The 101,039-nt window shown below is 36.5% G+C and overlaps 3 long non-coding RNA genes across 4 annotated transcripts; 2 read left to right on the top strand and 1 right to left on the bottom strand.

Moving 5' to 3' along the window:
• Window positions 1–515: 515 nt before the first annotated feature.
• LOC123565709 (uncharacterized) lies at window positions 516–25,530 on the bottom strand. Its single transcript, XR_008372083.1, has 6 exons — window positions 25,420–25,530; window positions 11,479–11,740; window positions 10,623–10,753; window positions 9,630–9,726; window positions 8,056–8,221; window positions 516–5,315 (listed from the first exon to the last, which is right to left on the bottom strand). It is a non-coding gene; the product is annotated as an uncharacterized LOC123565709 (long non-coding RNA).
• Window positions 25,531–35,211: 9,681 nt separating this feature from the next.
• LOC123565712 (uncharacterized) lies at window positions 35,212–51,588 on the top strand. Of its 2 annotated transcripts, none has more exons than XR_008372082.1 (3): window positions 35,212–35,572; window positions 40,133–40,287; window positions 42,960–51,588. It is a non-coding gene; the product is annotated as an uncharacterized LOC123565712 (long non-coding RNA). The 2 variants fall into 2 exon arrangements; XR_008372081.1 differs by having other exon boundaries at window positions 35,220–35,936.
• A 14,727-nt stretch (window positions 51,589–66,315) lies between these two features.
• LOC128559057 (uncharacterized) lies at window positions 66,316–88,916 on the top strand. Its single transcript, XR_008372080.1, has 4 exons — window positions 66,316–66,418; window positions 69,069–69,203; window positions 76,385–76,528; window positions 88,560–88,916. It is a non-coding gene; the product is annotated as an uncharacterized LOC128559057 (long non-coding RNA).
• Window positions 88,917–101,039: the final 12,123 nt, after the last annotated feature.

The raw sequence follows: 101,039 nt of genomic DNA, 5'->3' as shown, positions 1-101,039 counted from the left end.
AAGCTACGTCTAGCCACGGATAAAAACGTAGTAATCCGTATCGACTCGTATTGAAACGTACCTGAGACGTATCTTAATGTAGTAAGCCGTATCAATTCGTACCAATTCGTACGGCTCAGGTACGGATCGATACGGGTTACTACGTTTCTATCCGTAGCTCGACGTAGCTATTTGCGCCGTATGTGTGACTGTGGTATTAAATGCCTGCGTTACATCACTGAAATGAAGTTGGAAGAAGGCACAGAATCAAAAGAACAAATAAAGTTTGACACTTTTATTCTAATAACACATACACATCTTACAAGATTAAACAATGATGAATAATTGAGCCGCGCCATGTGAAAACCAACATAGTGGCTTTGCGACCAGCATGGATCCAGACCAGCCTGCGCATCCGCGCAGTCTGGTCAGGATCCATGCTGTTCGCTAACAGTTTCTCCAATTCCAATAGACTATAAAAGCGAACAGCATGGAGCCTGACCAGACTGCGCGGATGCGCAGGCTGGTCTGGATCCATGCTGGTCGCATACTCACTATGTTGGTTTTCCCATGGCACGGCTCATTTATTTTTTAAGCTTCTCGCCGACAGTTGGGTGACATTTTTCAAAATGTTCAATCCATCAAGTTTGGTGATAAAGGTAGTGAATATAAGTGTTGGATATTGGTAATTTTTAACAAGAGCTGTCGGAGGACAGCAACGCTCGACTATTCAACAGCCTTGTCGACTGAATGAATACGAAAGTCTAAAAAGGGGCAATATTTAAAAAAAGCAAAATAGGGTTATGGAACCTGCATAGTGCTTATCAGCTCATGACAGTTGACAAGTGTGTGAAGTTTCAATCCATTCCCATTAGTGGGTACTGAGATACCAGCTTACATATAAGAATTTAACCTAAAACTCCTAAGTTTAAAAAGGGGCATAATTTTGTAAAATGCAAAGTTGAGTTATTGACCCTTTGCACTGCATGTCATATCATGACAGTGAACAAGTGTGTGAAGTTTCAATCCATTCCAATTAGTGAGTACTGAGATACCAGCTTACATACAAAACCTTAACCAAAAAATTCTAAGTCGAAAAAGGGGCATAATTTTGTAAAAAAAAGCAAAATAGAGTTATGAAACCTGTGCAATGTTAGTCAGTTTATCACAGTGAATAAGTGTGTGAAGTTTTAATCCATTCCCACAAGTGGTTGCTGAGATACCAGCTTACATACAAAACCTTAACCAAAAATTTCTAAGTAAAAAAAGGGGCATAATTTTGTAAAAAAGCAAAATAGAGTTATGGAACCTGTGCAATGTAAGTCAGTTTATCACAGTGAATAAGTGTGTGAAGTTTCAATCCATTCCCACAAGTGGTTGCTGAGATACCAGCTTACATACAAAAATTTAACCAAATCGGGACGCGGACGCAGACGCGGACGCCGACGCGGACGCCGACGCATGGGCGAGTCCAATAGCTCTACTATTCTATGAATAGTCGAGCTAAAAATGATTTTCTACATTAATTCAAATAATTGGTTATTTAAAAGGATACCTAGGTTCATCAGTCTATTGTGACTTTCGCTGCAGCTACATCCATTAAAGCATGCATTCAGACAAACATAAAAGTACAATTATACTGAAGGATATGAATTAATCAATAACAGACCTATATATCAGTTAAGGGTGTTTTAAGGAAGTAAATGACCCCAACAATCCACTATTGCAAGATGTTGTTTTTTTTCCGGCGAGGTCGTGACATTTATTGCACATATATTTCTAAATTAACAATTCGAAAACATCAGAATATTTTAGAAAAGTTTGAAAAAAAAAACAATATGTAAAATGAATGCTACATTCATACCCTCCATAGGGACATGTGACATACAAAACAAAATAAAGAAAATGTTAAAAGCAGGATGACCAACAAGGAGCCGCAGTATTTCCATTCTTTAAAACTTCCACGACCGGACTATTTTGAATTCAGAAGTCCCTACCGAAATAGTGTGTCATCACAAATTACTAATTACTGTGTTTGTAAAATGTCTCATTGCAATGTGATCACACAGATCATACCATTTTCTTCGTTAGTCTGCAATCTGTAAATTAATGTTACAGTAAGTTACCTCCCATAACAGTAAGTTACCTCCCATACAATACGGCAAGTTACCTCCCATACAATACGGCAAGTTACCTCCCATACAATACAGCATGTTACCTCCCATACAATACGGTAAGTTACCTCCCATACAAGGGTAACATGGACCTATAACGAAAACTATTTCGTACCATTTTCTACTCACACCGTGCCATATTTTCTCCTGGTCTAAATTCAGTTGAAAATGGCTTGTCGTTTGGAAGTGATTGCGGAGCTTTATATATGTAATGTTAATGCTACAAAACAAAGTACTAAAACAGGTAAGAAAACATGGAATTAGACATAAGGCGCTTTTAAATCTTAGACGATAAACAGGAGTAAGTAGATGCTTTGTACGTTCCTGTACGTTCTGTCAACGTCTAAGTTATGGTAATATTGAAACTCGTAGTATTTCTAACCTTAAAGATCTGCTCCAGTCCTACCTTTTAAGGTTTTAAATTGTCACTGAAAAAGCATAAAAATCCTGACTATGAACAGTGACGCCTGTCAAAACAGAGTCAATGTTATATAAAATTCTATATAAAATACCTGTGGTTTTGCGTGATAAAGTGTTGCGCGTGGCCGTTAACTGTTATTGTAATCATGGGTTGCATACACACAATAGAATTTGAATAGCTGCGGAGCAGGGCTTTATTATATAGTGGACGCAACTTGACCCCGATGGTTGACCTTTGCATTTTAAAACATAATAAGGCACAACCTATTATTGAAAAGGAGTGTAGGTAAAACACGAGCTGCACGAGAAAAAGGAAATATGAATTTGAGTAAATATAAATTGTTGTATTGGAAGGTTTTCACTGATCAAATGTAAGTATATATACTTTGATACTGCACTGTTTACAAACTCATTCCATATGAATATACACGGCTACCCTTAGCACCCTTGATTTCTATAATGAAATAACGATATGAATAATCAGCCTAAGGTCAACCATCGCGGTCAAGTTGCGACTACTATACCTGGCAATGCGACTGGATCAACAAATATTGCTACAAAGCGTAGTGTAATCAAATAACAAGAGCTGTCCGTAAGACAGCCAAGCTCGACTATTCGAAATATTGTCACAGAAGCAGGAAATTATTACCCAAAATGTTAAATATCAAGAGTTTTAAGTTCGAAAGGGGACATAATTTGACCAAAATACATATCAGAGTTATGGGACTTGATGTTATCAACTAGTTTTATAACCCCGAAGAAACATGTTAAGTTTCAATTCAATATCTGCATTAGTTTTGGGGATAGTAACTTGCATGTTAAACTTTAACCAGAATTTTCTAAGTCCAAAAGGGGGCATAATTTGCTCAAAATACATGTTAAGAGTTATGGAACTTGACCCAGTGAGGTTGGTAATTGACCTTGAAAAAGAATAAATAAGTTTCAAAGCTATATGCCTTTTGGTAATAGCCGTATGTACTTGCACGCAAAACTTTAACCAGGATTTTCTAAGTCCAAAAGGGGGCATAATTTGCCCAAAATACATGTCAGAGTTATGGGACTTGGTGCTATCAACTAGTTTTATAACCCCGAAGACACATGTGAAGTTTCAATTTAATATCTGTAGTAGTTTTGGAGATAGTTACTTGCATGTAAAACTTTAACCAGAATTTTCTAAGTCCAAAAGGGGGTATAATTTGCCCAAAATACGTGTCAGAGTTATGGAACTTGACCCAGTGAGGTAGGTAATTGACCTAGAAAAGGAAAAAATAAGTTTCAAATCTATATGCCTTTTAGTAATAGCTGTATGTACTTGCACGCAAAACTTTAACCAGAATTTTCTAAGTCCAAAAGGGGGCATAATTTGGCCAAAATACATGTCAGAGTTATGGGGCTTGACCCAGTGAGGTAGGTAATTGATCTAGAAAAAGAAAAAATAAGTTTCAAATCTATATGCCTTTTAGTAATAGCTGTATGTACTTGCACGCAAAACTTTAACCAGAATTTTCTAAGTCCAAAAGGGGCATAATTTGGCCAAAATGAAGGTCAGAGTTATGGGACTTGGTGCTATCAACTAGTTTTATAACCCCGAAGACACATGTGAAGTTTCAATTCAATATCTGCATTAGTTTTGGAGATAGTAACTTGCATGTAAAACTTTAACCAGAATTTTCTAAGTCCAAAAGGGGGCATAATTTGCTCAAAATACATGTCAGAGTTAAGGGACTTGACCCAGTGAGGTAGGTAATTGATCTAGAAAAAGAAAAAATAAGTTTCAAATCTATATGCCTTTTAGTAATAGCTGTATGTACTTGCACGCAAAACTTTAACCAGAATTTTCTAAGTCCAAAAGGGGCATAATTTGGCCAAAATACATGTCAGAGTTATGGGGCTTGACCCAGTGAGGTAGGTAATTGATCTAGAAAAAGAAAAAATAAGTTTCAAATCTATATGCCTTTTAGTAATAGCTGTATGTACTTGCACGCAAAACTTTAACCAGAATTTTCTAAGTCCAAAAGGGGGCATAATTTGGCCAAAATGAAGGTCAGAGTTATGGACTTGGTGCTATCAACTAGTTTTATAACCCCGAAGACACATGTGAAGTTTCAATTCAATATCTGCATTAGTTTTGGAGATAGTAACTTGCATGTAAAACTTTAACCAAAATTTTCTAAGTCCAAAAGGGGGCATAATTTGCTCAAAATACATGTCAGAGTTATGGGACTTGACCCAGAGAGGTTGGTAATTGACCTAGAAAAAGAATAAATAAGTTTCAAAGCTATATGCCTTTAAATGATAGCTGTATGTACTTGCATGCAAAAACTTAACCAAGGTGTGACGCCGACGCCGACGCCGACGCCAGGGTGAGTAGAATAGCTAGACTATTCTTCGAATAGTCGAGCTAAAAATGAAATAAATAAGCTAAAAATATAAAGTTTCTTGCTAAAACTTTGTTTCAGCTCGATCATCGTTTTTACTGATTGTATTCAGTTCGTCTAAACATCATCCTTGATGCCTTCAGTGCTTCATATCCTGCCATTCCCTGGTGATAGTGTCCAGTTGGTCCGTTTTCGCCGTATCTACCATTGAGATTGCAGAAGTCTGACCCACAGTTCAGGAACCACCATGCACTATCCATCTCTGTAGCACATTCAGCGTAATCACCATCAAATTTTACGTCCGTGGTAATAAACGGGGTACCTTCCAACTGATTTATGCATCTGAAATCTGCGTTTGACAGTCCTTGAAACAGAATTAAGAAATATGTAAATCTAGACTAGTACGAGTTACTATTACAAAACTAAGATGCAAACAAGAGGGTCATGATGACCTTGGATTGCTCACTTGAGTAATATGAGCTATAAGACAAGATAAGATAAGAAATTTATTTATTATAGTGACATGTGTAACAACCATGATATGATACATACAAACAAAATAAAAGGTCAAACTAATGCTAAAATATTATGAAAGTAGCTCAGTAGGTCACACTTATGGTTACTGAAAGTCAGTTTTAAGATCGGTATGCATAACTGTACATGTCATCTAAATTTCGAGCCTGTATCTTAAAGAACAAGAAAGTAGGTCAGTACGTCATAGTCATTGTCACTGAAAATCAGTTTTAAGATCAGTCTGCAAAACTTTACATATCATCCAAATTTCAAGGCTGTATCTTGACAAAAACAAGAAAGTAGGTCATAGTTATGGTCACTGAAGTTATGTTTTGATATCAGTCTGCGAAACTGTACACGTCATTCAAATTTCAAGGCTGTATTTTGAATAACAAAAAAGTAGGTCAGTAGATCAAATTCGTGGGCACTGAAAGTCAGTGTTAAGATTGGTGTGCTAAACTGTACATGTCATCCAAATTTCAAGGCTGTATTAAAAAACAACAAGAAAGTAGGTCAGTGGGTCACATTCAAGGTCACAGAAAGTTGGTTTTAATATCGGTGTGCAAAATTGTACATGTCATCCAAATTTAAAGGCTGTATCTTAAAAACTAGAAAGTAGGTCAGTAGGTCAATGTCACAGTCAAGTGACCCATAATTACTTGGGGTCATCAGGTAATTATAATTAAACAACCTAGGAAATATAATCAGATAATTCTTTAAGTATTTTTCCTATATAACTCATATACAACTGACCCCCGTGGCGGGGCCTCTTTTCACCACAGGGGCATAAGTTGAACAATTTGTTGGAGACCCACTAGGCAATGCTACATTCCAATTATCAAAGGCTTAAGCCTTGAACTTTCAGACAAGAGGCATTTTGATTTTTGTTCCTATTTAAATCTATGTAAAACTTGTGAGCAGGGCCCCTTTTTCACCCTAGGGGCATAATTTGAACAATTATGGTAGAAGACCATTAGGCAATGCAACATACCAAATATCAAAAGCCTAGGCCTTGCAGTTTCAGGCAAGAAGATTTTTAAAAAAAATTCCTACATTAGTCTATGTAAAACTTGGGACCTCCTGGATGGGGCCTCTTTTCACGTCAGGAGCATAATCTGAATAATCTTGGTAAAGACCACTTGGCAAATCAACATACCAAATATCGAAAGCCTATGTCATAGAGTTTCAGAACAAAAGATTTTTTTAAAGATTATTTCTATATATGTCTTATATAGTATGTTAAACTTGGTACCCCCCAGGCGAGGCCTTTTTTCACCCCAGGGACATAGTTTGAACAAATTTAGTAGAGGACCAGAAGGCAATACTACATACCAAATATCAAAGGCCTAGGTCTTGAGTTTTCATACAAGAAGATTTTTAATTTTTCCAATATATGTCTTTGCAAACTTGCCACCCCCCTCTCACCCCACCCCCCATCCCGGGGTGGGGCCTCTTTACACCTTTTCACCCCAGGGTTTTTATTTGAACCATTTTGGTAGAGTACCATAAGTAAATGTTACATACCAAATATCAAAAGCTTAGGTCTTGTGGTTTCAGACAAAAAGATTTTTAAAAGTTCAAGTTTTTTTTCTATGTAAGTCTATATTAAACTGGGACTCCCGGGGTGGGGCCTCTTTTCACCCCTGGATAATAATTTGAACAATCTTGGTACAGAACCACCAGACAATACTGCATACCAAATATCAAAGGCCTATGTCTTGTGGTTTAAGACAAGGAGATTAAAAAAATCTTATACATGTCTATTTAAAAAACTTGAGACCACCGAAGCGGGGCCTTTTTTCACCAAGTCGTAATTTGAGAAAAAACCTTGGTAGAGGACCACTAGATGATATCACATACCTAATATCAACGCCCTATGCCCTGTGGTTTTTGACAAGAAGATTTTCAAAGATTGTTTTCCTATTTATGTCAATATTAACCATGTGACCCCTGGGGTGGGGCCATATTTGACCAAAACCTTGGTAGATGACCACTAGATGATTCCACATACCAAATATCAAAGCCCTTGCTAGTGTGGTTTTGGACAAGAAGATTTTAAAGTTGTTTTTTTCGGTTGCCATGGCAACCAGAGTTTTGTATGGAATTCATTTTTTGACTAATTTTCAATAAGGATCATGGAAGAAACATTCCTGTGAAGTTTCATCAAAATTGGACTGGTGGTTTAGGCTGGGAGGTGTTGACGGACGCTGGACAATAACTGACCACAAAAGCTCACCCTTGGGCACTTCGTGGTCAGGTGAGCTAAAAACAGATAATAGATGTAATTGAATTAAAATGTCTGGTTATGTGTATTCATTGCATTGAAAAGAAGCTGATCGTTCAGGGCAAATTCACTCGAGCCAAATACAACATCCCGGAGAATACAACATCCCAGATTAAGTTACTGTTATAATGTTATAATAACCCTTTTATATTTTGCCACAAAAAATATCTTATTTTCTTGGTAAATAGAATTCCATCTCTTAACAACATTCCCAATTAAGGTTGCAGTATAGAGATTGCACAGAATAATTCAAATGTAATAACAAGTATGTGCTTCTCTAAGAATCTGTTATTTTGTGTGACTTTACCTTGTTGCTCATTTTTTTTCAATATCGGCAGAAAATGAATAATCTCCATCATCGTGAAACTTGAAGTCTGGAGCTGACTCCTGTCCTGTATCCCCATTTTGTGCCGTCACCTGTATCATTAGCTCGGGAGTACCTTTCTTGACCATCTCTTTAATGTATTTAAATCCTGAAAAGATGTTTTAAGTTAAAATCAAATGTAACAACCTGCATAGTTCACGCGTATTTATTGTAATATATCTGAGCCATGCCATGGCAAAACCAACATAGTGGGTGTGCGACCAGCATGGATCCAGACCAGCCTGCGCATCCGCGCAGTCTGGTCAGGATCCATGCTGTTCGCTAACAGTTTCTCCAATTCCAATAGGCTTTAAAAGCGAACAGCATGGAGCCTGACCAGACTGTGCGGATGCGCAGGCTGGTCTGGATCCATGCTGGTCGCACACCCACTATGTTGGTTTTCCCATGGCAAGGCTCATCTAGTTTTTTCATGAGCAATATATTAAACGTTTTTTTTTATATTTCAGATGTTTGCTACACTTCCTGTCTAATCAATAAACTGAAAACACCAAAAATGAGTTTCAGAACTTGCATACATTGCCTTATTGGTGGTCGATTTAGTACATTGTTGTTTTTTCAAGCTCAAGAAAAAACATTTAAATATACAGTATTCATATTTTTACAAAGTCTAAATGGTATGCAGCCTAATCAAATGAAAAACTTTATGCAGTTACCTATCATTGCATCATAATCAGAAAATAGAATCAACAAAAAATTGATTTATTTTAAGGGAAATGAAGCTGTCGCACCGACAATTTCGGAACACAGGAAATGCTAATGTTACATGATTGATTCTTTAATACTTGCTCTGTTTCATGTTACTCTTTAACAGCTCAATAAGTTTTTCCTTTTATGTAGCGGGAAAAACTACATATTAATACAACTCTTCCGGCAGCTTAACTTCCGAAAATTCGTAAGTTTCCGCGCGCGTTAGGAAATACCACGAACACGAACGAGTGAAGAATTTTTACAAAAATCATCAACTTTTAAACGTCTAGGGAAGCAAGAAGACATTAAAATAGTTTCAAAATTAAAACATAATATATAAAAAATTCATCGTCTGTAAAATACTTCAATAGAATAATAAATACTCTCAGAAGATGAATAAAGTGACTACAGAGGAAATAATCATGATAATAAGATATGTATCACAGGTTTTTGCTTATTTTATTCAGTTTACTAAATGCCGTAAACTGAGACTGATAGTGGGGTTTTTAATCACCAAGGGAAGCATTAATTCTTCATTTCAGATAAATAATTTTCACATCTTTGTAAAGAGATAGAATGACAAACACTTCGATAGGATAATAAATATTGTGCGTTCATTCTAAGGAAAACATACTTGTTCAAAAAATATTTCCATCTTTGTTTCTATATAAAAGTATCAACCAGATAAAAAATCGATATCGCTCAGCCAGGTTTTTTCAAGGGGAATAATTTTACCGATAAGACAGAAAATTTGACATAATTGTTGATCATGTCTACAGATGTCTTGCTATTCACTTAAATATACCTACCGAGCCAAAATTCCCCATTTATGTCACCAAAACCATTTTCATAGTCCTTCAGCTTTCGACTGAAGTCAACTGAACCATCAAATCGGTTATGAAACACCTGCAAGGTAAGAATATAGAGATAATATCAAGTCAGACACTTTTCCATTAATAATTCACTGTTTAGTATTAGTGTCCGTTCCAATGCAGGCTTGCTTTCTAGTATTTTAGAAAAAAAAACAACTTGAGGCACATGATAAGTTGTTGAGCTACTGAATATTATCAAACTTTGAAGTAAGTTTTTTTCTTCATTTTATCGGATTTAGTGTCACACACAAAAAAAAACAACAAATTTTCATATTGGGAACTTCCAACACAATTTTGCGGAGGAAGACCACACATGCTCCTTCGAGCAATCGAAAGCTGTACGATAGCCACACAACAAAATAAATGCTAAAGTCGGTAAAGTTACCAAGATCTAAAATCTATCCTTTGGAAACAACGACCTGTAGTACACACTTTCATCGTTGAGAATATATCAAGTTCACCTTAACTGGAGATCTCCAGTTTGCTTTCCCATGTCTTCTATTTTTTTTTATTTTCTCTATCATAGTAAACTGTTACTGAACCGAGTGTCCCAATAATTTACCATCGAGCCCCTGAATAATGTATCACGAGCAACGCAGTAAGCTTCCAGTTGAGCCCTTACCTAATATTATAGTATACATGTAGATCATAATATACATAAATTGTACTCAAGTGACTCTGTAAATTTACCACTGAGCCCTAAGCGTTGTCTACATATCGTAGTAGATTGTCAAGTGACTTTTTAAACCGACATCTGAGCCCTAAGTTTATCTTTTTGTATCATAAGTAAACTATTTGCTAATTCAGTAACCTAATTATTGAGCCCTTATCATTTATCTACGTATATCGCATCAGACTTGAATGGGACTCGGTAAACTGTTCACTGTCGTATAAACACAAGTTTAAGAAAGTGACATAAAACTAACTAACCGTCCATCCACCACCTTTTGTTTCCATATCACACAGGACTTTGAATTTCGATTTGCTTTTCCACGGTTTTACTTCATATACACAACTTGTTGCACTGCGATTCTTCTCCAGTATGTCTGTGCAATCGGCACCTAAAACAATACAAAATTGATACTTCTACTGCTAAAAGAAAAGTAAATAAAAGTGAAAGCATTAGCCTGGACTTTAAACGCATGTATACTGCATTTCTTGCGGTGAAACAGAGGTACTCGACTCTGGAATTTCAAGACGACTGTATGTTCTGTATCCAGTTACCAGCAAAACATGCAACTATTTTATCTTGCTCGCTGCCTTGTACTTCGTTATTCAAAGAAATGTTATAACTGAAACCATGCGACAATTCTCGTGATATAGAATTATTAATCAACACATGCCTTGACCGGAGCACGTATCTTAGATAATATGAAATAATGCAATGCCTCAATCGGGATTCGTTACAGTCCATCAGCCTGCCTAATATGCGTTTCTATCAATTTAAAGGTAGGCTTTGGAATAAAAAACGATACTTTCCATATTTGTACTGATGTGCAAGACGTTCCGGTTCGGACAAGTTAGGTGGCCGCGTAAAGGCGTAGGGTTCTTCCAAAATATCCGAAGTCAGACGCTCTGTGCACGTGCCGGAAGACCATACGTGCATATTTTTTAATTCGATAGTATATCTCATTCCGTATATATGATCGCATGTTATTACTGTACAGGGATCGATCCCGATTTTTGCAAACTTAAAATCTCTAATACGCACAGCTGCATGACAATCACAGCTGAGCAATTTAAGTTCAAAATTGTAAATGAAATATCAAAATTAAAATCTACTTACCAAAAATTCTGTAGTAAGATGACCCTCACTAGTTCATCGACAGGGTTAATCGACAGTTGACCAAAAAGATCTACCATGCATCCAATACATTTGTGGTCGTCTTGTTCGTAGACGAAGCTTAGGCATTTTTCGTGATTGTGACACAGTTTACCGCGTGCCATGGAGTTGTCGACGCCGCTTGTTTCAAAGACCGTCAAAGTTGGCAAGCATCTATAGCCGGTAAAATCTGGTTCAAAGCTGTACTTCGTCCAGCTGATACCATCTGAAAATAAAAAGTTGCAAACAACTACGAAAGACAAGATACACGTTGACAACGCACGGAATTTTAAGTTCTCCATCATTCTCCTTTTTAAAACATCAACTTATAAAGAGACAGAAGCATCCATGTCACAGATGATCAGCATTTCGCTTTGTCTCTTTACGGTCAAACAAAACTGAAATCGAACAGTAAATTTTGTCACGTGACATATAAGCTACTGAATAAATTATACGTGCAATTCGACATCAAAGAAAACGATTGGATAGTTGAAATTGTAAAGGAGAAAGAATGAGTGTTTGGATTTAACGTCTTTTTCTGCGATTTTTCATTCATATAAACGACGGTGTATAATTGTAGCAGTGAGCACAATGCCCAACTTTATAGTGCTGCCTCAGTAGATTGAGTAGAATATCATGCCGTAGACATGTGACATGATACCCCACCCAGTCACATTATACTGACACCGGGCTGACCAGTCCCAGCACTATCCCCTTAATGTTGAGCACCAAGTGAGGAAGCTACTAGTACCACTTTTTTATGTCCTAGGTATGACGTGGCCAGGGATCGAACTCCCGCACTCGAAAGGAGAAAGAAATCGCACAGGCATGTACATATATATGTATACATAAAATTTCATGAATCATTGAGTTTTAAATGCAGCTACAGTTTTATCTAACTGTTTTGGGGGAAATAGAAAAATGACACCAGTATAATGAAGGCGTTCTTTAAAGTTGTCCTAGTCTTTCGAGCCGATTCATATTCAATATCCAAATATTTGTACATACATAATTAAGGAGTAAGCCTGGCTGCTTTCTATGCTTTCTTGGGATCTTCTTTAAGAGTTTATTAATTTTCACAACAGCAGTATATCAGCGCTGTGAAGCGGTAGAACAGTCTTACCGTACTTTGACTAAGTGTTGTTTTTTTTTTTCTGATCCTTTGGGTTCATGGAGTACATTCAAGATTTGTAAAGTAGCCGGTAAAAAGGGAGCAAGTTAGTGGTGTTGCTCATTCAATAATCACTTACATAGCAGACTCAGCCAAATCGTGACTGTTATTTTTCTCTACACTTATAAGTTTAAATTCACCTTGGGTAAATGTTTTGTTTTGTTTGGTTTAACGTCACGCTGACACAATTATCTATAGGTCAATTGGCGCAACTCCAGCTCTTATGGTAGACTGCAAGACAGTCGCCGGTGTAATGAAGTATTTCGACCCCCATAGAATAATGACCCCCGGTCATTATTCTATAGAAAAAGTGACCCCCGGTCATAGTATTATGACCTCCAGATCATAGTACTATGACTCCCCCACGTGAAGTAAACTGAACCTCACGAAGAATATTCACTCCCATAAAAAAACGACCCCCGGTCATTTGGTCAAATTTAGTGATAACTCATGTATCTAAGGCCTAATTGCTGCATCTTATGACCCCACCACTCGGGGGAGGGGGCATATAGATTTGCCCTTGTCCGTCCGTCCTTCCATTTGACTATTAGCCCCAGATACCATCACTTGACACAGAAATCAGAGCATTCCGCAACGGGAAAAGGGATTCTATTTCTAGACGCTGTATCTTGGTGTATACATTTTTTTCAGGCAAATAACAATTCACAATACGTTCACTAAACACACCAGTGTCAATAATCCCTGCAAACTTCGGTATGAAGTAATTCTTCAGAAGAAAAATGCACAAGAAACTGCTAGCATAGAACTTAGTATTAATAGAAGTTGCAATACTTAGCAGTGGCAGTAAAGTACGGTAGCGGCAACAATAGAAAGTAGTAGTAGTAGTAGTAGTAGTGGCAGTGGTAGTGGTAGTGGCAGTTGCAGCAGCAGCAGCAGCAGCAGAGGAATAAGTGACAGCAACAACAACAGCAGGAGAAGAAGAGGTAGATGTACAAGTCGTATTAGTGGAAGCAGGTATAGTAGTATCAGTAGGAGCAGTTGTAGTAGTAGTAGTAGAAGTAGTAGTAGTAGTAGTAGAAGAAGAAGAAGAAGTACATGTAGTAATAGCAATAGAAGTAGCGGCACCAGTAGTAGTAGTACAATCAAAATGTTAACTATTGGCAATGGAGGGTATAAGAGTTGAGGATCTAGTAAAATTGTCCGTTAGGTTTGGTGGGGATCACTTTTTAATAGATATTATCGTCGAAAGTCTTTTTAGGAGCCGGTGTTTTACACGGAAAGAGTAACTTTTTTTAAATAGAATAATGTCCGGGAATCGATATTGTATGAGAGTTCGAATGTAGTAATTTCGGAGGTGAGTATTTTACATGGAAGGAGTCACTTTTTCTATAGAATAATAACCAGGGTCGTTATTCTATGAGATTCAAAGGGAGTCATCTTTAGGGAGTCAGTATTTTACTTGGAGGGGTCAGTTTTTCTATAGAATAATGACCGTGGGGTCGTTATTCTATAGAGTTTTCAAAGGGAGTCAGTTTTTTATAAGGGGAGTCAATATTTTACAGGAAAGGAGTCACATTTCTATAGAATAATGACCGGGGGGTCGTTATTCTATGGGGGTCGAAATACTTCATTACACTGGCTTCGAAAATGTGGTTGTTTAAAGTCTCCAGACAAACACTTAAGACCACTTTAATGTCGTCGTTGTCTATAAATCAGGCCTATTCAAATTTTGTGCTTTGTTACGCGTTTGTCATGTTATATTTCAAAGCTTAGTAATATGAATGTCTAACAAACAACACATGCATATTTTAACGTCTCCAGTCTGGTAAAACCATACGGAATAATTCTTCCTTAAAATTTGCGAAACATGTTTACAAAATATTAATATTTGAAAGCATTTCGAGGGTTGAGCACAACACTTTCGCAACTCCTGTTAAATAAAGAAGGAGTTACGGCAGTAGTGCGCTCAACAATTTATGAAGAACGTCAAGGGAAACGTGAAGGATGGTGTTTTATACTTTTGTAAATTTCTTGATACGATCCTTTTTTTCAAAACACTGATCAGTATTAAACCTGTATTGTTGTAATAATGTAGGAGTACTCATTACAATGTCAAAAAATTGTCAAATTTCTATCATTGAGAAATTACTGGCAGAACAGACGCTTTATGTATCTTGGAATAACGACCCTGTAATAATGTACGTGCTAGTGCGGACTTGTGACCAAACATAATACAAAGGGTTCATTCCTACAGTAAGAGTAAAGTAAATGATGTAATATTATACATGTTTACAGGGAGAACTGATTGTATAAGCCACATGATGGAACTGGGGCAGACCTTTCTATAATATTATACATGCTTTGCATCAGTAACCCATTATTAAAATTATCAAAAAAGTGGGAGAGGCGGGGAGGGGGTTAATTCGGAAAATTGACACATTGCACCAGGTGACTTTTAGAACAACTGATTAAAGTCTGATTCTGTACTGATTTGCTGGAATAGCCACTAGACTTATAATACGGACTTTGTCAAAAAATTTCAACTTTTGTAATATTTCTTTTATTTTTTTCTCTGATAGTGAGAAATGCAAGTCTATTTTTGATATTTTGTTCGAAGAACTGATCGTAATATTAAGGTAACTGGACATATGATTATAGGATTATTGACTGGCTACATTCAAAATTTTGAATATATCTGAGCCGTGTCATGAGAAAACTAACATAGTGGGTTTGCGAACAGCATAGATCCAGACCAGCCTGCGCATCCACACAGTCAGGTCAGGATCCATGCTGTTCGCCTTCAAAGTCTATTACAATAAAAGAAAATGTTAGCGAACAGCATGGATCCTGACCAGACTGCGGGGATGCACTAGTTGACTATCCACTTGGAACATCAGTACAACACACCAGTAACAGTACACTAGTTTACTATCCACCTAGCACATCAGTACCGCACATCTGTAACTGTGCACTGGTTGACTATCCACCTAGCACATTAGTACGGCACACCTGTAACAGTGCACTAGTTGACTATCCACTTAGCACATCAGTATGGCACACAAGTAACAGAACACTAGTTGACTATTCACCTAGCACATCAGTACAGCACACAGGTAACAGTACACCAGTTGACAATCCACCTAACACATCAGTACAGCACACAAGTAACAGTACACTATTTGAATATCCACCTAGCACATCAGTATGGCACACCTGTAACAGTGCACAAGTTGACTATCCACCTAGCACATCAGTACAGCACACCAGTAACAGTACACTTATTGCCTGTCCACCTGGCACATCAGTACAGCACCCAAGTAACAGTACACTAGTTGAATATCCACCTAGCACATCAGTATGGCACACAAGTAACAGAACACTATTTGACTATCCACCTAGCACATCAGTACAGCACACCAGTAACACTACACTAGTTGACTATCAACCCAGCACATTAGTACGGCACACCTGTAACAGTGCACTAGTTGACTATCCACCTACCACATCAGTACAGCACACCTGTAACAGTGCATTAGTTGACTATCCACCTAGCAAATTAGTATGGCACAAAAATAATGGTACACTAGTTGACTATCCACCTAGCACATCAGTACGGCACACCTGTATCAGTACACTAGTTGACTATCCACCTAGCACATCAGTATGGCACACCACTAGTTGATTATCCACCTGGAGCATCAATACAGCACAACAGTAACAGCACCTTAGTTGACTTTCCACAAAGCATATCAGTACGACACAACAGTAACAGTACACTAGTTGACTATCAACCTAGCACATCAGTACGGCACAACAGTAACAGTACACTAGTTGATTATCCACCTAGCACATCAGTGCAGAACAACAGTAACAGTACACTTGTTGACTATCCATCTAGCAATTATTAGTATTGCACACCAGTAACAGTACACTAGTTGACTTTTCCACAAAGCACATCAGTACAGCTTATCAGTAACAGTATACTAGTTGACTATCCACCCAGCACATCAGTACAGCATACTGAGTAACAGTACATCAGTTGAATACCACCTAGCAATTAACAGTATGGCACACCAGTAACAGTATACTAGTTGACTATCCACCTAGCACATCAGTACAGTACACCAGTAACTGTATACTAGTTGACTATCCACCTGGAACATCAGTACAGTGCACCAGTAACAGTATACTAGTTGACTATCCACCTGGAACATCAGTACAGCACATCAGTAACTGTATACTAGTTGACTATCCACCTGGAACATCAGTACCATTACTTTTTGCACTGATATTGTCTTTAAGAATATCTACAATTATTGTTTTGAAGGTATAGCATCTCACAGTCTATTTCTTTATGCACAGGAAGAGATACCTAATTTTTGTTCACCCCGTAGGTTTTAGGTAGACTTACACAGTCTGTAGAAATTAAACATTTCCTATTCTATTAAAAAACAAAAATATGTCAACAGGCCCATTAAAAAATCCTCTTTTCCTCTAGAGTCAGAGGAAAGAGATATTGTAATTTTTTTTCAGAAAGTGCTATCAAAGAGGATTGATGCTTTACATTTAATGACTCTAATGACTGATGCCAGTCTAGGTTTTAAGATGTTAACAAGTTAAATGCCATCAAAAAATTTGCCATTTCACTGGTAGCAACTCCTACATCAATGGTTAAATATGGTTGGTTTGTCAAAGCATTTGTAATTTTTTGTATATACTGGTCATTCTCCATTCAATTTTTACATATATTTTATATTAAGCAATTCTGTTTTACTGAGTTCAACTTTATGATAATGAGAACTTATATTCCATCTGCTGACCCTCTTATAGATATACAGTCGAATACCGTTACCTCGATATTCAAGGGACTGTAAAAATTGCATCGACGTATCCAAAGTTCGACGTAACGATATCGATTATCTGGAACTTCTTTGTACTTGTGTTGGACGACTATATTGTCATTATATTCAATGCTTTTTTCAGAGGGTTCGAAAGGGGGAAGAAAATATATAAAACGTTCATACGATTTTAATTTTATTTAATTTTTCAAAATATACATTTAAACAGTAGCATTTTTATTCCTTCCCTAAACAAGTCTGAATGCAGCGGTAACGTTCCTAGTTGAGTAGTCATTTTGATTGTGCTTCAATAACAAAAACAAAAATGCCAGTTAAATACGCATATTGTTACTCAATCCTAAATGGAAGATTTTTACACCGTCAAACAGAAAATATTTCATCTAAATTAGTTGTTATATTTGAAACAGCTTCCCTGCTTGCACGGTGTTTTCCCCGCCCGCTTAGCTCAGTAGGTAAGAGCGTTGGTCTACGGATCGCGGGGTCGTGAGTTCGATCCTCGGGCGGGGCGTATGTTCTCCGTGACTATTTGATAAACGACATTGTGTCTGAAATCATTAGTCCTCCACCTCTGATTCATGTGGGGAAGTTGGCAGTTACTTGCGGAGAACAGGTTTGTACTGGTACAGAATCCAGGAACACTGGTTAGGTTAACTGCCCGCCGTTACATGACTGAAATACTGTTGAAAAACGGCGTTAAACCCCCCAAAAAAAAACAAAAAACAAACATGCACGGTGTTTTATGATACTAACTATTGGGAATTAAATGCAAACTTCCTGACATTTAAATTGGATTAAAGATTAAATAACAAACAAAACAAACACACAAACTAACTTCAATATGATTAATACATCGCCGGACAACAATAGGTTGATTTTCACACCTTACAACTAACATGGATATTTTTTGACAAGCTGTGATATCGACGAAACCAGGTGTAAAAACAGTACAGGTAAGTTGACGGGACTGAAAAATCTTATCGAGCTAAACAAAATATCGAGCTAATCATATCGAGGTAATGATAAATAATTACATTAAGATTAATAGGGAAAAATCGGGACCGACACAAACACATCGTGCTAACAGGAGTATCGAGCTAACCGATATCGAGGTAACGATATTCAACTGTACATTGTAAAAAAATACAGTAAAATATTAAAGGAAAAATCCTGGCAGCTCAGGTTTCAAGGACAGTCCCTTAAATTTACTGACTGACAATAACAGTCTTTACCTTAAGCCCCGATCTCACATTCCTGGTGACGGCCCCGGTTCCTCCTGGTAAACATTAGCCGGTATACCTGGACGAACCATGACATTTTTTTTTTGCAAAAAAGTAAGTTGGATTTCATATTCCCGACTCGGTAAATCCCTGATAATAAAGCAAAATCTTCACACTGACCCCGGTTTATTCCCGGTCTGACACCGGATACCCATGGTGATTGTCTGGCATAAATCCGAATGATCCCGGTGTAATCCCGAGTGACCGGGGTCGTAGCCAGTAGTGTCCCGATGAACTAAGGTAACATTCCGACATAGCCCGGCTGTGATCCGGTGACACACCAGCGCCTACCTCTGCTTACTCGGTAGCATATAAAATATGACGCATGTCGATCCCCAGCAGTTATCTTGTAGTCACTTGAAGCCAAACATCATACCGAAGACCAAGTAATAAGCCAGAGAATTGCCACCAGTGGGAAACTTAGTTGAAGACGACTCTACTGAAAAGCAAACCCAGAGCCCAATGGACGAAAACTCTGCTGGAATGCAAAAAAACTCCCTCTTCAAATTAACAAATAATCAAGGCCTTCGAGTGGTTTATCGTCTGATTTACCACGGTTTAGAGTTCAGATGCGTAGGAATTGAACCACGAGGGTTTTAGCCTGAGTGGTTAAATACTGAAGCATCTGAAAGATGAACCATGGTAAATTAGACGATAAATCACAAGAAGGTCTTGATTGTCTTCATTCCGACATGCTCATTGATATATTTTGAAAAATATTATACTGGACTTCATTTACGCGAGGAGTAATGTATCGGACGTCATGCGGCAATTTGACATCATAACTGACATTATAATGCTCTCTTACCGGTCCGTGCATCAGCCGTTTTTATCACAGGATAAACAGAGCTTGATTTTCTTCTTTGTTTAGCTGGAAATCAAATCTAGCCATGTTAGAATACGATTTTCACAGTGTTTTTATATACTATATCATCATATTATCTTATGTCACCGCAACTTAACCATCTGTTACTGTCGTAGATCCGTGACTTCACCTTCTGTTACGGTCCTGGTTAAACCCGGACATTCCGTTGTCAAACAGGGTTCTATCGGACTCAGCTGGTGGTTTGTCAGCATTTTCCAGCTATAACCTGGAGTTAATCGGTGAATAAACCTAGGCTTACCCTAACCCAACTGGTACAAGACGGAGCCATACCGTGCTTTGCCTGTGCCATGACGTCCTGGGACCGGAGTCCGCCGCTGCTCTACCGTGTATAAAGTGATTGCCAGTGACCCCAGATTACTATGGAATATCATGGTAGACACACGGTGGATATCCGGTGTTACCCCCGGAAACTGCCGGCATTGCGCCGATGTTGCACGTAATATGCCAGTTTTGGCCATTATTCCCTGTGATTCCGGTTGTATTAAACATTTTAAAGCGGCATGCACCCAGATTATAGTTCAATAACAAAACAAGAGCACTTTGAATGAATAGTTATGGCCGATGTTAGAGTTTAGACCCTTTGACCTACGAAGCTGGGTCTTGCGCCACACGTCGTCTTACTGTGTCACACATTCATGCGTAGTTATTTTAAAATCCATGCATGAATGACAAAGATATGGACCGGACACGCTCATCAATGCACTATCACGAAAAATGACCTTTAACGTCTAAGTGTGACCTTGACCTTTGAGCTACGGACCTGGGTCTTGCACAAGACATGTCGTCTTACTGTGGTATACATTCATGCCAAGTTATTTGAAAATCCATCCATGGATGACAAAGATATGGACCGGACACGCCCATCAATGCACTATCCTTTAACGTCTAAGTGTGACCTTGACATTTGAGCTACGGACCTGGGTCTTGCGCGCGACACGTCGTCTTACTGTGGTACACATTCATGCCAAGTTATTTGAAAATCCATCCATGGATGACAAAGATATGGAGCGGACACGCCCCTCAATGCACTATCCTTTAAAGTCTAAGTGTGACCTTGACCTTTGAGCTACGGACCTGGGTCTTGCGCATGACACGTCGTCTTACTGTGGTACACATTTATGCCAAGTTATTTGAAAATCTATCCATCGATGACAAAGATATGGACCGGACACGCCCATCAATGCACTATCCTTTAATGTCTAAGTGTGACCTTGACCTTTGAGCTACGGACCTGGGTCTTGCACGAGACACGTTGTCTTACTGTGGTACACATTCATGCCAAGTTATTTGAAAATCCATCCATCCATGACAAAGATATGGACCGGACACGCCCATCAATGCACTATCCTTTAATGTCTAAGTGTGACCTTGACCTCTGAGCTACGGACCTGGGTCTTGCGCGCAACACGTCGTCTTACTGTGGTACACATTCATGCCAAGTTATTTGAAAATCCATCCATCCATGACAAAGATATGGACCGGACACGAAAATTGCGGACAGACTGACAGACCGACAGACGGTTCAAAAACTATATGCCTCCCTTCGGGGGCACAAAAAAATATTTTTTTTTTAGATACAATCAAACCTGTGTTAAAGACCACCTGGATTTAAAGACTACATGTTTTGTTGCCCATTTTTACATTTACAGTGTATTTTAACCTGTAAATAAAGACCGTCTCCAAATAAAGACCACATTTTGGCTCTCCCAAGCGTGGTCTTTATAGACAGGTTTGACTGTATCTTGAAATAAATGCTATATTTCTTAAGAAGGCTTTAAAACTTAATTACTAACAAACATTATGTTACTGACACACATTAGAATTTACTGTTTTTACTGCTTTTTATGATGAAAATCGAAAAGCGTTTGTCACGCTTTTACACCAGGTAAACTGTCTCGATTACAGATATCTATATTTTGAAGTCATTACTCACTGCTTCAGTTATAACGCTATTGGTTACGACAACTGGAAAATGTCTTTATTGCCGCGGCTGTCCGGGGTTCGATTCCCGACGCGGTCATCTTTTTTTTCTTGATTTGGAACTTTTAAAATATTTTTGAAACAAAAATTCATATTCTAATGTAACAGTTCATAATATGACCAAACTTCAATTTGAAAAAAAGATTACTTTTTAGCCAAATCTGGAGGCATGCTGTTTTAAAACAACCGGGGCCGTTTGCCGGGTCGACAAGGTTTATCAAGGATCTTCCTGGATGTCCACGGAATCGTCAAGGTTGTACGCTGGTTCAACAAGGTTGAACAAGGTTTATCCCGGACCACTGAACAGGGATAAACCAGGAGACCAAACCGTGACAGCAGTGAGATTGGGGCTTTAAAGTTACGGGCAAGACTGCAATAATTAGAGCACAGTTACAGTCAGCCCGTAAATATATGGTCCGGTCCTGGAAACCAGCTGCCGGGATTTTGCCTGTAAATATCCAAAATTACCATTTCCACAGTAGAACTGGATCAAGGATAAACAATACTAAATCAGTATGTGTCCACACCACTCTGAGTCAATAAACTAAAATTTTAAACTAAACTGTATTGTAATATATGCAATACAAAACGAATTTTATTGAACTTTTTATTTAGAGTGGACTGTGTCCGTATGATGTGGGTGTTGATGTGAAACAAACTTTTTTTTAAAGTTTCAATGTTAAAAGTCCATATACATGTAGTAACAAAAGACATATGATGAAAAAAAGCTATAGATCTATATACAGGAGGACTTTTCATGCATACCAGACATGATTTTCCTGTGTTTTTGCCAGTGCTAGAAAAACATGTCTTACACCTTGGGTGTAAGATACCTTTATGAATGAACGAGTAAATTCATATACTTCTATATAATAAAATAGCCATTTAAAGAAAAACATCAAGAATACTATGCAAGGAAAGGAGTATATCACTAGTTGAAGGTGCAGATGCTGCTCTTGGGTCCCTGTTTTGCGGTAACACAGCAGAGCCTCATTACCATCTAAACTGTTACTGTTACCTTCAATCAGGGAAAGATTCTTACATTCTTTAATGTTTCTCTCAGATCAGATTTCGTTTTGTGCGACTTAATGCTTCTTGCCGCAAAATGCATTCATGCTTACATGTATTTCATTTTAACCGATAGAGGCACAGTTGAGTAATATATCACATATACAGCGTTATATGTCGTTTTTTGCATTTTTTCATTATAGTGCTGTATTTAGGCAGAGATGTACTGTGACATTAAGGTATGGGCTGTTAGTGACAATTAGCATTCCCATTCAACTATGTATTCTCTGTATATGAGACTTATGAAAATGCAATTTGCCTTTATGAACACAATGACAAAATAATTTACGAGAATACCTGATCGCACGAAAATTGCCGATTGTCAGTTTGGATCTACTAGCTTGTTTTTTTTTTTTATCTTGTATTTTTATTATCCAGTAAGCTCACTAGGTAGAGCACAGGACTGTGAATAGACAATTGTCCATAGGTGCATTTAGACAGACTTTTGTCTGAAAACAGTGTCGTAAAAAAAGTAACTTGCAGAACAGAATGGAGGGATTGGGGGCTTAAGTGGCCACCTTTAAATAATGGAAATACAGTTGAAAAAAAAACTGTTAAATCCAACTCTCAAGTACAAAAATACTGTTTTTATTCCAACTGCTTAACCATGTAACAAACTGAATGGCTCCATAAACAGGGCAACAGTGTAAAAAAGTTTCATGCAATTTCTCTGAGGAATGTGAACAACTCTGATAAAGTTTATTTTTGTAATTATAGGAAGTGGGAGTTTTTCAAATGACCCATTTTAGAGAAACACAAGCTGATGATGAATAGATCTAGTATCAGATTTTGATAACTGTTTATTCTAACATTAAATTATATTAAACAAGCAATTTTATTCCATACCTTACAAATATATTTAAAATGTACAAAATCCTAAGGAGCCTTTGTGGTTGTGTGGTTAAGGTTGCCAACTTTGAATCACTTGCCCCTTACCACTGCGGGTTTGAAACTTCACTAGGGATGTAGAATTTTCCATGTGAGGAAGCTATCCACTTGGCTTACGGAAGGTGGATGGTTCTACCCGGGTACCCACCAATGATAAAATAACGCTTGCAGGGCTACCTAGAGTCTTCATCTCCTATCAAACTGGAAAGTCGCCATGTGGCCTATTCAGTCGAAACTCGGTATCTCAAACTCGCTTACCTCGAAATTCCGCTTAAGTCAAAGAAATTTTCAAGTCCCGTTAAATTTCCCTCTTTATATATGTAATTCAACTTCGAGTTACCGAAACTCCGGATGTGTCGAAAGGGATTTTCAGTCCCGTCAATAAAATTCAAGTGCATTTTAAACTCGGTAAGTCGAAGTGAGAAAAATATGCGATAAAATTTCACACATGTCATTGTGAATGTGGCTGGTATTTAACACATGTCAATGTTTCTTGCCTATCCAGAAAGATTATCAAAGTGAGATGATGTCATACTTGTTCGCACGTGCCATAATGAAAATTGTTTGATGTAAACATTAGACTTCTTTAATTAGCAGTCATTTGTGTTTGAGACGTTATGAAAATTGCTTTTAATTTAAACTTATGAATTTATTAGTTTGAACTGTTGGGATCTTTAATAAAAATTAATCAGAGGTAATCGCGATGTGACTGACAATAAACATTAACTTCTTGAGGGAAAACACCATTCGTTCAAAATGTCAAAATGAAATGCTGTCAATCCTCCAGCAGAGAAACATGGTACGAAAAGGAAACTTGACTCAAAAACATTTGAGGTTAGTATCATTTTTATTCTACGAAAAACTGAAAAAAACTTTGATAAACACAAACTGTACGGAATCGTGTACGCGTAAAGTGCTGACAGCGTATAGATGGTATCAAGGAAACAGTTTCTATTTTTTATCAAATCTTTTCGTAATGTGTACTCATTTCTATCCATATAAGTCCCACTTCATAACTCGAATTTCGGTTATCTCGAAATAAAAAGCACAGTCCCTTGAAATTCGAGATACCGAATTTCGACTGTATTTGTGTTGGCGTGATAATATTCCAAACAATAAAAAGAATATACAGAAATTTATGTTAATTTTATTTAATTCAGAAACATGGAGATTGTGGAATTTTTGACAATATTAAAATATTTTCATCCTGATGGTCTATAGTAGACCGAAACCGGTCGATCAATTAATAAATAGTATATCAACCACCCCGGTGTTCGACATGTTGTTCTCCCCATTTCCCTTACAGAAGAAAAAGGCCTGCTGCGTATTCTTGCTGTGTACATACAGCGTATATGATGCGTACATGATGTGTACTGAAATCAAGGGCTTTAAATAGTACGCAGGATTTACACCGCACATACACCGATAGTACGTTTGTAGTACACTTTTGACATGCAAATGAGCTCTGCCGCGTACTACTTGCTGCGTACATGCTGTGGACTACATAGTACACAGGATGTACGCTGGAGGAATTTAGTATGCGGGGAAATAGTACGCAGCATGTACGCGGCACATACACTTTTCACATGCAAATGAGCCTGCGGTGTACTACCCCTGCGGCGTACATTCTGTGTACTCCTGCGGCGTACATGCTGTGTACTCCTGCTGCATACATGCTGTGTACTCTTGTGGCGAAACTGCTGTGATGATGTAAATTCCTTACCCCACCAACTTTCGTATGCAAATGCTGATCATTTGGACAGAAAAAAAACGAAAAAAGATAAGTGACATGCATCAATAAGTATTTACCCTTACCAAAATAATGTAGATTGATGTTATCAAATAAATTAGTATGCTTTTCTTCATCCACTTTTCAATGAAATAAATCATTTTTGTAGCATGTAATTTGGTAAACATTTGAAGAAAGGAAGTGTCTAGCCGTCCGGTAACCGGACGCCTAGCCTGCGTTCTAGTCGTCCGGTTACCGGACGGCTAGCAAATCCTCAGGGGATTTTCTAGTCGTCCGGTAATTGATTTCCAAATGAATAAGACATGATTTTATATAGTTTTAATGTTATTTACTTAAGATATTGATACTTATCTGCAAACAAAATGTTGTGTGAATACATATTATACAGATTTACAATAAATCACTGCATTATTCAGCCGATAAAATGGAAGTTTGCCGAACTCAATGATGGTGAGATCGACATGACGTCACTTATCAAAGTCTGTTCATCTGGAGGCTTTTATGGGATCGGAATTTTTAAATTTTAACAACTTTTTCACTGGATTTTCAAAAATAAAACAGTTTTGAAATTTCAATTTCATATTTTAGTATTCAAATATTTTTTAATGAACAACTGTTTTAAATGACATCTAATTTCAAAAGCGGCACTGAAATGTTCAAAACTTTAAGAAAAACAGTAGTTAAAATATATATAGAGATTTGTGTTTTAATAATTAAAGTTTAGGCCGTTAGAAAAACATCACTTTTTACAAAAATAGCATATGGACGTTCGGCGATCAATGTTTAATCATTTCTAAAAATAGAATATCAACGGCTTTGTAAACAAACACGATCTCTTGCGTTTAATTGACTGAAAAATCAGATAAATATTGGTATTTTAAGTAAATAACATTTAAAACTGTATAAAATCATTACCTATTCAATAAGAAATCAATTACCGGACGACTAGAAAATCCCCTGAGGATTTGCTAGTCGTCCGGTAACCGGACGACTAGAACGCAGGCTAGACGTCCGGTTACCGGACGGCTAGACACTTCCTTGAAGAAAATGGCGTAACTGCATCAAGGGGAAACAACTTTAATGCAACTAAATATAAGTGGTATGATTTATTATAGACGATGTATGCGTAGTATGTATTTATTTTGATTAAAATCCATCTGAGAACAATCTAGGACTGGAATTATATAAGCATTTATACACTTTTACGTCCGTAAAAAGTAGCGCACCAAAAAATTTTGGATTGATTTTTTCCAATGGGGCGAGCGCAATTAGCCAAAATTTTTTATATACGAGCGGCAAATCCGATGAACAACTTTTTAATTTGGTGAGGCCTTAATGAGTTAACATAATGAGCATTAAAGCCTTTATAAAACATGATAGAATGGTGTATTGCTTAAGAGTATTCAAATAACAGTGAGAGCTATTAATTCTTCTCATTTGGGCGCTGTTGAGGCATTATCTTGGTAATTTCATGTATTACAAAATGTAATGCAACGAAGTTCAAATAAGGCTTTTCAATTATCCAAGTTAGAAAGCTCCAGGATCAATTCAAAATGAAAAAGAATATATTTTTACTCTGCATGCAAGGTGCTTTGTTTGTTTGTTTGTTTTTGGTTTAACGCCGTTTTTCAACAGTATTTCAGTCATGTAACGGCGGGCAGTTAACCTAACCAGTATTCCTGGATTCTGTACCAGTACAAACCTGTCCTCCGCAAGTAACTGCCAACTTCCCCACATGAATCAGAGGTGGAGGACTAATGATTTCAAACACAATGTCGTTTATCAAATAGTCACGGAGAACATACGCCCCGCCCGAGGATCGAACTCGCGACCCCGAGATCCGTAGACCAACGCTCTTACCTACTGAGCTAAGCGGGCGGGCTGCATGCAAGGTGCAGCTCAGAAATCACTAAGATGTAAGCTTCACAAATGAACATTGCAAATAGTTTGGCAAATTTTCATTGTTCAGAATACCGGTAATCTGAACTATTCTATGCTATTAAAATAAAAGTTACTCGGAAATCAAGTTCTTGCTTCCAAAAACAAAAAAATAAATGTACAAATCCTTCCTGCATAAAGTGTACTTCAGACTTTTACCTAAAAAAATTCAAAGTATAAACACCAAAAAAAAATGAACAAGTCCCTCCCGCGTATATGAAGTTTACTTCAGACTTTAACTTATAAAAAAAAAAACTAAGTATAAATGCCAAAAGAAATTGTACAAGTCTTTCCTGCGTATATGAAGTGTACTGCACAAATTTCAAAGTATCTGCGGTGTACATGCAGTGTACTATTTTCTTGTACAAGTCCCTCCTGCGTACATGCAGTGACCTCCTGCGTACATGCTGTGTACTCGTCGAAATAGTACGCGGCATGTACGCGGGCATGCGGTGTATGTAAAATGTACTCCTCTTGCGTACTACTGTGTTCGCGGCATATACACAGCAAATACGCAGCATGTACGCCACAGAGGCTTGCTTCTGTAAGGGCTTATAACCTAGGTTCCTTATATCCGTATAGCGAACTAGTTCCTTGTAACCGAGGTTTGTATAACGAACACAATTTGTATAGTGAACACTATTTGACTGATGTTTCATAAGGTCTATGTGTTCACACTCCGGGCCGACCTTGAATCTTTATGTGAGGAAGTCGCTTTTCTAGTACCGGTCCTTTCCTGGAGAGATGGTAATGTAAACTGCCTGCATGTATATGACTGAAATAGCGTTGAAACGTGGCGTATAACCTTAACCACACCAAAACTGTTCGTCGGTAGAATGACTGTAATTTATTTTTATTTTTTGTCGGTCATTTCTATCTTCATTTTAGAGAGCGCTACATGATGACTATCAGATATGTTGCAGTTACTCCCCTTTACTCTGCTTGACTGCATGTTATCTGAATAGTCATCAATACTAATATAAAATAAATGTTCAATTTTTTATTACAAAAATGTTAATTTAGACTACCCATTAAAAAAGTAGGGTATTTATGATATACAGTGTATAAAGACTAGAAAAGGCGACATACATACGGATTAAAGTGTAAATTATACCTATACTTTTGCTATAATTGTCCATTTAAGCACCTGCTATAATTTTTACAATTGGAAATTTGGTAAACTGGACTGTTTGCCATTGTTAATCACATGTAATTAGCACATTTATTTAGGATTTTCAATCACTATTGTTAACATGAAATACCCAATACATGTAGCTGTCGAACATAATCTTGAGTAAATATAGTCTACTATCGTTTAGTGTTTGGTAATTTGATAATATTATATATTTTCTTTTTATGGTATCCATGAATTAACAAACTGAAGATCATAGAAATGAAATAATTTGTGTTTATTCATGTGCATGAAAGCGCGTGATAGTGCCGACGTTGCTCTGACATCATCAGCGATTCTCATGTTTATTTCCGGTTTTCAATAATTTTTATTCTTTATGTCTGTTCGCTATAACCGAGGGGTTTTCCATTGCATTTCGTACTTTGGGCCTGGAAAAAGTGTTCCTTATAACAGAGTGTTCCTTATAACCGAGTTCCCTATAACCGAGGATTTTTACATTAAATAAAGAAGGAATTAGATCAGGGAATTGAAAAGTTCCTTATAACCGAGTGTTCCTTATATCCGAGTTCCTTATAAGTGAGGTTTCCTGTAATTATAATTTCCTGATGGCCCCAAGTAATTAGGGGTTACTTGACTGTGACCTTTACCTACTGACCTACTTTCTTGTTTTTTAAGGTTCAGCCTTGAAATTTGGATGACATACACAGTTTTGCACACCAATCTTAACACTGACTTTCAGTGACCATGAATGTGACCTACTGACCTACTTTCTTAATATTTTAAATCTTGACCTACTGACCTACTTCCTTGTTTTTGAAGTTACAGCAAAGAAATTTGGACCACATGTATAATGTTACAGATTTCAATTCTCATCTTGAAAAGTCTTAATCGTGACCTACTGACCTACTTTCTTGTTAGCTCACTTGAGCACAAAGTACTCGGGGTGAGCTATTGTGCATCATGTAGTGGGCCCAACTAAACTCAGGTGAGCGATATAGGGCCATCATGGCCCTCTTGTAAGATACAGCCTTGAAATTTGGGTGACATGTACAGTTTTGCACACTGATCTTAAAACTGACTTTCAGTGATCATGAACAGGACCTACTGACATACTTTCTTAATATTTAGCATCAGTTTGACATTTGATACATGTAGCTCATATTACTCAGGTGAGCGATCCAGGGTCATTATGACCCTCTTGTTTACAAAGAGTTGGCTGGAAAGCCTGCTAGGGTCCTCTACCATGAAAGCTGGAAATCTGCCATGTAATTTTAACTGTGTTGTGTGACATAATGCCATAACTAACAATCTATATACTCTGGAATTGTTTGTTTGTTTCCTGACATACAAATCATATATAGCTTTGATTAAGTGGAAGAGAATTGTAAGGTGCACTGGTTGTTAACCCGGAGTATAGATGATCTCTATTATAGAGGCAAAGCTGGTAGCAAGGTCACTAAGTTTCATGGCAGTGTACACAGATAGAGCTTGTAATAAGGTCACCAAAAATCCTGGCAGTGCAAAAAGGTAAAGCTGGTAGCGAGGTCACTGAGCTTTGTGGCAGTCACAAGTAAAGCTGATAGCAAGAGGTCCCCAAGTTTCATGAAAAATTACACAGGTGAAGGTCACTAGGCTTTATGGCAGTATACTCCGGTAAAGTTGGTAGCAAGAAAGTCACCAGGCTTAATGGCAGTATTCACAGGAAGGCTTAGAAAAATCGCGACAAGTGAGAAAAGTTATTACATCATTAAAAGTTAATAACAAAACAGTAACTCAAACTGAAGATATTTTAAAAGCAGAAGTTGAATTTTATCAAACATTATATCGTCCCCTTAATGCAAAAAGGTACCAAGTGCCTTCTTTATTCATATGCTCATGGTACCTTTTTGCATTAAGGGGACGATATGACTCAAAAATAGATATAGATAGTAAAGACTGTGATTCCTATATAGATGAAGTGCTTACAGAAAACGTAACACTAAATAACCAACAGGCAGGCTATGCGAAGGCAAATTCTCAATAAATGAATGTTTCAATTCTTTAAAAGATATGAAGCTAAACAAAAGCCTGGGCTTAGATGGATTAACTGTTGAATTTTACTTGAAATTCTGGCATCTTATTGGAGAACTTGTTACGTATTCATTAAACGAAGGATACGATAAGGGTCAACTTTCAAATAGTCAAAAACAAGATATTTTTTTCATTAATTTACAAAAAAGGCGACCCAGAAAATTTACAGAATTGGAGACCAATTTCATTGCTTTGTATTGACAATAAAATTGCAGCTAGAGTCCTAGCAAAAAGACTACAAAAAGTTCTTCCTTATATTGTAAGTTTAGATCAACAAGGGTACATTAAGAATCGATACATTGGATATAACATTCGACAGATTCAAGATATTATAGACTATACAGATATTTTAAACATTGACAGGGCGATTCTATTTTTAGATTTTAAAAAAGCTTTCGACACCGTTGAATGGAATTTCATGTTTACAGTTTTAAGAAAATTTGGATTTAAAACATCATTCTTACACTGGGTCAAAGTGCTTTATACGAATATTTCAAGTTGTATTTTAAATAAGGAGGATTTCGTCAAGGCTGTCCATTGTCAGCCCTTTTATTTATAATCTTTGTGAGATCTTAGCTTTAAAGATACGAAAATGTGAAAATATCCAAGGTATTTCCGTTAAAGACAGTCAATTTAACCAAACTCTAAAATTAACTCAATTAGCCGAAGATACCACTTTATTCTTAAAAAACGAAAATGATATTTCAACAGCCATACTAATTATCAATGAATTTGGAAAATATTCTGGTTTAGAATTAAATAAAAGTAAAACAAATGGTTTATGGATAGGACGTTCTAAAACAAAAAGTCTTGACTTTTTTGAACAAATACCATTCACTAATTCATATGTCAAATCTGTAGGAGTTCATTTTGGAAACGATTCAAAAGAATGTGACAAGTTAAATTGGGATTCTAAATTAAACACATGTCAATCACTTATAAACGCATGGAATAAATGAAATCTTACTATGTATGGTAAAATTCTGAAGGCTCTCCAGCCGTTTTTAATTTTTTTTCTAGTTTTTTCGAAGTGCTCCTAGTTTTTCCTAGTTGTTTTCTAAAATGCTCCTAGTATTGCTAGGTTTTCATTTGCAGCATTATGTCTGAAAGTTTCTGAGATGTTTAGCTGACTTGCCTGTGCTACTGGCAGTAGTGGTTTGGTGTCACTGATACATAGTTCGGACATTTCAGGTTGGACTATGCTTAAGTGATGTCAAACAGGAACTGCAGAAGCAAATTTACAGTCAGCTGAACACTTATATGTATGGTAATTGGATAGAAAAACAGTAGCAAGGTAACACTTTATCTGATAATACCTCCTAGTTTTTGTCTCAGTATTCTTAGATTTTCCTAGTTTTTTTCCTAGTTTTCTGCATGAAAAATTCCTAGTTTTCTCCTAGTTTTTTATGCCCCCGAAGGGAGGCATATAGTTTTTGAACCGTCTGTCGGTCTGTCAGTCTGTCTGTCGGTCTGTCAGTCTGTCCGCAATTTTCGTGTCCGGTCCATATCTTTGTCATCCATGGATGGATTTTCAAATAACTTGGCATGAATGTGTACCACAGTAAGACGATGTGTCGCGCGCAAGACACAGGTCCGTAGCTCAAAGGTCAAGGTCACACTTAGACGTTAAAGGATAGTGCATTGATGGGCGTGTCCAGTCCATATCTTTGTCATGGATGGATGGATTTTCAAATAACTTGGCATGAATGTGTACCACAGTAAGACAACGTGTCGCGCGCAAGACCCAGGTCCGTAGCTCAAAGGTCAAGGTCACACTTAGACATTAAAGGATAGTGCATTGATGGGCGTGTCCGGTCCATATCTTTGTCATCGATGGATGGATTTTCAAATAACTTAGCATGAATTTGTACCACAGTAAGATGACGTGTCGCACGCAAGACCCAGATCCGTAGCTCAAAGGTCAAGGTCACACTTAGACGTTAAAGGATAGTGCATTGATGGGCGTGTCCGGTCCATATCTTTGTCATCGATGGATGGATTTTCAAATAACTTGGCATGAATGTGTACCACAGTAAGACGACATGTTGCGCGCAAGACCCAGGTCTGTAGCTCAAAGGTCAAGGTCACACTTAGACGTTAAAGGTCATTTTTCATGATAGTGCATTGATAGGCGTGTCCGGTCCATATCTTTGTCATTCATGCATGGATTTTAAAATATCTACGCATGAATGTGTGACACAGTAAGACGACGTGTCGCGCGCAAGACCCAGTTCCGTAGGTCAAAGGTCCTAAACTCTAACATCGGCCATAACTATATATTCATTCAAAGTGCCATCGGGGGCATGTGTCATCCTATGGAGACAGCTCTTGTTTCAAATGTATTGCTGGAAAGCCTGCACAGGTAAAGCTGATAGCAAGGTAACCAATCTTAATAACAGTGTACACATGTACAACTGATAGCAAGAAGGTCAAAAGGCTTCATGGCAATATACACAGGTAAAGCTGATAGCAAGGCTACCAATCTTCATGACCAGGGCTTCGGAAATTTGCCGGTTTGTCGGTTTTGGACCGATTTTTTACTTTTCAGACCGATTCATAAAGTGAAACAAGAGTGCAAGAATGTCACAATATACGCCCGTCACAGCAAATTTCTTTACTCTAGCACCTGTATTTGCAAATGGAATTTTAATTTTGTGGTTGTTTAGTAATAACTAAGTATTTTGTTTTTCTAAGTCCACAAAAAAACTCCTTACCAGGTAGAGATACCTTAAAATACACCTAAAATTGGAAAGTAACATCTATGTTGTACCACAGAAAAGTGGTCTTGGTTTTTCCCTACGGTCAATTATAAAAAAGTTACAATATAAGTTATTTATAGTAACAACTAAGGGAAGTTAATCTTAAAAAAAAAAAAAAAAAAAAAAAAATCAAAAAAAAAAATTGTAAGTCCTCACAAAAATCTTTACCAGGTAGGGACTGGTCAAAATACACCTCAAAATTGGATGTAGCATCTTACCAGGTAGAGATACCTTAAAATACACCTAAAATTGGAAAGTAACATCTATGTTGTACTACAGAAAAGTGGTCTCGATTTTTCCCTACGACTAGTAATGAAAAAGTTACAATATAAGCTATTTATAGTAACAACAAAGGGAAGTAATTCGAAAGAAGGGAACTGCGCATGACACTTCGTCTCATGATGGTGTATAATTGTGTCAAGTTACATCAAAATCCCTCCATGCATGAAGAAGAAATGCTTCGGACAAAGTCATTCTTGTATCTGACCTTTGGCCTCTAAGTGTGACCTTGACCTTAGACCTAGGGACCTGGTTCTTGCGCATGACACTACGTCTCGTGGTGGTGAACATTTGTGCCAAGTTATATCAAAATCCCTCTATGCATGAAGAAGAAATGCTCCGGACAAGGTTTTCATTCTTGTATCCTTTGACCTCTAAGTGTGACCTTGACCTTAGACCTAGAGACCTGGTTCTTGCGCATGACACTCCGCCTCATGGTGGTGAACATTTGTGCCAAGTTATATCAAAATCCCTCTATGCATGAAGAAGAAATGCTCCGGACAAAGTTTTCATTCTTGTATCCTTTGACCTCTAAGTGTGACCTTGACCTTAGACCTAGGGACCTGGTTCTTGCGCATGACACTCCTTCTCATGATGATGAACAATTGTGCCAACTTTCATCAAAATCCCTCTATGCATGAAGAAGATATGGTCCGGACAAAGTCATTCTTGAATTTGACCTTTGACCTCTAAGTGTGACCTTGACCTTAGACCTAGGGACCTGGTTCTTGCGCATGACACTCCGTCTCATGATGGTGAACAACTGTGCCAAGTTTCATCAAAATCCCTTCATGCATGTAGAAGATATGCTCCGGACAAGGTCTGTGGACGCCGCCCGCCCGCCCGCCCGCCAGGGGCGTTCCCATAATACGTCCCGTTTTTCAAACGGGCGTATAAAAACAAAAAAATCGGTCCCGTAAAAATGGAGAAAAGTATAAATTTCTGTCTGATATCTCAATACACCATCTACAGCCAAGCAGGAAATTGTTGGTCGCACCCTCAGATAATCAATAACCGTGTCAAACAGTCCAAAGAGCTATAAAAATAAACTTCTTTGAACAGTCTGACTGTCACTTTGATAATCGGTCCGTAATTAGCATGTGACGCAATCAGTACTAGCGCGGCACATCCTTTAATGTTTGCAGACAGCCGACTGCAATGTATTAAACATTTTTGACTGGTTTCCAAATATGTCTGACTGGATCCAAATCATTTCGACTGGGATCCACTTCTTTTATTTAAAATCCGATGGATGGTTTATTTCAAAAGGCTATGTTTCATCATGGTAAAAAACAAATGGTCACTGCATTTAATCAAAGAGCTATAATTGTACATTATAGGTCTTTGATTTAATGAGACATCACACGGAAAACCAATCAAAATATTTTTTATAATTACTTGATTTGAAAAAATTAAAAGATTCATTTGTTGGGGCTCCAGTTGAAACAAGTGCAGAAAATCGTCTTTGCAACCCGACGGTGCAAAAAAAAAAAGAAAAAAAAATGGACTGGCAAACACGAATGATAAAGAAAATCGGAGTGGTGCTGTTTATCAAATCGGTCTTTTAGAAAACGTTTCAAAATGAAATTTTGTTTACATCAGAAGAGAACATATAACTTTTAAAATGTAGCCGCTTATTAGGGTACAACATAAGTGAAATGAAATATCCGTGGCCAACACGCGTGACCTTTTGGTACTATACATGCGGGAAATTAGATCTCAGCGTTCATATAACGTACACATTCGGTCCGTGGCAGAGTATTCTTAAAATACCGAGACCGTTTAGCAGAGAATATGTGTCATGTAATTGTATTTTATAGAATTCCGCCAAAAAATGAGGAAACATCACAAAGTATCTGCCGTGTATACGGTACCGGTCACGTGCGTTGGCTTTTAGACTAGTTACGCACACGGTGTCAATGCCTCGGTAATTTTATCCTTACAAGTATTTTCTCGAAAAAAAATCGAAATTTAAACAAAGTAACAATCACACATAACACTGAATAACTGTCTTCATTGTATGGAAACACGCGGTGACCGGTAACTCAGTTTTAATGCATGACATGATTATATCTTTACTAGATATCACGTTTTACAAAATATGTAATATTGGGAATGCAGTGGGTGGGGTAGCGCCGATGTCAGGATTTTCGTTTAGGACCGATTGAGTTATCAAAATTTCCGGAGCCCTGTTCATGACAGTGTACACAGATAAAGCTGGAAGCAAGAAGGTCACAAGGCTTCATGACAGTATACACAGGTAAAGCTGGAAGCAAGGCTACCAATCTTCATGACAGTGTACACAGATAAAGCTGGAAGCAAGAAGGTCACAAGGCTTCATGACCGTGTACACAGATAAAGCTGGAAGCAAGAAGGTCACAAGGCTTCATGACAGTGTACACAGGTAAAGCTGATAGCAAGAAGGTCACAAGGCTTCATGGCAGTATACACAGGTAAAGCTGATAGCAAGGCTACCAATCTTCATGACAGTGTACACAGGTAAAGCTGGAAGCAAGAAGGTCACAAGGCTTCATGACAGTATACACAGGTAAAGCTTGTAGCAAGAAGGTCACAAGGCTTCATGGCAGTATACACAGGTAAAGCTGATAGCAAGGCTACCAATCTTCATGGCAGTATATACAGGTAAACCTGATAGCAAGGTTACCAATCTTCATGACAGTGTACACAGATAAAGCTTATAGCAAGATTACCAATCTTCATGACAGTGTACACAGGTAAAGCTGGTAGCAAGGTTACCAATCTTCATGGCAGTATATACAGGTAAACCTGATAGCAAGGTTACCAATCTTCATGACAGTGTACACAGGTAAAGCTTGAAGCAAGGTTACAAATCTTCATGACAGTGTACACAGGTAAAGCTGGTAGCAAGGTTACCAATCTTCATGACAGTGTACACAGGTAAAGCCTGAAGCAAGGTTACCAATCTTCATGACAGTGTACACAGGTAAAGCTTTAAGCAAGGTTACCAATCTTCATGGCAGTATACACAGGTAAAGCTGATAGCAAGGTTACCAATCTTTATGACAGTATACACAGGTAAAGCTGGTAGCAAGGTTACAAATCTCTATGACAGTGTACACAGGTAAAGCTGATAGCAAGGTTACCAATCTTCATGACAGTGTACAAAGGTAAAGCTGGTAGCAAGAAGGTCACAAGACTTCATGGCAGTATACACAGGTGAAGCTGATAGCAAGGTTACAAATCATGACGGTGTACAGATGTAAAGCTTGAAGCAAGGTTACCAATCTTCATGACAGTATACTGTAAGTGTACTTATATTAGCGCAGCTAAATTTTAGCGCAAACGCCTTGAATTGAGTAGTTTTGACTTATTAGCGCGTACTTATATTAGCGCAGTATCACCAGCGCTAAAATAGCCAGTTGGTGGCTGAATGGTATTCGTAATGAAATCGACCAGGCACGCACATAAAAATGCATAGTTCTACGGTATGACATAAAATCTACATTCGTTTAGGTTAGTGTTAATCTGTATACTGTAAATTTGTACATCTACACAGTGCAGAATGGTGATAATTGTTTGTTTTCAAATTTGCACTTGGTTTTCAAAGCAGTATAATGTTATGGTGACACTTGTTATTAGCGCGACCGGACAAACTGGCGATCTACTCCGAAGGTGTTATATACCATGTTTATGGACAGTGGCGAAGAAAATAAAAAGCAGCTTAATTTACAAAAATAGATGACTTTTGTACTAATATTCAAACAGGTTAAATTATTCTATTCAAAAAATTCTGCAGAATAATAGTAGGGAATGCAGTTATTGTCGTGTTTACATAATTAGTATATATTTCTCTGTGTTCTGTTGCATTGTGATTACGGTATTTTCAATACTATAAATATCACATTTTTTAAGTCTTTCATTTCAGTCTAATATTAGCGCTAGACATGAATTAGCGCATGCCCGATCCCGCTAATAGCGCAAAAATTAGTACTCCGCTAATATTAATACACTTACAGTACACAGATAATGCTGGTAGCAAGAAGGTCACTAGGCTTCATGACAGTATACACAGGTAAACCTGATAGCAAGGTTAGCAGTCTTCATGACAGTGTACATAGGTAAAGCTGGTAGCAAAAAGGTCACTAGGCTTCATGATAGTATATACAGGTAAAGCTGATAGCAAGGTTACCAATCTTCATGACAGTGTACAGAGGTAAAGCTTGAAGCAAGGTTACCAATCTTCATGACAGTGTACATAGGTAAAGCTGGTAGCAAAAAGGTCACTAGGCTTCATGATAGTATATACAGGTAAAGCTGATAGCAAGGTTACCAATCTTCATGACAGTGTACATAGGTAAAACTGGTAGCAAAAAGGTCACTAGGCTTCATGGCAGTATACACAGGTAAACCTGATAGCAAGGTTACCAATCTTCATGACAGTGTACATAGGTAAAGCTGGTAGCAAAAAGGTCACTAGGCTTCATGACAGTATACACAGGTAAAGCTGATAGCAAGGTTACCAATCATCATGACGGTGTACATAGGTAAAACTGGTAGCAAAAAGGTCACTAGGCTTCATGGCAGTATACACAGGTAAACCTGATAGCAAGGTTACCAATCTTCATGACAGTGTACATAGGTAAAACTGGTAGCAAAAAGGTCACTAGGCTTCATGGCAGTATACACAGGTAAACCTGATAGCAAGGTTACCAATCTTCATGACAGTGTACATAGGTAAAGCTGGTAGCAAAAGGTCACTAGGCTTCATGACAGTATACACAGGTAAAGCTGATAGCAAGGTTACCAATCATCATGACAGTGTACAGAGGTAAAGCTTGAAGCAAGGTTACCAATCTTCATGTCAGTGTACATAGTAAAGCTGGTAGCAAAAAGGTCACTAGGCTTCATGATAGTATATACAGGTAAAGCTGATAGCAAGGTTACCAATCTTCATGACAGTGTACAGAGGTAAAGCTTGTAGTAAGGTTACCAATCTTCATGGCAGTATACACAGGTAAAGCTGATAGCAAGGTTACCAGTCTTCATGACAGTGTTAACAGGTAAAGCTGATAGCAAGAATGTCATTAGGTTTCATGACAGTGTACACAGGTAAAGCTGATAGCGAGGTTACCAATCTTCATGACAGTGTAAACAGGTGAAGTTGGTAGCAAGAAGGTCAGTAAGTTTCATGACAGTATACACATGTAGAATTGGTAGCATTGTACACAGGTGAAGCTGATAGCAAGATAACTAATCTTCATGGCAGTGTACAAAAGTAAAGCTGGTAGTGAGGTCACCGAACATCATAGCAGTATACACAGCTAAAGCTTATAGCATGGTAACCAAGCTTTATGACAGTGTACACAGGTAAATCTAGAAGCGAGAAGGTCACTGAGGTTCATGGCAGTGCACACAGGTAGAACTGATAGCAAGGTCACTGAGCTTCATGGAAATGTACACAGGTAAATCTCGTAGCAAGGTTACTGAGCTTCATTGCAGTGCACACAGGTAAAACTGGTAGCAAGGTCACTGAGCTCCCTGGCAGTGCACACAAGTAAAACTGGTAGCAAAATGAGTGAGCTTTATGGCAGTGTGCACAGGTAAAACTGGTAGCTAGGTCACTGAGCTTCATGGCAGTGCACACAAGTAAAACTGGTAGCAAAATGAGTGAGCTTTATGGCAGTGTGCACAGGTAAAACTGGTAGCCAGGTCACTGAGCTTCATGGCAGTGCACACAAGTAAGGCTGGTAGCAAAGTCACTGATCTTCATGGCAGTGCACACAGGTGAAACTGGTTGCAAGAAGGTCACTGAGCTTCATGGCAGTGCACACTAGTAAAACTGGTAGAAAAATCACTGACCTTCATGGCAGTGCACACAAGTTAAGATGGTAGCAAAGAAACTGAGCTTCATGGCAGTGCATACAAGTAAAGATGGTAGCAAAGAAACTGAGCTTCATGGCACACAGGTATAACTGGTCGGAAGGTCACTGATCTTCATGGCAGTGCACAAAGGTAAAGCTGATAGCAAAAAGGTTGCTGAGTTTCATGGAAGTGCACACTTGTAAAGCTGGTAGCAATGTTACTGAGCTCAGTGGCAGTCTGCACAGGTAAAACAGGTAGCAAGGTCAGTGAGTTTCAATGCAATACACACAAAATCTGGAAGCAAGAAGGTTGCTGAGCTTCATGGCAGTGCACACAGGTAAAGCTTCTAGCAAGGGCACTGAGCTTCATGGTAGAGTTCATAGGTAAAACTGGTAGCAGGAAGGTCACTAAGCCTCATGGCAGTGCACACAAGAAAAGCTGGTAGCAAAGACACTAAGCTTCATGGCAGTGCACACAAGAAAAGCTGGTAGCAAAGACACTAAGCCTCATGGCAGTGCACACAAGAAAAGCTGGTAGCAAAGACACTAAGCCTCATGGCCGTGCACACAAGAAAAGCTGGTAGCAAAGACACTAAGCTTCATGGCCGTGCATACAGGTAAAACATGTAGCAAAGTCACTGGCTTTATAGCAGTTCCCTGGGTAAAACTGGTTAGTCTACTGTAATAAATGATATTGCCAATATTAAATGATGAACCAGTCCATTTTAGAATATAACAAAAGAATTTTATTTTTCAGAGGGATGTTTCTTACTCCTGATCATATAAAAATGATACATCTAGAGAGGCAGGTACACAGATTTGTATGACCCTAACTGGAGTGCACAGTCAGACAAAATGGCTCCTGATGCTGATGTCCAGCTTTCCCAGGAACAGAAAAAGATGGATTATTATGTAAATCTTTTAATTTGCATTTGGAATGACCAGCAGTTACAACCCAGTTTTCTGCTGTACTTCTAATATTTGTGACATTTTTACCAGTACTAACACAAGCAGTGTGACACTAAAATTAGAACCAGGAGTTAAAGGGAATTCCTATAGTTTTTTATGCGCATCTTTCTGCGCAGCCGACACTTTCTATGGAAAACTGAAGTGAAGTCAACATTTGTTGAAACGTGACAGACAATCTTAAATATGAGGAATCTTGAATGAAATAACATTTTTGATAAGTTTTATCAGTAATAAAATGTTGATACTGGTTTATGTTGTATTGACAAGACTTAGTATCATGCCTGACAGGTATCTTGCCATTTTTGTGGTTGTGCTTTCACACCACATTTTAGTACAATGACAGTGTTGTTCATGTAATGTAAGACAATTGGCTTAGTACTGATAAGACAATACCTCCTTTCTGATTATTTAGTATTCAATTATAGAAAGAATTAAGAATTTTTAAAACTTTTTTTTAACTTCTAGCAGATATACAATTGTAATCAATCTGGTCAGCTTCACGCCATTTTTCGTCCGAACAATTGTTGTATTCAAGCGGTCTTAACATAAAATTTAGCCTGGTGACCCATACATTTTTAGCCATTTTTATGCTCACAATACAATTATTTATACACAAGAAAAACAGGGAAAAAATCTATGAAACAGTTTTTTCAAAATAAAAAAAAAAAAATATTCTTCACTATGGGTATTTTTTATTGAAAAATATTCACAAAAGTAAATATGAACAAGATTTTTTTTTCATTTGTACCCATTATTGTAAGGATATAGTATTACATATATGACTATGATATCAAATAAGTATAAAATAAAATCTGTAACGAGAATAAACCTTATTGTGCTGTCTTGATGTATATTTTGGTTGGTATTTATAAAAAAGCGGAAAATGTTGAAAAATCGCTGACAGTTTCAGCAACAGTGGGTGTGTTCAAAACTATTTTTCACAAAAACAAGCCTGGTGACCCATTGTTTTTATTTGTTCATTGTTTTCAGCACAAATTTTCCTATCATATATGTGAATTAAAAAAAAATCTGTGAAAGGAAAAAAACTATAGGAATTCTCTTTAATGTATAAACAGTATTGTTTTCAGAAAATAGGAGCTAGTCTAAATTGTAACTTGGTGTAAATGGAATGTTGCTGTACTCTGTGTCATAGAATATCAGTTTAAATAATATTGATTAATGGGCTATGTTCCATGCTGTCATGTTGAAAATATCCAATATTTTGATGTTTCTCCCACTTTCAATAATGCTATAATTTTTCACATTTATTTATTAAAGCCATATTATTATAGGTTATACGCTTTGTATCGGGAAATATGCACGAGTTCTTCAGCGGAAATATTGCGCGACTTTAGGAGCGCAATATTGTTCCGCAGAAGAACGAGTGCATATTTCCTGATGCAAAGATAATAACCTTTTTATTTTATACGCATCTACATGTATAAATATTATGTAAATATCATAAATATGTGCAATAGCCTGAATAAGATTGACAATACTGAACTAAATAGAAAAAAATAGTGCAACAACACACACTGAATTACGTCACGCACCCGAAATGAAATTCAGGTGTCAGTGTATGAAAAAATATTGATGTTTCTGGTACCAGTGTAACTTAATGGGGAATAGAAACGAGTATGTAAAAGCAACATTTTCAGACCTGTTGAAACCAAAGGTTATATTTTTTTGTGATAATGAAATAAAACCAATTGTAAAAGAGAGTGAGATAACATTTTGTTGGAACCTAATGTTACAGGTATTTCTCATACAAAAAAAAAAAAGATCTGAATGATGTTTTAATTCTGGTGTGTAGTCACAGTGCCCATATGTTTGCTCCTTAGTTAATTCTTCCATACTTAGCACTTTGCATTTGAGCTGTTACTTTTAAACTAATTAAGGGATTCTTGGGAAACTTTACACAGATTTTAATCATGTTGAGTAGTTGTGTCAGGTGCGAGTCTGGTTTGTTCCTCCAAGGTCAAGTTTATAGCTGAAGGCACTTCACTTCCTGGAGTATTACACTTTGACAAATGCCCTGTCTCTTTGTGCTCTGACTGTCTACGCTATTAGTGAGTCAGTTTGTTTGTCAGAGTTACAAAAATCATTAAAAATTTTAATCAGAAGATTTTCCAGCAAATTTACAGGCATTTGAGACTTTTTTGACAGATTTATTATGAGTTTATTTCTTTTTGACATACTTGCCAACCAAATACACAGTGAAACTTATTACACATACAAATGAGCCGCGCCATGAGAAAACCAACATAGTGGCTTTGCGACCAGCATGGATCCAGACCAGCCTGCGCATCCCCGCAGTCTGGTCAGGATCCATGCTGTTCGCTTTTAAAGCCTACTGCAATTAGAGAAACCGTTAGCGAACAGCATGGATCTGACCAGACTGCATGAATGCGCAGGCTGGTCTGGATCCATGCTGGTCGCAAAGCCACTATGTTGGTTTTCTCATGGTGCGGCTTAAATATCCATCGTGAAGTTCCTATTGTTCTTGAGAGACTTATTTTTGTGAATCTCGACAACACAGCAGAAAATTCCAAATTTTTATGCTGACAGTATTTTATGATTTTGTTCCATCATATTCATACTGATTTTTTTTTCAGGCATACTCCGGTTACAGATTTGCAGTAGCTGTCAGCAGCCAAGAAGAACCAATGGCCATTCTGAATAAAAGACCCACATGATCAGACAAGTTGGCAAGATGACAAGTCCATGCAAAGTGTGCTGACATTCTGCCAAAGATTGGAGATATCTCCGGCAGACTTTAAACTCCTTAGATTTAAGATTAAAAGATAATTGTGACTTAAGACTACATGTATGTAGTTTTCAGTCAAACACCATTTCTTTTTTTCTTTTTTGTATTTTTTCAACAATTCAAGGTCTGGAAAATGATAATATTGGATACATGTTTTTATCATGAAATAAAAAAAAGAAGGTTTTCATTGTTTACAGGTGTTTGGAGTGAATATTTATAAAGTGACTGTGTCTTTAAGATATCGAGTGTTGTCTGCAAGAATGCAGTAATTCGTAATTTTGTTTTTGAAAAGTTTCCAGGAAATTCAAAAAATTCCTTTTTTGTAAAGAAACAGATCTTTTGATACGTGGGAACAAATTAAATAACTTTTACAAAGAAATTCTTCATATATGTCCAGAGTCACTCTGAGATATTTGACTTTCATTTACTTACAACTGTATTGCATGTCTTCTCTAAGTTTTAGCAGTCAAATCATTACTGCAAAAATGTTGTAACTTTACTTACTACACTTTTATACTTCTTTACTTTTTTATTGGACTGTAAGTTATTTTTATTGATATCTATAAATCTACTACCACAGTTTTACATTTGACAAAACTAGAAATGCTTCTTTTTTAATATTTTTGACAATTTTGCCCATTGTTTCATAAACAAAATAATCTGGAAATTAACATCTTGGTACACTATGTATCATTACATGACTGCTTCTGTAAGTCTGCATAGTTTGTGCAATTGATCAGTCTATAGTTCAACACATAATATTTACATTTGCCCTTATTTCTTTTCCATTGAAAATTATGACGTTCATTTCATATGAACAGCAAAAGTTAAGGCACGAAATTTACGTCATCGCTGCTTAGGGATAACTGTACGCTGTTTGGAAGACGTTCGCATATAGTCATGGGGAACGTTCCTTAGATGACGTCGCAATTCTTCCGTGTGTTGAACAGAATGGCCGGGAAGCTGATTTTAATGTTAAATGCCACAGAATATGTGCAATTTATAATATTATTTTGTTTTACAGATGGAAAGGAAATATAATGTAAATACATGTATAAGAAATGAAACTATTTTTTTTTGGTGTTCATGCGAAATGAACGACAGAATAGGATCGGCAGATTAAACATGAATCGCTAGTGCGATTCATAGATTTGCCGATCCTATTCTGTCATTCATTTTGCATGAACACCAATAAAAAATTATTTCATTTCTTAAATTTTGCTTGGCTAAAGTCAAAATTTGGAGAGAAAAAATGGAAATTTATTTCTGATGTCATGTAATATATCATTTATGGAATAGCATGTGAACATTATTCAAAGTTATTACGCGACTCCTTATATAAATCTCCAGGCTATAGTTTGTGCTATGTCTGTATTCATGAGATTTTTACTAGGCTACTAATTAAAAGAATTTACAAGAAAATTATGAAAACTGATTACTTGTGTCACTTTTATAAACTAATAAAGCGAATGCTTTGCAAGTCAATAGTAAAAACTATTATATTTGATCAGTTTTCTGATTCTGGATCTTCTGATAGCAGTATTATTAGTCTTGACTATTGACCAGCAAGCCATTCAGAAAGTTTATACTCTTGACCATTGGTCCCTTTGGACCTCCATAAATAGAATACAGCTATCTACCTTAAGTGGTCAATGGTTAAAATTATTCAGTCGAAGAAAATGGCTATACATGCTCAGCAGAAAACTTCTGACCAAGACAATGTCTACGTTAATAGTTTACTGATGATAGTCAATAGTAGATGGTAGTTGTTTGAAGTGGGACATATTTCTCAATGGCTGTTATACCTCACAATATTCAAAACAAATACAGAAGCTAGTTAAGTGTTTTATAAATCCTTCTTATCACATACTTGTTGGGCTTTTTTGCCATTAAGTTACTATGGAACCAGAAATGTCAATATTTTTGTTGTCTGAATTTTATGTCAATTGGGTGACATAATGTCATTTTAATGCATGTTTTAATGTTAATTTATATCAGTATTGTCATTTTTAGCTCAACTATACGAAGTATATGGAGAGCTATCCTACTCAACCCAGCGTCGACGTCCTGCATCCCCACCTTGGTTAAAGTTTTTTTTACACTTTCTCTTTTTTCTCCTTATCTCTATAATAACTTGATGGATTTGTTTCAAACTTAAAATAGTTATTCCTCATCGTCACCCACATAATATGGCACAAGAGCCATAATTCTCACACCAATATTTCATGAATTATCTCCCCTTTTTACTTAGAATTTCAGGTTCAAGTTTTGATACACTTTCACTCTGTCATAATTATTACTAAATGGATTTGATTCAGACTGAAAGTAGTTGTGCCACATCATCTCCCACATCATATGACACAAGGTCCATAACTCTGGTACCAATGTTTAATGAATTATCCCCCACTTTTACTTAGAATTTCAGGTTAAAGTTTTGATGCACTTTCACTCTATCTCAGTTATTACTAAATGTATTTGATTAATCCCCCGCCACAAGTGGTGGGGGGTTATAGGAATGGTCTCCGTCCGTCCTTCCTTCTGTCCTTCCGTCTGTCTGTCCGTAACACTTTCGTGTCCGCTCCATATCTCCTAAACCCCTTGAAGGATTTTCATGAAACTTGGGTCAAATGATCACCTCATCAAGACGATGTGCAGATCTCATGAGTCAGCCATGCCAGCTCAAGGTCAAGGTCACATCTCAAGGTCAAATGTTTGAGCCTTCCATTTTGTGTCCGCTCTATATCTCCTGAACCCCTTGAAGGAATTTTATAAAACCTGGGTCAAATAATCACCTCATCAAGACGATGTGCAGAACCTATGAGTCAGCTATGCCGGCTCAAGGTCAAGGTCACAACTGAAGGTCAAAGTTTTTAGCCTTCCATTTTGTGTCCCTTCTATATCTCCTAAACCCCTTGAAGGATTTTCATCAAACTTTGGTCAAATGATCACCTCACCAAGACGATGTGCAGAACTCATGAGTCAGCTATGCTGGCTCAAAGTCAAAGTCAAAACTGAGGGTCAAAGGTTTGAGCCTTCCATTTTGTGTCCGCTTTATATCTCCTAAACCCCTTGAAGGATTTTCATCAAACTTGGGTCAAATGATCACCTCATCAAGGCGATGTGCAGAACTCATGAGCCAGCCATGCTGGCGTAAGGTCAAGGTCACAACTCAAGGTCAAAGGTTTTAGCCTTCCAATTCGTGTCCGCTCTATGTCTCCTAAACCCCTTCAAGGAATTTTATAAAACTTGGATCAAATGATCACCTTATCAAAACGATGTGCAGAACTTATGAATCAGCCATGCCGGCTCAAGGTCAAGGTCACAGCTTAGGGTCAAAGGTTTGAGCCTTTTATTTTGTGTTCACTCTGTATCTCCTAAACCCCTTGAAGGATTTTCATCAAACTTTGGTCAAATGATCACCTCATCAAGAGCTCATGTGTCAGCCATGTCAACTCAAGGTCAAGGTCACAACTCAAGGTCAAAGGTTTGAGCTCTGTATCGCCTAAACCCCTTGAAGGATTTTCATGAAACTTCGGTCAAATGATCACCTCATCAAGACGTTGTGCGGAATTAATGAGTCAGCCATATCAGTTCAAGGTCAAGGTCACAGTGAAAGGTCAATGGTTTCACTATCCATAACAGTGACGGGGAATTTAGCTGTCTTTCAGACTGCCTTGTTCAAACTTAAAATAGTTATTCCACCTTATTACCCACATCATATGACACAAGGTTCATAACTCTGGCACCAATTTTTCATGAATTATGCCCCATTTTACTAAGAATTTAAGGTTAATTTTGATGCTTTTTCACTATCTTGGTAATTACTAAATGGATTTGATTCAAACTTGAAGTAGTTGTTCCACATCATCACTCACATTATCACTCACATCATGACACAAGGTGTATAACTCTTGCACCAATATTTTATGAATTATGCTCCCTTTTTGCTTAAAATTATACTTATTTAGTGTTTTGATACACTTTATCTTTATCGCTCTTATAACTTAATATTTTTGACACAGACTCAAGCTATTGTGCAATATCTTCATCCACCATTGGAGTCATGAAGCACTCCAGTGACAGCACCAGCTTCCTCAGATGTGCTCAGTTTCACTATCCAGCATTGAAATAGTTGAGCACGCTGTCTCCTGTGACAGCTCTTGATATTCTGGGTATAGAACAGATTTGTAATATTTCTTTGATGTATATGTGTGTAGATATGTATGTAATGAATAGACTGTTAGCTTTTTATTGAGAAATATGCACTCATTCCTTAACAAAATAATAATTATTTTGTGCTCCTAAATGTGTGCAATATTTCAGTTGCAGAATTCACGGCATATTTTTCTATACAAAGCTAATAACCAATAGAAATATGGTAAGAATTATTTACTAAACACTCAATAATTGTCTAGCTATTTTGTAATCTTGTATGAAAAAGTATCAAAAAATATTTCTAGAACATGAGGAAGAATTGACCTCATGACCGATATGGCAGAAAATTGATATCAGGGGAGACAACGGCTATATGGTATTGGTAACGGGTGACCGGCATTGCGATGTCAATATCTATTGCCTCCGGGTATCATCACCTGGATGTTTATTTCAATTTCAAGAGGTTTTCCATAATAAATTAAACAAGCTTAATTGACATGCACTTTTAGTTACAAACTATGTAAAAGAAGGGACCTTTCATAAGAAATTTAAAGTCATTTTTACCAAAACAATACTTAATATGTAGTTTCTTAAAATTTTGTCTTTCAAGTCACAAAATATCAATAAATAAAACAAATAATTTTTAGAATTGACATTGTAAAATCATGTCAATTTATAATAGTTAATTCTGCTCTTTCTTTTTTGTGTGACATGTAGTATATGCTATCAAATGTTTCAGACCCCAGGTTAAAATCCTGATAATGACCTTGTTAGATTTTTACAACCACGTCGATTTTTAAGTCACAAAAATACATTATATAAGTTGTGTTTTTTTGAAAACGGTTGATTACAATTTATACTATTACATGTGTAGATTTTATTTGATTTTATTTTTTTACTCTAAAATGGTTCGATATCATACGTATATCAATTAAGTAATTCTTTATATATCGGGAAAGTAAGAAATTTAATGATTCGAAAATTATGGTACGTTTGTAGAATAAATAAAATGAAGACTTGTTTGACTATGTCACCCTTGGTCAAATTGATCATTTTCTCTTTCTTTTAAAAAATATTGGCAGTCAGCATGGTACAGGTATTTTGCCATTTTCAACGTGAATACAACTACACAAATTTTACCAAACTGTTGCAAAATAATAATTACAAAAAAAATGATGCAAGAAAGTAAAATGGCATTACAATTATATTCAAAACGCATTTATAGCCTTATCAGTGTTGTATATGTCTGTGTTGTTTTAACACTCCTTATTTAGTGGTAATTGGGGGCCAATAAAACGGATATATACACGTGATGGATCAACAATTTCTATCAGCTTTCATTCATTAAGATTACAGAATAGAAATGACATTCATGTAAAATCATTTTAAATTGAACATGTACGATCAATTATGAAAGTTTCATAATGACAATTTTCATGATATTTTAACTGCAAAAAAATCATGAAACCAGTTCAAATTTTCACGAAAGTAAAATTATATTTCCACACAATGAAAACAAAATGGTTACGATCATTTTTTTTCTAATTTCATAAAAAAGTTAGTCGATATCATGAAAACATACGTATTGCTGATGCAGTTTAACACTGACTAAAATATTTTTATATTTATCTTGCATTCATGGAAAATTTATCTGTTATCATGATATATGTTTAGTTTTTATTAAAATCGTCATTATTGTTGCAAAAGTTTCATGAAAGTTAAATGGTGGAAAATCAATTCCGTTTTAAAACCAGATATTTTATTTACAATAAAAAAAAAATACACTCTTGTACATGAAAATCCTCCAAACATAATTTCCGCCTTTAATTTGACCTAGGCGGACTTTTAATCTATTATGTTTTTTTTCTTTTTAGAACTAGGATATTAACTGCAATATTTAATTGAATTTCTCATGTTGTAAAATTTGTGATACAACACAAAAAGACTTATTCGCGAAGTAAAATTGATTTAAGACTTACACTCATTGTGTCGAATAAAACATCCACTCACAAATTAACTAAACTGATTAAATCATATACTTTAACCTTTTGATAACGATACCGCATGTTCACGTGACATGTCGTCTGCACATGACGCTACAACAACAACTTCGCAAAGAAGTTAATTATTCTTCAAAATCAGTGGAAATTAACCATCTTAGAATGAATCAAATTTTTATTTAACAAAAATGAAATAAATATCATTCAGAAGACAAATTTATTGAGAGTAGGAAACCATTTGCACCTAAGCTTTCATATTAATGGTTTTATCCAAAAAATTACTTTTAAGAAACGCATGTATGAGATTTTTACAAATTTTATAAGGAAAATAGAAGGGGAAAGATGTCGAGATGATGGCATTAAACATCATGTTAAGAACGAATCAAAAATAAAAATAAAATTTAACTTAGAAATACCATGTGATGAATCAAATGTTGAACTTTGGTAATATTTTTGCCCCTAAGGTTTCTTATTTTTAGTAATTTTGTTATTAAGTAAAATGTGAACATGCCCTCCTTATTTCTATATAGAAAATCTAACCGCTATCGATTATTGGCCGGAGGAATATTCTTCGGTATGACTAAATTTAGGAATAAAGTCAACCAATGAATTTCGCACTGGTGCTGTGGTGAGATCTCTGACTCCCATACAAATAACCATAGGACTGGTTTAGTTCCATATTATTTTTTTTGTTCTCATTTTAATTCTTTTGTAACATTTTATTTCCATTAATTCACATTTTGTTTGCTGTTTTCTTTTCTTTTTTGTGCTGAAACTGTTTGGATATGCTGACAGTAAGTCATGTATGTTTAGATCTCAGATGGTTTGAAGATTTTTTGGTCAACATTCTCGTCTTTGATTTACAGAGATTTACATTGAAAACATATTGGTACATTTCTTTCAGTAAATGAATCTTAAAACTTTCCGCTAAACCTGGCACTTGTTTATTCCCTTGTTATCTGTTTATGGAGAAATACCTTCTCCTTTAAATGTGCCAGTTGTAAGACTCAAACCCACATCTCATGAGTGCTAACTAAACAAGATACATCCATCTGCAATACGATATGTTCATTTAGGTGTACATTTAGTAATAGATTCAATATAATTTTTTATTTGATGAAGTTATATTGCTATTTGCCAGGTATATAAGTAAGTAAGAACAATTCTTCGCCAAGACATACGTTTTTGAATACCCTGCCTTTGACACTAGAGTACACTGATCTGTAACTTCATGGCAAGTTCATCTTTCTAAACTGTTTTTAGCTCATCTGAGCCAAAGACTCATGGTGAGCTTTTGTGACCATTCAGTGTGCGTCGTGTGTCCGTCAACATTTTCTAAAAAAATCTTCTTAAAAACCACTGGGCAGAATTACACCAAACTTCACAGGAATGATCCTTGGGTGGTCCCCTTTCAAAATTGTTATTTTACGCTTGTCTGTGTTAGTTTTAAATATTGTTGTTGTTTTTTTCGATTGTTTTTTTTTTCCTGCTTTTCTTCTATTCAATTTACTATCTTAACTCTTCTACCATATAAGTAAGTTTATATCTGAAAATTATATTTTTGTTAAGCATATATTTTTTTCCCTTCTAGTCCAAACAAAAATCCGCCATTTAGTTTAATCTAACATTAATTTGACAGCCAGGGACAGACCGATTTCTAATGTTGGTAAAACTTGTGGTCCAACCCTTTTGTATTATCACACATTTGCAAAGTAACTGAATATTTCTTAATGTACAGTAGTAATATATATGTCTTGATGTAATGATGGTTTGCTGTTGTATATATTTTTATAATTAGACTTTTATGTCCACTTTACCTTAATTCTTTAGGAGCAATAGCTTTGAAACTTTGCAAACTTGTTTATCATCATTAGGTTAATAGACTTTATGTACATTTCTTCAAAAATATAATGGGCCATTTTTTACTTTTATCAACCTACGTACAGTACCTGTTTTCTTCTTTTTACCTGTATATATATGTATATAATTATATATTCTCTTTTTCTTCTCATCCTTATCAGTTTGACATACCATCTGTCTATGACTCTGCAAGGGGTTCAGATGGACAAAAAATGTTAGTATCCATTGGGTTCCTACAATGGATCAAAACTAACCCGTGTTTGCAGTAGATCTTCTGGTGTCTTTTGGTAACTATTTCTTGTTGAAATGTTGAAATAAAATTAAAAGTTTATGTCAGTTGTGTATGTACTATTGTTAGATTGTTTTAATTTGCTTTCCATCAAGTGACTGTTGTCTTTTTCCTCAAATATATATCATGTACCTCAGTGTGATTGTTTGTTTGAAATAAAAAATTGTCCTTTATTTTGTTGTTTTCATTTTTATAGGTCATAGACATCTTCGTACTGAAGGTACACTAATTATTTAATAAGTTTATGTTCATTGTTGGTACTGTTGTGAATTGATACTGATATATATTACAGACCTAAATCAAAATTCTAATATGATAAAATCAGTAAATAAATCAAGCTATGGATGATGTCCCATCTACCTGCTTATATTATAGAGAAACCAAAAAATTATACTATTAAAGGTGTAGGATATTTTGATCTAGTATTTTACATACAAGACCCGAAGAACCAAATATTTTATAGCAGATGCATGTTTTAATTAGTTTTAAAGTTTTTTAAGTTCTATGTTAAAAACAGATGAAACAGCTATGGAAATAGATGTTACGCATAATTACATGGGTAGAAAGGCGCTATTTTTGATGCTGCACATGAACCATTGCAATTACAGCTATAAAGGGAGGTAATAAAAACCAATAGATTCAACTTCAAACTTTGACAAATTTTAGGGGAAAATATTTATATTGGAAATAAGATTTAACAAGAAATTAATGTATTTTATGTTGTTAATGGAAAGTGTGGCAGCCACATTTTAAACAAAAACGAGCCTTTAGCCTGCTGGCAGCAAGTGTTTGTCTGTGTACTGCTACATGTACTAAAAACTGGAAGTCTTTTTTTTTTTATAATCGATTGATATTGCATGATATTTAATTATGAATGTAGCTCCTTATAATATTTTACAAACCTAGAAAAATTTAACACATTGGATAGGGATTTTCAACATCTCGTTATCTGAAGTAAATATCAAAAGATGAAATATTTTAGTGATAGTTGGGCATTGGATATCTTTAATCAAAGACTCATGGAGAGTATTAGTGTGGAAGTTTGTCAGATACTTAGAGTAAATGTCAACTTGTAGTACATTTTCTTATCTCGGTTTAGCCAAAGCTAGAATTCTACTGAAGTCTACAATGGGAATTAATTTCTTAAAATCGTATTTGGTGTGTGGGTCACACAGTCTTTGGAGTTTTAACCAGTACCAGCAACTTTGCCATCATTTGAATTTTTTTGGTCGTTAATGTAACTCGGACAAGCGAGATGGGATATTCTGAAATAAGATACTGAAAATAATCAAATGGAAAGCTTGATTGTCATTACGGGTCTATTACCTTGAAAAGTATAAAAAAAAAAAATTATGCAAATTTTGATTGTGCAGAACTTATCAAACAGAACATTAATTTTGAGATGTCCTTCGTGTAATCAGTCTATAAGAAGTTTTTATGCCCCCGAAGGGAGGCATATAGTTTTTGAACCGTCTGTCTGTCTGACGGTCTGTCCGCAATTTTCGTGTCCGGTCCATATCTTTGTCATCGATGGATGGATTTTCAAATAACTTGGCATGAATGTGTACCACAGTAAGACGACGTGCAGTGCGCAAGACCCAGGTCCATAGCTCAAAGGTCAAGGTCACACTTAGACGTTAAAGGATAGTGCATTGATGGGCGTGTCCGGTTCATATCTTTGTCATCGATGGATGGATTTTCAAATAACTTGGCATGAATGTGTACTACAGTAAGACGACGTGCAGTGCGCAAGACCCAGGTCCGTAGCTCAAAGGTCAAGGTCACACTTAGACGTTAAAGGATAGTGCATTGATGGGCGTGTCCGGTCCATATCTTTGTCATCGATGGATGGATTTTCAAATAACTTGGCATGAATGTGTACCACAGTAAGACGACGTGCAGTGCGCAAGACCCAGGTCCGTAGCTCAAAGGTCAAGGTCACACTTAGACGTTAAAGGATAGTGCATTGATGGGCGTGTCCGGTCCATATCTTTGTCATTGATGGATGGATTTTCAAATAACTTGGCATGAATGTGTACCACAATAAGACATGTGTCACACGCAAGAACCAGGTCCGTAGCTCAAAGGTCAAGGTCACACTTAGACATTAAAGATCATTTTTCATGATAGTGCATTGATGGGCATGTCCGGTCCATATCTTTGTCATTCATGCATGGATTTTAAAATAACTATGCATGAATGTGTGACACAGTAAGACGATGTGTCGCTCGCAAGACCCAGCTCCGTAGGTCAAAGGTCCTAAACTCTAACATCGGCCATAACTATTCATTCAAAGTGCCATCGGGGGCATGTGTCATCCTACGGAGACAGCTCTTGTTCTTTTCTTTTTTAGAAGCGTTGAATGCAACCAAGCAAAATATGAACAAAGTCAGTTTGGCTTCAAGTCTGTACATGAAAGATATTGAAATGTGCACCACGCCTCCACTCAGTCCGTTTAATTGTTATATAGTTGAATCACATTTTATTGCTTCAGAAATAAGACAATTCAGTACTGTACAGTATCTGCAAATAAATAATCCAACAGACAATAGAAGAATGAACACGTGTACATTGTATTAATAAAGTAGCTATCAAAAGCAAAATGGTCAACTAAGTACATGTATTTTTCATCTCAGCGACAAGGTGTGCATAAAGGTACGAGATTACTAGATCCTTCACATTTTTTAGCTCACCTGAGCACAAAGTGCTCAAGGTGAGTTTTTGTGATCGCCCTGTGTCTGTCGTCTGTTGTCCGTCCTTCGTCAACAATTTGACTGTTAACACTCTACAGGTCACAATTTTGGCCTAATCTTAATGAAACTTGGTCAGAATGTTACCCTCATAAAAATCTTGGACGATTTTTATATTGGGTCATCTGGGGTCAAAAACTAGGTCACCAGGTCAAATCAAAGGAAAAGCTTGTTAACACTCTAGAGGTCACAATTTTGACCCAATGTTAATGAACCTTGGTCAGAATGTTACCCTCAATAAAATTTTAGATGAGCTTGATATTAGGTCATCTGGGGTCAAAAACTAGGTCACCAGGTCAAATTAAAGGAAAAACTTGTTAACATTCTAGAGGTCACAATTTTGGCCCAATCTTAATGGAACTTGGTCAGAATGTTACCCTCAATAAAATCTTAGATGAATTCGATATTGGGTCATCTGGGGTCAAAAACTAGGTCACCAGGTCAAATCAAAGGAAAAGCTTGTTAACTGTAGAGGCCACATTTATAACTATTTTCTTCATGAAACTTGGTCAGAATGTTACTCATGATGATTTCAAAATCCATTTTGAATCTGGGTCATGTAGGATCAAAAACTAGGTCAGCAGGTCAAATCAAAGGAAAAGCTAGTTAACACTCTAGAGGCCACATTTATGACCTTATCTTAATGAAACTTGGTCAGAATGTTAATCTTGATGATCTTTAGGTCATCTCCGAATCTGGATGATGTGGGGTCAAAAACTAGGTCACCAGGTCAAATCAAAGGAAAAGCTTGTTAACATTCTAGAGGCCACATTTATCACTGTATCTTCATGAAACTTGGTCAGAATGTTACTCATGATGATCTTAAAGTTCGTTTTGAATCTGGTTTATGTAGGGTCAGAAACTAGGGCACCAGGTCAAATCAAAGGAAAAGCAAGTTAACACTCTAGAGGCCACATTTATGACCATATCTTAATGAAACTTGGTCAGAATGTTAACCTTGATGATATATAGGTCACGTTCGAATCTGGGTCAGGTGGGGTCAAAAACTAGGTCACCGGGTCAAATCAAAGGAAAAGCTTGTTAACACTCTAGAGGCCACATTTATAATTGTATCTTTATGAAACTTAGTCAGAATGTTAATCTTGATGATCTTTAGGTAAAGTTCGAATCTGGGTCATGTGGGGTCAAAAACTAGGTCGCCGGGTCAAATCTAAGGAAAAGCTTGTTAACACCCTAGAGGCCACATTTATGATTGTATCTTCGTGAAACTTAGTCAGAATGTTAATCTTGATGATATTTAGGTCAAGTTCGAATCTTGGTCATATAGGGTCAAAACCTAGGTCACCAGGTCAAATCAAAGGAAAAGTTAGTTAACACTTCAGAGGCCACATTTATAACCATATCTTAATGGAACTCTTGATGATCTTCAGGTCAATAGGTCAGGTGAGCGATACAGGGCCTTCATGGCCCTCTTGTTTGTGTGTTTTATGCCTTTTTATAGAGTTAACCCCAAGTCTGGTACTGGTAGGTTTTCATTTGTGAACTTTGCACTCCATCTAAAATTTGTTGTTTGCATGCTGTGATATTTTCCAGAGCTTCGTCGTCTCCGGGACACCATCCAGGCTTGAACCCTTAAGCTTGCAAGCTGTTCTAGACAATTTTACCACTCCTGTGAAAAGCTAACTCAATAGCAAGGTCTTAGGAAGTGCCTTGTATACAATCTATATAATGCCAATGATAATTTAGGTGTTATTTTGTTCCAGGCTCCCTTACTGGCGTAACCCCATTCAGTTATTGTCTCCACCAAAGGCAAAGACGGGGTCTGAGAATATCCCCTGCTTACCTTACAAAACCACATGCATGCGTAATGGTATGTATGTATGTATGTATATAGTATACATGAACCATAGTGTACACAGTTTCAGTGGAATTAGTTTGATTTTTCATACAGACAATTTAAATATACAACTTTGAAACAATAACAATAGATATAATAATTTGATCTTAATACAACAAATTGTTTATGACCCAATAACTTGTTTATTACGGATATTTCAAAGTACACAGGCGAAGTTCATAATCATATCAAACTTCATCGCTAACAAATATTTAGCATGTTCGAGAAAAAACAAACTAAACGGTCAACAAAATTTCTCAGCTACACTGTATAAGGGGGGTAATTCTATGTGATTCCATTATTTGGATTGTACGTGTTGCTTCCCCTTATTTAGTTCTGTCTGTAAACACATTTTCATGCGTCTTGTATCTTTTTAAAATGTGTCCTTAATTCAATTTAAGCACAAATCTATCTTATTCTTGTTTGGTTTAAAATGAAATATTCAAAGAATGTAACAATGTTCATGAAAACACCTTATTCCTAAGTTAAAACTTTGTCCAAAGTAGCACACGTCCCTGTATAGATGACAAATTTTCACACAAAACAGTTGTGTTGAAATATTCGTGTATACAATGAGGAGTGTTTTGTATAAATTGGTTCAATCTTGCATGTACGTACCTCGTATCATATCAATTATAATGAAACTTCTCCAGTCCAGAACCACTACTATGGTGGTTGTCTTCTACCATTTCGTTTTGGTGTTTTGGTTTGTTACCCATTTTTTCGTATCGGCTTATTCGTCGTTCTGGCATGCTGGTGGCCCCCGAAAGCGTCAACACGCCAAAACATTGATTTAGTGCGCAGATACGAGTATGCGGGTGTCAAAATGAAATCTGTGAATTTGGCGCTTGCACGGTTACACACCAGAACGACAAATAAGCCCATCGATACGACAAGTTTAGTTTCGCAAAGGTTGTCCTGGCGAGTTGGCGCTCCTCAACACACTAGAACGAAATGGCAGAAGTCAGCGACCATAGTACGTATTTTGTGCACTGAAAGATCCCGCTATAACTGATTGCCTCCGGACTTTGCAGCCTCCGCCAGGTACCCGTGACGTAGATTTTCACCCTTCTTGTCATTTCTTTACCCATGGCATATTAAGTTGGTGTCTAAATGCTCTGCAGATTCCCAGCATTGAATTGATTCCAGAGAGGCTGAAGTCCACTACATTTAAAGCGAAAGAATTAATAAATGCTCTCTGTGGCTCTTTGTTTTATGAATATGCACATCACATTTACTTGAAGAGATACAAGGTAGAATTATTCCATCCGCGCATTAATTCAATGTTGAATGTAGAAGCACAAATTGCTTGAAATTCCAGAAAAATTGTTCCAGTATGTACAGCTAGATTTTATGCAACAAACCCGAGACTTTAAAACATATGTAGCAATACTTTGGCAGACATACGACCTTTGCCTGTTCCCATCGAAGGGTATTTTCTTTCCCGATGCCAACATCGACTGTTAAACAATTACGTAAGAGATTTCATTATTACTGATGATCTCTGTATTCTTTCATAACAAAGAAAGGACTGAAAAAAGTGGTCTCTTAATGCAAGTGGTCTGTTCGTATACGTGGTGTCTCCGACAAGCTTAACTGTACGTTGTATGGCTAAAACTGAGACACCCGAATGGAAGTTCAGTTTCGAACTTTGAAGCCATCATCGGACCAGACGTAATTTTTCCCAAGATACATCTATTGGGGGAAAAAAGGAAAGAAAAACATTCGTTCTGCAATAATTATGTTCTTGAGACCATATCATGGTGGTTTTGGCAAATTTTTCGCAATAACTTTTTCAGTAACTGTGTCTAGGTGTAAAAAGCGTCAGCAACAATTGATAGGTCTACACGAAGCTGTGTCTTCTTTTGAAATGCAGTTGAACTATTTTTTTAATGATTTTGAACCCCGTTTCTGTTCCGTCAGGGAAACTGTAGAGATGATATGAAATATTTCCGAATAGTAATGAAAGTATTTGGTATCTATAGAGCTAGACTAAGTTGACCCGGCATGTCTGTATCTAAAAAGATTTCTGTCTCTCTGTGTTCCGCAGGCTTTCTCTCATTCTGTCCCTCTGTTCAGATCGCTCTTTGTCTGCGCCTGGTAGAGGGTGAATTTTGCGTCCTGAATAACTATGAGTATCATGTGTGTAACGCGTCTCTGGACGTGTTTGTTTTGAAAAGCAAGCTATATAAGTCGGGTATAATTTATAAAAAGAAAACAATATCAACAACAACAACAACAACAGACTGTTCAATGGCATATTTTCAGAGAGACTGGATTTAGATTTATTTGAAATTTGAATATTGAGCTTTGTCGATTAAAAGTTGGATAGCCTAATATTCAGAGCAATATTATTTTAAAGACTGATGTTGATACTATAAGTTGAAAAGTGACTTTTGTTTTCGCATTTTTTTTTTCAACAAAATGACACTTTTAACTCACCATAACTTACTGAATATTATATAATACTTTTAAACGGGAAACACAGACATGTTCTTTATTCATGCTTCTTTTTAAAAGAAATAAAAATCTTAAACATATTTTGCACCAACCGATTCTTTGATCGAAATACTTACCCAAATATAGATGCCAGCAAAATTATCGGAGAACTGTTTCGCCCGCCACGAACTGTTTGGCTCGCAACCGGTTAACGAGTGTGGCCATTTACAAATATACATGATCACGTGACATTGCGAGATTGGGTAGAGGTTGTTTAGGAGAATAATTTCGATGACGTAATGGATAATAATTTGAATTTTTACGACAACGATTGCGACAACCATTTAAATACACTATTTGTCATAATAAATAATAAGTATGATCATTGATTAACAAATTATCGATGCATTTGGTTTTAAATATTTGATCATTAAATATTCTCCATATACCTACTATTCCTTATTTAGACAAAGAAGGAATAAACATTATCCATTTCGTCAATGAAATTATTCTCCATTTGGTTGTACTGCAGTAGTTATAAATTATTATCCATTTCAGTAATAAGTTTATTCGTTTATACATTACCGGCCCTTCGTGCGGCCGATCGTCGGCCACCCAGAAATAAAATATTATCCATTTTGGCAATCAAATTAGATGTATTCTCCGTTTGGTTGTAGTTATAAATTATCATCCATTTCAGTAATACAGGTGCGCATCATTTACACTACCGGGGCTTCGGCCGGTCGTCGGCTACCCAGAAATAAAATATTATCCATTTCGGCCATCAAATTAGATGTATTCTCCATTTGGTTGTTGTTATAAATTATTATCCATTTCAGTAATACAGGTAGATCTACCAGGGTTTCGCGCAGCCGGTCGTCGGCGATCAAGGAATAAATATTATTCATTTCGGTAATGAAATTATTCTCCATTTGGTTGTAGAACTTCGTCGGCTACCCAGAAATATAATATTATCCATTGCTGCATTGAAATTATTCTCCATTTCGTCGTAGTCATAAATTATTATCCATTTCAGTAATAAGTTTTTATATATAGGTACGCATCATATACATCACCTGGGTCTTCGCGCGACCGGTCGTCAGCTACCCAGGAATAAAATATTATCCATTTCGTCGTAGTCATAAATTATTATCTATTTCAGCAGTAAGTTTGTTAGTTACAGGTATGCATCATATACATTACCGGGACTTCGCGCGGCCGGTCGTCGGCTACCCAGGAATAAAATATTATCCATTTCGGCAATGAAATTATTCTCCATTTCGTCGTAGTCATAAATTATTATCCATTTCAGCAATAAGTTTGTTAGGTACAGGTACGCATCATATACATTACCGGGACTTCGCGCGGCCGGTCATCGGCTACCAAGGAATAAAATATTATCCAATGAAATTATTCTCCATTTCGTCGTAGTCATAAATTATTATCCATTTCAGCAGTAAGTTTGTTAGTTACAGGTATGCATCATATACATTACCGGGACTTCGCGCGGCCAGTCGTCGGCTACCCAGGAATAAAATTCTCCATTTCAACAAAGAAATTATTCTCCATTTCGTCGTAGTCATAAATTATTATCCATTTCAGTAATAAGTTTGTTATATATAGGTACGCATCATAAACATTACCTGGGACTTCACGCGGCCGGTCGTCGGCTACCCAGGAATAAAATATTATCCATTTCGGCAATGAAAGTATTCTCCATTTCGTCGTAGTCATAAATTATTATCTATTTCAGCAGTAAGTTTGTTAGTTACAGGTACGCATCATATACATTACCGGGACTTCGCGCGGTCAGTCGTCGGCAACCCAGGAATAAAATATTATCCATTTCGGCAATGAAATTATTCTCCATTTCGTCGTAGTCATAATTTATTATCCATTTCAGTTATAAGTCTGTTAATTACAGGTACGCATCATATACATAACCAGGACTTCGCACGGCCGGTCGTCGGATACCGATACCCAGAAATAAATATTATCCATTTCTGCATTGAAATTATTCTCCATTTCGTCGTTGTCAAAAATTATTATTCGTTTCAGTAATAAGTTTGTTAGATATAGGTACGCATCATATCCATTTCAGCAATAAGTTTGGGTACGGATCATATAGGCCTACATAACTTGGGCTTCGCACGGGCGGTCGTCGGCTACCCAGAAATTAAATATTATCCATTCCGGCAATGAAATTAGATCTAGTCTCTATTTGGTTGTAGTTATAAATTATTATCCATTTTAGTAATCAGTTTTTTAGTTACAGGTGCGCATCATATACATTACCGGGGCTTCGCGCGGCCGGTCGTCGGCAACCCAGGGATGAATATTATCCATTTCGGCAATGAAATCATTCTCCATTTGGTAGTAGTAATAAATTATTATCTATTTCAGTTATAAGTTTTTTAGTTACAGGTACGCATCATATACATTACTGATAGCGCAACCGACGGGTCTCGCACGGCCGGTCGTCGGCTACTCTGGTGTAAATATTATACATTTCACTAATGAAATTATTCTTCATTTGATTGTTTTCATATTATCCATTTCAGTAATAGGTTTGATAGATACAGGTACGCATCATATACATTACTGATAGCGCCATCGACGGGCCTCGCACGGCCGGTCGTCAGCCACTGAAGTATAGGCCTAAATATTATCCATTTCAGCAATGAAATTATTCTTCATTTGTTTGTTGTTATATTATCCATTTCAGTAATAAGTTTTTTTAATTGCATCATAGACATTACTTTGTGCGGCCGGTCGTCGCGGCTTCCCGGGTATATAATATTATCCATTTCAGCAATGAAATTATTCTCCTTCACAATGGTTGTAGTATTAAATATTGTTTTCCATTTCAGTAACAAGTTAGTTAGTGACTTTTAATCATGTTCATTACAAACTGCGCCATCGACGGGTTTCGCGCGGCCGGTCACGGGTATAAATATTAATTATTTTAGCAATGCAATTATTCTCCATTTGGTTGTAGTAATATTCTCTATTTCTGTAATAAGTTTGTTAGTTACAGATACGTATCATAGACATTAATGATAGCGCCATCGGCGAGCTTCGTGCGACCGGTTGCTGGAACTGCCAGCGATTTTTCAACATTTTCCTAATTTTCTGCTTTTGTTTTATAAATACCAACCAAAATATACATCAAGAGAGAACAATAAGGTTGATTCATTTTACAGATTTTATTATATACTTATTAGATATCATATTTGTAACACTACATCCATACAATAATGGATAGATTCTAAAAAAAAAATAAAATCTTGTTTCCTACTCACTTTTGTGAACTTTTTTTCAATGAAAATACCCTTAGAGAAGAATTTTTTTTTTTAATTTTGAAAAAACTGTTTCATAGAATTTTTTCTTATTTTTCTTGTGTATGAATAATTGTATTGTGAGCATGAAAATGGCTAAAACTGTATCGGTAACAGGCTAAATTTAATCAGAGTTATGGGGATTGTTTCTTCTGGTGTAGACTTTTATGGTAAATATGTATTTTAAGTTTCAAGTCAATAGCTTTGATAGTAACAGAGATATTTGACTTTATCAAAAACTTTAATCAATGCCGACGCCAACGCCGGGGCAAGTGCAGGAAAAGTCGAGCTAAAAATGGCAAGATACCTGGCAGGCATGGTGCTTGTCAATACAACATAAACCAGTATCAGCATTTGATTACTGATAAAACTTATTAAAAATGTTATTTCATTCAAGATTCCTCATATTTAAGGTTGTCTGTCACATGTTTCAACAAATGTTGATTTCATTTCAGTTTTCCGTAGAAAATGTCGGCTTCACAGAAATATGCGCATAAATACGGAACTATAGGAATTACCTTTAAGCCTATGTAAAACTTGTGACCCCCGGGATGGGACCTCTTTTCACCCCAGGGTCACAATTTAACAATCTTCATTGAGGACCATAAGATGATGTCACATGCCAAATATCAATATCTACATCTTGAGGTTTTGGACCATTTTTTAAAAAAGTTTTTCCTTTTGGTTGCCTTGGCAACCAGAGTTCTACATATTACTGTTTCAACCAAAACCACGAAATTTCATGCCCTTGAAATTAAATGATTTTACAGTATTTAAATAACAACTGTCTGCAAGTTGCTGATAAACCACTTTAAACAACAGAAAAACAACACAAAACACATTTAGAAACATTGAAACTATGAAATATTATTTAAATAAAATCATAATTAATGATTTCTGAAAAGTAAAACTGATCTCTGCACATTTACTTTCTGGCCAATGTCTTCCTGATGAAATAAAATATACTTCATAAAAAGCATGTTTTTGTACATTAATGTACAGATTTTATATTACAGCAAGTGCATTATGTGTGTTTGGTAGGTTCTCGCCGAGACTTGAACTCGGAACCTTCTTTCTTTAAAGTGAAAGATGTTCTACCATTGGAACTACAAGAACTGATCTACCGTTAATTAACACAAAATGCACAGCAATTGAGAGAAGTTTTACATTTGAAATTTTTAAAAGAAAATGTGACCAGCCATGAGAGAATTTGCCAAAATGAGGTACATGTACAGAGCCATACATAAGTTGGCTACTTGGGTTTTTATTTTACTCTTGACAAGGCAGTCTGAAAGAAAGCTAAATCCCCCGCCACTGTTATGGATAGTGAAAGGGTAAACCTTTGACCTTTAGCTGTGACCTTGAGCTTGAACTGACCCATGAATTCTGCTCATCGTCTTGATTAGGAGATACAGAGCTCAAACCTTTGACACTGAGTTGTGACCTTGACCTTGAGTTGACATGGCTGACTCATGAGACTCAAGAGTTCTTGATGAGGTGTTCATTTGACCCCAGTTTCATGATTACCTTTCAAGGGGTTTAGGAGATACAGAGGAAACGAAATGGGAGCTCAAACCTTTCATCTTCAGTTGTGACCTTGACCTTGAACCGACATGGCTGACTCGTGTTCATCATCTTGACCAAAGTTTCATGAAAATCCTTCAAGGGGTTTAGGAGTTACAGAGCAGACACAAAATGTTACAGAAGGACAGAAGTAACTTCACCAGAGTGCACACTGTTTAAGACAACGTTTTTCCCTAGGGAAATCCCTGGCACCTGCTCGGACAATTTTTTTTTCTTTTTTCTTTTTGGATTTAACGTCGCACCAACACATGATAGGTCATACGGCAACTTTCCAGCTTTAATGGTGGAGGAAGACCCCAGGTGACCCTCCGTGCATTATTTCATCACGAGCGGGCACCTGGGTAGAACAACCAACCTTCCCTAAGCTGGATGGCTTCTTACATGAAGAATTCAACGCCCCAAGTAAGGCCCGAACCCACATCGATGAGGGACAAGTGATTTGAAATCAGCGACCTTAACCACTCTGCCAAGGAGGCCCCTTCCTGCTCGGACAAATGTATACTTTCCCTGCTAGGTAGGCAAGAAAGATTGATGTTAATTCGAGATAAAACACACATATACAAGTTTCAAATGACATTTATCACACCTAAAAAATTATTTACACAAACTTCGAATCTAAATAGCTGGGTAACTTTTAAAAATGATGTAGTTTCACATCAATTGAAGACAAACATCTACTGGTTAACTAAGATCACAGTTTAACTGATATCACAGCTAAACCTATTAATACTACATGTACCTTTATATTATAGAAACAAATACTATCTAGAATAAGACTGAATTAGCAAGAGCCAAAATCCTTATAAACAGAGGCCTACATGTATACATATTAATCCATTAATATACTATTTTTTCCCAAATGTGGCAGACATATTTCCAAAAATGCAAGGTATGATTTCCCAAAATCTGTGTTTTGATTTTTTTTACATTTTTTATATTTCCAGAGAAAGCATTTCGTATTGATATTTTTGTTGGACACTATAGCCTAACAGTGCAAAGGACATGCGCGGATCCAGAGGAAGGGTCCGGACCCCCCCCCCCCCCCCCCCCCCCCCCCCCCCCCCCCCCCACTCCCCCTGGAAAATCCTTAAAAAGGGAAGAAGAGAAGACGAAAAAAAAAAAACATTAGGATTGCATTCAAAGTGTATGTGGCAGCTGCTATATATGACCCTGACGTAATTCATATTTATGTTAATTATGTCAAAGAATCTAAGAATTTTACCTTTAATAAAACTTAATTTATAATTTTTCCCAAACTTAACAGGTTAGTCCTTAAAACTGTGAAAATAAGGAGTATATTTTATATAAAACTGCAGCAGAAAAGGTGCCCTTAAATGCTCCTAAAATGCCCCAGAATGCAGGAAATGAGGCACTGAATTTCAAAATTTTTCAGAGGGGCATGCCCCCTGACCCTCCTAGCTGGGCAGCAAATTTTTCAATAGCCTGTTCAACAAAAACAATTCCTGTTCTTATACTGCTAACATCTAAACACAAAAAAAGCACACCATCTAATTATCTGTGTATAAAGACACATGTTTGTCATAGCTCAAACGATTGGTACCTATTAGCTAGACCTTCCTGGTCTTAGTGAGGGGGCCGGTCGGACGCCCTCTGAGAAAATTGGGGTTCCGCGCATGAAAGAACACATTACAAGTCTAATCCCTTACCGGGATGTTCCATGACCTGGATTTTTGTCCGTGTTTCAGAGGAGATAAATTGAACTCATTCTTCTCGTGTTCACTTCTGGTTGATTATTTTTCCCAAAATGTACAATTATCCCGCATAAATTTCCAGCCTCTTCCCAATTTCCTGTTTTAACTTTTAAAATAGGAATTTAAAACAAATTGTTGAAATCATCTACTGCAAAATTGTTTTTGTGTTTTTCCATTGTGTTAAATACATGGTTAGTCACAGGAAACAGAAGAATTTATAATTATTGCATACTAGACGGGGATTTGTGGTATCTTTACTGGTGCTGGAAAAATCCATCTTACACCCCGGGGTGAAAGATGACTCGCATGATGTAAATGACGTATATTTCGAACTACATATATGTAGAAGATTTATGTAGTAATTTATATTTTATTTAAAAAACGGAATAAAAATTCAATACCTTGACAGTTCCTGTTGGTTCCTGATAGTATATTTCTCGATGATTCAAATCACGTTATTTTATCAAAAAATCATAACATTACGCTGCAGAATCAGAATCGTGTATTTCAAAATGATGCGAAAAGTTAAAAAATAAAGGGAAAGGGTAGGGGGGAGTAAAAAAAAAATGTGTAGGTAGGTAGACTGGAAACAGGCCCTTCTTTTGCCTACCAGTAATCAAATAACATTATGAACTAGCTGCTTAATACAGTACTAGCGTATAAGCAATTTTAATAAGGTAATTGCTTGCACAATTTATGAGAAGTTGTCATAAAGTTGCCTTGGGTAATTCTGTCAAATATTAGTGAATTGCACATTGTTGTTCTCACAATAATCAAATAACAAGAGACCTGATGCAACAATAACCCGAAAATAGCAGCAAGGGGTAAAATAACATCGAGTTTCCACTTCTAAAACTGACAGTAAACTATAAATAAAATACTATTTTAAATAGATGTACAAAAAAAGAATCAAATAAAGTCATTCAACAGTTCAAGAGCACAGTCAATCAATTTATCAATGGAAGTGAGTTAAACGTAGATCTATTTAAAAAATACTTTGCAAGTCGTTCTTTTGGCCGCTTTTTTTTCACTGATACCAAATAATTGTGTACAATTCCATTGAATAACATGGATAATCAACAATTTCTTTATAAAACATTGCTAAATATGTTTTCCGCCATTTCTCCAAGCGCTCAGAGGATTTATTTTGCCGATTTACGGCAGTGGAAATTTTACTCCATTACGTCGTCAAAATATTATCCAATACTGACTCTTCGGATGTGTTCACCCTGTTGCCGCCATAACGAGTTTGTTGTTGTTGAAAAACAATAAGAGAAAATAAAATGTACAAAGGTTTAGCTGGAGATGATTCGAAACGCCAGGTTAGTAAATATGCATATATAAATATATCAACCATTTTAATTTAGACAGCTTAGCACGTGCTAGGTGAAGATTTTTTTTGAACATTTTTTTTTATCATTGTATGGGAATTTTTAAACATGTTGAAATGCTAACAGAAGGCGTTGTATGATCGAGACATGTGCTCAGTTTGTTTAAAATACTAAAATATATTGACCAAGGGTTGTCAGGGGCGGCCTGGGAGCGGGGAGGGGTGCTGACCCCCAAGTGTCTGTTGGTAGCCTTTGTCCATGTTAGGGATTCAGGGGTCTTCCCCGGATTATTTTTTTGAAATACAGGTATGAAATGGTACCCTCAGGCGCATTTATTGGTGGGTGTAGGCCTACTCTAGTCATATTAGTGCGTCAGGGGGAGAGACCCCTGGAAATGCAGGCTTGAAATGGTGGCCTCTGGTGCATTTATAGGTCTAAATTTTTAGGTATATTAGGGGTAAGTTTCTCCCATCTTGATTGGGTGGTCAGGGGGTTCTCCCCCTGGAAAATTTTGAAATTCAGGTATGAAATGGTGGCTTTGGTTCGTTTCTGGGTCTATGATTTTGAGAAAAAATATTCCTTTGTCATTTCTCAGCCAATGGGGTGGGGGGAGGGAGGCACGGGCAGCCTCGGCCTGGCCTTGGATCCGGGCATGTAATCGCTGTATTAAAAGTGGAAAGTGGTCAGTTTAACTTTTTAGCTCGACTATTCGAAGAATAAATAGAGCTATCCTACTCACCACGGCTGGTTAAGTTTTTCGTACCAGTCCACATTTTGACAAAGTCTTTTGAGATAAAGCTTTGAAACTTTCAACACTTGTTTACCATCACCATGTCCAGTTATAGGCAAGAGTATATAACTCTGTCAAGCATTTTGACTGAATTATGGCCCCTTTTGACTTAGAAATCTTGGTTAAGTTTTTCGTACCAGTTCATATTTTGACAAAGTCTTTTGAGATAAAGCTTTGAAACTTTCAACACTTGTTTACTATCACCATGTCCAGTTGTAGGCAAGAGTACATAAATCCATCAAGCATTTTGGTTGAATTATTGCCCCTTTTTTACTTAGAAATCTTGGTTAAGTTTTTCGTACCAGTTTATATTTTGTGACATATGGCTTTGAAACTTTTATATCTTGTTCAGTATTATAGTCTCTATCAATAGGCAAGAGTACATAACTCTGTCATCTTTTTTGGCTGAATTATGGCCCTTTTTGAACTTGGAAATTGGTTCTGTTTTCGTATATGTCCATGTTTTGTCAAGACTATTTGACATATGGCTTTTAAACTTTAAACACTTGCTTATCATTATGATTTCCATCTGCAGGCAAGAGTACATAACTCTTGACAACTATTTTGGCTGAATTATGGCCTTTTTTGGACTTTGAAATTTTTGTCAAAATATTTGAACTGTGGCTTTGAAACTGTTAACACTAGTATATCAACATGATTTCCATCTATAGGCAAGTGTACATAACTCTGTCAACTATTTTGACTGAATTATGACCCTTTTTGGACTTGGAAATTAGTTAAACTTTTCATGCAAGTCTGTGTTTGCCTAACATATAACTTAATAACATATTTGCCATCATGGTCACACATTGCCACTTAGTGCAAGACTAATCGAAATCCACAAATACAGGAAAAAATTTTGTTTAATCCATTTTTTTCTTTTGTCTGAAAATCTATGGAAATACTTTGACCCCATTCTTCAATCAATTCTTCGAATAGTCGAGCACGCTGTCATCCGACAGGTCTTGTTTGTATTGTCTCCCTTGATCTCCCTCTTAAAATACCTCAGCCGCCAGTAAAAATCTAACTAGTGTAAAGTTTGGAGGGTAAATGCTCAGATATTGAAGTTACATTTAGCAAATCTGCCACTCAGCCAACCTCCAGATTTTAGCTAAGGTGGAGTTGTGCACCTGCTGTTCTAAAAGGTAAAGGTAAGTTTTATTTACCGTCGCTTGGTGAAACAATTAACATAAGCTCTATAGAGCTTTTCTGCGACCCTATATTAAGAACAATTAAAACCATTTATACCTCACCCCCAGCAATTTGCTGGTACCTATTTACAGCTGGGTCGACTGAGGCAATCGTGATAAAGTGCTTTGCCCAAGGATACACCGCAGTGGGAGTAGCCAGGATTCGAACCAGGGGCCTTCACCTCCATAGGAAAGCATCTTAGCCCTCTCGACCAATGCGTCCATATTGCGTTGTATTTGGGATTTCACTTGAACCATACCAAAGTTATGGTCCATGACTTAGCAAAGAATATACAAAATTCTTAAAAACTTGTGTTGCATTTATCTTTAAAAATATTTCACATAAAATTCAAGAAACCATGTAGGAATATAAATTTTTGCCTGTGTGAATTTGTGCACTTGAGGTCTTTTTTTTTTTTTTTTTTAATTGCTTTTGCAAAACCAGGGTTATGGCCCTTGACTGAGTCAAAAAATAAAAGTTTGTGTACCATGTGTGACAGTGTCTCAAAATTTACTTTACCTACTAAATACCTAGCATTTTTCATCTGACATCTCAAAAGGTATTCCATAAGAAACAACTCAACTTTGAAATAAGCATGTAGAATTTCAGCATGTCATATCAAGCAAACAGATTTTGTGCAGACATGTTCGATTGTTTCAGGTCTCTTAGCAGAGATGTTCACTGGGAAACAGTTCCATTGTTTTGTTCTGGTCGTGGCAGAGAAGTTGACATCTGGTAGATAGTTCCTAAGTTTCATGTTGTGTAGAGGCGATGCATGGCAGTGTAGCCGAAAAGGTAAAGTAAAACAGATGGTCAGTTATCTGCATATAACTTGTACATTGATAAAATGACATGTTACAATTTTCTTTGAATCATTTCCTTGTTGGAATTATCATTTATTAAAGAAATTGTATGGGTATACAATCTAATCTGTTAAAGTGGCTGACTGAAAGCAACCACTAGTATACAAAGACAGGTGACCACAACACCAAGTAGGTCATCAACATCAGTTTAAAACTTAATTTTACATGTTGTGTAAAAATTTAATTATGATATTCTTTCACTGATTGTAGGTGCTGATGGGATATCTGGCTTGAAGGTAACTGTTTTGGCAGTAAGGAGGCTCTGCTGGATTTTCCCATCCGCACTTACAACCATATATAGAATCTTTTTCTTGCATGTCATATTCAACAAACAATAGTTAAAGTAGAATCAAATGAATGACCTTCTTTATAGTTTTTTAGCTCGATTATTCAAAGAATAGTAGAGCTATTGGACTTACCCATGCGTCGGCGTCCCGATTTGGTTAAGGTTTTGTATGTAAGCTGGTATCTCAGTAACCACTTGTGGGAATGGATTGAAACTTCACACACTTATTCACTGTGATAAACTGACCTACATTGCACAGGTTCCATAACTCTGTTTTGCTTTTTAACAAAATTATGTCCCTTTTTTGACTTCGAAATTCTTGGTTAACGTTTTGTATGTAAGCTGGTATCTCAATAACCACTTGTGGGAATGGATTGAAACTTCACACACTTATTCACTGTGATAAACTGACCAACATTGCACATGTTCCACAACTCTATTTTGCTTTTTTACAAAATTATGCCCCTTTTTTCGTCTTAGAATTTCTTGGTTAAGGTTTTGTATGTAAGCTGGTATCTCAGTAGCCACTAATGGGAATAGATTGAAACTTCACACACTTGTTCACTGTCATGATTTGACATGCACTGTACAGGTCCCATAACTCTACTTTGCATTTTTTCAAAATTATGCCCCTTTTTCTGACTTGGCAGTTTTTGGTTAAGGTTTTGTATGTAAGCTGGCATCTCAGTATCCACTAATGGGAATGGATTGAAACTTCACACAGTTGTTCACTATCGTGATCTGACATGCACTGTGTAGGTCCCATAGCTCTTTGCATTTTTAGCTCACCTGTCACAAAGTGACAAGGTGAGCTTTTGTGGTTGCGTGGCGTCCGTCCATGCGTCAGTCCGTAAACTTTTGCTTGTGACCACTCTAGAGGTCACATTTTTCATGGGATCTTTATGAAAGTTGGTCAGAATGTTCACCTTGATGATATCTAGGTCAGGTTCGAAACAGGGTCATGTGCGTTCAAAAACTATGTCAGTAGGTCTAAAAATAGAAAAACCTTGTGACCTCTCTAGAGGCCATACTTGTGAATGGATCTCCATAAAAATTGGTCAGAATGTTCATCTTGATGATATCTAGGTCAAGTTCGAAACAGGGTCACGTGCGTTCAAAAACTATGTCAGTAGGTCTAAAAATAGAAAATCCTTGTGACCTCTCTAAAGGCCATATTTTTCATGGGATCTGTATGAAGTTGGTCTGAATGTTCATCTTGATGATATCTAGATCAAGTTCGAAACTGGGTCACGTGCCATCAAAAACTAGGTCAGTAGGTCTAAAAATAGAAAAACCTTGTGACCTCTCTAGAGGCCATATATTTCACAAGATCTTAATGAAAATTAGTCAAAACGTTCACCTTGATGATATCTAGGTCAAGTTTGAAACAGGGTCACGTGCCTTTAAAAACTAAGTCAGTAGGTCAAATAATAGAAAAACCTTGTGACCTCTCTAAAGGCCATATTTTTCATGGGATCTGTATGAAGTTGGTCTGAATGTTCATCTTGATGATATCTAGGTCAAGTTCGAAACTGGGTCATGTGCGGTCAAAAACTAGGTCAGTAGGTTTAAAAATAGAAAAACCTTGTGACCTCTCTAGAGGCCATATTTTTCATGGGATCTGTATGAAAGTTGGTCTGAATGTTCACCTTGATGATATCTAGGTCAAGTTCGAAAATGGGTCACATGCCTTCAAAAACTAGGTCAGTAGGTCAAATAATAGAAAAACCTTGTGACCTCTCTAGAGGCCATATTTTTCATGGGATCTGTATGAAAGTTGGTCTGAATGTTTGTCTTGATTATATCTTAGTCAAGTTCGAAGTGGGTCACGTGCCTTTAAAAACTAGGTCAGTAGGTCAAATAATAGAAAAACCTTGTGACCTCTCTAAAAGCCATATTTTTCATGGGATCTGTATGAAAGTTGGTCTGAATGTTCATCTTGATGATATCTAGGTCAAGTTCGAAACAGGGTCATGTGCGTTCAAAAACTATGTCAGTAGGTCTAAAAATAGAAAAACCTTGTGACCTCTCTAGAGGCCATACTTGTGAATGGATCTCCATAGAAATTGGTCAGAATGTTTATCTTGATGATATCTAGATCAAGTTTGAAAGCGGGTCAAGTGCCATCAAAAAGTAGGTCAGTAGGTCAAATAATGAAAAAACGTTGTGACCTCTCTAGAGGCCATACTTTTCATGGGATCTGTATGAAAGTTGGTCTGAATGTTTATCTTGATTATATATAGGTCAAGTTTGAAACTGGGTCAACTGCAATCAAAAACTAGGTCAGTAGGTCTTGAAATAGAAAAACCTTGTGACCTCTCTAGAGGCCATACCCTTGAATGGATCTTCATGAAAATTGGTCAGAATGTTCATCTTGATGATATCTAGGTCAAGTTTGAAAATGGGTCACGTGCCTTAAAAAACTAGGTCAGTAGGTCAAATAATAAAAAAAACTTTGTGACCTCTCTAGAGGCCATACTTTTCATGGGATCTGTATGAAAGTTGGTCTGAATGTTTATCTTGATGATATCTAGGTCAAATTTGAAACTGGGTCAACTGCGATCAAAAACTAGGTCAGTAGGTCTAAAATTACAAAAATCTTTTGACCTCTCTAGAGGCCATATTTTTCAATGGATCTTCATGAAAATTGATCTGAATGTTCACCTTGATGATATCTAGGTCAGTTTCGAAACTGGGTCACATGCGGTCAAAAACTAGGCCAGTAGATATAAAAATAGAAAAACCTTGTGACCTCTCTAGAGGCCATATTTTTCATGAGATCTTCATGAAAATTAGTGAGAATGTTCACCTTGGTGATATCTAGGTAAAGTTCAAAACAGGGTCACGTACCTTCGAAAACTAGGTCAATAGGTCAAATAATGAAAAAACGTTGTGACCTCTCTAGAGGCCATACTTGTCATGGGATCTGTATGAAAGTTGGTCTGAATGTTTATCTTGATCATATATAGGTCAAGTTTGAAACTGGATCAACTGCAATCAAAAACTAGTAGGTCTTGAAATAGAAAAACCTTGTGACCTCTCTAGAGGCCATAGCCTTGAATGGATCTTCATGAAAACAGAATGTTCACCTTGATGATATCTAGGTCATATTTGAAAATGGGTCACGTGCCTTAAAAAACTAGGTCAGTAGGTCAAATAATAAAAAAAACCTTGTGACCTCTCTAGAGGCCATACTTTTCATGGGATCTGTATGAAAGTTGGTCTGAATGTTCATCTTGATGATATCTAGGTCAAATTTGAAACTGGGTCAACTGCGATCAAAAACTAGGTCAGAAGGTCTAAAATTACAAAAATCTTTTGACCTCTCTAGAGGCCATATTTTTCAATGGATCTTCATGAAAATTGATCTGAATGTTCACCTTGATGATATCTAGGTCAGGTTCGAAACAGGGTCATGTGCGTTCAAAAACTATGTCAGTAGGTCTAAAAATAGAAAAACCTTGTGACCTCTCTAGAGGCCATACTTGTGAATGGATCTCCATAAAAATTGGTCAGAATGTTCATCTTGATGATATCTAGGTCAAGTTCGAAACAGGGTCACGTGCGTTCAAAAACTATGTCAGTAGGTCTAAAAATAGAAAATCCTTGTGACCTCTCTAAAGGCCATATTTTTCATGGGATCTGTATGAAGTTGGTCTGAATGTTCATCTTGATGATATCTAGATCAAGTTCGAAACTGGGTCACGTGCCATCAAAAACTAGGTCAGTAGGTCTAAAAATAGAAAAACCTTGTGACCTCTCTAGAGGCCATATATTTCACAAGATCTTAATGAAAATTAGTCAAAACGTTCACCTTGATGATATCTAGGTCAAGTTTGAAACAGGGTCACGTGCCTTTAAAAACTAAGTCAGTAGGTCAAATAATAGAAAAACCTTGTGACCTCTCTAAAGGCCATATTTTTCATGGGATCTGTATGAAGTTGGTCTGAATGTTCATCTTGATGATATCTAGGTCAAGTTCGAAACTGGGTCATGTGCGGTCAAAAACTAGGTCAGTAGGTTTAAAAATAGAAAAAACCTTGTGACCTCTCTAGAGGCCATATTTTTCATGGGATCTGTATGAAAGTTGGTCTGAATGTTCACCTTGATGATATCTAGGTCAAGTTCGAAAATGGGTCACATGCCTTCAAAAACTAGGTCAGTAGGTCAAATAATAGAAAAACCTTGTGACCTCTCTAGAGGCCATATTTTTCATGGGATCTGTATGAAAGTTGGTCTGAATGTTTGTCTTGATTATATCTTAGTCAAGTTCGAAGTGGGTCACGTGCCTTTAAAAACTAGGTAAGTAGATCAAATAATAGAAAAACCTTGTGACCTCTCTAAAAGCCATATTTTTCATGGGATCTGTATGAAAGTTGTTCTGAATGTTCATCTTGATGATATCTAGGTCAAGTTCGAAACAGGGTCATGTGCGTTCAAAAACTATGTCAGTAGGTCTAAAAATAGAAAAACCTTGTGACCTCTCTAGAGGCCATACTTGTGAATGGATCTCCATAGAAATTGGTCAGAATGTTTATCTTGATGATATCTAGATCAAGTTTGAAAGCGGGTCAAGTGCCATCAAAAAGTAGGTCAGTAGGTCAAATAATGAAAAAACGTTGTGACCTCTCTAGAGGCCATACTTTTCATGGGATCTGTATGAAAGTTGGTCTGAATGTTTATCTTGATTATATATAGGTCAAGTTTGAAACTGGGTCAACTGCAATCAAAAACTAGGTCAGTAGGTCTTGAAATAGAAAAACCTTGTGACCTCTCTAGAGGCCATACCCTTGAATGGATCTTCATGAAAATTGGTCAGAATGTTCATCTTGATGATATCTAGGTCAAGTTTGAAAATGGGTCACGTGCCTTAAAAAAACTAGGTCAGTAGGTCAAATAATAAAAAAAACTTTGTGACCTCTCTAGAGGCCATACTTTTCATGGGATCTGTATGAAAGTTGGTCTGAATGTTCATCTTGATGATATCTAGGTCAAATTTGAAACTGGGTCAACTGCGATCAAAAACTAGGTCAGTAGGTCTAAAATTACAAAAATCTTTTGACCTCTCTAGAGGCCATATTTTTCAATGGATCTTCATGAAAATTGATCTGAATGTTCACCTTGATGATATCTAGGTCAGTTTCGAAACTGGGTCACATGCGGTCAAAAACTAGGCCAGTAGATATAAAAATAGAAAAACCTTGTGACCTCTCTAGAGGCCATATTTTTCATGAGATCTTCATGAAAATTAGTGAGAATGTTCACCTTGGTGATATCTAGGTAAAGTTCAAAACAGGGTCACGTACCTTCGAAAACTAGGTCAATAGGTCAAATAATGAAAAAACGTTGTGACCTCTCTAGAGGCCATACTTGTCATGGGATCTGTATGAAAGTTGGTCTGAATGTTTATCTTGATTATATATAGGTCAAGTTTGAAACTGGATCAACTGCAATCAAAAACTAGTAGGTCTTGAAATAGAAAAACCTTGTGACCTCTCTAGAGGCCATAGCCTTGAATGGATCTTCATGAAAACAGAATGTTCACCTTGATGATATCTAGGTCATATTTGAAAATGGGTCACGTGCCTTAAAAAACTAGGTCAGTAGGTCAAATAATAAAAAAAACCTTGTGACCTCTCTAGAGGCCATACTTTTCATGGGATCTGTATGAAAGTTGGTCTGAATGTTCATCTTGATGATATCTAGGTCAAATTTGAAACTGGGTCAACTGCGATCAAAAACTAGGTCAGAAGGTCTAAAATTACAAAAATCTTTTGACCTCTCTAGAGGCCATATTTTTCAATGGATCTTCATGAAAATTGATCTGAATGTTCACCTTGATGATATCTAGGTCAGTTTCGAAACTGGGTCACATGCGGTCAAAAACTAAGCCAGTAGATATAAAAATAGAAAAACCTTGTGACCTCTCTAGAGGCCATATTTTTCATGAGATCTTCATGAAAATTAGTGAGAATGTTCACCTTGATGATATCTAGGTAAAGTTCAAAACAGGTTCACGTACCTTCGAAAACTAGGTCAATAGGTCAAATAATAGAAAAACCTTGTGACCTCTCTAGAGACCATATTTTTCAATGGATCTTCATGAAAATTGGTCAGAATTTTTATCTTGATAATATCTAGGTCAAGTTCAAAACTGGGTCACATGAGCTCAAAAACTAGGTCACTATGTCAAATAATAGAAAAAACAACGTCATACTCAAAACTGGGTCATGTGGGAAGAGGTGAGCGATTCAGGACCATCATGGTCCTCTTGTTTTCAAAATTATGCCCCTTTTTCGACTTAGCAGTTTTTGGTTAAGTTTTTGTGTGTAAGCTGGTATTTCAGTATCCATTAATGGGAAAGGATTGAAACTTCACACACTTGTTCACTGTCATGAGCTGATAAGCACTGTAAAGGTTCCATAACCCTTTTTCCCATTTCTACAAAACTATGCCCCTTTCTTGACTTAAGTATTCATTCAGTTGAACAGTCGAGCGTTGCTGTCCTCCGACAGCTCTTGTTTTTCTTACAGTAACACATTCAAACATAATTAGAACTTCTAAAACTATATTGGCACTCGGGCTACGCCCTGGTGCAATACACCCTTGCCGTTTAATATGTATATACAGGTAGTATGAACTTTACATCACTTATAAGTTAATGTTTTTCTTACTGCATGATTTACATAAATTTTAATACCTTTCAAAAAAAAACAAGAGAAAATTTAGTCATACAGTGACCTTTTATTGAAAAATCTTAACTGCTTTTATTGGACAAAATTGTTTCAAAAATGTTCATTTTCAGATTCATCTATTACTAAATTTAGATAGAAAAGATAGTTCTGGTTGTTTGGTCCATGCTTGAGTAGAGATCAGATCTGATGTAGATGGTGTGTATGAAATTGTGTTTGTCAAGAGACCCGCAGAATGAGATACGGCAGAATATCATGTTGGGGAAACAGTAAAGCAAGGTGAGGTAGAGGTTGCTTCTTTTGCTTTATTTACTGTTTAAGGTTTTGGGTCTAGTCTGGATTCAGATTTTTTCAAGCTGGCTGGCCTTTTTAGCTCGACTATCCGATGCTCCTCATCATCTTATGACACAATGTCAGTAACACTGGCACTAATGTTTAATGAATTATATCCCCTTTTTACTTAGAATTATGTCTCCTCCATAGGTGGGGGAGACATATTGTTTTTGTGTTTGCCGTCTGTCTGTCCATCGGTCCGTCCTCATTAAGCTTGTCCGGTTTTCACTGGTCAAACTGCTGACCAGATTTCAACAAAACATCACAGGAGTGATCAGTACCAAGCCTACTTGTGCATGTCGCTGGCACGTTCCACTCCGCTGCACAAAATGACCACCAGAGCTAAAAACAGAAAAATCTTGTCCGGCTTGCACAGGTCAAAACGCTTGCTGGATTTCGACGAAACTTGTTAATTAGCGGTATACAGCTTAATTATGTTGTATTGTTATATATCTTGCTGACGTAAGATAAAAATGATCTTAATAGTACAACAAACTGGATAATTATTTTGTGTGCTTGATACAATAATATGAGCCGGTCAACCGTTCCAATCTATAGCAAATGATTCGAGGGCTCCGCGCGAAACTATTGTAACTTACATTCTTGAAATTGTTCAGGAGAAGGAAAAAACTGTTTCTTTTTTTAAAAAATTCATAATATTAGATAAGATTTAAGTATACTGTGTAAAAATGTTATTCATTTAGCTATTGAGAGCTTAAACCATGATAATATTGTTAATTTTTGATAGATTTGGAATAATGTCACTTACAATACTTTCACGCTGAAAATCCAATATGAATGCTTACAAAATTTAGCGTGAAACTATGGTAACTGACTTTTTTTCTAACAAATACAAAATATGATATTGTTATCCATCTCAGTGTCTGAAGTTAAAAACCAGAATGCTTTTAATGAGTAAAAACAAATTTCAAGGCAAGTCACTTACAATAGTTTCGCGCTGAAAATCCAACAATGAGAACCATAAATCTCAGCGCGAAACTATTGTATCTGAACGTTTTTGTCTGACAATTTCACCCTAGTTTTGAACCTTCAATTACTTTCATACTGTTTTAGTTAAAAAAAAAATGTAATGATTTTGAAGGGGTCAAAACCAAATATCTTTTCTTCAGTAGTATGCTAAATTAAGCTATTTCCATTCTACTATTTTATGTAGAATTTATACGTTTGCTTCACACATTATGAACAGACAATCAAACTAAAAGTAGGTATCTCGCATGTTTGTTGTGATACAACATTTGTATACAAATGGTATTTCAATATTGTAATAGAATATATATACATGAAAATAAAAATAAAATATTTTGTTGACCATGATGATAATACACAATCTTATCCAGTATGGTTTTGAATAACACTGTAAAAGCAAGAATAAGAGCTATCAAATACACTAAAGTGGGGAATTTTCCAACAAATTCTAATAACAGCTAGCTAGCAGGAAATTCAAGGGTGTAAACTAAAATGACAAAAGATGCATACTAAGCACAGGGTTCTGTCTCATTTTGTTATTCACTGCTAAGCATTACAAAACCTGTGAAGTAACATTATTTGAATCAGCAAAGAACAAAGCTCAACTACAATAGTTTAATAATAGTTTAGCTTCCAGTTTACTTAATAAAAAAAAAGAATTAATATACAATGTACCTCACCTAAGCTATTTTTCTCTCAAGTCTTAAAAATAATTCCCAGAAGATCACGGGAAAGTATAAAATAAAATTCCTTTGCTGCGACAGTTTTTTAAGAGACACAAGAGCTGTCACAGGAGTGACAAATAATACCCCCACAAAACGGCCTTGTCACAGAAGTATGGCAAATTTTAAGTTGGAAAGGGACCATAACTGCGTCAAAAAATAGGTGGTTTGTAGTTGAAGTCAAACCTGTATTTCATGAGGTAAAACCTGTGTACCAAGATTTATTTATATATAATAAATCGATCAAGCCTTTCATGAGTTATTGCCCAGAAACCATGAAAACAGACAGACCGATAAGCTTATTCCTATAATACCTCCCACTTTGTGTCAATTCGCCGTAAAACCCAACTCACTCACTCACTATATACCATCCCCCACCTTACTTTGTTTGTGGGGGTATAAAAATGTGTATAAGCAAACATCATGATTTTGAGTATTCCTTATAAAATTTGAAATAAATTGCAGAGCATTAGATTTTAATGCCCCCCTTCGAAGAAGAAGGGGTATATTGTTTTGCAGATGTCGGTCAGTCTGTCTGTGTCATTTCTCAACTGGTTAAGCACTGGGTACATCTGAAGTACATGGAGAACGGCTTAGCAAACTGACATTGTGGACAGACCCTTTAAACTTATGGTCTTTATTATTTGATGAAATTTCAACAAATGAAGTCCATTCCAATGGACCTTTTTGTTTACTTGTGTCAAATTCAAAATTGTTCAGTTTATCTGCCAAAAAAGTCATTTAAGAGACTAACCATTTGAACTTTTGTGGGGGTGGGGGCTGAGATTTTACTCTGAGTCAAAATTTTATTTTCTTCGCTTTCTATTAAAGTCAGAATTTTTTTTTCAGAACTTGAATGTCAAAATATTTTTTTTTCTAGAGTAAACCAGAGGTTTTTTGTTCAAAATAGTTTTTGTTATTAAAAAAAAAAAAAAAATAAAAAACAACAACACACACACGATAAAGAAATACATTCTGTTCTGTATTGAGTAATTTGCTTTAGAAGGTACACATGAAATAGCTTAAAATACAAATCCCTTTGATTTTTATAATTATTTAATTCTTATACTTCTGTACGCAAAATGGTTAAACAAGGTGATTGGTAACACTGACAGATGTTCCATGAAATTACAGTAACAAAAGGGGCTTTACAGACACTGAGGTTGTGTTAAGGAAAAATGTGGTCGAGTTGTGGTACTTTAATACTACACTCCAAAGCCTGGGAAGCCGTTGATAATATTTTGCTTTGTCAGAATAAATCATACCTAATATCTATGCATTAAAGATCCCGATTAATTTGCGCTAATCGGTGTTAATTGGCATTCATCGTGTTTCTGATATTATCAATGCCTGGGGAAATCTGAAGGAGTTTCCATGTCACTACTGATTATCCATTTTCTGTAAATAACCTAATTAACAATTGATCATATTTGTGCTTGTTTGAAATGAAAACGAGGCAATGCTGCCAAAAATTAGGCAATTTTCATAGATAATTAGGTCTGCATTAACATAACATCTTTCAATTTGATAGCTATAATGACGCACATTTAAGTTTATTCTGACATATTTAATAGTCATTACAACTTGCTGGAAAAACTGTGGTAGGTACAAACTGGTGTATGTCTATGACCTGGAAATGTTCCGAAACCTTCGTAAGTACATGATTCCGATCTGTCTCTTCCGTGAGAATTCTGTTTCTATTTTTGGATTATTGCTTTCAGAAGTTATCGTTCTTTATCATACACCAGCATATCTCGAGTGTAATATAGGTGGTGCTGCAGTCAAAAAACAGGCTTCCCCAGGCTGTCAATTTGCAGGTAGAAACAAGGAGCTGTGTTCAATAAACGCTTGATGCCCCCGGTGGCATCCTTGTCGATAGATTTTGCACCAAATTGAGGTCAGGGTCAAGGTCAAACTGAGGTCAGGTGATGTTTGAAGATGAGGAATGGTCACAGTTTACATCTGTATTAGTATCAATTCAATCTTGTAAGCAGTATTGATGTTAGATGAAAAGGTCCCACTTGGTTAACCAAGAGATAGCCCTTATAAAGCAACCTAAGTCCAAAATGAGGTCAAGGTCAAACTGAGGTCAGGTGATGTCTGAAGATGAGGAATGGTCACAAGTTACATCTCCATAACTATCAAGTCATTCTAGATAAGGGTATTGATGCTAGACGAAACGGTCCCATTTGGTTAACCTCGTACGGATTAACGGACGGACAGGACAATCACTATATGCCTCCCGCATCAGTAGATGCCGGGGGGGCATAAAAAATTGTTAAAAATTGTCAGACTGGATTCCCAGGCTATGCACTCCCCTCCCTCTCTCGGATCTCTGTTAATATGGAAAGTATCAGGGGAAATATTTGAACTGTACAAGTAGCTCTGGAGCACTGTGATATATATTTGGAGAAATTAATAATATTCTAGTTTGGAATTATCACGCCCAGGCCTTTGTACTTAATAGGTCATTCTGCTAATAGCTACCTGTACCTGTTTTAGCCTATAAATTTTTAATGATTGCTTTTAGGTTAAACAAAGGTCAAAATTATTTTAGAATTTATTCAAGGTACAAGCAGTCTTGTTGGTAGTGTAAAACAAGAGCTGTCCGTAAGACAGCCAATACTCGACTATTTAAATTATTGTCCCAGAAGCAGGAAAATGTTTCCCTAAATGTTAAAATATCTATAGAATTTCAATCCCGTATCTGCATTAGTTTTGGAGATAGTAACTTGCATGCAAAACTTTAACCAGAAGTTTTATATTCAAAAGGGGACATAATTTGACCAAAATGCATGTCAGACTTATGGGACTTGATGCAATCAACTAGTTTTATAACCCCAAAGGCACATGACTGTGAAGTTTCAATTTGATATCTGCATTTGTTCTGCAGATAGGAACTTGCATGCAAAACTTTAACCAGAATTTTCTAAGGTCTTAAAGGAGGCATAATTTGCCCAAATTACATGTCAGAGTTATGGGACTTGACCCAGTTAAGTTGGTAATTGATCTAGAAAAATTAAAAATAAGTTTCAAATATATATGCCTTTAAGTAATAGCTGTATGTACTTGCACGCAAAACTTTAACTAGGATTTTCTAAGTCAAAAAGGGGGCATAATTTGCCCATGATACATGTCAGATTTATGGGACTTGACCCAGTGAAGTTGGTAATTGATCTAGATAAATTAAAAATAAGTTTCTAATAAGTATACTAGTGTGTATCATTTTTATCAAAGTTGGGGTAGGGGTGCCAGGGTGGGGAGATCGTGGAAGGAGGCCCCAGCCTGCAAAACTTTGGTATTTAAACCCAAAGTCCTGCAGTTTTAACAGAAAATTATTTCTGTCATCAATAATTTTGCACTTTTTTACCAGAAGACTAGTTCTATTTTAATTGATTTTTTCTATCATAAAGAGTTAAAAAAATCATAAGTATTTTTATTTCAGTTTTTTAGTTTGTCTGACTTTAAAAAAAAATCTACAAGATACTGTCGTCACTTGATCGTCGGTGTCTGTGTCGGCGTCAGCGTTGGTGTAAATTTTGTTTAGGTTCACATTTTCTAAAACATTGTAAAAGCTACAGCTTTGAAACTTTGCACACTTTTATACCATCATTAGATGACTATGCAGGCAAAGAAATAAATCTGGTATGCATTTTTTTGTCAGAGTTATGGTCTTTTTTGTACTAAGAAAATTTTAGTTTCTTGGATAAAATTTTGGTTATGTCCACCTTTTCTCAGAAACTGTAAAAGCTACATCTTTGATACTTTGCATACTTGTTTATCATCATTAGGAGACTATGTAGGCCAAGACCAATAACTCTGATACACGTATGCATTTTGATAGAAATATTGTCTTTTCTGTGCTTATAAAATTTGAGTTTATTGGTTAAAGCTTTGAAACTTTACACAACTGTTTATCATCATTAGGGGACTATGTAGGCCAAGACCCATAACTGTGATATGCATTTTGTTAGAATTATGGCCCTTTTTGTACTTAGAAAGTTTGAGTTTATTGGTTTAGCTTTTTTGTTTAGGTCAACTTTTCTAAAAACAATAAGTGGTACAGCTTTGAAACTTAAGAGGACAATGTAGGTATTCAAGAACCATAACTCTAACTTAGATTTTATCAGAATTATGGCCCTTTTTGTACTTAGAAAATTTGAACAAAACTCTTTTCTTAAATATTGTCCAGCACTTGCATACAAGCGATGGCACCCATAGGCAGTGCTCTTGTTTAGTCTAATAGTATCTTTTTGAGAACTATTTTCTATAAAATTGTCATCTCACTTTTTAAAAGTGTTGCAACCTTTATATGTATGATGGTTGTATTGGGTTCTCCCCCAGACAGAAAATTTTGAAATTTGTGCATGCCAAATCCTGAATTCTAATTATGGCAGTATGTTACTTAAGGTGAATTATGTCCAATTGTCCAATTATCCTTGAAAAAAATATACTTTTGTGTAGTATCATTGGTGTTTGTTTCAAAAGTTAAATGCAGAATTCTAGTGAGCTTTTAAGATAAAATTATCTGTATATTCTTATAAATAAGAAGGAAAGGTAGGTATAATAGTACTAAATAGGTAATCAAACAGCACTTCCAGGCTATTGAGGTATAATGGCAAAAAGAAAAAAAAATCCTCATTTTATTCCTAGTTAAATTGGCATTTTCATGTTTTATGTAGCCAACTCCAGTGGACCTATCCTTGACATTCTTGTAGCATTTTCAAGGATATTTTTTGCATTTATAGAAACCTAAACAAACCTTATAACTTATGTGTTCATACCCACATTTTAGCTGTCAGTTTAGAAGAGATAGTGTTGACCTGTAAGACAAAAAATCTCCCCATGAAGATCTATACCTGGCTCCTTCTTTTCTTGGTGTTTCTGTGATTTATAGGTCAGCTTGTAATTCTTTTTTAAAAAGGGCCTGTCTATGTGCTACAGTTCTCAGAAGATTGCTAATTGTATAAAGAATATTATAGCAAATAAATAAATAAAAAAGTTCAGTTCCTTTGAAGTCAGTTTTTTTTTCTTCATGCTGAAGCCAGAATTTTTTTTTTCCAGCAAATCCAAAACCAATTTTTTTTCTCTCTAAAAAATTCCAACCCCCTAACAGTCAGTCCCGACACACAATATGCAATCTTCAAACCAAAAATACCAACAATGATACAAATGGAACCTCTAAAAACATGACATTTTAAAGCAAAATGAATTTTGCTAGGTATTGTAACTGACTCAACTAGATTTTTTTCCAGCGCGAAACTATTGTAACTACACTTTTTCCTTTTTTCTCTCTTGTCAGATGAAGAAGCTATTTCTATACCAGTGTACTATATAACAGACCTTGAAATGAATGACAAAAGTACATTAATTATTATATGGATACAGTTACAATACTTTTGTACCAATGTAAAATTTAAAAATCTTTGTGCGAAACTATTGTAAGTGCACTAGTACACTTACAATAGTTTCGCACTGAAAATATAAACAAATTGCACATACAATAAAATGACAAATATCATTTTTCTCCTTTTTTTTGTTGGAACTGAACTCCAATATTTTTTCACATATTGGAGGATATAAAAAGATCTATAAATCTGCAAAAAGATCATTTTAGGCCAGAATGTCACTTACAATAGTTTCGCGCTGAGCCCACGGATTATCATTCATTGCTGAGGTTTTATTTGGGCCAAAACAAATATAAATGCTTTAAATAAGCAGAAATTATAAGTATTGAATAGGTATGGTGAAAACAAAATGAAATTTAAAACAGGTATTTTATCAAGAAATTTAAATGTTTTCTTTCGTATTTCATACTTGTCACCAGCATTTTCGCGACACTTTTTAGCTCACCTCAGCCAAGGCTCAGGGTGAGCTATTCTGATCACTCACCATCCGTCATCCGTTGTCCGTAAACTTTTACTTTAGACGACATCTCCTCATCAACCTCTAGGCCAATTTCATCCAAACTTCACAGGAATGTTCCTTGGGTGAAGCTCTACAAAATTTTTTCAAAGAATTGAATTCCATGCAGAACTCTGGTTGCCATGGCAACTTAAAGGAAAAACTTTCAAAATCTTCTTCTCAAAAAACAGAAGCCAAGAGCTTAGATATTTGACCTGTATAATTGCCTAGTGGACCTCTACTAAAGTTTTTGAAATCATGACCCCGGGGTCAAAATTGACCCCGCCCCAGGGGTCACTTGATTTTACATAGGAAAATCTTCAAAGACTTTCTAAAAATAACCCAGAAGGCCTAGACCTTAGATATTTGACATGTAGCATTGCCTAGTGGACCTCTACAAAATTTGTTCAAATCATGACCCCCGGGGTCAAAATTGACCCTGCCCCAGGGGTCACTTGATTTTACATAGGAAAATCTTCAAAGATTTTCTAAAAATAACCCAGAAGGCCTAGACCTTAGATATTTGACATGTAGCATTGCCTAGTGGACATCTACAAAATTTGTTCAAATCATGCCCCCCGTGGTCAAAATTGACCCCCGCCCCTGGGGTCACTTGATTTTACATAGGAAAATCTTCAAAAATTTTCTAAAAATAAACCAGAAGGCCTAGATCTTAGATATTTGACATGTAGCATTGCCTAGTAGACTTCTACAAAGTTGTTCAAACCATGACCACCGGGGTCAACTTGACCCCGCCCCATGGGGTTACTTGATTGTACATAGAAAAATCTTCAAAATTTTCTAAAAAATAAACCGGAAGGCCTAGAGCTTAGGTATTGACATGTAGCATTGCCAAGTGGACCTCTACAAAATTTGTTCAAACTTGACCTCCCAGGGTCAAATTGACCCCCGCCCCAGGGGTCACTTGATTGTACATAGGGAAATCATCATAAATTTGCTAAAAATAAACTAGAAGGCCTAGATCTTAGGTATTTGACATGTAACATTGCCTAGTAGGATTCTACAAACTTAGTTCAAGTCATGATCACCGGGGTAAAACTTGCCCCGCCCCAGGGGTAACTTGATTGTACATCGGAAAATCTTCCAAAAAATTTCTAAAAATCATCAGTTTGACATTTGAAACATGTAGCTCATATTACTCAGGTGAGCGATCCAGGGTCATCATGACCCTCTTATTATCATTTCTTACAAGAAATTCTAGTACACTGTAAATAAAAAGTCTGCATTTAAGAAAAATATGATAACTGTTGCAAAAGCAGCTCTTATTCTGAAGCATTTTTCGAGAATAAAAACATGCAAAGGTACCAAACCCCACCCACTTTTAGACAATGTGCAAACTAAGACAGCTAAAATATGAATTGTTTTAAAAAAATATTTAATGATAGCTTGACCCCTGAAAAGCTGATTTTGACTCTTGAAAATCTGATTTTAATTTAGGCTGAATGACTCACGAGTTTCAGAACCTACCGAAAGTTTTGAGTTATGTCCCCCTTTTAGCTCAACTTTTCGAAGAAAAAGTAGAGCTATTGCACTCACGCCGGCGTCGGCAGCGCCGTTGGTTAAAAGTTTTGATAAAGTCAAATATCTCTGTTATTATGAAAGCTATTGACTTGAAACTTAAAATAGTTATTTACTATCAAAGTCTACACCAGGAGAAAAAATTCCCATGACTCTGATATGAATTTTGATGGAGTTATGCCCCTTTTTGACTTAGAATCTTTGGTTAAAGTTTTTGATAAAGTCGAATATCTCTGTTACTATCAAGGCTATTGAATTGAAACTTTAAATGGTTATTTACTGTCAAAGTCTTCCTCAGGAGAAACAATTCTAATAACTCTGATTTGATTTTTGACAGAGTTATGCCCCTTTTTAACTTAGAATTTTTTATTAAACTTTTTGATAACATCAAATATCTTTGTTTCTATCAAAGCTATTGACTTGAAACTTAAAATATCTATTTACTATCAAAGTCTACACCATGAGAAACAATCCCCATAACTCTGATTGAATTTTGGTAGAGCTATGCCTAGGCTGTCATCGATAGAAACGATATCGATGTATCAACAATATTTTTTTGTCGATCGATTATCGATTCCCATTTTCAAAAATCGATATTTTACAGAGAGAAAAAACTACCCAAATAAACACTCAGACCCTAAAAAAACAACTAAAGTTCACAAAATTGTAAATTTGGATAAATGCAAAAAAAGGAGCGAAGGCAAAATAAAAATGAAAGATGTTATTAATTTTTATGTATTTCTTTTATTTTATAAATACAAATACAACACAATCAAACAGAAATATGGAAAGTAGGCAATAAAACTACAAATAGCATTTACAGGAAGGTATATAGTATGCATATGAACAAATAGGTCGTTAATCTAACTTAATAATCAATATATCGATGTATCGTTGATATTTGTCTTCTGATATATCGGTATCGCCGATACGCCTAAGACCCAATCAATAACAGCCCTAGCTATGCCCCTTTTTAACTTAGAATTTTTGGTTAAACTTTTTGATAACATCAGATGTCTTTGTTTCTATCAAAGCTAGTGACTTGAAACTTAAAACACTTATTTACCATCAAAGTCAACACCAGGAGAAACAAACCCCATTACTCTGATTTGAATTTTGACAGAGTTATGTTCCTTTTTAACTTAGAATTTTTTGGTTGAAGTTTTATAAAATTTTTACTGGCAAAGCTCTAATTCAGAGTAAAGCACTGAGAAAAATCGAGCATGTTGCCTTATGGACAGCCCTTGTTAATCCCCCGCCACAAATGGTGGGGGGGTTATAGGAATGGTCTCCGTCTGTCCTTCCATCCTTCTGTCCTTCCGTAACATTTTGTGTCCGCTCTGTATCTCCTTAACCCCTTGAAAGATAATCATGAAACTTGGGTCAAATGATCACCTCATCAAGACGATGTGCAGAACCAATGAGTCAGCCATGTCGGTTCAAGGTCAAGGTCACAACTCAAGGTCAAAGGTTTGGGCCTTCCATTTCCTGTCCGCTCTGTATCTCCTAAACCCCTTGAAGGATAATCATGAAACTTGGGTCAAATGATCACTTCATCAAGACAATGTGCAGAACCCATGAGTGAGCCATGTCAGTTCAAGGTCAAGGTCACAACTCAAGGTCAAAGGTTTGAGCCTTCCATTTTGTGTCCGCTCTGTATCTCCTAAACCCCTTGAAGGATTTTCATCAAACTTGGGTCAAATGATCACCTCATCAATATGATGTGCAGAATTGATGAGTCAGCCATGCCGGCTCATTGTCAAGGTCACAACTTAGAGTCAAAGGTTTGAGCCTTCCATTTTGTGTTCATTCTGTATCTCCTAAACCTCGTGAAGGATTTACATTAAACTTGGGTCAAATGATCACCTCATCAAGAACTCATGAGTCAGCCATGTCAACTAAAGGTCAAGGTCACAACTCAAGATCAAAGGTTTGAGCTCTGTATCTCCTAAACCCTTTTTAGGATTTTCATGAAACTTGGGTCAAATGATCACCTCATCTAGACGATGTGCAGAATTCATGGGTCAGCCATGTCAGTTCAAGGTCAAGGTCACAGATCAAGGTCAAAGGTTTACCCTTTCACTTTCCATACTAGTGGCAGAGGATTTAGCTGTCTTTCAGACTGCTTTGTTACTAATAGAATTCAAGGTTCAAGTTTTGATGCACTTTTGCTCTATCTCATTTATTTCTGAATAGATTTGATCCAAACTTAAAATAGTTGTTCCGTATCATTAACCACATTTGCAAAAGTTTTCCATGAATTCTGTACAGTTTATACTTACTTAATGTTTTGATACACCATACTGTGTTATTACTAAATCCATTTGACACAGACTGAAGCTATTGTCCAATATCTTCATCCACATTTTGAGTCATTAAACACTCCAGTGGCAGCTCAAGCTTCCTTAGATGTGCCCAATTTCACTATCAAGCACTGAAATAGTCGAGCGTGCTGTCTCCAGTGACAGCTGTTGTTAATAGCAGTGCTTGTGACTCTGTGGACGGACTGTCAGGGGAGATAACTAGAGTCATGGATTATGACCTGAATATTCCATAAATTATGTCCCGTTTATACCTAGTTAGCATTTTGAAACACTATAATACATAATATATTTTACTCAGACTTAATCTATTGCCCAATATTGTCTACCACATTAGAATCATTAAGTATTCCAGTGATAGCTCCAGCTCTCTATTTCACTATAACAGCTCTTGTTTATTATTAGGTACTAGTCGTATTTTAAAACAACTAATTCAAAGTAAGATATAAAATGATCTTAGTGTAATTAATGTTTTGTCATAATCATATGAAAATTTATTTTCAGATAAAAACAAAGATGTGTGTGCCAGTTGATGATAATACAGCTGAGTCTGTGTACAGGCAAATTGCATTCAGAAAACCTCGCCTACTGGGCTTAGACAGCTAGAAGCAGATATAATGTGTTACAAATAGTACATTTTATGGAGGTATAATTGTGAAGCAGGGATGAAATGTCAAGAAATGTCCTTTACAGACAAAAATGACAGGGAGGCAAAATAAGTATGCAACAATTTAGAAAATCTGAAATGGTGAAGAGCTGAGACAGACAAGAGTTCCATCAAAGAACTGAGGTAGATAGAATTTAAGCAAAGCTGAAGCAGGCAGGGTTTCAGCCAAGAGCTTAGTTAGATTTTTAACAGAGTTGAGGTGAACAAAAGTTTTAACAAAGATAAGAAGATAGAGTTTTAGAAGAGCTGAGGCACACAGAGACTCAGCAAAGAGTTAAGGCAGATGGAGTTTCAGCAAAGAACTGAGACAGACAGAGGTTCAGCAAACAGCTGAGGTACACAGAGCTGAGGCTTACAGAGTTTCAGCAAAGAGCTGAGGCACACAGAGTTTCAGCAAAGAGCTGAGGCATACAGAGTTTCAGCAAAGAGCTAAGGCATACAGAGTTTCAGCAAAGAGCTGAGGCACACAGAGCTTCAGCAAAGGGCTGAGGCACACAGAGTTTCAGCAAAGAGCTGAGGCACACAGAGTTTCAGCAAAGAGCTTAGGCACACAGAGTTTCAGCAAAGAGCTGAGGCACACAGAGCTTCAGCAAAAGGCTGAAGCACACAAGAGTTTCAGCAAAGAGCTGAGGCACACAGAGCTTCAGCAAAGGGCTGAGGCACACAGAGTGTTAGCAAAGAGGCATACAGGCAAGGAACTGTGTTTCAGCAAAGACCAAAGAAAAAGAGCTGAGACAGGCAACGTCATTCACTTAAGGTAAGTTAGCTCTTCTTAAATGATACATCATAAGATTTAGATGTGACATAAAAAGTAATAAATTAAAAAAAAATCATTTGAGAGTACAGCATTTATTGAAAAGTCAGGTTTTCTCAATCATAAATGTTAATTTTACAGTTAATAACAAAATAACCTTACCTGTTAAGTCCTCCCTATGTATTGTTATATACTTTTTTAAATTTTAAAAATGGAAAAAGAAATGAATATGTATGAATTTAGAAATTGTTTTTTTTTTAATACAGAACAAATGCAAGTAATTTGAAATAAATCTAACAGATTAAGTAGTTTTCTCTTACGGTTTACTTTCATGGCAATTTGATTTTTGGTTTAGGTTATATTAATTTGTTCTGTTAACAAAATCCCTATGCTGTATAATTGAAAGTGGTATGGATATGGTATTGTGACTTTTCACCATTTAAGAAATTTATTAAAAATTGCAAGTTAGTATATTTTCTCAAAAGCGTCTAAAAATATTTTTTAAAAATAGTTTAATATCTATCTTGATACATTCACATTTCTTCACCAGGTTCAAAATTTCAGTAATTACACAAATTATATGGCATCTATATTGATGTCAAGTTTGGATTAGGGGACTTCAGAGTTACTGCTCCTTGGATTGGTCAAAATTTCCAGTGACTGCTCAATAACTAGACAATTTTTTCTTAGAACTTATCCAAACTCATACTATGTACCTCTGTATTCAAATATGGACATATTATATGTGCTTTGGAGTTATGACCCTTGAATTAGTTGAAAATGAGAAAATTGTCACTAGTTTGCACAGTAAGTAGGAGTACACATGTATTTTAAAACTCAGAATAATTACTGTGACAGTAATTCCCTCAAAGAGGTCAAACTTTGTCAGTAAGACTTAAGAATTGAAAAATTTTGATTTCATTTTTATTGTATTTTATATGGCTGAATATTCAGATACTTTGGCCTAAATGTGTATGGCAAGAGACATGTCCATTACTCATAGCTAAGAGGTCAAGGTCTCCAATACAATTTTACCATTTTGCTTATGTCTGTATGTGTGTTTATAAGTAGACAGTTTAGTTCCTATCAGAAACTTACACTTCATTGGTCAAAAGTACAAAGGGTAGTTGTATGTGATCAGTTGATGCCCCCTCTTGTTTTGAGAGGTCAAGCATCTGAGTGATGTTGAGACTACACAATTTAAATTTGTATCAATAACCGGAGAATGGCTAGGCCTACAGAGATCAGACTTGGTAAGATGATTGAATGTGGTTACCATAGGACCCTTCAAGTCAAAAGGTAAAAGGTCAATGTCACAGTGAACCGCAAGACTGAAAGATGTTTCATTTTTATAACCACAGAATGCTTTTGCTTACATCCGTGAGAATTTTCAGAGTGATGACCTGGTGTCAGTAGATGACCCCTGTTGATCTGGGTGATCTGGAAGTTATGGTTAAAGTTAGTGACCTTCGGACTGAAAATGATTTACTGTCAAAAATTGGAGAAAGCTTAAGCTTAGCATTAATAATCATCAAATGGATATTGCTACTGGTAAGTAGATAACCCTTCTGTTTAGAGGGTCATTAGGGCAAGGGTAAAGGTCACAATGACATTGGGACTATCCATGGTTTCTTATCAACAGCTGGAGAATGATTCAGCCATTGATTGTCTATGGTCAGAACATAACCTCTATTGTTTTGGTGTTGGGAGGCCAAAGTGTCAAGGTCACAATGACCTTGAGATGAGAAATGGTACAAGATGTATAGCTGGGGAACACAATGGCATATGATCAACAAATGTCTATGGTAAGTAGATGACCCATAACTGTTTTTGTGTCATTCAGTCAAAGGTGAAGGTCACAGTATGCTTGAGGATGGGAATTGCAAATACATTTTCCTCCAACAGGCCATCGTGGAGAGTATATCACAGAGAGGGAATATTTTGTACTGCAGAGACATTCTTAGAATGGTCTGTGGTATTGCAGCTTCGGGTTCTTATGCTCCCACACATTTATGTGGGGAGCATATAGCATTGCTGCTGTCTGTATGTCCATCCGTATGTCCTGAAATCTTGTGTATTTAACTCCTCACACACTATTAGCCTGTTTTGCTTGAAACTTTCAAAAATGAACAAGCTTGAAGTTTAAATGACCATACAGGAAGGAATTTTTTCTGTGACTTTTTTGTTTCCTTAGTTATGGCTCTTTAATAGTTTTCGCTATATAGAATATAGAGAAAAATCTTGTGTGTCTAACTCCTCTCACACCATCAGCCTGATTTGCTTCAGCTTTTATAGATGAACAAGCTTGATGTGCATATGAGCATAAAGGAAGGAATTTTTTCTGTGATTATTTTTACTCAGTTATTGCCCTTTGATAGTTTTTGCAATATAGAGGATGGCACAATCTGTGGGGGCATCTGTATCCTGTGGACACAATTTCTAGTTGTTATTAGAAATATCACTGAGAAAGTGCACATTGCATTCCAATACATCTAAGATATATATAAAAGTAAACTATGAAGTGATGAAAAGGAATTGAAACTTATTATCTTATATATGCAACTGAATGATTTCATCGTGTTAAAATGAAATTTTAAATGAAAAAAAAAAAGACTGGTAGTTTTACTTTTTCGTTATTTCATTCCAAACGAAGTGTGTGTTAGTGGATTCCAAAGCTATTGGGATCATGACAGGGCACCATCTCATTTCTCATTAGTGAATCATTAGTGGTTCTATTAGGAAGCAGACTAGGACATTATTAGTCCCCTACTGGTTGAAAACCAGTTTCGGGGACTATAGGAATGCACTTTTTCGTCATTCCATCCGTCCGTCCATCCGTCCGTCTGTCCTTCCGTGCCCGCGAAATGATGGTTTAGTGACTGCATAACGGTACTTTCTCTTTGATGTCATTCATTCTGTTCTGTTTATGTGACCTTTTTCTTTTTATGTGACTGTTAGAACAATAGAGAGAACAATGGGGGTGTCACATAAATACCGTTTCGTTAGAACATCCGTCCGTCTGTCCGTCCGCAATTTCGTGTCCGGTCCATAACTCTGTCTTCCATGAAGGGATTTTAATATTACTTGGCACAAATGTTCCCCATGATGAGACGACGTGTCGTGCGCAAAACCCGGACCCCTAGCTCAAAGGTCAAGGTCACAATTGGAGGTCAAGGGTCAACAGGGCTTTTTTCCTGTCCGGTCCACAACTCTCCCATCCTTGAAGGGATTTTAGTATGACTTGCCACAAATGTTCCCCATGATGAGTTGACATGTCTTGCGCAAATCCCGGACCCCTAGCTCAAAGGTCAAGGTCACAATTGGAGGTCAAAGGTCAACAGGGTTTTTTTCCTGTCCGGTCCATAACTCTCTCATCCATGAAGAAATTTTAATATAACTTGGCACAAATGTTCCCCATGAGGAGACGATGTGTCGTGCGCAAAACCTGGACCCCTAGCTTAAAGGTCAAGGTCACAATTGGAGGTCAAAGATCAACAAGGCTTTTTTCCTGTCTGGTCCATAACTCTCCCATCCATGAAGGGATTTTAATATTACTTGGCACAAATGTACCTCATAATAAGACAATATGTCATGCACAACCTTCAGACCACCAGCTCAAAGGTCAAGGTCACACTTAGCAGTCAAATGTTAACATAGCATGAACAGGGTCTGTTTCGTGTCCGGTCCATAACTCTGACATTCATTAAGGGATTTTAATATCACTTAGCACAAGTGTTCCCCATGATGAGACGACGTGTCATGCGCAAATCCCGGACCCCTAGCTCAAAGGTCAAGGTCACAATTGGGGGTCAAAGGTCATCAGAGCTTTTTTCCTGTCCCGTCCATAACTCTGCCATCCATGAAGGGATTTTAATATTACTTGGCACAAATGTTCCCCATGATGAGACAACATGTTATGCGCAAAGCCCAGATCCTTAGCTCAAAGGTCAAGGTCACAATTGGAGGTCAAAGGTCAATAAGGCTTTTTCCCTGTCCGATCCAGAACTCTGTCATCCATCAAGAGATTACAATATTACTTGGCATAAATGTTTCCCATGATGAGACGACGTGTCATGCGCAACACCCAGTACCCTAGCTTAAAGGCCAAGGTCACACTTTGAGATCAAAGGTCAAGATGATTTTTTTCCTGTCCGATGTATAACTTTGTCATGCAAAGCAGGATTTAGATATCAGTTGGCACAAATATTCCCCTGGATGAGACAACATGTCATGCGCAAGAACCAGGTCCCTAGGTCTAAGGTCAAGGTCATATTTAGAGGTCAAAGGTCAAATTCAAGAATGACTTTGTACGGAACATTTCTTCTTCATGCATGGAGGGATTTTGATGTAACTTGGACCAAATGTTCACCACCATGAGGCACCCTTGTTTTTAGAATTATGTCCCTTTGTTTTTACTATAAATAGATTTTATTGTAACTTTTTAACCAGGTTTTCAACGTAAACCTGAGTTATTAGATTGGGGTATGTCGTTGGTCGGGCGGGCGGGTGGGCGGCGGCATCAAACTGGTGTTTCCGGTCAATAACTTCTGTTTCGGTAAAGATTTTTGAATAAAACTTCCTGTGTATGTAGCTTATATCAAGACAAAGGCTGGGATTGATTTTGGGGTTTCTGGGGTCAAGGTCAAGGTCACTGTTACTTAAAATAGAAAAATGGTTTCCGGTCAATAACTTAACTTAGGAATGAGCTATCATGATGAAACTTGGTGTATAGAAAACTTATATAAAGTATTAGCTTGGGATTGATTTTGGGGTTTCTGGGATCAAGGTCAAGGTCATTGTTACTAAAAATAGGGTTAGGGTTAGGGTTTAGGGTTAGGGTTAGGGTTGTGCTTTAAAGTGGTGCACTGTGATTCAGTATACTTTTTTATTCTTATGAAAAGTGTTGAAAACCTGGTTTCATGGCATTGCCGCGTTTCTTGTTTATTACTGGCGGTAGAGAAAAATCGAGATCACTTTTCTGTGGTACAGCATGCATGTTACATCCAATTTTTAGGTGTATTTTGACCTATCTCTACCTGGTAAAGTGTTCCTTGTGGACTTATATTATATAGATTTTTTTTTTTTTTTTTAAAGATTAATTTCCCTTTGTTGTTACTATAAATAACTGAAATGATAACATTTTTATAATCAGCCAAAAAAATTCAATATGAAAACAACTGTGGATTTTTATATATGCACATTTTAATCCAAGTGTGTTGTTATAACATATTGTATATGTAGTACAGGCTGTCTAGCGTCCCTAAAATTCCTACTTTTTCCTATTTTTTTTCAATTTGGCTAAAATCCCTATTTTTTTAAAAAAATCAAAGGAAATTCCTAAAAAGGCCCTGTTTTTTCACAAAGATTCCTAATTTTTTAACTTTTTTACAATGATCAAAAAGAGAAAATGTTGTAAATGTTGTTTAAAAGTTCTAATTCAGAAAAAAACAGTTTAGCACAGTTCAAAGCAGTTTACCAGTGGATCCATGTGTTCAGCTTGTTATTGGTTGTGACTAGATGACAGAGATAGGATTTCTGAAGGTAAATTGTGATACTTGAAAGATCTATTTCCCAGTGAAGATTATCTGAGGGATATTTAGTGCTCCTTCACTGGAAGTGTAGCATACACATAGTTCAGAAGTAATACCTAGTTAATAGGTGTATATAGGTGTAGACATAATAAAAAATCAGGTCAAATTCTGATTATTTACTTGGCCTGTTCTTCATAATTATGTAATATGTGATCACAGTTCAGATTTATTCTTTATACACGTATGTATTGTTTGCAAGCTATACAAGTTTCTAGTCAAATATGTAACTGATGCCCATCAACATTTTTATTAGACTATTAGATGTATATTTTTCCCACTGCAATTTTTTTAGCTGTCAATGCTTCAAATTAACAAATTGTTTATTGTGGAATGTGATAGCTGAAAAGGGTGAAGAGGAGACGATTCTTGAGATTTTTCTCACAATCATGCACTGATGTCAACAAATGTATGGCTTGGAAACAGTTTTTGTGAATTTGCTAATTTAATGACCTGTGCTGGTTTAATTTGTATTTTCTAAGTATATCAAGTACCTGATGTCCATGCTGAATGTTGTAAAACTATGTATTTGTTGGTAATAAGTGTGTTATAATTTCTGTACAAATTAATCATAGTTATGAGTTTGTTGAACACTTGTCTTAGTTCACTGTCAATTTGTGTACTCTGATATGCACTGTTGCTGGCAATACACTGTACTCCAGTTGACAGCATTTCTTACTTTTTGGCATTGTTTCTTGTTTAAAAAATTAAAGAATAAAAAAATATGGTGTGGATTGTGATGGCTATAAGGGGAGAAGAGGAGGCCATAATTAAACTCTTTACAGTCAGACGTAGTAAGTGTATAGCTAGTGACACTGTGCTCTTTTTAATGTGTACTTTTAGTCAGAGTAGTTAATTCTCATTTCTGTTTATTTCCAGGATACAGCCAACAATAGCTGAAAACAGTGGAAAGCTGGTAGACGTCTTTTCTGTAAATAAAGCACTATTTGTGAGTTACTTTTATGTCAATCACATAAAGGTAAGCACATTACATGGTCTTTAAAGTCCATATTTTAATTTGAAAATTCCTAAATTTAGCCCTAAAATTTCCTTAAAATTGTACCAAATTCCTAATTTTAGCCCTATTTTTTTGTACAAATTGCCCTAAAATTAGCCCTAATTTTTTGTCAGGGTATGCTAGACAGCCTGTGTAGTACAATATTGTTTATACATCATTGACAGATATCAGTTCATTATGTTATACTGCAGTAGAGAAAATTAGGTGCCTTCCAGTATGGGACTTTGTATTGCATGGCAATACTTCATTCACTTGTTTAAATAAGCTTTGAGCTTTGCAAAGCAAATATCCAATACTTAAATTGCAATGCTCTCAAGTACCCAGTACATTAGATTCAAATGTAGTCAGGTACCAAATACATTAGATTCAAATGCAGTCGGGTACCAAATACATTAAATTAAAATGCAGCCAGGTACCAAATACATTAGATTCAAATGTAGTCAGGTGCCAAATACATTAGATTCACATGTAGACAGGTTCCAAATACATTAGATTCAAATGCAGTCAGGTACCAAATACATTAGATTGAAATGTAGTCAAGTATTAGTTGCAAATACAGTCAAGTATATATGTAGCCAGTACTTAGAATTTCAGCGTGGTCAAGTTTGTGTCACCAGTAATGCAGTCAGGTACATTAGATTCATATGTCAAGAAAAGGTATCCAGTGCTAAAGATTACAATGCAGTCAAGTATATTTATCTGATACTTTCAATTCCAGTGCAGTCAAGTACATTAATCCAATGCATACCATAAGATTCCTGTGCATTTAAATGTATGTGTCCAATACATTTGATTCAAATGCAGTCAAGTATTAAGATTCCCATGCAGGCATACTTAAGTTTCCATCATAAAAGCAGTCAATTTTAGGGATTGTCATTGTGTGTACATGCACAAGTGCGCATGTAATTTAAGCATTCAAATAAATAAAAAAGGAATTAACAGTACAAACAGGTTTATCTTTTATGTATATTGTATGAAAATTAAAACAAAATTGTTGCATTTTATAGACTTCATGGTACATCCATAAATGTACATTTTGTATTGATAAACTGTTCATATCTCAACACAGTGTCATTCGTGTTTTCAACACCTGGTTCAGTCTACCAAAAGAAATTACTGATTTTGTTTTGTTTTACACCAGTCTGAAGCCTAAAACCAGTGAATGCTTTCATAGTTCATTACACAATCTTAACATTTCTTGCTGTCCCTTTTCAATAGCAAATTCTTTTAACCTGGCAATACAGTCAGTGAATGAGGCTGATAGGGACACGGATCAGTTCCTGAACCTGTTCACTGTCACTGACATCATCAGTGTCATCCTCAAGAATTTCTTGTGCAGTTTTGACCCATTTGCTCATGTCCGTATCACATATTGTGAAATCACTGTCGATTTTGAGTAAATCCATGAAATCGCAGTCAAAGAGTTGCCTTGTCTTTATGTGCACAGACAGAGGGCAGGTGTCGTCCTGTTCAACAAGTGAGCCACTGATGCTGATCTCTACTCACTTGCCTCAGCATTGACACTGTCATACATTTTCCAATAAATAAGAACAGTAGTGGCAATAGTGGTTGTCTGTGTGCATGCTGAAATGTCTGATTTTAGCATCGCATTCTATTTTTTTTAAAAGCTCAATAGTAATTCAATCATTTATACAGACATGAAAACAGTATAGCCATAAACACAGAATCAAAATGTGGGTTCCAATGAAGCATATAGAGTGTTAATTTTTGTCGAGCCCGCTTGCGGATGCAAAGACATAGTTGTCCAAATGTCCCAGGTTCCTATCTCAAAGGTCAAGGTCACAATTACAGGTCAAAGGTCAAATTAAAAAATGACTTTGTCTGGAGCATTTCTTCTTCATGCATGGAGGGATTTTGATGTAACTTGGCACAATTGTTCACCGTCATGAGATGGAGTGTCATGCGCAAGAACCAGGTCCCTGGGTCTAAGGTCAAGGTCAGACTTAGAGGTCAAAGGATACAAGAATGACAACTTTGTCCGGAGCATTTCTTCTTCAGGCATGGAGGGATTTTGATATCGCTTGGCACAAATTTACACCACCATGAGGCGGAGTGTCATGCGCAAGAACCAGGTCCCTAGGTCTAAGGTCAAGGTCACACTTAGAGGTCAAAAGTCAGATATAAGAATGACTTTGTCTGGAGCATTTCTTTTTGATGCATAGAGGGATTTTGATGTTACTTGGCACAGTTGTTCATCATCATGAGACGGAGTGTCATACGCAAGATCCTAGAATTATTTCCCTTTGTTGTTACTGTAAATAGCTTATATTCGTAACTTTTTTATTACTGGTCATAGGGAAAAATCAAGACCACTTTTCTGTAGTACAACATGCATGTTACATCCAATTTTCAGGTGAATTTTGACCTATCACTGCTGGTGATGATTTTTGTGTGGACCTAGAACATTTACATACCTTTGTTGTTACTTATATTGTAACTTTTTGCAATCTCTTTTTAGCTCACCTGTCACATAGTGACAAGGTGAGCTTTTGTGATCGTCCGTCGTCAGTCCGTGCGTGCGTGCATGCGTCCGTCCGTGCGTCAACAATGTTGTGTCTGCACGATAGTGGTTTCGTTTATGATTTTATTTTAACCAAACTTGCACACAACTTGTATCACCATAAGATCTTGGTTCCTTTCTTGAACTGGCCAGATCCCATAATGGGTTCCAGAGTTATGGCCCCTGAAATGGCCAAAATCAGCTATTTTGAACTTGTCTGCACAATAGCAGCTTTATTTATGATTTGATTTTTACCAAACTTGCACACAACTTGTATCACCATAAGATCTTGGTTCCTTTCTTGAACTGGCCAGATCCCATTATGGGTTCCAGAGTTATGGCCCCTGAAAGGGCCAGAATTAGCTATTTTGACCTTGTCTGCACAATAGCAGCTTCATTTATGATTTGAATTTAATAAAACTTGCACAAAACTTGTATCACCATAAGATCTCAGTTCCTTTGTTGAACTGGCCAGATCCCATAATGGGTTCCAGAATTATGGCCCCTGAAAGGGCCAAAATTAGCTATTTTGACCTTGTCTGCACAATAGCAACTTCATTTATGATTTGATTTTAACCAACCTTGCACACAACTTGTATCACCACAAGATCTTGGTTCCTTTCTTGAACTGGCCAGATTCCATCTTGGGTTCCAGAGTTATGGCCCCTTAAAGGTCCAAAATTGGCTATTTCGGCTTTTGCAGCCATATAGAGACTTCTTTTATGGTTTTATTTGATACAAACTTCAAAAATATCTTCAACAACAATAAATCTTGGATTCCATGACAAATCAGATCCAATCGTAGATTCCAGAGTTATTTTAAATCTGATTACCTCCCCTGATTGTAGTCAAAATGGATTTATATCAGTAAGTACTCATAGGACTTATTTGAAATTTTATTATTGTCATTAGTTGGACTGAGCCAATCAGGGTAGATAACTGTGGACTGATTTTATGTCAAATTACCTCCCTTTATTTCAAATTAAAATGGGTATATCTCCGTAACTAATGAAGATACTGATCTGAAATTTCATTTATGTCAACAGATTTATTTGGCAGATCCTTCTTTTGTTCATTTACAATAATTTTCTTTTTAATTACTTCCCTTTTACGTTAATATAAATAGCTTATTTTTAGTAACTTTTTTAGCTCGACTATTCGAAGAATAAGTAGAGCTATCCTACTCACCACGGCGTCGGCGTCGGCGTCACACCTTGGGTTAAGTTTTTCGTACCAGTCCACATTTTGACAAAGTCTTTTGAGATAAAGCTTTGAAACTTTCAACACTTATTTACCATCATCATGGCCAGTTACAGGCAAGAGCACATAACTCCATCAAGGATTTTGGCTGAATTATGGCCCCTTTTGACTTAGAAATCATGGTTAAGTTTTTCGTACCAGTTCATATTTTGACAAAGTCTTTTGAGATAAAGCTTTGAACCTTTCAACACTTGTTTACCATCACCATGTCCAGTTATAGGCAAGAGCACATAACTTCATCAAGGATTTTGGCTGAATTATGGCCCTTTTTGACTTAGAAATCTGGGTTAATATTTCGTACCAGTCCACATCTTGACAAAGTCTTTTGAGATAAAGCTTTGAAACTTTCAACACTTGTTTACCATCACTATGTCCAGTTATAGGCAAGAGCACATAACTCCATCAAGGATTTTGGCTGAATTATGGCCCCTTTTGACTTAGAAATCATGGTTAAGTTTTTCGTACCAGTTCATATTTTGACAAAGTCTTTTGAGATAAAGCTTTGAAACTTTCAACACTTATTTACCATCATCATGGCCAGTTATAGGCAAGAGCACATAACTCCATCAAGGATTTTGGCTGAATTATGGCCCCTTTTGACTTAGAAATCATGGTTAAGTTTTTCGTACCAGTTCATATTTTGACGAAGTCTTTTGAGATAAAGCTTTGAAACTTTCAACACTTGTTTACCATCACCATGTCCAGTTATAGGCAAGAGCACATAACTTCATCAAGGATTTTGGCTGAATTATGGCCCTTTTTGACTTAGAAATCTGGGTTAATATTTCGTACCAGTCCACATCTTGACAAAGTCTTTTGAGATAAAGCTTTGAAACTTTCAACACTTGTTTACCATCACTATGTCCAGTTATAGGCAAGAGCACATAACTCCATCAAGGATTTTGACTGAATTATGGCCCCTTTTGACTTAAATCATGGTTAAGTTTTTCGTACCAGTTCATATTTTGACAAAGTCTTTTGAGATAAAGCTTTGAAACTTTCAACATCTGTTTACCATCACCATGTCCAGTTATAGGCAAGAGTACATAACTCCATCAAGGATTTTGGCTGAATTATGGCCCTTTTTGACTGAGAAATCTTGGTTAAGTTTTTCGTACCAGTTCATATTTTTTGTAAAGTGTTTGACATATGGCTTTGAAACTTTTATCACTTGTT

The sequence above is a fragment of the Mercenaria mercenaria genome, chromosome 8 (genome assembly GCF_021730395.1).
Source record: "Mercenaria mercenaria strain notata chromosome 8, MADL_Memer_1, whole genome shotgun sequence".
NCBI lineage: Eukaryota > Metazoa > Mollusca > Bivalvia > Venerida > Veneridae > Mercenaria > Mercenaria mercenaria.
This window is presented reverse-complemented; position numbering and strand designations above follow the sequence as displayed.